Raw genomic sequence first — 144,179 nt, 5'->3', positions numbered from 1 at the left:
CAAGTTAACAGTGAGAAAATATATCGTGACCAATATATTTTCTTTGTGCCAGGGGGATTAAATGTGCCCGTTCGCATCTCGTAGACCAACAACAAAATGGCGGCGTAGGAAGGTATGGCCCATGCGATCTACTAAGGCAATGAACTTCGTATCAATGCAACGTATAGGAGGCTATGTACGTCACGGAAAGGATAGGTTTCGAAGACACTGGAGAACAGTAGAGGCTCATTTGAATTGTTTTAAAAAAAACATAGCAGCGGGTGAATTGTTTAACGAGACTCTCAAAAAATTTACTTCACGGAGACAAGACGCAGATGCGAGCAGATCTACATATTCGAAGAATATACTTACCTATTGAAGAAGAATATTAATTATATATATTCGCGATAGCATATAATTAAAGTATTCATCGCTGTATGCTAGTAGAAGAGCCGAAAAAAAATATAAATATATAAAATATTGGTGATATACGACGGATTTGAGCTAATAAGCAGCAACGTAACGATCGAAAGAATCGGAATTCACTTTTGTGAAATATTAAATAACTACATACGAGAAGATTATAATTTCCGTAGCAGTAAAAAAAAAATAATTATTTACGGAGAAAATATTTCACAGAAAGAAAAACTTTGACGATTATTTTAAATAACAGAAAAATGCAGAATACTATGACTAATTACTGCCCACAAGGAATTCTTCTCATTGTCTACAGATACAAGATGATGACTGTCTGCTAATATATCAAGATGGACCAAACTGGGGATATGTACCGTCGAACCAGATGACCAGTCGGAGAGTATTGGACAGGCCAACCAGTGGAGATGATGACGTTGGATGAGGATCGGCCAGCCAAAAGACCGAACGATATGGAGTGGTCTGACGAGCTATGTGACCAGCAGATAACCATGAACGTCCAGCCCAGCCAGATATCCAGTTCCAATCTGAGAGTCTAGCAGCAACAGAAGGACGGAGCAACCACCAGACCAGATGTAGCAACTGACGAGCTAAGTCCATACTTTTCTATAGTAGAGTAGTTTCTTGTAATCTGCACCCTCAATCTATTTTGGCATGTGCTGAGAATTTGGTGATTTATGAAGTAATTAAGAACGCGTGTGTAATATAAGTAATGTGTGAAATACTTAAGATTTTAAGATTAGATGGAAGTGATGAATTAGAATGATAATATCACATATACTGGATACCGCACTAGCACATTGATAGTGGAAATAATATCCGATAAGAGAGAGGTATGTTACTTGAGTAGAGCTAGAATCAATGAGTCTAAGTCACTAGTAAAAGTTCGATTAATCGCATTTTACCTAAGTATAGTTTACGTCACGAATTACCTGCGCAATACGATGATCATTGACAAATTAAGTATTCCTTTCGTCAGAGAAAGAGGGCATATGAATTCGTATTACTGTTATTAAAAATAGAGGTTATTGACTGCGTATTTTGCTAAGCAATTCTTGAATATTTAGCATATGGTTTTGGAGTTATGGCTATATGCATGCGGCTAAATGGAAGCCGATAGTGTGTTAAAGTGACGACGGTATTGTATTGAAATGTGATTATATATTGATGAATGGTTTAAGTGAAGAGATTTATATATGTTCTACGGGAAGTGTAAGAATTGCAATTTGACGTGTTGATGATTTATTAGTAATATAAGGTGAGTTTCTATGCCATATTTGAAAATATACGTCAAGAAGAGAATTCCGCGCAGATGACCATTTCAAGGTAAGGTAAAGATGAATTATGTAGAATTGTGTATCGTGACAGTGATATTGTGTTTGACTTGGGTGAATAACAGGTACTGCGTAAGAGAGAGTGTTCTTATATATGATGCAATAGACTCATGATTGATTATATATATCTAGTATTTCGTGGAGCGGTGATCTTACAGGTTGATATGAAATACCTGCATTCTATACTATCCATACACGTTCAGTAGCACGAATATAAATGAAATATTGAGACAGTGCAGATTTCAAGAGTACATTGAGCCACTAATAGATGAGTGTGTAGATTAGAAACTATTCGAAGAGTTAGTTAGATTTTATTTCTACTTATACAAACATTATTTTTAACTCAAGTATTTAAAAACGAAGAATATTACAATGGTTAGTTAGGAGCCAGATATCGTAGGCACGAGGGTGGTATTGCTTTAGCTCGTAAGTCGTTACTTGTTCACACTTGAAAGATATTACCTAACACTCGGAGTTCAAACCTATGAAAGACTTTAACTTATGAATGGAAGGTCGGTGAACACTGCCACAATTTAATACACGTGAAAGTGTATACTTGGGAAACATGTCACATATGTTGTGAGGATAACTTTAATAATTAACAGAGCAGTATTTACAATATGAAAATTTTATTTGATTCCTTGAATGCTCAATGATCGCAAATATTATTGAAAAAGATGTAATACTTTCGGAACATGGCTACGAAGGTTCACATGTGTATTTATTGGAATTTGAACTTTATTAATGAGAGGATGTTAGTATTTTTCTTAAGTTCCACTATTTTATCTTAAATGAGCCAGCGCTGACTCTAACTTATTTTCAAAGGATGAGATAACACGGAAGTAATACTACCCAGATTTCACTATATCTCGAATATTAATTTTTCTCAATAAATAATCTTATATATTTTCTTTAGTATGTGACTGTGTTATGATTTCTGTTCTGGCAACGTTTAGAGTTAAGTTAGTTGATAAGTTTACTAGATGTAAGCAATTAATAACTTCTCACAAATGAAATGCGAGAGACTTTTAAGTTATCGGTCGTCGTTCTCGCGCATACGGATACTTACATGTTGCGTACCCCAGCGGTCGGAATCTCTTCAGAAACCACGTTAAACAATTACATATAAAATCTCAGATTTTATGGGCGGAAAAAGGATACCCTGAGAAGAAATAATGAGCTACCGGGATAATCTTGCACTGACCGCTGCAAGAGCGGGTGCAAACATATTAACAAAAGGTCTCACTATTCTGGCTTTCAAACTAGGTCTGCAATATTTACAAAAGCACACAAACAAAATAATAAAAATAATAGTTTTATGCAATATGATAGTGGTTTTCATTCGAAGATATATGGAATGTATAGAAAACAACAACACGGTTCATCCTAAAAAAAAAAAAACTAAATATCATTATTGCGTGTTTCTATGGTGGTTGGTAGTGTGATGTGTTGTCTGAATATGAAGAGGAGATTGTTGGGACAAACACAAGCAATCAGTCCCCGAGCCCGAAGAATTAATCAGACGCGATTACAATCCTCGATTCGGCCTGGAATCGAACCCAGGATCCTCTGAACTGAAGGCCTCAACGCTGACCATTCAGCCAGAGGGTTGGACACTCCTACATCTTAAATGGAAAACAATTGCGTATCAAGTAGAGCAACAATTATATCTCACTATTTCACCACCTGACGGTCCGGCTCTATGGCTAAATGGTTAACATGCTGGTCTTTGGACCAAGGGGTTCTGGGCTCAATTCCCGGCAGGGTCGGGGATTTTAACCTGGCGCGTGGTCTGTTTTCAGTCATTAGAGTTCATATTATGTCGGTCCCCATTGTCACTGACACGCAGGTCGCCCATAGACCGTCAACTCGGAAGAGACTTGCACCAGGCTTCTACGCTATTATTACTATTAAAATTATTATTATTATTATTATTCTTCTTCTTCTTCTTCTTCTTATTATTATTATTATTATTATTAACCGCCTCTGTGGTGTAGACGTTAGCGTGATTAGCTGCCACCCCCGGAGGTACGGGTTCGATTCTTGGCTCTGCCACGAAATTTGAAAAATGGTACGAGGGCTTGAACGGGGTCCACTCACTTTCGGGAGGTCGACTGAGTAGAGGGAGGGTTCGATTCCCACCTCAGCCATCCTCGAAGTGTTTTTCCTTGGTTTTGCACTTCTGCTCCAGGAAAATGCCGGGATGGTACCTCACTTAAGGCCACGGCCTTCCAGTCTTCCCATCCCCCAAGATGCCCCCATTCAGAATAGCAGGTGAGGCAGCCTGGGTGACGTACTGGTCCTCCTCCCCGGTTATATCCCTCCGGTTCAAAGTTGCACGCTCCAGAACACTGCCTTTGAGGTGGTGGAGGTGGGGTCTTCTGGCGGCGGTGGGATAGGAAGGGCTAGGAGTGGGAAGGAATTGGTCGTGGCCTTAATTAAGTCACAGACCCGGCATTTGTCCTGTGTGAAAATGGGAAACTAGATGAAACCATCTTCAGGGCTGCCAACAGTGGGATTCGAACTCTATACCTTCCGAATGCAAGCTGATAGCTGCGCGCCCCTTACCGCACAGCTTACTTTCTCAGTTCGCTCAGAGTATATAATCGCTTAAGAAACTAAACCGAATTACTTACAGCCAAATGAAGAATTTCAATATCACGCAACTAATATGAACAAATACCACAAAAGAGAGATAAATTCCTAAGACTTCTGGGCCATTTGTAGAGTTTTATATCTTTACTTCCTTCTAGTAAAAGATTATAATCTCGTCCTTACGTGGTACTGGATATTAAGCTACGATATACAGTGGCTCTAAAAGTATCCGTCTATGTCCAGATTGGTATGCACGAGTATCTGGTAGAAAAAAAGAAAGAAGTGATGAATACATTAACACTAATTTATTTATTGAGGCATAGGTTCAAATAGAAACAGGCGAAGGTATGCAGAGAATAACTACCAAAAGGTTTAGGCAAATGTCACCTCAAAGTTAATGCAAAGAAAACAAAAAACATGACATTATGCCAACCCAGGTAAACATCGAAACTGACCGTGAAAAAATTAAACAACTGATGTAGTTTTGCTACCTTAGAAATCTTGTCACAAGTGATAACAGGAATCTACCAGAAGTCACGTAAATAATAGCAGTGACATCTGCTGGCCAACAAACATATACTGTAGATATTCAAACCCGAAGTTACAATGCGGATCTGGACGGGAATGCAGATTATATGTATTGTTTTGTTTATGCACTGCTTAATGTTTTCAGTTTGTATTTTATTTGGTTCAGGGCAGAAATTCCAGTTGCTGTACTGTACGGCTGTGGTAGAGGTTATTGCCAAAATGAAATAATTGTAGAATTGCTTTAAAACTTACTTACATGTGTTTATAATTCAATTTTGAAGGTTCTTGTTTGCTATTTGTTGATGTATTCATTTACAAATGACATATATTACCAAAATATGATGAACATAAGTAATCATTTGATATTCACTTGTGGAACAGAGTTTGATTTTCCAGAGAATATATCGCTAGATTGTATCATACATATTTCTTGCTGTTTTAAGATCAATGTTATTCGTTTGTCCAGTCTATCCGTTAAGAGTTTTGGTATAAAAAATGGCGTCAACACATATTATACCCAGTTGTCTTCTTCTTCTTCTTCTTCCTTACAATGAGACCTGCTAGGGACCACGTCCCAGTTTCAATTCATCCTTACCGAGCTCGATAGCTGCAGTCGCTTAAGTTCGGCCGGTATCCAGTATTCGGGAGATAGTAGGTTCGAACCCCACTGTCGGCAGCCCTGAAAATGGTTTTCCGTGGTTTCCCATTTTCACACCAGGCAAATGCTGGTGCTGTACCTTAATTCCCTCCCACTCCTAGCCCTTTCCTGTCCCATCGTCGCCAAAAGACCTATCTGTGTCGGTGCGACGTAAAGCAACTAGCAGCAGTTCATTCTTCCTTGCTGTTTCCTCTTCCGTTCTTTCTATATTCCTTCTTCATTGCACTATACTTTATTCTTTTCTTCTCAAATCACTTTGGACTGAGTTTCCTTTTTTTCCTTCATTGGAATCCTTTCATTATAATAATAAATAATAATGTTATTTGCTTTACGTCCCGCTAACTACTTTTATGGTTTTCGGAGACGCCGAGGTACCGGAATTTAGTCCAGCAAGATTTCTTTTACGTGTCAGTAAATCTACCGACACGACGCTGACGTATTTAAGCACTTTGAAATACCACTGGACTGAGCCAGAACTGAACCTGCCAGGTTGGGGTCAGAAGGCCAGCGCCTCAACCGTCTGAGCCACTCAGCCCGGCCTTCCATTATTAACATTTTATTTTATTTTATTTTATTTTATTTTATTTTATTTTATTTTATTTTATTTTAATTTATTTTATTTTCTTAATCTGTTTACCCTCCAGGGTTGATTTTTCCCTCGTACTCAGCGATGGATCCCACCTCTACCGCCTCAGGGTCAGTGTCCTGGAGCTTCAGACTCTGGGTCGGGGGATACAACTGGGGAGGATGACCAGTATCTCGCCCAGGCGGCCTCACCTGCTATGCTGAACAGGGGCCTTTGGTGGGAATGGGGATATTGGAAGGGATGGATAAGGAAGAGGGACGGAAGCGGCCGTGGCCTTAAGTTAGGTACCATCCCGGCATTTGCCTGGAGGAGAAGTGGGAAACCACGGAAAACCATTTCCAAGATGGCTGAGGTGGGAATCGAACCCACCTCTACTCAGTTGACCTCCAGAGGCTGAGTGGACCTCGTACACTTTTCAAATTTCGTGGCAGATCCGGGAATCCAACCCGGGCCTTTAGGGGTGGCAGCTAATCACAGTAACCACTACACCACAGAGGCGGACTTATTTTATTTTATTAAATCTTTGGCGATATAACTGCCTTTAGGATCCGTTCGAGTGCGTCATAAAATGTGAAACAAACAAACTTATATTTTAGGGGCTGATGACCTAGATGTGAGACACTTTAAACAACAAGCATCAACATCATCAAACTTACTATTGATTTAGAATACCAAGGATTTTTTTGTATTTTAAAAAGTACATGGAGAAACGAAATTAAAAACACCAAAACAAATACAAACAAGAGTAATTAAGGATAAGGATAAGATGGATAAGAGGCCTGCGTATCCTAGAATAATGAATAAAATTACTAGTAGGTTAACAATAATTTCAAATGTAGTAGTATATAAATTGTTGTATTGTCGTGTCGTTGTAGATCTATTCTATTCATAATTCATCAGTTAAGTAAGGCATGTTGTTAATGGTAGGATTCTCCAAAGAGGATTATGACACAAAAGTAAGCGTTAAATAAGATAAGGATACACGATGCCCTAGACAATATAGCATTATTAACGCCTAGGACAAAATGAATTATGTTTAGTGTAGCAGTAGTCAAATAATTATAAGAGGAAAATGTAATACACGTGTCAAACTTTAATGAATTGCAATAAAAGAGTGCTCTCTCCCTAGTTTTTTTGCTAGTTGCTTTACGTTGCACCGACACAGGTAGGTCTTATAGCGACGATGGGATAGGAAAAAGCTAGAAGTGGGAAGGAATTGACTGTGGCCTTAATTAAGGTACAGGCCCAGCATTTGCCTGGTGTGAAAATGGGAAACCACGGAGAACCATTTTCAGAGCTCCCGACAATGGGGTTCGAACCCACTATCTCCCGGATGCAAGCTCACAGCTGGGCGCCCCTAACCGCACGGCCAACTCGCCCTGTCTCCCTAGTTTCACGCGATTTGGAATTACGGGATGGGAGTGCTCTATTCCATTCTATTCCATTCTAATTTTGATTTATTATTATTATTATTATTATTATTATTATTATTATTATTATTAGTCTATATTATTATTATTATTATTATTATTATTATTATTATTATTATTATTATTATTATTATTATTATTATCATTATTATTATTATTGTTATTATTATATTATTATTATCAAGTACATCGTAATTGGGAAATATTCCGGTAGCAATGATCACTTACAGTAGTGTAAGAATATAGTTAAAACATACGTACCCAACAACAACAACAACAACGACAACAACTACAACCCCAGGAGTACAACAAGCATTTCCATGAAAATGACATTTTACAAGAAAAACCACTAGTTTAACATTCTAAATCCAGCATCATCATATACTTTAATCGTATATTTTACAGATGTAGTTTTATATAGTATTCTTTTGTTCATACATTACAGGTGTACCGATCGGTTAATGACGGATTAAAGAAAGACTGGGATACAGTTTAGGAGGAAAGAGCACCCATTCACTAAATAACGATATTAAGGGAGATTAGATTCCCAAAATTCTAAATTAAAGCAGGCCTTTGTACGGTCTGTGTTGTAAAGTGCATGTTATGTGTTGGGTAATTTAATATGGAAATCCTGATGACATTATTTGCATAATTAATGTGGTACAAAGCAAAGCAGTGCTTCGTAATGCAATCAGCTACCGCTGGCTCTGCGTTGTCCACTGGCCATCGCTGACAATTATGGGCCCCCACATTGCGGCGGTGAACCGGGGTCCAAACAGCACCCAGGACAATCACAGCTCAATTCATGGGACTGGGCTGAGCTAGGCATTGTCTTCTCCATCAATACAGCAGACTCGATGCTTTCACGAAGTTGTCCCATTCTTGACGTATTGTTTGACGTTGCTACTCTTAATTTTCTCCCCCTGATGACAATATCGAATCAATGCGAACACAAAGCTGATACAATGTATTAGCAGTCAGAATCTCTTGGCCTTTCATAGTTTGAATTATCAGCCGGTTTTCTGGCAGATTCTGACGTACCTGTGTTGCTCTCTAAGTAATTGGCGGAGAGTAATTTCAACTTAGCAATAGGTCTCCCAATGGTTGCTGTTTTTCTACCATCTGGTAGAGAAATATAGAACTTCGAAATTGACCCGAAGACAGCTTAAATTACATCAGATCGAAATGCCTGAATGTGGTAGTCAAGACCATGCGGTAATAATAATAATAATAATAATAATAATAATAATAATAATAATAATAATAATAATAATAATAATAATAATAATAATAATAATAAAGTCCCGAATGCACGGTTTGACAACAATGGACAAAAAAATAAAATCTTATGTAATTACAAAATTAAGCCCTAACTCTAAACTTCTCAGTATATTACATCTTCGTTAAATCGGCCTCCATAACTTGGATCTCCGGAAAACCCGGACCAATTTAGAAGAACAAATAAAAATATATGTAGGTTAAAAATCCTTGCGCGATAATCAGAGAGCTAACAATTTACAAATAAACATTTTTAGAAACGAACCTCATTCTGTGCGAGAATTATACGCAGAGTTATTACCGTAATTGATGCGCACAATCGCACTACACATTGTGCATACGTTGTGTGTTTGCTATGTGTGATTACAATGTTTGTTATTTATAAATATATTTTAATTCAGTATTAAGGAAATATTTTGTATGTATGCTGTCTTCTATTTTTTTTCATATTTTCTCCGGTTAACACGGATTTTCGTTATCCCGGATCGACTCCGGTCTCAATTCATCTGACTTAACGAGTTTCAACTGCGTTGGAACCAACAAAAGTAACCATAGAGGTGGCGTCCTGGAAATCCACAGGAAACAGGGATCAGAGTTCATCATTAACTCTGCAGTTATATTTGAAACTGATTAAGATCAGCCACTGCTATTGTACGAAGAGAAAGAGACTACTACACAAGTTTTCATTCAATCCCTGAAGGGGACGGCGAGCGTCCTAGACAGTAACGCCGTCTCTCAGGTCAAGGAGACTCGACACGGTGAAGGAAATGTTCAAAAAAGGTGAGAAGGTTAGCGGCCGTGGCCTATACTGGGAACTGTCCCACCATGCTTTTTGTCTGGTCGGACCAGAGCGGTATTGTATATCATGAGCTCCTTGAGCCCGGCGAAGCTGTTAATGCACAACGTTATCGCCAACGAATTATTCATTTATATCACACATTGACGAAAGACGACCGAAATGGGCCAGAAGATACGGCAAAGTGATTTTGTTACACGACAATGCGCCGTCTCACACAGCAAAACCAGTGAAAGACACCTTGAAACCGCTTGGATGGGACATCCTTCCGCATCCGCCGTACTCGCCCGACCTGGTGCCATCTGACTATCACCTCTTCGCATCCGTGGGGCACGTGCTTTCAGAGCAGCACTTCAGCAATTTCTAGGAAGTTGAACAATGGCTCGACGAATGGTTTGCCACAAAAGACAAGCAGTTTTTCTGGCATGGTATTCATAACTTACCTAAAAGATGGGCGAAGTGTGTAGGGGCCGATGCCCAATATTGTGAATAAACAAAAAGTGTATTTCCATTGAAAATTGCCTGTTTTCTTTGCCACAAAAACAAGCAAAAACTTACGCATACACCTGGTACGCGGTCATAGTTGGCCGAAATCGAAGAAATAGTAGTCTAATAATAAGACATTGTTATTTGATACTCATTAAAGCGGTTGCACTTTCAGTCTCGATCAGTGGAGATGGGATTACGGAAAAGAAAAGTCACGTACTGTAGTTCAGATTCAAAGAAACAAGGTCGCAGGTCCCGTGGCAATAATTACTACAGCCCGGATTTTTATGCATTAATAGGTTAGAATGCAAACTTCCTAAAGCGAGTAACAAGTATAGACTACTTTCACAACTACTATGCTGTGGAGATTGCTTAAACATTAGGAGTACGACCCATCAGAACCCCTATATTTTATATTACTCTTGCTACATTATGGAAGAGTGGGTGGGAGACACTTCCTACTAACCAAATTAGTTCGTAATCTAACCTGTTACTGCATAAAAATCCGGGCCTTACATGACATCAACAGGTTCGTTGAACTATCAGTCTAACTTTATTTACAGATTTACAACTTATCTCTAGTCATATCTTATGTATCATGTGATTTTTGCCCAGATAGAGCTAGATTTATAGAATATCTGGCTCTAACACATTGTCCGCGGATCCAGTTAATATTCATATTGGTGGTAATTATTGTTTTAAGAGGAAGTGCAACTGGGCAACCATCCTCTATAAAACACTAATTGGGGAGAAAAATGGAAGGCATCTGACACTTCGAAAAATGAAGGTATCGCCCAAGGAAAGACCAGGGCAACGAAGAGTGTGAAAATGAAATACTCCATAGCCCTCGAGTGTTCTAATAGGATCACGGTCGGTAAAAGACGAGAGTTACCAAGGGAGGTCTGACAAGATAGATGAAAGTGAGGAGGCTGGCACAGCAAGTGGAAGCAATGCCACGACTCAGCTAAGGGCCCCGTGGCCCCAACTTATGTTTCCAAGTTGAGAGCCCCTGGGGCTTAATTCTCATAGTTCTTAAGTTGACAGTTTTTGACGGGCCCCGAGAATTCTCGTATTTTCTCGGTTTTACCTTCTGCGGGTGCGGACAGGTTATATGGTGGTTTGATTCTAATTCCTTTCTGCATAACCTGCATTTCTGGGAATACGAAGGTTCTGACGTACACTCCACACAATCTTTCCACTGTTAGTGTAATTGTTGATCGCGTATTCGGCGATGGCAGTATTAGCATTCAACAGACTGTAGTAGCCTGAGTCCGGGTCCCATCACAGATTCGTTAACGGTAATAAGGATCTCAATAAATAAATAAATAAATAAATAAATAAATAAATAAATAAATAAATAAATAAATATATAAATAAATAAATAAATAAATAAATAAATAAATAAATAAATAAATAAATAAATAAATAAATAAAATCGTAACGACCATGTGTCTGTACTTTGACTATTTTGGCGAAATTTCCGTACAGTTATCCGTTTCAGATGTAATAATGACCATCTGCATAATTTTTAGCTTAGGTGTCTGTCTGTTTGTCTGTCCTTCTATAACTTGAAAACTACTGGATATATTTCCACCAAATTTAATATTTGTATCCACCTGTCCTTGGGTAGGTTTAAGGGGAAATATTGTTTCTAAATCCCTGAACTGACTGGGTGTTTATACGAAAACGAAACCGTGATTTTTCTCTCCCTCAAAATATACACAACCAAACTAATGGAAATCTACCTGCCTTAATGAAAATTAATTTCTGAACTTTTTTCTCATGTTCGTCATTTCGATAACATGATTAATAAGGGAGATATCATTAACGGACCGTTTTTAGGTACAAGTCCCACCGGACTTAACGCAAGAGCGGGTGCGTGTAAAGCGTATCTGTTACAGCTTGAAAACTACTGAAGACATTTAGCATCTACCTGTCTAAGGGTAGGTTTTTGTGGTGTCTTTTTTTTGTTTGTCTGTCTGTTTTTTTGTCTTTCTATAACTTGAAAACTATTGGATATATTTCCACCAAACTTTATATTTAGAATCAACATGTCCTTCGGTAGTTTTTAGGGCAAATATTGTTTCTAAATCGCAGAACTTACCGGGGGTTTATACGATTCCGAAACCGTGATTTTTCACTCCCTCAAAATATGCACAACCTGCCTTAATGGAAATCCATTTCTAAAACATTTTTTCTCAAGTGAATTTTTTAGAAAGGAGGCATTAACGGTCGGTTTTGCAGGTTAAGTCCGCGGACATAGCTCAAAAGGTGTTGTACGTGAAGCAGATTCCTTATGTATCTATATAAATAAAATGTTATCGACTGTGTATGCTTGTACATTCACTATTTTGGTGAAATTTTCATACTTCTACCCTTTTGGGGGGTAATAATGACCATCTGCTTATTTTAGCGTAGTTTCCTGAAAGTTCTAATTTCTACCCCCCTCGCTCAAAGTCCAGATTGCGGCATAATCTGCCAGACGAGCAGGGAAATATAAATTTTGCAAAATTATACGTTTTAGCCTGTAACGGACGGAAAACTTCCAAGATCTTTATATTTTTCACTTTTTATCCCCGAAGAATATCGAAATATGGAGGCAGTTGTAATGATGATGCAGACCTTCGTTTCGAGGTGTTTCGTGGGATAAACGGGAAGTCCTATGACATAACGGATGGTACAGTCTCCGTTCAAATTGGAGTGATCTTCAGCATGGGTCTTATGACTTTTTGTCGTATTTGTATCCCTTATACTTTAGATTCGTCCCTATTATATAATAGGACCAGCCATTTAGGCCGCTAAATACTGCGTCTTATGGTACAATCTTTTGTCGATATGACGTACCGTTTCGCAGCAGTTAATCTGTAAATGAAGGTCTGCAATATTGTAAACATGCATATACTTTCGTATGTCGATCTATATATATTCATTGATGTCGATTTGTAGCGATCGAGAAAGGGTGTGTCTGCTATTGTAATCAGTACTCCCCACATCGACTTTGACTGGCAGTAGGACTGGGGTCCTTCTCCAACTCCTGTGTAACTGGCATTAGTAAGGTGGGCCTACCATTGTAGTGAATAATCCACTTCTCGATTTTATTTGCAGAAGGCAAAGGAGCATGCAATTTTGTAGAAAATTCCCCTAAGCGATCGTGTTTGGCTGTAGGCAAGGGTGCCCGCCTTTATAAACAAATGTACCCATCTAAAGTGTGACTAGCATTAGGCCTAGTGGCCACGAACCTGCTACGCAGGCTTAGCAGGGGGAGAGGTGATACTCCCACATGGCGCGTCCCAGGTGGCGGATAGGGGAGTCCTAACCGGCTTGCCGGCGGACTTGAGGGAAATAGAATACCTCTCGCGGACCAAACACACTACCCACTGCGGGTGGGGGACGCACATGTAGAATACACCCGCGGTATCCCCTGCCTGTCGTAAGAGGCGACTACAAGGGGCGACCAAGGGATGATTGAATTAGAACCATAAAACTACTCTTGATTCGTATCAGCATGCGGGGAACACCATGGGTTGCATGTAATTGCGAGTAGTATCACTAAATTGGTACGAAATAGGTTTGTGATTAGTTGCAGTAAAAAGCCTGGCCTGGTGGATTCCAGTACCCGTGCGTTGTACCCATGTGAGCAACACCGCGGGTCTGGGCGTAGCCTGTGAGTTGTACCGCTATATGAGCGACATCGTGGGTCAGCATTGCCTGGGATTGGTACCCACTATGTGAGGAACACCACGGGAATACCGGCGCCCGTGCCTAGTACACCTAGGTCAGGAGCCTTACCGGTTTGCGTTGGCTATGAGTGGCGCCATTGTGTGAGAAACACCATAGGTCTGCGTTCCCTGTACGAATTGCAATACTTGTGAGTAGTACCATCTTGTGTGGACCACCGTGAGTCTTCGCTACTTTTGATCAGTACCCTAAAATGACAAATACCATGGTTCTACTTTACTCGCGACATCTACCATTCTGTGGGGCCTTAGATGTGAATTTAGCACCCATTCAGACATCAAGCATCATTGTGCTTTATAAATGGTCCCTTGGTCAGTAATACTCTAATTAACTACCTTCTTTTTGAGTCTGATCCACTGTTTTTGTTTGTTTGTTTGTTGGTTTGTTTGTTTTTATTTTTTTGTAGGGTTCATGTCCATCCATTCATTCTCCATGAATTTTTTTCTTTTATTTTGGTCAGTGGATGAATTTGAATTTTCTGTTATTTCGTACCATTAGGGGCCGATGACCTCGATGTTAGGCCCCTTTAAACAACAAGCAAAAAAGAGGCCTAGTGGCCTGCTATTTTTATGGAAACTCACCAACTCTGCGTGACTGGCAGTAAGCTGGCTGGCAGCAGGAAAAAGGGCCTGTCATTATGATGATAACTGCACAACTCAATTTTGACTGTACCGAGCTCGATAGCTGTAGTCGCTTAAGTGCGGCCAGTATCCAGTAATCGGGAGATAGTGGGTTCGAGCCCCACTGTCGGCAGCCCTGAAGATGGTTTTCCGTGGTTTCCCATTTTCACACCAGGCAAATGCTGGGGCTGTACCTTAATTAAGGCCACGGCCGCTTCCTTTCACTTCCTAGACCTTTCCTATCCCATCGTCGCCATAAGACCTATCTGTGTCGGTGCGACGTAAAGCAAATAGCAATTTTGACTGGTAGTAGGCAAGTTGCCTGCCATTATAATAAAACTCCTCAACAGTGATCTGTCTGTGAGTAGGAAAGTGGGTCTGCCATTGTAATGAAAACTCCCCAAATCGATTGTGAACGCGCAGTAGGCAAGTGAGACTGCCGTTATCATCCAACTCCGCAACGCACACTTTACATTGGTAACAACGTATGGGGACCTCCCAATGCTATTTCTCGGATAACGGTAAGAGAAATGCAATTTTAAAGCAATCTTATTCACTGCACGTATAGTATTTACTTTGATATCCGTATACAATGCAGAATACCGTAGCGAAGTACGGGTACATTTGCTAGTAAATAATAAATATATAAATATGTAAATAAGTAAATGAGTAAATAAGTAAGGTCTATGATATAACTGCTTATGATGACTGAATTTTTGTGTGAACAGTGTAAAGAAAGTGTAAAAATGCGAGCGATCCTATTCTCATCACTGGTAAAACAGTAAAATACAGAGCCAATAACTGAGGGCCCGACGAGACTACATGCACTTCCGTAATTCCCCTCTCGACAGATCCAGTTTACATGTATATTAGCTTGGGACGGAACGATAAATTAGAGAAAAGCTTTTGTGAAGCGAACATTTCAAACAAACAGAGCTCTCATTTTGCTTTATTTCTCTGTACATCAGTTATTCTATTATTTGATTGTAATGATATGTACACTCACCGAACATATCCTACGATTTACACTTTTGCATCCTTCTAGTGCTTAAGGGGGCTTGTACATGGACATCATATAAAATATTCCAATAATTGCGTATTTTCGTGGTACTCCTGCTACTTACATTTATAATGCACAGGGTTATAATTACTATTTTAATTTTACTATACGGTTAGAAGTATTTTAAACCATAAAAGTTGTGCTTTCCCAAAAATACTCTTGTTTATACATTTTTATAATGAGTCTGTGTAACATTCAATAAATTTTGTCACCTCCATGGATCTCAGAAACCAAGAACCTTACTGGAATGAAATTGCTCATAATCTGGTCTTGAAAGTAGACCAGTATTAAACTTCTAGTGTATGATAATTCTACGGTGTGAATTTGTAACGTGTTCAAATCGCTTACCTTATTTTTCTTCTATGCTCAACCCAACGCATCGTTTCGTGACACGAACTGTCTGCCTTCACGTCTGCCACTTGACTGTCCGGACTGTTTCATCGCTCCACGCGATGCCCTGTGACGTCATCGCTTCTCGCATGTTCTACGGCGACCTTGGTTCCGTATATATACGGGCTGCGTGTGCTTGTTCGATGTTCAGGTGTGGATCAAATTATGTGATAGGCAGTGGAAGCTCTGGAAGTGTGCGCGGCTGGCCCGTGTACATACTGGTTTTAAAATTTCTCCGTTCAACGTACTGGGTGAGCAGACTTCATATTTCTTCTCATATTAACATTCATTCTATTTTGCCCTTTTCTTCGGCTTGTTAATTGGAATCCGAACTTTAGTCCTTTTTTTAAGGGCATTACGAAATTGTCACTCTGGTAAAATTCTATCTCCGAACTTGAGATAGAAAAGTGAATCGAGAATGTGGACTGGACTCGCGATGTGTGATGTGTGAACTTTGCCTTCCATTCATGTGATGTGGGAGCTTCGCGGTCTGATCAGTACTCTGTCTCCTTATCCCTCCTTATTTTTCTTCCTTCTTCGCCTCATTGCCCTCCTTTTGCCTTTCCCTTCCTTTATTATTTTGTCCTTTGTTTACCTTTGTTATTTAAGATGGTGTATCGCGGTCTGCTAACCCTTTTATGATCTATTTACACTAGGTAGCTTCGATGTTCATATATTTTCCTATATGGTCTAAGCTGAAACACGAATCTGGGGGATTGTGGTAGTATCTTGCAAAGTACTCCTTTTTTGTATTGTAAACCTCTCTTCAATTAAAATTACTGCCAATTGTTTTCTAACTATCTTATTCTGGTTCATCAAATGGCCCTCCTATGGGAGCTTGTATGTAAACAAGAACATTGATTTGCTCAGGTTTAACCTTTTCACTCGAATTTGTACGAGTCAAGATATGTGTAATTCACGGGGCATTTACCCCTTGGTTGTACCTCAAAGACAGTTGTAATTCTCGGGGTTTTTATCCCTTGTTGTAACCAAAGATAATGTTGATTTTTACGGGTCATTTTACCCTTCGTTGTAATTGTGTGTGCCTATCTAAACTAGATTATTGACCATTGAAATAGTCCCTCGTGATCTGTTTTGTATCTTTTTCGTGGATCTATATCTTGTAATTTTGAAAACTTTATTCAATATATATATGTTATCTTTAAAAAAAAAGAATTCTGTGCTTTGGGGAGTTCTCTTTTCTGGTATTCCTTTCCTATGATTTAACATGCACTTACCACGATAACTCCTCTTGAGTATGGCCCACCATTAATGTGTTTTTTTTTAATGTTCCGAAGTACGGCTTTGTGTATTATGCCTTCCTCTGCGCTCCGCTCTGCTGTGTTTATTGCCTTGTGAGTTAGAAGTTGTATACTGGAGCATCCTGCCTCTTACGCATTGATCTTGAGTTTGATACTTGCGAAAGCCGTTTCTATTAACGCTCGGCGATATAGTGGAACCGACCTTTCATCTTTAATCTCTTCTAAAAGGGGATCGGTAAGCTCTGGCCACAAGTGTGAAACTTAATGACATTTTACACAAAAAGTGGACCTAACAAATTTTTATATTTACAAACAAAAAATATTGAAAATTTTCAATGGTTGGTCCTGTGGGAAGCATTTCACCTAGAACCCTAAAAATAGTCTACATTAATCTATCATCTGCCTACGAGTTCTGTACAAAATGTCTGCCTTCTCTTTTCAACAGCTTATGGTTTTATGCCTCACTAAATGCAGTTTTCTTAGACAACGAGGTGACGGTGCTTGTCCTGCAAGAGTTCTTTGTGCACCTTTAAATACCACTGGACGAAGCTGGGATTGATTCACTATTTTGGGCTCAGAAAGACAGTCCTCTACCATATGAGCCAGACATCTAGGTTTTGAAGAAAGTACAGGATGACCCAAAAATAATGCACAGGTTAATATTATTTACAACTTCTTTGTTTTGTAAGAAAAGCTTAAGTTTATGGCATAGATATTACATCCGTGCATTTAAATTATTGTACGCTGCTTGAGAAAATTATCCCTTTCAAAAGACTACCATTCGCTTTCTCACAAGACGGAATGTTTTCAGACCACATTATTTCATAACTTTGTTTGGCAGTTTCTGGCTGTAACGCATCAATTTCCGCTCGAATATTGTCTTGAGTTCCTCAGTATTTACTAACTTGTTCAAATAGAGATGTCTGGAAGAAAAATAAATCCGAGGTGGTGAAATCGGGAGACAAGTCCGAAAAATTAACTGCTGCTCGATAATTCTTTAGAACTGGTGGTTCATGAACGCTTTCGAATGAGAGCTGGAGCTTTCAGAATATATGCGAAAAATAATTAGTAGTGACGGTAAAGGTGAAGTTTACAAATCCAATCCGCAACATTTTCTGAACTATAGAACAGTACAGAGGAAGAAATGCCCAATATTTCGGAAGCAGAGTTGAGTGTTAAAGTTTTTCTAGAGACGATGCAATGCCTGCCACGAACTGGAGCTGAGCCTGCGATTTGTTTGCTCACAGCCTTTTACAGTTCGGGTCATTTTCTCTATGACATGAACTCTGTTGTCTTCAGAGTAGAATTTTAAATGTGTACATTGATGTAATGCATATGTTTCTATGTATAATGTTGACAGTATGGTCAATACCGACCAACTGCCATTCCTTCAATAAAAAATGAGAGATGGTAAGAAGTACTTCAACAAAATTAATTTGAGTCTGATGTCAAGAAATTAAGTGCATCAAAGGAGGCTGGACGTTTCCATTATTAATGAGGTGTTGTGCTTTTCTTCTTCTTCTTCTTCTGTTTACTCTCCAGGGTCGGTTTTTCCCTCGAACCCAGCGACGGATCCCACCTCTACCGCCTCAACGGCAGTGTCCTGGAGCTTCGGTCTCTGGGTCGGGGATACAAATGAGGAGAATGACCAGTACCTCGTCCAGGCGGCCTCACCTGCTATGCTGAACAGGGGCCTTGTAGTGGGATGGGGAGACTGGAAGGGAAAGACAAGGAAGAGGGAAGGAAGCGGCCGTCGCCTTAAGTTAGGTACTACCGGGCGAGTTGGCCGTGCGGTTAGGTGCACGCGGCTGTGAGCTTGCACCTGGGAGATAGTGGGTTCGAATCCCACTATCGGCAGCCATGAAGATGGTTTTCCCTGGTTTCCCCATTTTCACACCTTCATTAAGGACACGGCCACTTCCTTCCAACTCCTAGGCCTTTCCTATCCCATCGTCGCCATAAGACCTATCTGTATCGGTGCTACGTAAAGCCAATAGCGAAAAAAGTTATGTACCATCCCGGCATTTGCCTGGAGAAGAAGTGGGAAACCACGGAAAACCACTTCGAGGATGGCTGAAGTGGGAATCGAACCCGCCTCTATTCAGTTGACCTCCCGAGGCTGAGTGGACCCCGTTCCAACCCTCGTACCACCTTTCAAATTTCGTGGCAGAGCTGGGAATCCAATCCGGGCCTCCGGAGGTGGCAGTTAATCACACTAGCTACTACACCACAGAGGCGGACGTTGTGCTTTTAATCTTGCATTTTTTCTTTCTCCAACTCCTACCTTATTTCTACCAATTTACTTTAAGACAGGCACTGAATACGGTATTCATAAAAACAGTTAATATGTAATAATAACCAAGGGATGAAATCTGTAGAAATAGATTTAACAGGGGTACGCATGGGTGAAAAGGTTTGGAGGGCTGCTTTAGAAGACTGCAGAATGCAAAGAGAATATAATTGCAAAGACAATGTTCACGCAGTGTAGGTTCGAATGCAAACTAACTTGACTGGTATGAACTGTAGTTTAGCACGCTCGTGATATGTAGCGAGAATAACGTAACTTGTAGGGACTCGAATGGGCTGGGCCCCTACTGGTTGTGCAAAGCACAAAACAAAACTGTTGTCCAAGCTAGAGTACACTCGTTATTAGCTTTGCTAAGTTTGCATTCTGACCAATAACTATCCTTTTATAAAGTATTTCAACTCATAGTTGAATTCTGCACTATCCTGTATAACTCATAAGACAATCCATTTACCACTAGTTAAATATTACTATTACCACTTCAGAAAAGAATTTGATACAATTAATAAGTATAAAATCAAAACTGTGCAAGAACTGTCTTCGAATTTCCGTGAGGTACTACGAGAAATTGTTTATTTTTATGAAGATCATGCTCCACCTGGTCATACTGTAAGGTCCCCTCTCCCTATGTTAATCAGTACAGCCACATGCTAATCACAGTTGTGTACAGCCCTCGGGTATTGCCACACAATAACGAGCCAGTATTGTTCCTCGGAATTAGCCAAGCTCTGCCGCCTACATATGGCTGTCTGTGTTACATCCGACATCGACGTTTTGTATGCTTCATTAACAACCTCCGTGGAGTTCGAGAAACACACTACCGGGTGAGTAGCAATTTCCATACCGATGTTTTTGCTTAAGTAATCAGTCCATATACTGGTTTAATGAAGCCCTTCATGCCACCCTATCCTGTCTATCCTTTTCATTTCTAAGTAACTTCTACATCCTAATCTACTCTAATCTGCTTGTCATATTCATGCATTGGTCTACCCCTAAAGTTCTTATCACCTACAGTTTCCTAAAAAACTAGATGAGCAAGTACTGGGTGTCTTAAGATGTGCCCTATAATTCTATCTTTTCTTTTCAAATTTCGCTTATTCGGTCTCCTCTTACCAATTCTGTCCAGTATCTTATCATCCGTAATTCGATCTACCCATCTCACCTTCAGCATTCTTAACAACACCACATTTCAAAAGCTCTTTATTTATGTGCTAGTAGTGGTCCATGTTTCATTTCCATACAATGCAACATTCCAGAAAATATCTTTTTAATTCTTGTATCAATATTTGAAGACAGGAAATTAATTTTTTAAAGAAAGGCCTTGCTTGTTTGTGCTAGTCATGGAAAGACCCACGACCAACTCGCCCGATAATCCATTCATTCATCTCATTCATTCCTTCATTCACTCAACAATTATCTAGGAAGTCAGCAAGATCTACTCAGAAAATGCTCCCGCCAAGCCGCTTTAAACTTGCGATGAGAGGGATTGTCTCCAATGTTCGCAGGTAGCGAATTCCACAACCTGGGCACAGAGATTATGAAGGAGCGGTTGTAACACTACTGCAGTTTACAGGTATGGCAAGGCAGGAGCATCTTGTATTGTGGTCATGATAGGAAGAGAGGCAAGAAAAAAGTGAAGAAAGATAGTTGGAAGTATTAGTGGAAGGTATTTTGTGCAGAAGTGATAACATGTGAAGTTCACGGCCCTGGTGCACTCGCAGCCACAACAGCTCCTTATAACAAGGTGATATATGAGCATCATATCGCAGATTAAAGATATATCTTACGCGGCTGTTTTGACTCCAAGTTTCTTGTCCCTTCTGCAGGTTACATCAGTCAACACAGAGTCACAATAGTAGTATCACAGAGTAAATAGGTTGTACTTTAAATCGAACCGAGAATACGTTAGAAAACCATTTCAAACTTACTCTATCCTTTTCCGTAATCAATTCTTTGTTCTTATTCGTTTTTGATATTAGTCAATGTTTATGTAGACCAGGCAGTAACGAAAATAAAAGAAGAATTTGCGAAGTAATCACAATCTAAGGAGAGGAAATAAAAACACTGAGATTTGCCAATGAACAAACAAAACTTGTTTTATAGAATGTTTTATGTACATGTGCTTATCACCTGTTGAGTCCAATTTAGGGCCTGTCATAATAATTCTTAAGTTAGTCACTGAAGTAGAGTATTTGATTGTTTAAAATTATTAGAGAGATGTCCAGTTGCTTGAGGGAGTATAGATTTTTCTGGTACCGATAATAGTAACTTGAGTTTTATTCGTGTTTATTTGCATGATGTTGTAGGTCAGAAATTATTTTAATAATTACAGTATTGATATCATTAGGTTTAGAATGATAGTAAATCTGTACATCATCCGCGTACACTTGCAATCTGCAGAATTTAAGAACTTTTGATATATCATTAATCTGGATGAAAAATAACAGTGGTCCGAGGACCAACCCCTGAGGGACACAGATGATCTTACTTTGCTATCCTAAACTCACATTTCTCACTGTCACACGTTGATGGCGATTTTCGAGGTAAGAGGAAAAAGAAAATAGAAGTGACACACTATTAACATTTTTTGTTCCCGAAGTTTCTGCGGTAGTAACTGAGGATTGACAGTATCGAAGGCAATACTGAGCAACAATATTCAAATACTTCCTTTCAGACTTCGTTTCCTAATCTAATATTTCATCCATCACCTGACTTTGTTCGACTGCACTCCATTACATTTGTTTTGGATTCATTAATTTTCATCTTTTACTCCTTTTCCAATACTGTGTTCATACCACTCAGCATTTCCTCCATATCTTATGAAGGATAAAAGTATAATTTCATTGTCAAATCTCAGAATTTTTATTTCCTCTCCTTAGATTCTGATCCCTTCCCAAATTCTTCTTTTGTTTTCGTTACTGCCTGTTCTACATACACATTGACTAATATCAAAAAGAAGAATAAAGGATGGATTACGGAAAAGGGTAGAGTAAGATGTCTTCTATGTGCAAAAAATTGTGAGGAATTTCACTTCCTGAAATTGTGTAAAGAACCCTAGTGGTTAGAAGAAAATGTATGAATTGTAATTAATAACGTGTGGTAAAAAATTAAATGGCGTATGCCTTTTAGTGCTGGGAGTGTCCGAGGACAAGTTCGGCTTGCCAGATGCAGGTCTTTTGATTTGACGTCCGTAGGCGACCTGCGCGTCGCGATGAAGATGAAATGATGATGAAGACGACCACATACACCCAGTCCCCGTGCCAGCAGATTAACCAATTATGGTTAAAATTTCAGATCCTGCCAAGAATCGAACCCGAGACCTCTGTGACGAAAGGCCAGCACGCCAATCATTTAGCCATGGAGTCGAACACTGCATGTGATAGTCATGATGAGAATAGTTATAGATTCATCAGAATTATAAACAAAGAATGGAATACGCCTAGAAATGCTAGTAAGATATTATTAGTAATGTCCGCCTCTGTGGTGTAGTGGTTAGCGTGATAAGCTGCAACCCACGGAGGCCCGGGTTCGATTTATGGCTCTGCCACAAAGTATAAAAAATGGTATGAGGGCTGGAACGGGGTCCACTCATCCTCGGGAGGTTAACTGATTGGCGGTGGGTTCGATTCCCACCTGAGCCATCCTCGAAGTGGTTTTACATGGTTTTCCACTTCTCTTCCAGGCAAATACCGGGATGGTACCTAACTTAAGGCCACGGCCACTTCCTTCCCTCTTCCTTGTCTATCCTTTCCAATCTTCCCATCCCCCAAAAGGCCCCTGTTCAGCATAGCAGGTGTGGCCTCCTAGGTGAATACTGGTCATCCTCCCCAGTTGTATCCCCCTACCCAATATCCCACGTTCCAGCACACCGCCCTTGAGGCGGTAGAGGTAGGATCCCTCGTTGAGTCCGAGGGAAAGACCAACCCTGGAAAGTAAACAGTTTAAGAAAGAAACAAAGAAAGAAAGTAAGGAAGAAAGAAAGAAAGATTATTAGTAGAGTCCGGATTTTTATGCATTAATAGGTTAAAATGCAAACTTACTGAAGCGAGCAGCAAGTATAGTCTACCTTCCCAACGCATATGCTATGGGGTTTGTATAAATATTAGGGGTATGGCCCACCAGAACCCCTATAACATATGTTACTCTTGCTACATTATGGAAGAGCGGGTGGCCTACACTTTCTACTAACCAAATTAGTTTACAACCTAACCTGTTACTGCATAAACATCCGGGCTTTAATTGTTAGTAATTAGAAATACATTGCAAGATTGTGAAATACATGGAGGGAAGACGAAGGCTAGTTAGCTAAGGTTGGGCCATAACACTTTATTACAAGGAGGAACGCGTTAATACATACATACATACATACATACATACATACATACATACATACATACATACATACATACATACATACATACATACATACATACATACATACATACATACATACATACATACATACATACATACATACATACATACATACATACATACATACATACATACATACATACATACATACATACATACATACATACATACATACATACATACATACATACATACATACATACATACATACATACATACATACATACATACATACATACATACATACATACATACATACATACATACATACATACATACATACATACATACATACATACATACATACATACATACATACATACATACATACATACATACATACATACATACATACATACATACATACATACATACATACATACATACATACATACATACATACATACATACATACATACATACATACATACATACATACATACATACATACATACATACATACATACATACATACATACATACATACATACATACATACATTATCATTATAGACTGTTATGCTTTTCAGCGTTCAGTCTGCAAGCCTCTGAGAATTTACTAAACGTCGCCACAAACCTCGATTTGCAACTAGTGTCGTGGCCTCATTTAGTTCTATACCTCTTATATTTAAATCGTTAGAAACCGAGTCTAACCATCGTCGTCTTGGTCTCCCTCTACTTCTCTTACCCTCCATAGCAGAGTCCATTATTCTCCTAGGTAACCTATCCTATTTCATTCGCCTCACATGACCCCACCACCGAAGCCGCTTTATGCGTTCGGCTTCATCCATCGAGTTCGTTCCTAAATTAGCCTTTATCTCCTCATTCCGAGTACCCTCCTGCCATTGTTCTTACCTGTTTGTACCAGCAATCATTCTTGCTACTTTCATGTCTGTTAGTTCTAACTTATGAATAAGATATCCTGAGTCCACCCAGCGTTCGCTCCCGTAAAGCAAAGTTGGTCTGAAAACAGACCAATGTAAAGATAGTTTTGTCTGGGAGCTGACTTCCTTCTTACAGAATACTGCTGATCGCAACTGCGAGCTCACTGCATTAGCTTTACTACACATTGATTCAATCTTACTTACTATATTACCATCCTGGGAGAACACACAACCTAAATTCTTGAAATTATCGACCAGTTCTAGCTTTGTATCACCAATCTGACATTCAATTCTGTTGAATTTCTTACCTACTGACATAAATTTAGTCTTCGAGAGGCTAATTTTCATACCATACTCACTGCACATATTTTCACGTTCCAAGATATTAGACTGCAGTCTTTCGCACAGTCTGCCATTAAGACCAAGTTGTCAGCATAGGCCAAACTGCTTACTACATTTCCACCTAACTGTATCCTACCCTGCCATTTTATACCTCTCAGCAGATGATCCATGTAAACTACGAACAGCAAAGGTGAAAGATTACAGCCTTGTCTAACCCCTGTAAGTACCCTGAACCAAGAACTCATTCTACCATCAATTCTCACTGAAGCCCAATTGTCAACATAAATGCCTTTGATTGATTTTAATAATCTACCTTTAATTCCATAGTCCCCCGGTATAGTGAACATCTTTTTCCTCGGTACCCCGTCATATGCTTTCTCTAGATCTACGAAACATAAACACAGCAGCCTATTCCTCTCGTAGCATTTTTCAGTTACCTGGCGCATACTGAAAATCTGATCCTGACAGCCTCTCTGTGGTCGGAAAGCAACTTCCTCTCAACGACTGATCGCACCCTCCCTTCCAAGATGCCAGTGAATATTTTTGCCTGGTATACTAATCAATGAGATACCTCGATAGTTGTTGCAATCCTTCCTGTTCCCTTGCTTATAGATAGGTGCAATTACTGCTTTTGTCCAATCTGGAGGTACCTTACCAACACTCCACGCTAATTTTACTCCTGTATAAAGCCATTTCATCCCTGCCTTCCCACTATACTTCACCATTTCAGGTCTAATTTCATCTATTTCTGCTGCCTTATGACAATGGAGTTTTCTTACCATCCTTTCCACTTCCTCAAGCATAATTTCACCATCATCATTTTGCTCCTCCCCATGAGCTTGGCTGTTTGCAACACCACCAGGATGATTTCCTTTTACATTGAGAAGATGTTCAAAATATTCCCTCCACCTCTCCAGTGATTCCCCGGGATCTATAATGAGTTCACCTGAATTACTCAAAACGCTGTTCATTTCCTTTTTCCCTCCCTTCCTAAGATTCTTTATTACTGTCCAGAAAGGTTTCCCTGTTGCTTGACCTAGCCTTTCCAGGTTATTACCAAAATCTTCCCATGACTTTTTTTTTGGATTCAACAACTATGTGTTTTGCTCTGTTTCTTTCATCTACGTACAAATCCCTGTCTGCCTCGGCCCTTGTTTGGAGCCATTTTTGATAAGCCTTCTTTTTACGTTTACAGGCTGCTCTCACTTCATCATTCCACCAAGATGTTCGCCTTTTCCCATCTTTACACACAGTTGTTCCTAGGTATTCCCTTGCTGTTTCTACTACAGCATCCCTGTATGCCACCCATTCACTTTCTATATTGTGAACCTGCTTACTGTCTACTGTTTGATTTGCATTTGCCTGGTGAGAACATGCAAACCACGGAAGAATCATATTCAGGGCTGCCTACAGCGGGATTCAAACTCACTATCTCCCAAATGCAAGCCGATAGCTACGCGACCGAAACAACGTGGCCACTTGCTCGGTACAACAACTACCACTATTAGCGGACTTGACCCTTTATGACGTTGTGCTGGATGTATTCAAATAATAATAATAATAATAATAATAATAATAATAATAATAATAATAATAATAATAATGGTTTTACGCTTTTCGGAGACGCCTACATGCCAGAATATGGTCCCAGTAAATCTACTGACACGAGATCTGCGTGTTTGTTCACCTTCAAATAGCACACCGTCCAGAGTCGGTACTGAATCCAACAAATTGAGTTCAGCCTGAGCCACTTAGTCCGTCAGGAGAGAGATGTATTCACTACTGCGTGATTCTGTGACGTGTTGTGAGTATTTGAACTAGAAAAAATAATCAGACGCAGCTAAACTCCTCGATCTGACCAGAAATCGAAGCCGAGACTCTCTGTACTGAAGACCGTGTCACTTACTTCAACGAAGGTGGCAAAAAAGAGCATCATTTACGGGCTGGAAGTCTCAAGTTATTTGTAACTCCTGCTGGAAAATGAAGCTCCTCTACAGCCATTGTAATATCTTATACTACATTCTTGTTAATCCACTTATCTTCATTACAACTCAGTTCAACCCTTCCCTGTTCTGCTTAGAAATATCTTCTCTCTAAATATTTGTTTGTTTCTGTTAGCATTACGAGCTGTGGATCTCTGGAATTGCGTTTTCAGGAGCGAAATTTGCAGCCGACTCATCACGCTAGCACGTACAGCTCAGGCTGGATAGCGTGCATCAGATGGATTCCTAGGCATCTCCTGTGAGTTACTGGAAAAGTAATCAGAAATTGACATTTAATTTTGCCGTTTTTTTCGATAGAGTAAGCTTTGCTGAATTCTAAAATATTAATCAGAAATCAGATAACACTACATTTCCGAAAGTGAATTTTTAAAATTTTTAGATTCACTTTTCTCAGGAAGAAGGTCATTTAAAACAGCACATTCAGTTAACTTGGATTTGTGGTGCATGCAGATGGAGACACTGATAGGGAGATCACCAACCTGATAAAATATGGATGGAGCGAGCGAGCTGGCTGTGCGGTTAGGGTCGCGTGGCTGTGAGCTGCCATTCGGGAGATGGTGTGTTCGATTCCCACTGTCGGCAGTCCTGAATGTGATTTTTCCGTTGTTTCCCATTTTCACAACAGGAAAATGCTGGGTATATACCTTCATTAGGGCTACGGTCTCTACCTTCCCAATCTTATCACTTTCTCTGGTTGGTGAAAGTGGTGGACAGCAAGTGAAGTTCCATGCGACAGGAAGATGCCTCTCCACCTTAAACAACAAACGAACTCCTACCAAGCGACCGCTGCTCAGTCTGAAGGCCTACAGATTAGGTGACGCGTGTTCAGTGCGACGAATCGTCTCGTTTCTCGAAATCTTCCACCCTACTACATGAATTTTTTCCATAGTTCTTAAAATGTGAGCAATGTTTGGTAGTCTCCGAACAAATCATTTCTTAAATACAGACGTATGAATTAGGCCCTTAAAGATGCAGATTTCACGTATAGAGTGCTAAGAGCGTTCTCAGCAGATGATGCACAGTGTTTTAGAGAGACTGTCCCCAGCGTCAAGAAGTCTCCTTAAACTATTTTACACTTGTCAAGCTCACTTTTGTCACTTTTCCAGTCCAAGAAGTTCGCGCCACGCCAGAATAAACTGGAGAGGCTCTCACAGTTGCACGCCTGTCTTCACTAATCACACCTCGTCTCGACTCAACGCGTGTCATTGCAGCTACAGCAGATACTCCGTTACATATTATGACGTGTAACAGACTTCACACGCTAGTGAGGACACATGTCAGAAAATATTCAGTATCCCTACAATTATTCGTGTATCTAAGAAGTGCATTTCTATACTGTGGATTAATTTTTTTACTGTGTGCTTTACGTTGCACCAACACTGATAGGTCTTATGGGGACGATGGGATAGGAAAGGGCTCCGTGGGAAGGAAGCGACCGTGGCCTTAATTAACGTACAGCATTTGCTTGGTGTGAAAAGTGCGAAACTACGCAGAAGCATTTTCGGGACTTTCCACATTGGGATTGGAATCCGCCATCTCCTGAATGACGGTTCACACCTATGCAACCTTAATCCCACGGCACACACATTTTAAATATTTTTCTTTATTCACGGTTTTACCTAAATACTTCCTGCAAAGGCTTTCAGATTAATGTGTAAGATATTCCTCACTCTACATGATATTTGAGATGAAAATTTCAGTCCAACACTGAAACTCGTGTAATTGAAGAAAATAAAATCCTTACATAAGGTAGGTAATTGCTATCATTTTGCAGCGTACTTTGGCCAAAATTCAGACCAATAGTACTGAGCTGCTATTCACAACACAATGACATTTTCACCATATTTGTGGTGAATGCTCTATTATGAATTATAAATTTTAACAATCCTAACGAAATGAGTTCTCATGGTATAGATTTTTTAAAATTAATTTCGTTTCAGGCATGCTTCTTTTTAGGTAGACATTTTTCGTGAAATTACAAATCTACAGAACTAAAATTTTAGAATACATATAATATAATACAAAATATGTGATCTAATAAAAAAGATTATTTTAAAACATGACCTATTGTTTAGCTGTTATTTTCTATTTACCTAATTTATTTCGCATACAGAGTTGCTAATGTTTATTTAAATAACCGGGCGAGTTGACCGTGCGGTTAGGGGTGCGCAGCTGTGAGCTTGCATCCGGAAGATAGTAGGTTCGAACCCCACTGTCGGCAGTCCTGAAGATAGTTTTGCGTGGTTTCCCATTTTCACACCAGGAAAATGCTTGGGCTGCACCTTAATTAAGACCACGGCCGCTTCTTTCCCACTCCTATGCCTTTCGTAACCCATCGTCACCATGAGACCTAGCTGTGTCGGTGCAACGTAAAGCAAATTGAAAAATTTTATAAAATCAAAATAGGTTCAATTTAAATGAAAAGAAATTGGCGGTAGTCTATCACTATTGTAACTACTACAGGGTTTTGAGGGTTTGGTAGACTTATTGAAATGCTTTTTTATGTTCTCATAGTAACTCCTATTACTCTCTTTTTGTTTCATTTCTTTTATTCCTAAATCATCAACTTTTTTCGCTTCAACTCCTACTTTTGGACATTTTTGCCGAATCCTAGTCAAACATTTCTTTTCCATTATTAAATTTGTTATTCTATACATATAACGACGATGTAACCACGATAGCTAACCTCCAACTGAGAGCGCGAGCCATCACAGCGCCAGAATATGTGTGTGACGTCACATATTTAACACAAATTTTGCCTTACTTTGAAGCGCTATTTCATGAAAACTACTTTTCTTCTTTTTCGTTAGCAACAGGTAGCCTCCTCTTTTATCTGTCTACCGAGACATTAAATGCTAGGTATAATCGTAAGTTAAACACCCCCGGAGATATACGCGTTCAACCCAAACAATAAAAGCGTCTTAAATTTTTTTTCCATGTACCGGTCGTCGAGGAACGTAAGTCTACGTTAAAAATCATGGCTCTATCTCAATTAGTTGCTGATAAATACGCATCTGAATATATGAAAGCTCAAATTTTATGTATTTTCTAAAATCCATTATAGGTGAACTAATTCCATTAGGATTTTAAAATGTATAATCAAAATTAAGAACATTATACATGTACGTCGTGAACATTCCATTAGTCTATTGTAAATAGGAGCCCATCTGTTTTAGTTCGAATTTTGCCCAAAGCAGGCTTCAAAATGATTGCAATTACCTACTTCCTGTTTTAATAAGTTAGAACGTAAACTTGCTAACGCCAGGAACGTGTATATACTAGCCCGGACAACAGTTCTGATCCGAACTCTTTGCGAATCGTTTGAGTGTCCCCTGCAGGGGAGGCACCCAAGTGGATAATGAAGGGTGGCACAAACCTACCCTAATGTCCTATGCCCCACGTCTGCTGGTAGATACTTCCTACTTTCGACGTCATTGACTTGCTATATTCTTGACGTGGTATATTACGTCGTTGCTAATTTGTGCCCGATTTTCCAGTATTTCAGGAAACGTAAGAATGTTGGAGAAAGTGAAGTAATTGAAATGTCGTGTTGGCGAATTGACTTGCCCTTGATCGGCGAATTTAAAAGGTTTGAGACTAATTGTAATTGCAGGAGGCAATTGAGTACTTCAAGGAGATTAGTTATGGCGTGCGGTATTTCTGGGACGGGCATGCAATATTTCTGGGATAGCGGATAGGATAGATGGATTTTTTGTACGTAGAAGTTAGGTTGTGCTAGTTAGGAAGGATAGAAGACATTTTAGAAGCTCTATTAAGGAATGAGATTATAATGTGTGATTTGTTGAATTTGGAATTGCAGGAGTGTTGTGATTGTGTTTTAAGAGAGGAAAGTTGATGACTTGGTGGTTGAGAACGTTGCAGGTGTTTGCTATCGATGTAGTGGGCTTTGACTGCTTTTTTTGAAGAATGGGTATCCAGGGTGTGAGGCAGCATGTTTACCTTGACAGCTGGCGCGCTGCGCCTATTCCCGAAGGACTGTGCGAGCAGTGTGGTGGTAATGACCATGACATCTGTTGCAACGGGTTTCAATTGCACAGGTAGCCGCGGAATGATTTAACTGTAGGCCAATGTAGCACATGAAAATCGGTGAGGTTCGTAGGCGAGGTTTCTTAAGTTTAGCGCGGGTTCGATTCTCGGTGGTTGCAGATTTGGAGACATGGGAAGGGGGATATCCGTGGTCGCGCGGGTGATGTTGCTTGTTGGTGGGTTTCGGACGGTAAAATTTCAGTTTGGCTGAGTTGTGAGACTGTGGGGTGAGTATTTACTATGATATTTGCGAAAACATTAGGAGGGTGGTGGTGGTGATTATTGTTTCAAGAGGAAGTACACTGGGCAACCATCCTCCATATAACACTAATCAGAGGAAAAAATGGGAGGGGTACGACACTTCCAAAACTGAAAGTATCGGTCAAAGAAAGACAAGGGCCACGAAGGGCGTGAAAATGAAAGACTCTAATAGCGTCCGAGTTAGAAAAGAACAAGAGTTGACCAAGGAAGGTCGGATAGGATAGATGAAAGTGAGGAGCTTGGCACAAGTAAGTGGAAGCATTGCTAGGACTCAGCTGAGGGACCCGTGGTCTCCTACTACCCAAACTCTCAAGTTGAGATCCCCTGAAACCTCTATTAATCGCCTCTTACGACATGCAGGGGATACCGTGGTGTTAGGCCTATTCTACCACCCCCACCCACAGAGGGTAAACATTATGGGTTCGGCGTCTTAGAACTCCTGAAAGTTATGTTAGTCCCCGTCACACTGCATACTAATAATAATAATAATAATAATAATAATAATAATAATAATAATAATAATAATAATTTGTCTTTATGTCCTATTAACTACTTTTACTGCTTTGGGAGACACCGCGCCAGGATAATATTCAGATGATGTTTTTGGACACCTAGGGTGAATAATGCTCGGGCTGTCGGCGTCAGCGGGAAATTTCAAGAAATCATTGTCGACATACGAGGGTTTTCTATATAATTGTAATGTATTACAAACACATGAAAACACGTATTTTCGTAAATGTGATAAGTGAAGTACGTCAATTTGAAGGAATACGGGAAGAATGGTAATTTCTTGCATTGCTTGCAATTGCAGTCAGAGATTTGAAAAGAGGAGTAAGATATCTTTTCACAGGTAAGGATAAAATCTGTAACCGAAAAGACACTGACATGATTACATACCGTATTTAGAGAATATAAGTCACAAAATGACTTCTACTTTTCTCTCTTACATGGATATTAACATGTTTACTTGTGCCATTAGGACGGAATGAAATATTGTACAAATACTTTAATTCTGACGCATACTACTTAGACCAAAGAACGAAATCCCTTCCAGGACTCAGATCGTGCACTTATCTTGCTTTTAACATTTTCTAAATATATTTCTGGACCCCACAGCATATCCGCAAGTTGCGCACCATGACTGTGCGGCTAAGCCGGATGCCCGGAGGTAGAAGGATCGAATATCGGTCCTGACAGTGGCCATCCTGAGAGTGGTTTCCCAGGGTTTTTCTACACTCTTTCCAGGAAAATGGCGGAATGCTACCTTGTTTGGAGTTCTGGGGCACCTACCTCAAACCTAGACCCTAGAAATTAGTTAAACACACTAGGTTATCAGACAAATTCAACAAACACCTAAGTATACCTGAATGATGGCCAATATGTCTCAAGCCCCTCAAAAGAATTAACAACATCATTTATTTAATGTAAGATGGCTGGGCCGAGTAGCACAGACTGTTGAAGCGCTGGTCTTCTGAACCGAACTTCGCAGGTTCGATCCTGGCTCAGTTCGGTGGTATTTGAAGATGCCCAAATACGTGAGCCTTGTACCGGTAGATTTACTGGCACGTTAAAGAACTCCTGTGGGACAATATTTTCAGGACACGCAGTTCTCACGTTTTCACAAGATTTCTGGTTTACTCAGAAAGTGAATGGGTGTTACTAACATGAAATGTTGTTTAGTATACTTGAATGCTTTCTCAACATCCTTAGACATCGCCCACCATGGATCGTTACAGAATAATATGTATTTAAAATGGCAGCAGTGTAATGTGCATTGTTTAGCCATTTCCCAGTTCATCTACACGAATATCAATATTTTTCAATCATTCTTTCCTCACAGAACTCAATAGTGCTTTGGCTACAAATTGCCCTAGAATAATTAAAATCTATGAGAAAAACCCGTATTTGCGCCTGCGAAAACCGCCATGTGATAATATTGTGGAAGAAATACTCACCCGCAGCACATATGTTATATTTAAAAATTGCTACGCTATTATGAAAATTAAAACTCATTTTTCTAAATATTCTACTTACATGTATTTGTTTCCTGTATTGTATCATACATTTATTGACTGGCTGTTTTGGTGAGCTATAGCCTACATCACTTCCTGTTTTTTATCATATTGTAAATTATGTTACATTTTTGGGGATAGTTTTGTGAATGGTACATCTCATTAGGCTTCATTAACTCATTTATGGTTTGATATAGCCTGAGCATTTAGAAGTGTTGAACAACTTGTGGTGTGTGTGATTATTCGTATATGATAGTGGCTGATAACCTAGATATTAGGCTCTGTAAACCTACGTGCATAACTGCATGGCACATCTAAATGTGAATGTATGTGAATAATTGTGATGGCGCTGGTGATAGCTGTTCTCAGAGGCAGAACCTTAAGGTTATCAGCTGCATTAAGTATAGTAGGTACCTTCAAAGTTTCTTTGACGATAATTATTCTAGGTGTAATGGGTCCAATTCCGTAATTATCGGCCAATTTTATCGACTTATGAGACTTAAACGGCAAAATATCGGCATTATTTTTTTTGCTAGTTGCTTTACGTCGCACCGACACAGATAGGTTTTATGGCGACGATGGGACAGGGAAGGGCTGGGAGTGGGAAGGAAGCGGCCGTGGCCTTAATTAAGGTACAGCCCCAGCATTTGCCTGGTGTGAAAATGGGAAACCACGGAAAACCTTTTTCAGGGCTGCCGATAGTGGGGTTCGAACCTACTATCTCCCGAATACTGGATACTGGTCACACTTAAGCGACTGCAGCTATCGAGCTCGGTCGGCATAATTAGAAATGCAGGTTGTTAGTATGTTTTGTCGAGTATTTTATTTCCAGAACTGTAAAAATATTTTTAAAATAACTATTTTAGATAAATATTACGGCGAAAATGCAACTTACGGAATCAGAAGACAAGTAACTAAAATAGGTTAATCACGCAAGGCCTAATCACGCCACCGTATAGCTTAACTGATATGTAAACACATCCAAATATTACACATATATAGTGATTCTTAACACTTTTCATACAAAAAGCAATGGAAACCAAGAGAATTGAATTTGTCAGCATTTTCAATAGTTTAAATCAATGAATCATAAGGAGCAAAGTAGTAGGGCTGGGCGGGTTCTAAATCACCTCGTCAGCATTTTTGTGCTGAGTCAGCACCCGAGGTCATTGACCCCGGCCAAGTTCATTGACCCCATGACTTCATGACCACGTGACCGGCCACGTGCTATTATTTACAAATAAAGCCACGAGTTTTTGACAGCTGTCAAGATGACAGCTGCCATCATAACTACGTGGGACGTGGAATTTGAATAAGTGACACCTGTCATCTTGACAACTGGCAAAAGCACGTGGCTTTGTTTGTAAACAATAGTACGTGGCCGGTCACGTGGTCATGACGTCATAGGGTCAACGACCTTGACCGGGGTCAATGACCTCGGCACAAAAATTACTGACGAGTTGGTTTATAACCCGCCTAGCCCTACTATTGAGAAAGCTTAAATCGGGATTTAAAACATTTCGTAATGCTCTTCTTATGAAAGACCGCCTTGTTTTGTCATACATCAGCTGATCGCTCAGAGCTTGATGTTGGTGCCACGCTTGGCCGGTAGAAACATAGGGAGCGCCCTCTCTAACGGTTTGTATGCTCGAAGACTAGACTTCATCTCCTACTCGGTAAATAAATGTGCATTCTAACCTATTACTGCCTAAACGTCCTTGGACACTCCCGGCACTAAAAGCCGTACGCCATTTCATTTACTGCCTAAACAGTAAGGGTGTAAGCTACGGCCCAGACGTACATTCAGGAGCATGGTGGAGTATCCCTGGTGTTACACCAACATTGTGACAGCTACTCGACGTGGCAGTCTGTAACCCGTAAACGATCGAACGTAGGTCATATTTTCATGGGGACTTATTGTGTTATTTTGAGGTGTACTTCCACCCTCACCACCTATTACTCCCCACATGTTGTGTAACACACTGTGTATACACTCTAGCCCTGCTCATAACATTGCAGTGTGCGCTGTGGGGCTTACACCGATCAGCCTCATGCTTAACGGAGCAAATGTCATTGCCAACGAAACGTTAACAATGCACACAGTAAAACCTAATAACTTGCGAGCAGCTAATATATCGTCAATTAACAACGTAATCAATCAGTAATTATCAGAGACCGTGAATTGCGTAGAAGACCAATAAATCACGGTGAATATGATAAATGATATTACCAATGTCTGCTCAAATCTGTTTCCGATGACAAAGTGTTTGGTGTCTGCTCAGAATTCTGGTACGGGCTAGAACAAGGTAGTTACTTTCATTGACCTGTGTCACTGTCACGGTTTCTTTTGGAAATATGAATGCAATAGAAGAATAATGATGCTTTTAACGCTGCAGTGTTGCCAACACCGTCGTTTTCCCACTAGATATAGGTTTTTCTCGTCGTCAGTGGGTACATTTTAACTCACGCTGGGCGGTGGAATATCTAGTATTATGCCAATGGATAATTTGTTGGTTTTCCATTAAGGTTTTATGCCATATGATATAGAGAGTATAACAATATTTTATTTTATTTAATCCATTCAGTTTTCAGGGTTGGTTTTTCTTGCAGATTCAGTGAGGGGTCCACCTCTACTGCCTCAAGGACAGTGGCCTGGTGCGTGAAACATTTGGTCGAGTATACAACTGGGGAGTAGGACCAGTACCTCGCCCAGGCGGCCTCACCTTCTATGCTGAAGAGAAACCTTGTGGGAGAATAGGAAGAATGGAAAGGATGGGTAAGAAACTGGGAAGGAAGCGGCCATAGTTTTAGGTTCCATCCCAACATTTGCCTGGAGGAGAAGTGGGGGGAAACCACGGAAAACCACTTCGAGAATAGCTGAGGAGGGGATCGAACACCCCTATACTCATTTGACCTCCCGAAGCTGAGTGGACCCCATTCCAGTCCTCGTACAGCGTTCCAAATTTCGTGGCAGAGCCAAAAATCGAACCCGGGCCTTCGGGCGTGGCAGCTAAACACACTAACCACTACACCAGGAAGGCGGGCGTATAACAATGTAAGAGTTCAAATTGAAGTTCGTGACAATTACAGTCGTGATGCCATCAAAGGCAATCCTGAAGAAACCCTGAACCTTAGGTGGATCTGAGGTGTAGAGTATTTTGTTCACAATATGGAAGTAAGGAACATTTCTGTGCTTCTCTCTTCCTCCACAGTAAAGCGTCACTTCTTCAGGTGTCAGATTATCTTAAGGTTGTTATAGAGTAGTTGATTTCTCTCCTTGCGTCACGTAACTGGACCCCAACGCGTGGGTTAATATGTTGTTGTTTTAGTCGCCAGTCCATAGACTGTTTTTGTGCAGCTCTCCATGCCGCCTTATCCTGTGCTAACCTTTTCATTTCTGCGTAACTATTACATCGCACATCTGCTATAATACACTTGTCATATTCACACCTTGGCCTACCCCTATTGTTCTTACCGCCTGCACTGCTCTCAAACCACAACTGGACAACTCCTGGGTGTCTTAATATGTGTCCTATCATTCTGTTTCTTTTTCTCGTCAAATTTAGCCAAATCGATCTCCTCTCACCAGTTCGATTCAGTATCTCTTCACTTGTGATTCGATCTACCCATCTCTCTTTCAGCACTCTTCTGTAAAACTACATTTCAAAGGCTTCTATTCTCTTTCTTTCTGGGCTAGTTATCGTCCATGCTTCACTTCCATGCAATGCCATGCTCCAGACGAAAGTCTTCAAAAACATCTTTCTAATTCCTATGTCATGTTGGAAATGAGCAAATTTCTTAAAAAAGGTCTTCCTTGCTTGTGCTAGTCTGCATTTTATGTCCTCCTTTCTTCTTCCATCAGTTATTATACTACCCAAGTAACATTAGGCATGAAGACATTTCCTAATCTAACATTTCCTGCATCACCCGACTTCGTTCGACTGCACTCCATTACTTTTGTTTTGAACTTCATTTCGTCTTGTACTCTTTTCCCGAGACTCTATCCATACCATTTAGTAATTTCTCCAGATCTTCTGCTGATTAATATATCGGTTGGAAAAAATATGTCCTTTGTAAAATAATATCAAACCTCGGTACCATCAATTTATGGTGTTAAGTGATGAAATTCTGCAATGCAAGTAAGTCCAATCCATTTAAGGAGCCATTGGCCAGTCGGAGGTAACTTCTAGTCAGGGGAGTATTATTGAAACTACAGGAAAGAATAATATGAGACATGAAGTGATACGTTTCCTTTTATGGATTCGGGCAGGATTGAGAAGAACCAACCAATGCTGCTATTACAAGAAGCTGGTACTTTGGAAACATATCAGATATCTGTTTCTACTCCTGATTCTTTGTCCGTGACTTATATCGAAGTGTTAGAAACGGTCATCAATGTTCCCGGACTATTAGATATGTTCCGCTGAAATATGCAGTATTTCGAATACTCCTACCTTTGAACTACAAGAAAATACCTCGTTTTTTGTTTTGATATAGTATTTTAGTTACTCAACAAAGGATAAGGGGGCGGAGCTAGCGGTTTCAGTAGTTTCCAAACAGCCGTTTAGCGGATAATCCTATTCTGCTGTTGGCAACACAGGTAGCAAGCCTCTGTGTCGGTGTCTCTGATAGGCTCAACTGGCACACATCCCACTTGGAGATAGGGAAAATACAATCTATATTCAAAAGATTGGTTCTGACAGTTCTTTAAGGGGGGTCTGTTTACTGCCTGCCTGGATGGGGAGAAGGGAGAGTAGGTGGTATGGTTGCCATGGAAACGAGGGCGGACTCACCGCGGTTGCCATGGAGATGAGCCTCCTGGCCGGTTCGTGTTGTTTGGAGTTGCCAAAGCCCTCCCTTCTGAGTTATAACAACAGAACACAGCGCTCTGAACAAACGAATAAGTGAGCCACAAGTGAACGGAATGAGAAAGGAATGTAGGAATGTGGCAAAAACGTACAGTGGCACGAGCAATGTTCCTCCCTCCATCACTATCCGTCAAAACGCATCTTTTAATATTTGGGGTATAGTTCTCGTGCGCTAAATTACCTGTTAATGGAAATTATTGTCCAGAGACAAATGATGGGAATCTATTTTACATTAATATAGTACGCAAAGAATATTTCTTTGAACAAGAAACAGCCTTTAAGAGGTCCAACTTAAGGGTGGATCCCCACCTTTCACCACTGAAAAATGGTGATACTTCACCTTTCTTTACCCAGAACGTGAATACGTGTTACTAAAATGAAATATTGTTAAGCAAACTTCAATGCTTTCTCAACATCCTTAGACATCGCCCACCATGGATCGTTACAGAAAAATATGTATTTAAAATGGCGGCAGTGTAATGTGCATTGTTTAGCCATTTCCCAGTTCATCTACACGAATATCAGCATTTTTTAAGTATTCTTTCCTCACAGAACTCAATATTGCTTTGGTTACAAGTTGCCCTAGAATTATAAAAATCTACGAGAATAAACCATATTTGCGCCTGCGAAAGCCACCATGTGATAATATTGTGGAAGAAATACTGACCCGCAGCACATGCTATTATCTTAATACATTTATTTTTTAAAATTGCTGCGCTATTATGAAAATTAAAACTCATTTTTCTAAATATTCAAAAAAATTGATTACAAATATTTCAAAAACCATATTTAACATCCTGCGATTTCTGGAGGGTAGCAATTCAAATATGACCGTCTCCGATGTGTAAATTGGTATACCGGGCGGCAAGCGAGCGCCGTACTTTCTACTTACAAATGTCCCGCATGCACGAATGATGAACAGAATATCTACTAACTGATTTTCACAGGGGCACTACTGCCAGCAAGAAGGTTAAATCAGAATATGAAGAGATAACAACCGGACGGTCGCATGTTCCTCAGCGCTACCCGTCTAATGCAACCCTTTGGATTAGTATGATACAGCATATTGGCAATGGCTAGTGTGTTCAGCGACGACGAATACACAGACATCATTTTAATCTGTGGAGATTCTGGTGAGAATGCAGCCGAAGCTCCAAACAGACGTATGCCTTCCACACATGTATTTCGCCGAACAGTATTAGTTATTGTTTCATACAAACAACTCTTCTATAATGTGGATTGTCTACACGTGTATAAAGTAACATGTTATTATTTTCTTTCCTGCGCCTTTGGCGTATTTACAAATGCACCCTGTTATGGAACGTGTGCAGTAAAATGACTGCTACATGTTTCACAACATCCACAATACAGCACGTTGTAGCACTCCTTGTACAACAAGTGATTAGGCATTCCATGGTTCACTATTGCATGTGGGACAGTTGACATATACCTTGTGAGAACTGGCAGTTTGCTGAACCAGGTCTCATATCTTGCATTTAGGGAAGCAAACAGTGGGTCGGCATCTTTAACTACGCAAATTTCGTGTGTTTTTCAGTCGCAATATGTAGAGATGTATTTTAACTTATGAACGCATGTCTGAAGCTAAGGATTTCTCACAAATTTTGCAAAATAATGCACTTCCATCGGTTTTAAAAGTCTCCACAATCCCGCCAAAAACGGTTCATAGTTACATTCTCCACACTTTGAGACTCATCTTATCCGTTTTAACGAGAACACAACACTGTAAGTCTATATCTTACAAGTTTTGCAGACCATTGTAATTTCATGGACACACGGGGACAAAACATGACGACCTCGCCTCACGCCACTACTCTCCAGCGGCAGCTCTGTGTCTATTAGCGGTTTATAGGATTCACTACGTCCATTGTAGCCGGAGTTGCCAAATCGTCTACTGCTCTCAATACGAAGAAAAGTTAAACACTGAAGAGTGTGCGGAAGAAAGTGGTTTGGCAACCTCTCCACACCAAACAAGGATCACTCAGAACTCGTTAACTCAGCAGGGTGACGGATGAGATTGACCGCTGGCTTCTAGGTCGCTTCCTGGAAGTGAGGCCCGTCATGTTTTGTCCACAAGTTTAAAATTTTCTGATAAGATACGGACTAGTGGAAGGGCAAAGGAGGCGTAATAGAGACTCTGACGGCTCCTTCCGCCTGCTGTCCTTAATGAACGGGGAATTCCTGTCTTGAAATAGAATACAGAGTCAAGAATGTATACTCCGTACGGCTCTGCTTCTAAATGGACGTTTTGGCAAATTTTGGCTCTGCCTGGTGGTTATGCGCTGAAGCGTTGACATCCAACCAATCCCAAGCTGCCATTCATATCGATTTATATCGGAAGAGCACGATCTCGAAACCCAGTTGTCCACTCTAATATTTACATTCACCATGTGGTTAACCTGTCTCCCTCAGCCTGTATGCTATTCGGTACGGTTCGCGATCTTTTGCATTTTCCTTCAGTAATTAGTGTGCTTTTCGTATTGTTGGAGGGTTCTAGTGACTCTGAGATCAGTGGAGTGTTCCCTTTGTAGGCCATAACGTCCTTCTTGTGCCAGCCATTAGCGGAGAGTGATTGTCTTATTTCCGCATTCTCTTTTATTCTTAATATTATATTATTTTATTAGTGTCAGATGGTGTTAGTAAGTGTAGTTGTTGTGAATTTGTTTTCAATCCATATTCATTAGTTTTTCTGAGTAGGGTATTACATTTTACAAGGGCTGTTTGCCGCGGTCGTATTGCATCAGCTGTTCTCCGGGTGTAGCGCGCTGGCAACAGAGGAAAGCCGATGCTCATTTGTTTTGAGAAACTTCAGTTTAGAAGTAAGGTCATGCGGAGTATAGTGACAAAGCAGAGAAGGAAATTGCAAGAACTACCAATTACATGTGGTCAGGAGACATCTAATATGTAGAACATAATGCCGAATATAGAAAATATATACTTATAAATAACTACGCCAGAATATGTAATTAATTATAAACACGGCAGAAATATGTAAATAGATGACGAGCAGTCAACAAACCTCGTCATCCGTTTCATGAGGGATAGTAGCCTGTTTTATCGTGTATATTTTCTATTACTTTTTAATTTTTTAACTACGATTTATTCCATTGATTCTATTTTAGTTCGTGTTTGTGTATTTTAATGCGTTATTTTAACTTTTAACTTGAATGATATATATATATAACTGTATTTCAAGGCAATGCCTTATTCCATTATAAACTATATATTCTATCACTTTATCAGAAAATAAGACATTGCGAATTAGATCCCCTGGTTATTTTAATTTCATAATAATTTTTCATTATCTTTTGTTTTAAATACTAGTCATTGGATGCATATTAAAATTTTAATCATCATGTCATTTCGTTCCCTCTCGTACCATTAGGAGCCGATGACCTAGATGTGAGGCCCTTTTAAACAAAAAGCATCATCATCGACATCATCGAAATATGTAAATAAATAAAACAGATTTAGTTAAATACAAATATTTAAGCACTTCATTATCCGAGCCTGACTTGAGGAAATGCACGTGATAAATTTCATCTTCGGTTCGGTATTGACTTAAAGTTATTTAAACAAGTCTCAATAATAATTTACACACCGATGGCTTCCTTTTAAATCCTCGTATATCTCTATGTTCTTCCTACCAATTATATTCCTTAAGACTCGTCACACCTCCTAGCCACATATTTATATGCATTCCATCACAATAATTTTCGTCGAGTTCATTTTATTATGCTAATGGGTAAAGAAAAATGTACCTTACCATACCGTATGGTAGGGACGTTGTTTGCTTGGCGAATTTACGCAATCTTTAGTATAATGTATTTGAATCGGTTATTTTTAAAACCCCGTAAGTTAAGAATTGGAAATTTGTGAATAAGAAAAACTGAATAATTAGTTACGTAGTGAACGTTTATATGCCTTTATTGATTCTGAAATTTAAATCTTTATTCATCATGTCATGGAGGTATGTAATTTTCTTATGTAAATATCATAATTGTTGCAAGACTGATTTAAATATTCATGACTTACAGGATTTCAGAAACTAATGAAGAATTTTTATCATAACATGGCACATGTTCCTTACAATAATATGTTGATTTAAAATATTCATCTAGGAAATAATTTCCGTTTAACTTAGTAAGAACATCGCTAAAAACGTAAGAAAACTGCGTTTTTATGAATGTAAACACCGTAGAAATTATTGTGAAATGAACAACCTTTTTAACCAATCTGTCAGTGATATCTCAGTAGTATACGGCTTTCCAGAATCTTTGAATTTCTCCTCCGCTCAGTATGTATCCTTCCAATTTTTTCAAATCCTTCATTTTCTGTATATTAATTGGAAGCTTCTGTTTGGGTGCTCTTTTTTTAGACATCAAAGTGGCACTAGGAGTACTGTTATGAATTCTGAGATTTTAGCTTATAAGACCATCAACATACTGGTTAGTATTAACTATACCAAACTGGGGCCTAGAATACACGAAATAGTTATACTGTGACACCTAAAATTTTATTTCCATATCCCTTCCCATGGGATTCAAAGAACAAGACAGAATTCTTGAACAGTGGAGGTCTCTGGGAGTTGTAGTCAACGAAAGTTAAGTTGAGAAACTCCAAAAATCAATGAATTACAGAGTTTCAAAACCATACCAGAAGTTTCCAGTGTCCTCACATCTATTCTATTCATCTGACGTATCTAAGTAGATTGATGCACCTATGTTGCAGCTTTCATGTTCTCTCATAACATGACAATGATGAAATGAGAGACTTAAGGTTTTTAAAACATAACCGATTCATTTGAGGAGTAACGTTGAAATCAGGTAGACTATTTACATTGGAAATATCAGATATCGGTCGTCAGTGTCACAACAGAGTGAAATTTAAGTTCCTTTTTCTTCAGTGAAGGATACAAATGTTCAATGAAGGTGTAGAATGATCTTAGTAAAATGGACTGTATAAAAAAAGCTAATGCGCCCATCACCGAGAAACTTGGCGTGTTTATCAGAAAATCCTAAAGTTCTTTCGCTACATCACGAGAAGTGACGGGGGGAAATTCTGAAAAATGTATCATCCAAGGGAAGATCGAGGGTACAAAATCATGGGAAAGGACAACGTTCAGATTCGTCGATAAGGTTAAAAAGTTTACTTCTTTCTTTCTTTCTTTAGTGAACATTGAGAAGAGCTCAAAACCATCGTAAGTGTAGTTAATGGAATCACGATTCTCAGAAATTAGTAAAACTAATTGTGATTATTAAGTGATATAAATATCCGGAAAACAAAGTTAACTTTCTTCCAGAAAGTAATTTCAAAACATCAAAAGCTATGAAACCTTTTCAGTTTCGGGAACGTCTTTTGAACTTCTCTGTTGAGGCTGATGTAATTAGAGTTATTTTTTGTTGAAGTACAACCGGGGAGTTTCTTCCCAAGGAGGCTGATGTTGTGCTGGAACCATATGGGAGATGATTTAGAAATCGATGTTTCGCCCCCAATGTAAGGAAAGCCGTGGACTTGGACGATTACAGTGTGTGGGGAGGGGGAAAGAGGGGCGAGATTGATCACCTTGGCAACGGGGGACTCCCCTGCTCCCTCGGGAGTTGGGATGAGTCTGCATTACTCTCCTCGTCGGCTTCTTGTGAGGTAGTGGAGCCTCCCGGAAGTCTCCTGTTTAAGTACCGGCACTAGCTCGCTCATAAATTCGAGTGGAGTACTTGCTACTCGACTCGACACCCAAAATGGATTAGTATAGGCTTTGTTGCACGTTCACTGACCTCATTTCCTTCACTACTTTCCTCCTCTTTTATCTTTAGCTTCTCACACTGCTTCGTTGTTCAGCTGGCCACTTGTTTATTCGTCCTTTTTTAACATTTTCTAGGTTCATTAATTTGCAATATAAACTCGATTACCCCCAGGGGCAGGAGACCGATGTTGTGACGGATATGATAATAGACGGATAATAAAATGGGAAAACAATCAGTGCATTATAGATATGATATAGGCTTTTTGGGCGTATTCCGTGTCATGAAAATAACGTGAAATTCTTTACGTTTCGCAGAGAACTTTGCTCTGCGTCTTCAGAAGAAAATCTCGACTATTCACGAGGAAGACTTCTCCAAGAATGAAAGTTTGAATTGAGACGTTAATAACAGAAGTGGTGCGTTCATTAGTTATCAGATGGCTCACCGCATGCGGTCCAGCGCTAACAATCGGAGTGGACACCATTAGAATCAGTCTGGGAGGGGATCACATAACAGGTGTATACATATTATGAAATTATGACACTGACATAAGACTGTAATTGAATGTCTGGTGATGAGCAACGTACGAATTTTGCAAACACCGAAACGAAATAAAAATATTGAAGGGGCTGAAAAGGGAACTACCTACGTAAATCCTTAATGGCTGGCAACCACGTATTACTTAATAGACAGCCAGTGTCCCTGTTAAAATTGTTAGGAAATCTACGTACTTCCACAGCTTTTCGTATAATCCTGGACCTGTAGTGTCTAGTGTGGGTAAGAGCTCGAGCATCTTGGAACCCGACATCATGACGTGATGATAGGACGTACTCAACTATTGCTGATTTGTCTGGCTGATTGAGACGATTATGTCGTTCGTGTTCCTTGATACGAGTACCAATGGACTGGCATGTTTGGCCAATGTATACCTTGCCGCAAATACAGGGAATTTTGTATACCCCAGGATGTAAAATTTGCTTTATCCCTACCCAGTTTTCATCCGATAGCATTTAAGTATTCACGGCACATAATTCTTACGAAAACTGGGCTGACAGATGAACGTTAATTGAACAATATGAAAATAATCATACGTCAGCAAAGTGTCAATATCAGGTTGTTGCTTGAAATCCGAAACTTTAGCCTGAAGGGAAATATATAACTGAATGTCTTTCTTCTTCTTCTTTTTCTCCTCCGACCTTTCCTGTTTCTTGATGAATAAATTATGAAATGTATTACGAGGTAGAACAACTAGAACTTTCTTTGAAATCACAAACAGCGGTATTCCACAAGGTACTAATTTGGGACCTATTCTCTATCTCCTATACGTTAATGAAATTCTAGAAGTTGTAAAAACCACCATTGAATCCTATGCAGGTGACACATCTGTTATTAATTGGGGAAAGATGGGGAATTAATGGTACCGTACAAAATCTTCACGAATCCCGTTTCACCTCTATTTTCCTTATGGTAAATCCTCACAAAACTAATGTGGTGAAGTTTGATTCTATATACTGTAAGTATTTGGCAAAATAGTACGTCAAAAATTGTAAATATAAATGTATTACTAAAAGTGTACTATGGAGTAATACTTGAGGTATGGGATAGTTGTCTGGGGTTGTGTGGCAAATGATTATTTTGAACGACTTTTTATTCAACAGAAGAAAGTCTAAGGATCATCTTTCGCATTCCGAATGGACGTACTTGCAGGCATTCTTTCATAACTCATGACATTATGACATATTCTTCCACATATAGCCTATTTATAAATATATTGTGTCTATTAAGGAGAGCAGTGAGATCCACAATTATAATACAAGGAATAGGAACGATTCCGACATGAGTTTTCATCGCATTATAAAGATGGCCCAGAGGTCATATGTTAAGAGTATGCCACACTCTTTAAAAGAACACCTAAGGATATAAAAAATGTGAATGGTAAAATGTTTGAAGAGTCATTAAAATATCACTAATTAGCAGGTGCCTTGCATTCCATAAATTAATTGTAAATCAGAATGTATGGTTTTTATTTGTATATGAATGAGTACCGGTATGTAAGCTTTGTTGTATATAGGGTAAGTCACTGCTTGACTTTGTGTGACAAGTGTAAAGTTCTATAGACAATCAATAAAAATAGAACTGAATTAAAAAAAAAAGATATTTGACCAGTTTTACGACCGGATGCCCTTTCTGACGCCAACCGCGTCGTGATGAGGATGAAATGAAGATGAAGACGATAAATACACCCAGTCCCCGTGCCAGTGAAATTGACCAATGATGGTTAAAATTCCCGACCCTGCCGGGAATCGAACCCAGACCCCTGTGACCAAAGGCCAGCACGCTAACCATTTAGAGCGAGTTAAGTATGAACTCGCAATAATGCGACTTCCGTGGAGTAGAGCACCTGGCGTGCTGTGCATAAATGCGACCACACTAGCGATAAAGTTAAATGACAAGGAGTGTAAAGTACTGAAATATTAAACAAATGCAGTGCTACAAAATGTATATATTTTAGTCGAACAAACTAATAATTTTCGTATTGATGTGGGACATGGTGAACAAAGGTAAATTTTATTTACAGAGATTAATGCTATTTGATTAACATACCTCCTTTAAGAGACGCTGGGGTAACGAAATGTTGTACTGAAGAAATTATTTGATGTTCTGGTAACCAACAAGGTAGAGCTGTCTCATACAATGACACGCATCTTAGCCGTAATAGAAGTAGATCTTTGAGAACAGAACGACTACACCACTTGTCCATAATGAGACACCATTCACGAAGGTATAGTTCCAAAGAACAATTTCATCGGGGCGTGGAATTCCAGAAAGCTGACTCACATATTGTTCGCCGGTACAGCTCTAAGTCGCCTGCGACATGCGGGACGTGGCAGCACGCCGCGTCTTAAATGGATATACCGTAAGATGCCATCGTTCGCTCGCCAGTAATCTCGACCGGCGGATAGCGCTGGAGGAGGGTAAATTGAATATAGTCTGATCAACAACATTGTTCTCCATTATTGTATCATATATTATGCCGCAACAACATTGTTGAAATGGCCGCATTTTTTGAAGAGAAACTTAAGTAACTCCAAGAAAATTGCTGTCAATAAGTAGACGTATGCTGCTAACGATCGCTGAACAGGATAGTATTATTCTAATTACAGTGTTACAGGGATGGATGCCATTCATATTCGTGTGTGTCTAAGGGCCCTCTAGTTTGGTATGAAAGTGCAGTTCCCCTAATGATCACGCAACTCTTTGAACACAGTCGTTGTGCGGCTCAGACGACACTCGCTTCTCGTTGAACATACCGGTACTAATATCATCTCCATAGTTTATTCTCACACACTCTTCACTCACCACCCGTGACCGGATGTAGGCACCGATCATTTCTATAACTGTGGCCTTATAAACTAAACCCCATGGTCCAAGTGCCCCGAAGGTCCATGGAGTACCAAGCGGCCGTTGCTTCACGTGAAGGCCTGCAAATTATGAGGAGTCGTGTGATCGGCACGACGAATTCTCTCGGCCGTTATTCTCGGCGTTCTAGACCGGGACCGCTATCTCACCGTCAGATGACTCCTCAATCGTATGCACGTAGGCTGAGTGCACCTCGAACCAGCCTTAACATCCAAGTAAAAATCCCGGGAATCGAACCCGGAACCTCCGAGTAAGAGACAGCCGCGCTATCCCTACACCGTGGGGCCAACAACTGTGATTTTATGTCGTCGTTAACTTGAGTTCTCCTTTTATAGGGCAGTGGAACAATAACGTACCCCTTCTATCTTATACCAATGCTGTTTACGTATCTATATACAGACCAAGGTTGGTATATAAACACATTGCCCAGAACAGAGGTTTCTGCGTTCGGAGGGCTTCGGCTGCCCGGTTATGACGTCAGCCAATTGACCGCCAGTCTCGCCAGAAGTCTGTGCAGTAATACTATATGAGTTATGTGCAAGTGAGTTGCAGTTTCGATTTTATAATTTAATGGTGCCTTTTATGATTAGTCCTTGTGATGAATAGCTGCTTTCTTTTGTCAGTGTTATTTTGTGTTTGACGTAAAGTGATTTGTCTCGGGTTGCATATTGCACCCATAAGCGAAATTGTGTAATTAATGTATGAACTAAAAGTTGAATAATTCGCATATTGGAATACTACAGTAGGCTGTGAAGCTGGCAGTCACAAAGCAACATTCTGGCGCCAGTCAGACGGCTAGGAGATCCGCAAAACTTTTCTCATAGCACGAACAGCTTATAGACTGGCCTAAGTGCTACATCCAATAAAGTTTATGGTACCGGCAAGGAGTGGCAACTTTCTACTCGATTCTAACGGGAAAATCACGCGTTGAGCCTGACCTACTTAGAAGGGCAAGAGAGACAACGATAATACCCGCCAACCCTTGGCAGAAAATGGAAGCATCCATGCTGCGAAGAGCGCGAACATCTCAGCCAATCACAAAATAGCAAATTTAAATGTTTTGTCATAGCGGGAATCTACAACCAGTATTTCGCTATTTGGAGCCCGGAGTAGTTGTGAAAAACAGTGTCTTGACTTCCTAATAATATTTGAAAAATTATCGGTGCAAATGTGGGATTAATTAATGGTTGATTAAGAAAGTTTTAACTTCACACGGAAGAGTAGTATCGCCCAGGAACTGAACCGTCATGGCGGGAAGAAACCATTCGCTGGAAGAAAATAACGCCGGTGACGAGCGCCGTCGTGTGGATTACCCTGTGATCATTTCCCACGGCGCAATATAACAAGTAAGTCAGACCGAAATTAGGAAGATTTTGTACACATTTCTTAAAGCTTTAACCTACGGATGTATGATAAAGCGCTCCCGAGTGCTAGATTACTACGCCACATCCCTTCCACAGAACTATTTTCGAAGTGGGGGGGAAAACTTTACAAAACCAACGAGCAGAGTGGTGAATCTTCAGAGTGTGTCAGTTAATTCAGTTAGTGTGTGTCAGCTTTCAAATTCAGTCTTGTACGGAGTGAATTCAGTCTTGTGTGAACTTTTCTTTTGTGAATTCTGAGTCTGGTAGGAAAGCGATCAGAGACACTTGTTGGCATCCGAGTGAGCCATGTATTTACTTGGGAGAGTAATATTTCAGGAGAAATGAACACTTTAACAAACTTTAATTTTTTTTTTGGAATTTATGCAGAGATAACAGGCAATAGCTACACTTTTCAGCACTTGCTTTAAATGAACTTACACAACCAACCGAGAGGGACAATGGAACATGTCGCAACACGTAACTGCATAAAATTTTTCTAATCCACGTGTAGTTTGGAGATTTGTTGAAAGGCCATTTTATTCTTTTATTTTGGAAGACGATTAGTATAAAAATTTCTCCACACATCATTGGAAACAGTACTTTTAGCTTGCTTTCATCACTTTCAATGAACTGTCATGGCAAGCGAGATGTTACGGGGAAAAACTAGTTAAAGCAGACAGGGAGGAGAATGACTTTTCATTAATGGAAGGCCGCGATGTTAAGACCTTGAGTAAACTGTTATGTTCCGAAGAGGTGAACAACCGGTAAGCCTTAAACAAACAAACTGAGAGGGGTGTGTGTGACCAGCAGGAGACGTCAGGCAGGTAGTGGAGAGAAAACTTTCGACTTCACGTCAGGGGTTTATGCAGTGCTATTGTATAATCTTCATTGAAGTGCTAGAAAATGCGAGTGTTTATGTAAATGTGAACGTGTGTAACGCCTTTATAGAAATGTATCAAGTATGCGTGTGTGAAAATTCGGAATACCACATCAGCTTCAAGATGGAATTCTAATTCATCATGATAGAGCCCGGAGGGTGATCCAACCTGTCTCCATCACCAAGGTATGAGCAACAACAAAATGCATAAATAAAACATGTAAGACTATCAACTAATCGATGATCAAATGTAGCTTAGACTGTTAGATAGGACTGTAAATAATTCACAAATAATAATAATAATAATAATAATAATAATAATAATAATAATAATAATAATAATAATAATAATAATAATAATAATATATAATAATAAAAGTGTGAGCTAGGGTATTTGCACTCTCTTTACGTAAATGTGTCTGCATAATTATTATGGATCATTTTTGTAGTAAGTCACTTTGACAGATTAGAGTGCTATCTTGCGAGATTTAAATAAGAGTAATGCAGATTTATAATAATAATAATCATGTTATTATAACGTTAGTTATGAGCGATATTTCTGTTGAAGTTATGATTTTGTAGATGCCGCCTTGTTGATTTTAATGCTTAGTTTGCTACTTGCGCATTCAGTTTGTTTATGTTGTGTAATCATCATTCAGATGACCGTTTCCGGTAGTTCTTATACCGTGTATTTTTGCGACGATTTGGTGGACAAGCGAATGTTTACTTCTGTGTGTAGTTGCGGTTACACATTTTTCAATAGCCGTGTTTTTGAGAGGCAATCTCGTCATTTTAGAAAACAGTTATTGACAGAAAGCCATTGATAAGTCAGCTCTGGTATTTTGTAATATGTGAAGCAGAGAATGATCTAGCGATCGAGCTAAGTGAATAATATCCCTGATGATCTGCGTTGATAATGGAAATGTGATATTTGAACCATGTCATGAACACTGTCGTAAGAAATAGAGATGTGCACGACAGATATTTCGCCCACCGGATACGAGCGAGGCCGTATTATGAGTTACTACGTCTAGAATAATGACGAGTAAATAGAGTTGAGAGATGAATAATTTAACCAAGAGTGTTAAATACGTAACGACATGGATTACGATTGTAGGCAGAAGCCCGTTTTGTTTCAAATAGTTCCAGGGAAAGTAGAAGCTCGGCAAATATGCGAATTAAAGCACGAGGTAATATGTGAGCGGAGCGACGAATCAATGTGTATTTTTACAGTCATGTAGAATCATGGATGACATGTAATAGCAATAATTATTGTCCATAAAGGCTGGATAGTGTCATGGCCAGACATTCTTGGTCTGAGGTTAGAAGATTGCCGTCAAATTCACAATAATTTTGCTACTTGTAGCTGGGTAAAATTTATTTTTAGGCTCCGATATTTGTGCATTTCATTTTTATTAATTTTCAGCAGGCAGCGATGTTGGGATCTAGATTTGTTTATTATTATTCTTTCTTTGTGTACTTTTTATCACCGTGCTACTTTTGGATGTGATCATACGTGAATTATTTGTATTTGATTTGATGTAAATAGATAGGTGTAGTTAGGCTAGTTTGATCTCAGTAATTTTTTTTGTTGGAGCAGTGTTTCTTCATTAACAAGTCTAATTATGTAAATAAGGTTTCATGTGTTAGGATAAGAGATCATCGATTATTTCATAGTCAAAACCATAGTAGTGGTATGCTCATACCAGACATTCAGTAATTACCAAGCCTTAGAAATCCACTACATTTTAATTAGGAAATGAAGCGGTTTTTAATAAACCAGTTGTATAATAACTGCCGCAATGAATGAGGTAAATGATACGCAGTCTGCCTCCATCTAGTGGTGGTACCACAAGTAATGAGTTCGTAATGAAAATGCAGGCAGCGGCAAATTAAGTAAATTTCTAATGTACAAGGATCGCTTTCATTTGAGATGTAAACATGAGGCACTTGGCCTAATTATTTTATATTTTAAGGAGGTCCAGGCTATCACAGTCATGCAAGTGAAGTTTAAATAATTAAATGAGTGATTATAACACTCAGGTTCATGTTTCTATAATTTCTTGTTTTGCAACCACGAGTAGTTTTATATGTGGCAGTGGTTATGTGGTAGATGAAGTACAATGTTCATGGTTGTTCTTTCTCTTATTTGTTACACATGGTTAGTGCAGTCCATGATTATTTAAAGTTGGATGTTTCCCAACTGAGTTACATATGTTAAATATTTGATAAACACCTCTGAGTCAGTGTTGATTTGATGACTTAACTAATTAATTAATTAATTAACTACACTAGTTTATTTTGATAGACACTTTTCTATGTATTACAATTCTGTATTTCAAATGAGGTGGTATTTACTGACCAGAGTTTTGAATTTATTCACGTCATCGTCTTGAAGACAGTGTCGACGTAATCTGGTATAATTTAATTTGATCGACCTTCAGTCATTTTTTTTATTAGGCAGATAATTGAGTTATTGTAAGGTAGATCTTTAATTTTTTTAAATTTCATTCCATTTCACTTTGTTTATTTTCACCAGTTTATTTTTTCATAATTTTGCACTTTGCATTTTGTTCAATAAATCAGTTTGTTATTTAAATTTTAATTCAGTCTTTGGGTACCGTCATTATAGTTTACCCCATCTTTTCATTTCCTCACTCCCCGATCGACGTGTGGCCTATCACCCGTGGGATATTTCGGACGCACCGCGACTGAGGAAGAAGAGTCACGCGGGTTCTTGCCGGTGTGTTCCGAACAGCGATTTTGAAAGGGATCTAAAGGGCGAATTGTTAGGGCTTCTCCCAAACGTGTACTTAACAAGGACGCTGTTCCCTCTAGAACAAGGAGGAACATACGACAGTACGTGTTGTTCGGGTTCCTGGATTCGAAGTCTGTCATACGGTGGTTTTACAGAGCCAAAAGCTGAGTGGTCATAAACTGTACGATATATGGAGAAACGTTTCTGTTCTTATCACGAACTTACAGTTCGAAGAAAGTTGGGAGTAACACAGAACCTAGTTTCTTTTATATGTGCACGTGATCCTAATTTAAATAGTGATCTGGTAGCCACATTTGTGAAAATAAGGACATATGCTCGTATAAATGTTTTCAACAAACGGGAGGAAGAAGGAAAAAAAATGGAAGCAAACGTGTCAACCTTATGGAAGTGAAAGTCAAGAAGGTAAAGTAAATGAAAAAACTTACCAGTTAAGGTAAGATTCTCTTCATCAAAGTAGAACTGTTTTTTCGTTCTTTTGTTCGCTTCCTTTTTTATTGGTCTTATTTAATGCTCAGTTTTGTTTAACTCAGAATTCTTTATTGGATTTCAGTAGCGTAGTGTGGCCACTAAAATCCTATAAGCAATAACCACGATCTTGTTACACGATTAGCTCTTGTATTGTACGTTATTGCGTTCGTTATCTACTATTTACAAAGTCAGGTCAGTTTGAACAGGTATAGGGGACACACGAGCTAGTAACTGTTTAGTTAAAACATACCGCAATCACTAAATTCCTTTGGAAAGCGCTCCCGCGATCAGAGAGCAGGTATCTGTGTGACGTCATGCTCGATTAGCCAATGACCGCAAGACAGCCGTTGTGGGTAACCTTGCATACAGATATGATCATGTGTTAAGAACAACTTTTAACATGCTGCTGTCGTTCTCTGGAACTTCATGAATGTCATTATTTGTTGTTAGGCGTATATCTCTGGATGTACCGAGCGAGTTGGCCGTGCGGTTAGGGGCGCACAGCTGTGAGCTTGCATTCGGAAGATAGTGGCTTCGAACCCCAATGTCGGTAGCCCTGAAGATGGTTTACAATTTTCACACCAGGCAAATGCTGGAGCCGTGCCTTAATTAAGGCCATGGTTACTTCCTTCCCACACCTAGCCCTTTCTTATCCCATCGTCGCCATAAGACGTATCTGTGTCGGTTCAACTTGTAAAGACAATAACATCTCTGGGTGGTGGTACAAATACAGTACTTTATGTGCCACCACCTATTTAGGCTACTGAATTCGTCACTTCTGTCTACCGTAAGAGAGCGTATTTTACATGTGATTTACACGGGAGATAATCTTCCCCAAAGCATGTAAATACTCTTTTTTACAATTGGCTTTACGTCGCACCGACAGATAGGTCTTATGGCGACGAATGTAAATATTTGAGAATTGGTTGCTGCATAATCATAATATTATATTTGATATTTCTACCCATAGCGTTTTTCAGTTCAGTGTTCTATTATTATGATTATACATTAAAATCTATATAACAATTCTTTCTCTACATTTCTCAGAATTTGAAAAGAATGGTATTTTTGTATCGGTCGTGTTCACAATAACAAGGAAATGTACTGTTTAATTCTCCGTAATTTCCGTCTGTATCTGTCCCTCTGTCTATATGTATGTTCGGGCATCACGAGAAAATGGCTGAAGATAGTTGAATTAAAATCGGTATGTAAAGTCGGAGAATGAGAAACTACAATCTAGGATATAAATAATTTTATTGACGCTGAGTAAAATGGTAGTTTAGGGGAGACCTATTAATTAATTCTCGAATAACGTATGTTATTAGTAGTTCTATGTCCGACTCGTTGGCTGAATGGTCAGCGTACTGGCCTTCGGTTCAGAGGGTCCCGTGTTCGATTCCCGGCCGGGTCGGGGATTTTAACCTTCATTGGTTAATTCCAATGGCCCGGGGGCTGGGTGTTAGTGCTGTCCCCAACATTCCTGCAATTCACACACCACACATAACACTATCCTCCACCACAATAACACGCAGTTGCCTACATGTGGCAGATGCCGCCCACCCTCATCGGAGTCTGCCTTGCAAGGGCTGCTTTCGGCTAGAAATAGCCACACGAAATTATTAATTATTATTATTATTAGTGGTCCTATCAGTAAATACTACATAACTAAAGTTATAAAAATTAAATTTTCGATCATTAATGTCTTAAACGTTTTTACAGTCCCGGCTATGATGACAGCGATATTCATGAATTTCGATTTTTGTTGCTAATTCCATATCAACGCCGACCCACAAGAAAGTGGGTGAACAAAATCTAATGAAAATCGGTATGGAAAGTAGTGGAATTAGGTGCTACATTCTAGGGTACAAATCATTTTATACACGCTGCATGAAATAGTACTTTAGGGGTAGAGCCTAAAATTTAATTTTTGAATACCTGTCATTGGTCGTATAGAAAAGTAGCTACTCCATAAGATCATTTATATCTCAATACGTTTTTACCGTACCGATTATGATAACAGAATTCAAGAATTTAGACTTTTGCTGCTTAGTCCATTTCAATGCCGAGCATTGCTAACATGGAAATATGGTTCAGTCGTGTTCACTGGTGATGGTTTTGGCTACGATTGTCTTAAGGTGTAAAACCGCGTGGTCATCGGTCCATACTGACAAGGAAAATTGTGAAGATAATTATAGAAATGAGAAAAAATCATAAATAATCGCTTGAAGAAGAAGGCAGGAGGGAGTCATGACAGAAGGAAGAACTCTCTTTACATTAGATGTCATTATATCACAGAGTGGGAAGAAAACTGAATGTGAAGACCTAGAGTATCGAAAACGCATAAACGTGATCAACAATAACATTGTCGATCATTGTTTGTAGTGATGTTCTTTGTCTCTTCCGCTGCCACTCATCTCCGATAGATGGAATTGCTGAATATTGTCTGAATATTGGTAGGAAGTAGCCGTAGAGTTAGATAGCTCTCTTCTTTAGCATGCCATTCTTCTGGTTCATAAATTCTCCGATAACTATTGGTACGTAGCATACTGATTCATAATAGTATTTCAGCTGCTATCTCCTTACTCCGAGGCGCTGATTGGAATGAACAATGTGAAAACTTAACAGAATACGTCAGATAGTGGAATCGAACTTATATTTGTATTTCGGTATTATAGATCTTGAACGGTATATCCGTAAATCAAGATAGAGATGGGCACTATCGACTGAAAACCACTATCGACTAATCGGGCGATAGTCACTTAGAACTATCGACTGAATAGTCGAATGTTTTCAGTCAAGCGTAAATATTGATTACTTCCTGTCGAGAAGACCGAATAGTCGAATGATTTCAGTCGAATGAAAATATTCATATAACGCAAGTAGTCAGTCGTTCCATGAAAAACATTCGAATGTTTCCACTAGAAACTCTCCATATCAAAAGTGAAGAGTCGTACTTTGACATACTGGACTTATTTCAACGCAATTTACCAATAATTAGAAATCACTCGTATGGACACCCATTAGATCAAAAAAATGTTACATTGGCATTACAAATGTATTCAAAGGGTCCCACGTTCGCAGCTGAGATGTCCACTCCACATTAGGAATAAGAAGCTGCACCACCCGGAGATCACAGGTTCGTATTCCATTCACTGACAACGGATACCGTATCCTTAATGCAGTTTTCCATGGGGTTTCCTACATTCACTCCTGGAAAATGCCACAATAGTACTGTACCTTGGGCGCATACCCCAATGCCGGACTATAATTACACTATCGAGGAACTCACAGTTGCGCAGGTTGACATCCGATTTTCGCACTCGTCCGTACACGGGGCTAATAAATATGGAGATGCCCTTAATACGAACCAACATCATACGAACAGCCCTTCTTGGTGCTAACTGGACAGTGAGACGTAGAAAGACGATAATGAAGCTCTATTGCTGAACAATGCTAACAATAATATGTAAACCTTGTTGCTGTAGTACACAATCAGGATGTATATGAGAATAGCCAAACACACTGCTACTGTACTTTTTAGATTATTATTGTAGTTATGCATTATTTTTGAATGACCTAATTAATATAAACAAATATACAACGAAACAAACAGCACATAAACGACAAGAGAAAATCGCCATATCAAATAGGAACCTATAAAATTAAGATATCTATTACATATCCGAAGTGACCATAAACCAATAGTTTCATTCGCTTCCGCGTCGCCGTGATGGGAATGCGACTGCATTCAGTCGACTTGTTTTTTTAAAGCAGTCGACTTTTACCATGGTTTAAACTCTCGACTAGTTCGATATTTATCAGTCGATAGTGCTCATCTCTAAGTAAAGGAAGAAATTGTTTGAATCTCTATCACAAAATTGAGAGATTAAAAAATCTCACAAGAAGGTGATGAAAAGGAAGCTAAGTTCCATCAAACCGAAGACCCCTAGGTTATCACGGAGGAGGTTACGTACAGATTATTCATACATTCACACAGAGAGGGAACCAATACTGAGCTAATGCTGACAAATACGGGTTTTTCATTCCCTGTCAAGTATTAGATTTTACTGGTCCAGTGACTCAAATTTTCGTGTTTCCTGATGTGTTACGATTTTAGTTTATTAGTAGTTCCTAAATATTTTAAAATTCTGATATAATTTTCTTCACTAAGCGTTAACTGTGCGAATTATTTTACCTACAGTATAGGCCTATACCCAAAAAGACTAACGTAATCATAGTAGTAAACTGGAGTCATACTACATTTGATTTTCATGAGAAAGATGTGGGTAGAAGAAAGTGGTACACTATTTTACCACTGCACACTCAAGGTTATCTCTCGCTTTAAATGGTCAGTGGACTGAGCAAGTGGCAGGTTCGATCCTGGCTCAGGCCGGTTATACATGAAGAACAGGAAGAAGCAGAAGTACATAGAAAACTGTACAAAATCGACTTCGAAACGAATGAAGAATGTAAAGACAACATTGTGTGATCAAATGAATTCAGAGGAAAAACTCAAAAGGTAATAGAACTAACTTGGGAAATTATGCCAGTGTATGAGTGAAATTAGCGAATAAGTGAAAAATAAGAATGTCTATAGACCAACTTCCGTATTTACAATCACTTAATACAACCCCAATGCGTTGAGCTCTCCGCATTAGAGAAGAAACTGCTTTTCCCTGGTAGGAGGCCAATGCCCTTCCAGGGACAATAAGGCTATATTTATCTTTATGTGCACTTAGAAACTTCTCTACAAAATATTGCATTTGCATTTTATTTGTAACTCCAATGCTTCTCAAGTAAATGACTCTGTTACATGTTACAGCACGTGACCCACAGTATCCGCACTTTTCAGAAACTCAATTCGTTACGATTTGTTTAAAAGGATATCTTACTCCATAAAGATGGGTACAAATTGAAGTCAGTGACAGCGCCAACCATCAGTCCATCAACGGCGGGTAAGTTCTATTAGTTTATTATAAAAAACACATCGAATTCATTACATAAAAAACAGCCTTGCTTTCGTCTGCGTGTCTTAAAACACTGGTTACCTCTTATCCCTCCACTGTTATTTAAAAGCAGAAGGCGAAGTGTTCATCAGCTCGGCAAACGAAGAACAAAAATTTTATGTCATTTGTAAAGGCGTAGTGAGCATTTAAATTAATGGACTGTAATATATCGCTGATTCACCATTGATGATGTACAAAACCTATCAATGTAGATTATGATACACTCGAGTAAATAAGCCGCTTATCGTATGGACACGTTTGTAAACATCAACACTGATACATTCAATAATAACACAATTCAGCACAAAAGGTCAAATTCATAAACAAACAGTACTTGACCTATTATTATGTGTGTAAGCTTATTTAAAAAACATTCACTTAAAATTTCATGGTTTTCTTCAAGGAATTTTAACACTTGCCCTAACTCTCAATTTGCAGAATTTTAATAACCATAATTAATTCTGTAACAGGATGCAATGTATAGAAATATTGTTAGAGTGAGTCGTTTTTGGACACAAACATTAAGCGTATTTCATGAAAAATATATTAAACTGTAAAAACTTTAATTTGAATCTTCTATCTTTGAGAAATACAACTGAAGAATTGCCCTAGACTGAAAAAAAAAAAGATTAGTAGTCATCATAGATATTGATGCCTTGAGACGAAGTGTTTAGATTTTTAGATGTTCAGATATTTATACATTTCTAAATATTTGAGTCTAGTTTGATAGTGTCTGATGATGTTGTTTCAAGAACGAATTCTATTTTAAAGAAGTTTTTCCTTTTTCAGGTTTAATAATGTTAAAATATATTTTTATTTTTCAGGTAGTGTATAAATTTATTACTCAAAATTAGTTTTTGCAGACTGAAGAACCTTTCCTACCCTATCGTCGCCATAAGACCTATCTATATTGGTGCGACGTAAAACACATTTTAAAAAATTGTACAAAGTGTGAAACTTCAGTTGTAAGTTTCTCAAGGGTTATGTCTAACATAACGTGTTGTTTTCTTAGTCCCCTTCTCTGATACGGAGTCGGGGATGAGGTGAGATGATTTTGTATGACATGTTTTTACGGCTAGATGCTAGAGGAGTTAAGGAAGGTGAAATTAATGCTGATGAATGAAATTGCGTAAGGAGGTGGAAGGAGTCGGCCGTGGCTAAAGAATAAGAACTGTCTGGCATTTGACTGGAAGTGAAAATGGGAAACTACGGAAAAACATTCTCAGGACAGCTGTCGGTCGGGTTCGAACCCACGAATCTCCCGAATGCAGAGCTTAGCTCCATGGCCGTAGACGTTAAGACGCGCGGTCACTGCGCTCCGTGCATGTCTAACATAACTTACACACGAGAAAATATACACGTGAAAAATTTAACATTTTCCATTGGCACTCCATTTACTTTAGTTATTAATCTGTTTAGACAAAAAGAAAAGCAAAAGCAAATGAGGTTGAAAGAGCTCTAGCATAATCTCAGTCACATTTTCTCAAATGATCAATATAAATTGTATCAACTAATCGTAGAAAGGTAGATAGAAGGGAACGAACGAGTTGGCCGTGCGATTAGGGCCACACAGCTGTGAGCTTGCATTCAGGAGATAATGGGTTCGCACTCCACTGTCTGCAGCCCTGAATATAGTTTTCCATGGTTTCCCATTTTTCACACCGCTTCTTTCTCATTCGTAGCCCTTTTCTATCCCATTGTCGTCATGAAAAAAAAGTACACATACATATATCATCATTATAGACCGTTATGCCTTTAAGCGTTCAGTCTGCAAGCCTTTGTGAATTTACTAAACGTCGCCACACTCCTCTATTTACAATTAGTGCTGTGGCCACATTTAAATCTTTAAATCATTAGAAACCGAGTCTAACCATCGTCGTCTGGGTCTCCCACTACTTCTCTTACCCTCCATAACAGAGTCCATTTTTCTCCTAGGTAACCTATCTTCCTCCATTCGCCTCACATGACCCCACCACTGAAGCCAGTTTATGCGTACAGCTTCGCATCCATCGAGTTCATTCCTAACTTAATTTACCTCCTCATTCCGAGTACCCTCCTGCCATTGTTCCCACCTGTTTGTACCAGCAATCATTCTCGCATCTTTCATGCCTGTTACTTCTAACTTATGAATAAGATATCCTGAGTCCACCCAGCTTTTGCTCCCGTAAAAATAAAAGACAGAAGGGAAACGGGGGTATGGACTGGTGGTGAAGGTGGTGATTATTGTTTTAAGTACGAGCACAACTGGGCATCCATTCTCTAGTAATACTAATCAGAGCGGAGAATGAAGAGTTCCGATCCTTCGAAGATTGAAGGTGTCGGCGAAAGATAGCAAAGGGCGACGAAGGGCATGTCTCGAACAAATACCGTCGGGGACGGAAGAGAACATGGGTTGATGAAATCAGATAGAAAAGCATAAAAGTGAGAAGACCGGCGCAAATAATATGAAGCTATGTCAGACTCGGCTAAGGTTCGTATGGTAGCCTACCCATGGTCACAACTTCAAAGCCTCTGGAGTCCCCTTTTGGTCACATTTTACGACAGTGAAGGGGTACCGTGGTTAAATTCTACCCTACCAACCCAGAAGGGATGGAGAAGGGAAGATTATTTTTCTCGTGGAACCTCCCATAGTTAAGAATTCAAAGATACAGCAAACCTCATACGAGAAGAACAAAATTAGAAATAATAATTCCATGATGGTCGTCAACCTTCAGCGAGAAGGAGGCACAATAAGAAGAAGGAGGAGGAGAGAAAATCAGTGCATGGGTACTGATCACCTGTGACAACGGGTAACGAAGGGATACAAGTGTTTATTCTAGAGGAGGTGTCTTTGGTTAGGTCATATAAGGAATCCAGGAGTCCCTCTGATTAGTACATCTACTGTATGTGAGGTTCACCATGGGTTTGCGTTGGTTGCCTACGATTGGCGCCATTATGTGAGAAACACCACGGGTCTGTGCGTTGCCTGTGATTAGTACCACTAAATGAGCGACACCGTTGGTCTGCGTTGCCTGTGATTTGTACCCACTATGTGAGGGACACCACGGGATAGTACGAGTCTCTCTGATTAACACACCTATGTGAGGTGCACCATAGGTTTGCGTTGCCTACGATTGGCGCCATTATGTGAGAAACATCATAGGTCAGCGTTACCTGTGCGACGTACAATACTTGTGATTAGTACCATAATGTTTGGAACACCGTGAGTTTACGCTACTTTTGATCAGTACCGCAACTTGATAAATACCATGCTTCTACTTTACTAGCGATAAGTACCATTATGAGGGGCCGTTGACGATTCGGGATTGTGCTTTGGAAACAGTCCCTTGGTCATTAATATGGTTTCTGGGAAGGTGAGGCATTGCGGGTTGGATCCACTGATTGTTTTAAATTCATATTCATTCATTCATTCTTCATCATCACGTTTTGAATTCTGGTCAGTGGACGAATTTTCGACTTTTAAATTGCAATTGCATTCCATCTCATTTCGTACTATTTGACAATATGAAAGTGGCTGAGGTATGAGTGACGATAGTAATGCCATTCCTTATGCAGCCAGTCCCTGCTACGAATGGTGTGAAAATGTCGCTCATACGGTCGGTTGGTGCATGCATTTCAGCGGGCTTGGCAGACTGATGTGCAATATCAACTTCTGGCTCAGTGAGGAAAGCAACGGGAAACTACCTCACTCCTCATTTCCCCAGTACGCCTCTTCAGTGACACCTAGGCCATCTATGACAGCTAATGGTGAACCTGTTGAGGATCCAACAAACCTTCGGGCTGAATTCCCAACATACATACATTAATATACAGAGCTGGTGGCTACATGGATTGAATCACGTAGCTGTGAGCTTTCATTCGGAAGATAGTGGGTTCGAACCCCATTGATGGCAGCTCTGAAGGTGGTTTTCCGTGGTTTCCATTTTTTTTTGCTAGGGGCTTTACGTCGCACCGACACAGATAGGTCTTATGGCGACGATGGGATAGGAAAGGCCTAGGAGTTGGAAGGAATCGGCCGTGGCCTTAATTAAGGTACAGCCCCAGCATTTGCCTGGTGTGAAAATGGGAAACCACGGAAAACCATCTTCAGGGCTGCCGATAGTGGGATTCGAACCTACTATCTCCCGGATGCAAGCTCACAGCCGCACGCCTCTACGCGCACGGCCAACTCGCCCGGTGTTTCCAATTTTCACACCAGGCAGATGATGAGGCTGCGTTTAATTCATGCCTTCTTCCTACTCTTAACCTTTTCCTATCCCATCGTCACCACAAGTCCTATCTATGTCGGTGTGACGTAAGCAAACTGAAAACTAAGCTATGTCCAAGAAAGATTTAAAATTGAGAAAATATTACTTATTGAAAAACAATATAAAATTATTATTTCTTTAGGTGTGCGGTGTTGAACGACTACATTCTATGATATATTATTTTCATTTTCATTACAAATATTGACGAAATTGACGAGCCGGCAGCCAGATGGCGTCGAATTAAAATACTTGTACACGGTAACTGAGACCATACGATTATTATTATTATTATTATTATTATTATTATTATTATTATTATTGGAGCCTCCGTGGCTCAGACGGCAGCGCGTCGGCCTCTCACCGCTGGATACCGTGGTTCAAATCCCGGTCACTCCATGTGAGATTTGTGCTGGACAAAGCGGAGGCGGGGCAGGTTTTTCTCCGGGTACTCCGGTTTTCCCTGTCATCTTTCATTCCAGCAACACTCTCCATTATCATTTCATAGCATTTATCACTCATTACTAAATCACCTTGGGAGTGGCGACCCCATTGTAATAACAGCCTATATATGTTTCATTCATTTCTTACCTGACCCGGTCAATGACTGGAAAACAGGTTGTAGGTTTTCGTTTTCATTATTATTATTATTATTATTATTATTATTATTATTATTATTATTATTATTATTATTATTATTATTATTATTGTTGTTGTTACGGGGCTACCCGTGAAATGCAGAGGTGAAAGAAAGTGCGGGTTGGAATGGGTCTAACTACAAAGCTGAGATATTGTTTAAATTGCATTAAAGGTTATATTTTCAAAAATAGCAAAACAATTTTCACATAAAATTTCAGATTTTAACAAGTAACAACAAGTCAAATCAGGTACAATACCAGTAAAGCCAAGATTTAGAGATAGTTTAACAATCTGGGCCACAAGCCCTAAATTTTACAATATCTGAGCACTCAGCTCACAACCACATATTACCAAAGGCAGAAATCCCCTCATTACATGGAGCACTTGCTCCCACCTAGCACTGTCAGGCCTCCTAGAGGCACATATCCAAATACAAGAAAGAGCTGACCCGCTCTCAATTTTTCAAGCCTATCAAAAGCCACAACGGACTTTACTATTAACTGCCCTCAAGGCACACTTACAAAGAAACAGGGGTATCTTGTACCCAACCTAATGGGCCTTAGTAGAAAAATAATAGGTTAAGTTAATGGCCCACAACACCAAGTAGAATGGAGGCGATACTTGCACTCCTACATGAAACTTCTTAAAACCTAAGAGGCACTAGGCCGATGAAGCAGGGGCTATTCCCGAACTATGAAGGTGACTCGTATAAGAAAATTTAATACATTAAGGAAGAAAAGGTTACCAAAACTTAGTCACCTCAAGGCAAAAATGAAGGGGACCTCGAGAGGGTAAAGCACTCTCTATCCCCGATTTACAGTTGAAGATATATGAAGTTTTACAAAGTGACGGAAATTTACATGTTTGAAGATAGGTTACATAATAAAGGTTTTGGGCCTTCCCCGAGGGTTAAACTGCTGAGCTAGCAAGAAAATAAAGATATTAAACGGCCATTACCTTTGTGAAGAGCTGCTGCCCGAAGGAATAGGCGCTACCCGCTCCCTGCTACACTTCCATAGACTAGGCTAGATGTGGTTCGAGTGGCCGAGAGACAGGAAAATCAGCAATTTTTATACTCTCGGGGAAGATTCGAGACCTTTCAAGAATAATTAAGACACACCCACGGTCGTTTATTGGGTAGCTTACAGTTACACATCAAAATCGAAGAAGAAAGACACGATTGGTCAAAAATTAATTACAAAAATTCTGGATTGGCTAAGTTCAAAACTGGCGGAAACAATAGTTTTATATTGCCAACCCACAAATGAAAGAACGACATTTTTTAAAGAACCAACTTATGAATACAAAATTTCTTCAAATAAAGTCTTCCACTTCGCACCAGGGTGCGTGGTGTATCAGAGAATGTCCACACTTCGTGATCAATAGAAAACAAAACAAGTTGAACTCCACATAGTACTGACAACTTCGTAATCACCAATTTTACGGTAGTGACATCTTCGGATAAAACTTATGAGTTGATACAGTTGTTAAAGTTCAGAGTTTCTCCTGTAGAGGAGTACTTTAAGGCGGATAATTCAAACGTGCGGCGTGGAGGTGTACCAGCCGGTACAATTATTATTATTATTATTATTATTATTATTATTATTATTATTATTATTATTATTATTATTATTACGGGGTTTCCCGTGGAACGCAGAGGTGAAAGAAGGTGCCGGGGTGAACGGGTCTGACTACAATGTCAAGAATTTAATTTAAAACTTAAACTGAAGGTTATATTTTCAGAATTTCACATTTCAAACAGGGGCTATTCCCAAACTCCTGAGGTGAATCGTATAGAAATTACATTAACACATTACAGTAGGAAAAACAGTTAGAGAAAAACGTAGTCACTTCAAACCAAGATGAAGGGGAGCTCGAGAGGGTAATTCATTCTCTATCACCGATTTACAGTTAAAGATTTTATGAAGTTTTTACATTAGCCGGCAGAGAGTTACATTTTTAGAAAAGTAGGTTACATAGTTAACGATTCGGACCTTCCCTTGGGTTAAACTGCGGAGTTAGCAAGAAAGAAATATGTTATGTGGCCATTACCTTGTAGATGTACTGCTGACCGATGAAAGAGGCCGCCCGCCTCCTGCTTTGACACACACACTTAGTTAGATGACTATCAATTGGCCAAGAGACGAGAAAAGCCGCAGTTTATAAACCCTCAGGGAAGGTTCGTGATCATTCAAGATGAATTAGGACACGCCCTCTTGATTTTATTGGTTAAACGCAAGGTGAAGAAGAAGTGCGCGATTGGTTGGAAATTAATTAAAAAATTAGGGATTGGCTAGATTCAAAACTGGCGGAAATAAAGGAAGAATTTCCAACCCAAAAATAAATGAACATCATTCAGTTACAAAAACCTAGAGCTTAAAAACTTCTTTAAATCATAAGTTCTTTCACTTTGCACCAGGGTGCTTGATCATAATTTTTAGTGGTGTCATCTGTGGAAGAATGTCCAAACTTCTTGATGAATGTCAAACAAAACAAGTAGAAATTCACTCAGGTTAGGAAACTGCACAATAACAAAATTACTCAATATTTAGGTGGTGACATCTTCTGATTAAAGTTCCAAGTTGGTGTAGTTTCAGTTTAACTGTTTCACCAATAGAGGAGTTCATTTAGGCGTTGAATTTGAATGCGCGGCGTTGGGGTGTATCCCCAGGTATTATTATTATTATTATTATTATTATTATTATTATTATTATTATTATTATCTATATATTTAAAACACTAGGCTGAGTTTTGTTACATCGATTTTGAGAGAATGACTGAACCGATGGACGTCGTAAAGCATTCTGACGAAAGCTCTTCACCTGTAGATTTTCAGGGTGTCTTTGAAAGCATGAACATTTCTTGCCGTATATTTTTAAAATATTACGGGAAAATGTAGCATTATGATTGGCTAATGCGCTCGCCTACTGCCGATCCCAAGCCCGCCTGAACCGTGAGAGCGCTGAACAGCAGGCACGATAATGGAGGTGGAAGGGGCGTAGGCACGCATGCTCATTCTGTGTCTTATTGGTCAGCTGGTACTTCCTGGAGAGGAAAAACCGCAGTTTCGCTGTCCAACTGTTGAACAGTGCACATTACATTCAACATTCCTCTAAATGTAAATGAGAAATCGGTGTCTGCTTTAAAATTAAATTCCAAAGCAGTTGGCGACGGTAAGTGATTAGCACGGCTCAATATGGGATAAAGCCCCAATAGCAAATAGTAATTCATTAATGATTTCACACTCGTCTTCTAAAATATATTATAGTTAACGACATTCCATTCCTTCTGGTGGGAAAAATTATTCTTCTTGGGAGAGATTTCATAAAAGTTTCGTCTGTTTTGCCACATGCTTATCACCAAACAATAATTTATTTATAAAACCAAACCCCATGGTACAAGAGCCTCGAAGGGCTATGGATTACCAAGCAGCCACTGCTCAGCCCTCCGGCCTGCAAATTACGAGGTGTCGTGTGGTCAGCTCGACGAATCCTCTCGGCAGAAATTCTTGGTTTTCTAGACCGTATTTATTTATAATTGTATTAAATAATCTCCCCTTTGAACCTTTTTCAAAATACGCCACTTAAGTTACATAAAACACGCGGGCAAAACCACTAAAGAATGGAATTTGCTGGTTTGTTTTTCAAGAAATCGGTAACGATGAGTGCCCTCCTTTAGATGGTGACGGATCAAATGTTACTGAACTACCAGAGAGGATTTTAGCACATGATGATATCGTAATTAAAATTTGTAGAAATACGTTCACTTCTGCGAAAGATATAATTTTCTCGCAAGTTGCCATTGTTCATGAATTAATTAAACCAAGATTGAAATAAAAAAAGCCAGCTTGCAAGACGGCTGTAGATCTTACGTCATCCAGGTTCAACCTCCAAAATGCCTGGAGAGATGAATGGTTAAACTCGACACCTCATGGCCTACTTTCAATCAGTGATCCTACTACAAGGCTATAACGTACCTCGGACAATCTGGTCAAGGTTAAACAGGATTCGATGTGGTACTGGTCGAACTGGTGCAGCCCTATATCAATGGGGTTGGATAAATTCTACCCAATCTGATTGCGGTTTTGAATTGCAAACCATCAGGCATATGGTGCAGGAGTGCCCTCTATGTGCATATCCCGGCTCCGTGGATGAACTCCAATGAGGATCTCCAGAAGGAATTAGATGGATTGCAGACCTTTCTATCCACATTTGAGAAGTGGTCCTAATGCTGTAAATTTTATATATGTAACAATATAATTTAATGTAATCCTTATTGTCTTGTAAGCATCATACAATAAATAATACTAATACTAATAAATAAGAATTAATTAATTTGAAAGTCATTAGTCTTATACCCGGTAATTGAAAACCATACACTGGCGTCAACAGATTAATACTCAAGATGATTCAATTTCCTGCATAATTATTGAATTCCTTGGAATTAATGGTTTGCCTCCAAGTATTCTTATTTTAAAACTTGTAATATTTACTATAATAATAATAATTTCGTGTGGCTATTTCTAGCCGGGTGCAGCCCTTGTAAGGCAGACCCTCCGATGAGGGTGGGCGGCATCTGTCAAGTGTAGGTAACTGCGTGTTATTGTGGTGGAGGAAAGTGTTATGTGTGGTGTGAGAGTTGCAGGGATGTTGGGGACTGCACAAACACCCAGCCCCCGAGCCATTGGAATTAACCAATGAAGGTTAAAATCTCCGACTCGGCCGGGAATCGAACCCGGGACCCTCTGAACCGAAGGCCAGTACGCTGACCATTCAGCCAACGAGTCGGACGTAATATTTACTGAAAAGCTCTAAACTCTCCTTATTATTTTGTCTCCTTACTTCAATGTTGGTCATGAATAATAATAATAATAATAATAATAATAATAATAATAATAATAATAATAATAATAATAATACCAGGGAGAATGGATAACAAAGAACACAAAAGAAAAGGTAGCTATAGATATAATAGTAAATAAAATGGAAAGGGTATTTCATATGGCAAAAACTTATACACAATAAGACATCTCTATCCCGGAACTTGAAATTAAGATATTATCAAACAGTGGCTCGGCCAGAAGTTTTATATGCAGCCGAAAATCTTAAATTTACAAGAATTTGGGATCTTGAAAAATTAGAAAATGTTGAAAGAATAATTTTGAGGAGAATATAAGGAACAACAATGCCGAATTTAGACTACGATCAAACAGAGAGCTATATTTAGAAGTTGCAAAACTGACAAATGTAATGAAGAAAAGAAAACTCCTGTTTTTTGGACACATTTATAGAATTAGTAACAATAGATTAACTAAAAAAGCTTCAACTTACTGAAACAGTTACAAATCCAAGCCATCGTGGTTCATTGAAATTGAAAAGGATATGAAAAACGCTGAAATTAAAATAGATACGATAGAAAACAGTTTTCGTAGAAGTAACACGAAAAGCAGGATGTCCGGAGAAAAAGAAATTAACAACTGGAAGAAAATGGATCCAAAAGGAAAAGGAACAACATTCTCAGAAAACGAAGGAAGTTTGGAAACGAAGAAAGTTAAATGCAAAGGAAAGTAACCAAATTTGGTTTACCGTACCCTCAAACGGATTATTCGAAGAAGAAAGAAAGAAATAATTAGCTGAAACCCGTCAAGACATGACAATCAATGGGGTGAATATTTATTGAAGGATTTAATTATAAAAGACATTCCTTGTAGTTTATTCTTTTACAGTTTTCTTTATGGCACAGGGATACATCTTACGGCGACGATGGGATAGGAATTAGATAGAAGTTGGAAAAAAGTGACTGTGGCCGTAATTAAGCTACAGTCCCAGCATTTGCCTGGTATGAAAATAGGGAACAGCGAAAAACCCTCTTTCGGGCTGCCGACAATGGGGTTCGACCCTACTATCTCCCGAATACAAGCTGACAGCTACGTGATCCAAACCACGCAGCCGCTTGCTCGGTGCATTCCTTGCACCTCAAACCTTGAATTTTTCGGCACTATTGCAACTTTAAAACATCGCTGTCTTTACATTGCAACATTTAACTGTCCATGGCTGAAAACTGGCTGAGGTAAACAGAGAATTACGCGTCCCTTGAGGTTTGTTGATCGTCATACTAAATGCCAAGCGAATTGGTAATATTGATGTCTCTTGAAAGAAAATGGAAATATTTTATCGGATATTGTTGTCAGTTCGGGGGATCAGAGCTCTCCGTCCAGCTTTATCTTCACTTATTACTTCAAAATGTAAACAATTTTCGTACATAGTTCTTGCAATTAGGCCCTAGTCTGGTTTCGTTTTGGAGCCGTTGGTTAACGTTCAGATTTCTAAAGAATATCTTACAAGAGAATCGGTTGGAAAAGAATGCCATTAAGGAGCGGGCGAGAAAAATGGAAATGGCGTTTCAGCTGAGAAGGAAAACTTACAACAAAAAGGTTTTATCTTAAGAGGCTAAACTGAAGCATCTAGACATTGTTGTTAAACTGCCTGCATGCAGCGGAAACAGTGGACATGATTGGAGGAGCTGGACTTGAAGATATCTGGAAGAGGGGAAGAAAAATACTCAGGAACATTCTGGGCCCAAATGTAAAGAATGATGGGGGGAGGGGGAGATTCAAATCTAACAAAGAATTGTGTCAAAGTCGAGAAGGAGTGGTTGAACTGATGAGGAAGAGAAAGTAACAGTTCTATGCGCACTTGTTGAGGGTGGACAGTAACAGACCAACGAAGAGAATCTTTGAAATGTTGAGGAAAAGGAAGACAGAACTGAAATTGTTTCAAGAAATAAGGTTGGACTTGACGAAGATGGAGGTTCCAGAAAATTATATCCTCAACGGAAATCAATTAGACAACTCGTCAGAAAGTTCCGCGGTTTCCAGGAGATTGAGGAAACGTTAGTGAGAAAAGCTAGATCCTTTACAGTATAAAAGAGCAGAAGAAGGAAGTAGGAGAAAGGATGTAAAGATACTGGCAGAGAATGAACGTAGAGAAGGCTAAATATACTGCAAAGATTGTCAAACATGGTCCATAGAACGCGGAGAAGACAATTTAAATAAGTTATTATTATTATTATTATTATTATTATTATTATTATTATTATTATTATTATTATTCCGAAATGATTGCTTAGGATCACGCTACAATGTCTTTCTTTTCTTTGTCTGAAGTTTCCTCTTCCTCCAGTACTCCTTCATATGGGCGCTGTGCTGTTCCTTCTCTCCACCCGTCCAGGCTCTTCCTGTCTTTGCACTTCTTTCGACTTGGAACCCTTCCAAATTTTGAATCATGATCCGAAATGTTTTCCTGTCTAACATCTGAACTTCCTGGATGTTGGAATTCTCTAAATCTTTACGAACTTCCTTCATCCATGTGTCGTAGTCTCTTGTTCCACAGGTGTCCGGCTCCATGGCTAAATGGTTAGCGTGCTGGCTTTTGGTCACAGGGGTCTCAGGTTCGATTCCCGGCAGGGTCGGGAACTTTAACCATAATTGGTTAATCTCTCTGGCACGGGGGCTGGGTGTCATGTGTCATTTCATCCACATCACGACGCGCAGGTCGCCTACGGGGATCAAATCAAAAGACCTGCATCTGGCGAGCTGAACTTTTCCTTGGACACTCCCGGCACTAAAAGCCATACGCCATTTCACTTTTTGTTCCACAGGTAGTCGAATAACTTTTTTATTAGTCTGCTTTTGTCCATTCTCTACATATCCGAGAAATGATAACCTCCTCTTTTTCATGGTCTCTGAAATTTTTGTAGACTTCATTGTTGTTCCGAAGTTTCCAGCCGGTTTCAGTTTGGATTGGACCCAAGATTTTCCATAGTATTCTTCTTTCTAGTATCTCCAGCTTCTCCACCTTGTAATTCTTCGAGAGGCATTCGTTGGCATACAGGCATTTTGTTTTTACTACAGTGTAGTAATGCCTTATTTTGGTATGCCATGAGATGCATTTCTTGTCGTAAATGCTTTTAGTTGTTCTCTAAACTCTCTCCATATTTGAGATACGATCGTCTACAGCAGCTTTCTCTAGTTCGTTCTCTTGTATTATTATTATTATTACAAACATTTCTACCCATCGTGTCTAAAACACTCACTAATTTTCTGAAGTAGTAACTGATACGACAATAATGGAACTGCGGCGAGCTTAGTAGTCTCGAATTTCATAATCTAACCACTGTGAGGACTAAATACGATTAAGTCCCGTAGTTCGGAATACAATTAAATGAAGATCCGTCATGCATCTGTTCATGAAATTAACTTACGCCGGGAGATAGAAGCTTCTGTTTGAAAAGTGTTCCCCTCGTCACCGGCAGTAGCGACTGAAATTACATTGTCAACAATGCGGGATGGCGCCACCGGAAATTAAACTTAGCTGCTGACACTCTCGAGTGCTGTTGACAGTTGGCAACAATGCTCTTCCCACCCTCTCCCATTCCTCACTCTCGTTCCTGTGATTGCGTTCTCAGATTGATACAATTCAAGTTTCTCCTTGGTCCGTCTCGTCGCCAGTGGAACCTTCATAGACAGTATTGACTTAGGTCTTGATTAACTCCGGATGTTCGCCACCAAAGCCCCCTGATGCTTCAATTATCACTGTCCACTAATAGGTTTCTATATTACATTTCACTGCAAACTGAACGAATTCTCATTAAATGACTTCAATGGTCCGTATGTTTATCTTTACACGATCTGTCTCCCAGCGGAAAGTTCGGCCAATATTGTCAAATTTTGAACACCAATAATAATAATAATAATAATAATAATAATAATAATAATAATAATAATAATAATAATAATAATAATAATAATATTAATGAAAATGAAAACCTACAACCTGTTTTCCAGTCATTGACCGGGTCAGGGATGTAATGAATGAAGCAGATATAGGCTGTTAGTACGATGGGGTCGCCACTCCCAAAGTGATTATTAATGAACGATATATGCTATGAAATGATAATGGAGAGTGTTGCTGGAATGAAAGATGACAGGGAAAACCGGAGTACCCGGAGAAAAACCTGTCCCACCTCCGCTTTGTCCAGCACAAATCTCACATGGAGTGACCGGGATTTGAACCACGGTATCCAGCGGTGAGAGGCCGACGCGCTGCTGTCTGAGTCACGGAGGCTAATAATAATAATAATAATAATAATAATAATAATATTAATAATAATAAACCAAGCCAAACGCCATGGCACTACAGCCCTTGAAGGGCCTTGGCCTACAAGGTGACCGCTGCTCAACCCAAAGGCGTGCAGATTACGAGGTGTCGTGTGGTCAGCACGACGAATCCTCTCGGCCGTTATTCTTGGCTTTCTAGACCGGGAATAATAATAATAATAATAATAATAATAATAATAATAATAATAATAATAATAATAATAATAATAATAATTAGATTTATGCCTTCACGGGTCAGACTCACTGGCTGAATGGTCCGCTTTGAGGCCTTTGGTTCAGAGGATCTCGGGTCGGGAATTTTAATCACGATTGGTTAATTCTTCTGGCCCGAGGGCATTCCGAAGATAGTGAGTTGAAACCCCACTGTCGGCAGCCGTGAAGGTGGTTTTCCCATCTTCACACCAGACAAATGCTGGGGCTGTACCTTAATTAAGGGCATGAACGCTTCATTCCCACTTCTAGCCCTTTCATGCCATCGCCGCCGTAAGATCTACATATGTGTCGGTGCGACAAAGTAAATTGTAAAAATTAATTCATTAATTAATTAATCCAGAAAAACTGAATACGGATGCAGACTGAAATTCCGTAAAGCAGCCGAGAAACTGTCCAACTTGGCAGCAGATACTGTATTATAAATTGAAATTTTATGGACACGTTCAAACACTCCCAACAACAAGGCTTACACACTAGATCATAACACACAGCAGAAAACTGAAGAGTCTACCGTGTTATCCAAGAAGTCAAAAAGGACCTGGAGAAAGCCCAGATAGATAGTATATCAGAAATATTAAACAATAATCTGTTTCGTAAAGAAAAGTAAACAGATGGCTAGTACAGCCAGAGGATGTAGTTCTTTCCTTTTTTTACAAGTTGCTTTGTCGACAGCCCTAAATATGGTTTGCCGTGGTTTCCCATTTTCACACCAGGCAGTTGGAAGAATTAGGACGAGAATTATCTCAGTGTATTCACCATATGAGGGTGCAGATAAGAATGAAGTTGACAAGTTTTATGAAGAATTTAGTGACATCATAGTCAGGGTCAACAGTAACGTTAGGATAGTGCTAATGGGCTATTTCAATGCGAGAATTGGAAATAGAACTGAAGGATACGAAAGGGTGATTGGTAAATATGGGGAAGAGATGGAAGCTAATGGAAATGGGGAGCGTTTTCTAGACTTCTGTGCTAGTATGGGTTTAGCAGTTACGAATACATCCTTCAAGCATAAGGCTATTCACCGCTACACATGGGAGGGTAGGGGTAACAGATCCATAATAGACTTTATCTTAACCGACTTCGAATTCAGGAAATCTGTTAGGAATGTACGAGTTTACCGGAGATTTTTCGATGATACAGACCACTGTCTGATCTATAGTGAACTAAGTATCTCTAGGCCTAGGATAGAGAAAGTAAAATCTGTCTGCAAACGAATAAGGGTAGAATGTATCCAGGACGAGGAAATTAGACAGAAGTGCATGGATATGATTAGTGGGATATATCGCACAGTGGACAGTAAGCAGGTACAGGATATAGAAAGAGAATATGTGGCATACAGGGATGCTGTAGTAGACACAGCAAGGGAATGCCTATGAGTGACTGTGTGTAAAGATGGGGAAAGGCGAACATTTGGTGGAATGATGAAGTGAGAGCATCTTGTAAACGTAAAAAGAAGGCTTATCAGTAATGGTCCCATACAAGGGCTGATGCAGACAGGGAATTGTATGTAGATGAAAGAAAAAGAGCGAAAAAATTAGTTGTTGAATCAAAAAGAAGTCGTGGAAAGTTTTTGGTAATAACCTGGAAAGGCTAGGTCAAGCAGCAGAGAAACCTTTCTGGACAGTAATATAAAGAATCTTAGGAAGGGAGGGGAAAAGGAAATGTACAGTGTTTTTTGTAATTCAGATGAACTCATAATAGAAAGCAATTATTTACACAGATAGTAAGATAGAAATTGACTCCATTGCGGACTTCAGAAATCATAACCAACTGATTGAGAATATAAGAAAGGCTACAGCTATTCTAAAAAGAAATAACTGGAGAATAAAATTTGAATGGGTTAAGGCACATATAGGAGTTGAAGGCAATGAACTGGCTGATAAAATTGCAAAGGTGGCTGCAAAATTAAGTGAAATCTGTTTCGATAGATTACCCATCTCTACATTAAAGAAAAATCTCAGAGAAGAATCAATTCATGAATGGCAGCAAAAATGGGGACAAACTTCAAAAGGCACACTTACAAAGGAATTTTTTCCAACAGTTGCAGGCACATTAAAATCCGAAATCAACTTAACACCAAATATGACTACAATACTGACTGGACATGGAAATATTGCTTCGTACTTATACAGACTGAAAATTATACGTAACTCCGAGTGTTCCTGTAACAGCAGCTCTCAGACAATAAATCATATAATTTTCGAGTGCAGTGAAGTGAAAAATATTAGGCAATTCTTGATAAAGAGTGTTAATAGAGGTGATAATTGGCCAATGCAGAAATCTGTGCTATTAAAAAGTATTTAAAGGAATTTTCCAAATTTGTTAATGCTCTGGACTTTCAAGCTCTCAGGGAAAAGGAAGACTGATATTGATTGATACTGGTAAGATTAACAGTCATCTAGAAATTTAATTATTCAAATGTAATTTACGTTTGTGCATTTGTAAGGAAATGTATTGTAAGTGCATGTAGTACTACTCATGTAGTGGAGCATGCAAAGAGTATGCACAGTAAATGAAAAAAATTGAACCCCAGGGAATCACTGGACGGGTGGAGGGAATATTTTGAACATCTTCTCAACGTGAAAGGAAATCTTCGTGGTGGTGTTGCGAACATGGGGAGGAAGAAAGTGATATTGGCAAAATTACGCTTGAGAAAGTAGAAAGGATGGTAAATAAACTCCATTGTCATAAATCAGCAAGAATAGATGTTATTAAATCTCAAATGGTGAAGTATAGTGGGAAGGTAGGGATAAAATTGCTTCATAGAGGAGTAAGATTAGCATGGATTGTTGGTAAGGTACCTTCAAATTGGACAAAAGTAGTAATTGCCCCTATGTATAAGCAAGAGAACAGGAAGGACTGCAACAACTATCGAGGTTATTTCATTGATAGTATACCAGGCAAAGTATTCACTGGCACCTTGGAAGGGAGGGTGCGATCAGTGGTTTAGAGGAAGTTGGATGAAAACCAGTGTGATTTCAGACCACAGAGGGGTTGTCAGGATCAGATTTTCAGTATGAGCCAGGTAACTGAAAAATGTTACGAGAGGAATAGACAGTTGCGTTTATGTTTCGTAGATCTAAAGAAAGTATATGGCAGGGTACCGAGGGAAAATATGTTCACCATACTGGGGGACTATGGAATTAAAGGTAGATTATCAAAATCAATCAAAGGCATAGGATTGGTGGTTCAGAGTACTTACAGGGGTTAGACAAGGCTGTAATCTTTCACCTTTGCTGTTCGTAGTTTACATGGATCATCTGCTGTAAGGTATTAAGTGGCAGGAGGGATTCAGTTGGATGGAAATGTAGTAAGCAGTCTGGCCTATGCTGACGACATGGTTAATGGCATCGATTGTGCCAAAAGCCTGCAGTCTAATATCCTGGAACATGAAAATAGGTGCAATGAGTATGGTATGAAAATGAGCCTTTCGAAGAATAAATTTATGTCAGTAAGTAAGAAATTCAACAGAACTGAATCCCAGATTGGTGATACAAAACTAGAACACGTAGGTAATTTCAAGTATTTAGGATGGTAATATAGTAAGTAAGATTGAATCAAGGTGTCGTAAAGCTAATGCAGTGAGCTCGCAGTTGCGATCAGCAGTGTTCTGTAGAAAGGAAGTCAGCTCCCGGACGAAACTATCTTTACATCGGTCTGTTTTCAGACCAACTTTGCTTTACAGGAGCGAAAGCTGGGTGGTCTCAGGGTATCTTATTCACAAGTGAGAAGTAACAGACATAAAAGTAGCGAGAATTATTGCTGGTACAAACAGGTGGGAACAATTTTAGGAGGGTACTCGGGACGAGGAGATAAAGGCTAAGTTACGTAGTTATGAACTCGACGGATGAAGCTGTACGCATAAACCGGCTTCGGTGTTCGGGTCATGTGAGATGAATGGAGGAGGATACGGTACCTAGGAGAATAATGGTCTCTGTTATGGAGGGTAAGAGGAGTAGAGGGAGACCAAGACGACGATGGTTAGACTCAGTTTCTAACGATTTAAAGATAAGATGTATGGCACTAAATGAGGCCACAGCACTAGTTGCAAATAGAGGATAATATATGAACAAGGAAGTGATACAGTGGAAAATAAACTGCAAGTATGCCTTACATTTGTATATAACAGAAAATAAATCCTGTACACGGACATGCAACAAAAATTATAGTAAATAATACGAGGATTGGGGCAAAAGTCATGGCAACTATTTTTTTTTCTTGTTGATAGGTGAACGGATCACAAACGTATATAACAACAACAATATAATGTCAAGAAAATATTTAAAAATATAGATGTTATTTCGTCTATGGCCTTTATTTAAATGATGTCCGACTCGTTGGCTGAATGGTCAGCTTACTGGCCTTCGGTTCAGAGGAATCGAACCCGGGGCCTCCAGGAGAGAGGCAGCCACGCTACCCCTACACCACGGGGCCGGCCTCTGTGAACTTACTAAATGATAAAGAATTAATTTAATTGTGGAACCTTCTTCGTCGTGCGCTAAAGGTATTCTTTCGTTCACTGCGCACTCAATTTTAGTCCTACATTTTCTATATAGGACTCATTTTCTTTGTAATTTAGGCGTCTTATAAATGGCGGAAAAATAGGACGTTTTCGCTGGCTTTGTTATTGTTGAAAGTTGGACATAATGAATATCAGAACTAAAAAAATAATATTGTTTGAACGTAGACTTACTGTACGTTCCTCCTCAACAAGTATATGGAAAGAAAATTGTTCAGACGCTTTTATTGTTTCGGTAGAACATGTATATCGCCGAGAGTACTTACGATTATGATAAAGTCTCAGTTGACAGATAAAAGAGGAGGCTACCTTTTAGTAAAAAAAGTAGTTTTCATGAAATAGCGCTTCAAATTAAGGCAAAATTTGTGCTAAATATGTGACGTCACACGCACACTCCGTTAGAAGATGGCGCTGTGTTGACTCGCGCGCTCAGCTGAAGGTTAGCTGTCCTTGTGAATACATCGTGGTCAGTTGTATAGAATAACACATTTAATAATGGAAATGAAATATTTGATTAGGATTCGGCAAAAACTTGCAAAAGGAGGAGTTGCAACGAGGAAAGTGAATGATGAAGGAATGAAAGAAATGAAAGGAAAAGAGCGTAATAGGCGTTACTATGAGAAATTGAAACAGCGAAAACAATTTACAGTAAGTAACTCTTAAATTATATCTCGCATTTCTCATAACAAAGACCCTACTACGCTAAGTTATTACCGACATTTCGAGTGTACCACGTTTTACTGAATACAGTTTATTATCCACATAATATTTGGTAGTAAGTATGTCTGCGAAACCCTGAAAACCCTGTGGCCGTTACAGTAGTGACAGCTTACCATCAATTTTTAAAAGAGGTAATAATTATTATTACGGTTTCCGTAGACGCCCAGGTGCCGAAATTTCGTCCCGCAGAAGTACTTCTACGTGTCATTAAAATCTACTGACGTATTTTAGCGTTTTCAAATACCACCGGGCTGAGCCACAATCGAAACTATCTACTTGGACTCAAAAAAGCTGGCGCAATAACATCGCACTCAGCCCGGCTTTTGAAAGAGACATCCGTTGCTTCACCAAGTGAAATGATGTTAAGTAACTTTTTTAGGGTTTGTATAGGCTTCCAAACGGCACTTTGGTTTTTGAAATCGGATTGACGCTTCCAAAATTATAACGGTTGCCCTCGAGCGCTGTACCGCCAAAATAGGGTCTTATTTGGTGGCCATCTTGTTTTGAGGTCACAGACATATTTTTTGGAGTCAAATTGTCTTTTATGTATAACTGTTAGATTATTCAGTTTATCGAGACTAATATTGAATAAATAAATTTATAAAATACTCGAAAAAGAAAAAAAATATGATAAGAGAATTATACTTAAAAAAAGAAACAACTTAATTATAGTAAATTGATATGTTTCGTTCTTAAAAGAACATCATCAGATACTATCGAATCTTTCTTTATCTGTTTACCCTCCAGGGTGGTTTTCCCCTCGGACTCAGCGAGGGATCTCACCTCTACCACCTAAAGGGCAGTGTCTTGGAGCGTGAGACTTTGGGTGGGAGATAAAACTGGGAGGAGGACCAGTACCTCGGTCAGGTGGCCTCACCTGCTATGCTGAACAGGGACTTGGTGGGTTGATCGGAAGATCGGAAGATCGGAAGGGATAGACAAGGAAGAGGAAAGGAAGCGGCCGTGGCCTTAAGTTAGACACCATCCCGCCATTTGCCTGGAGGAGAAGTGGGAAACTACTGTACCATTACGTTACATTTGCGGCCGTAAATGTCATGGAAACAGTGGACAAATATGGGGTACAATAGCTTCAGGCAATGTGCAAATGCGCAGAATAGAGATATAGTAAATCGATATCGACCGGTCGCAAAGAAAAGAGTTTCAAGATTAAATAATGAAGGACCATATAAAAAATGAATTGAACCGATTCTTGACTACCTTGAGAAAAGTTACGAGTTGAAGAGGATCAGCACAACCTACTGAAGGAGAAGAAAAAGATTAGCGCAACATTAAATATTAAAGTAATAATATACAAACATCGTTGAAGACTTTAACTGCAAAATATCGGCAGGAAAAACGAAGATTTGAAGAAGAATATTTATTATCGCAACAGCCAAATTCAGAAGCAAAAAGAGACTACAGCTGAGTCGAACATTGCCGAAATCAATATTATAACGGCCAATTTATGCTAAGGAAGGCATAATTTATTGTTGCCAAGTGGGAAACAATATCTGTTTAGGCTAAAGAATTGACGAAAAATAGGCCGAGTTAAAGAAATTATCAAATTAAGAAAGATATTTACGACCAATACGAGAACCACAAGACAATTAATACGTATTGAATAACCTGCTGTTCACCAGTGAAATATGCATTCTACCATGTATTTGTTGTTTTGTCATTTCATGAGAACTGGTGAAAAGATGGAGTCAGCCTAAACAGATGGATTGATTGCTCAAGATGAAAATAGCTCAAGCCAAGATTCCCAGCCGGAGCCGCAGATGACGTAACCTTTGGACTGCGATGGCTGCCTGTTCCAAGATGTCCTAGGCCAGGAGAAATCCAGCAGCAGAATCCCGTTACGAGATAAGTATTATGAGTTGCATCGTATTGAATTTGAAATTAGTTGAAAAATATTTCGTATGAGTGCAGGAGTGCTATCAGTAAGAAATTTAGTGTTAATGAACGGATACAAGAATGTAAATGCCAATTATTAACCGATGATATGTGCCATTTTCTGCAGTATAAATGTAGTGCTTATGAGATAATTTTTGGTTAATGGAAACAAGATCAGAATGAGCATTTGTGCATGTTTAGTGCCAATCTATACGAGCAGACCGTGAAACGTTAAACCAGTTGTGGTTATAGAAAATGCATGCGTGATACGAGACGTAACCTAATATTAGAGGTCAATATGAGTTGCAGACATGGCCAGTACGATAATTGTATTGTAAGGAAATGTTGAAATATTACGGAGTTGCAGTTTGTGAAAGAATATTCAGGCTATTAAGTGTTTCTACCGTAACACAGAGGTTATTTAAATGGAGTTAAATGAATATGTTTTTAAATATGGAGGTATATAACGGAAATGGAATAATAGTATGGCAAGATGTTGTTATTATGAGGAGATACGTTTTCTGTTCGTCGCATGAGTAAGGGATAGCTGATTGAATTGCGAGTTCCTGTGTTACATGTAATATTTATATTAGAATTAGCACTGCAAGTGAAGGATTCAGGCCATGTTAAGTTGAGTGTATGACTTGAGCCAAACATAATATGTTTCGTAGTGACTTTCAAGTTGAAGGTATTGATAGGTTACTTGTTTATTATACGTTACATAATGTAAATATACAAGAATAAAATGGAGTCTCGCATGTATATATATTTGAGAAGTTCAGCGCGTCAACGCTAATATGAAGAACGGTTTTCTTTGACAAAATCTTGGCACAGCGAAAAGATATTTGAGAATATAAGTAAATACGTTGGCATATGATTAGGAACTCACGTGGCACGATTTTCGCAGGTTAGACTGATATACTATTATATCTATAGTACTCTGTAGAAAGGACATTTGGTTTATTATGTACATATGATGGTATACAGTTTTAATTTACTCAATTTTAGCTATGATAGGAATGTTAATAACTGTATTGGTGTTTTTTTTTTGAACCCAGATTTAAACAACGTAATACTTATCTCGTGACGTGATGAGTCAGAAGTGAGAATCCAAACAAGTATCCAAATAAATTCAGACAAATAGACCAAAAGGAAAGATGAAAACCCAAATGATGCCCCAAAGACAGTCCCAAACAGTAATAACAGGAAGATATTCCACTCCCCCTTGGTGAATAAAGTTCTGGTCCCTACCTTTTCCCATAAATCAGCTTAAATACTGAAAATATGATATATTATTGAAGGTTAACGTAAATGTAAACAAATATAATGGTAATTTAAAGATTTTCAACTATGTTTATCTCAGAAGTCAAGAATTTAAGAATGATCTTTGTAATTTCGTACGACTTTCTTTTCTTTATTGCCGATAGATGCATTGAGATTCCACTTTATAATATATTAGCATGCTAATAAACTAGATATAGTATTACTATTGCGTTTCTATTCTGAAAGTAACTTATTGTAAGTAGTAATAAGATAATATATGGATCAATTGAATTTGTTTATGCCGAATATTAAGCGTTGATCAGGCAATTACTTAAATGTATGAGAACTAAATGACTGATTGAACATATAGCTACTCTTCAACGGAACCTACGACTCATCTAGAGTATATGGGAATATAATGGAAGTAATTTACCCTGAGAAACGAATATGCACCTTATCGTTATTGCTCTTGTTCATACATGATATCCCTATTTTCATGTAAATTATCCATGAATGATATAATACAGAGTCTAGGTATGATTCCTGACCCTATGTTGTGAATTTCGTAGCCGGAGCAATGTTTTAACAGGTGAATATTTAATTAATGCTCCAACGCGGCGCAAAAGAGGAAGTCACCGCGGGAACATTAATAAACCAAACGGTGCACTACGGAAAACCACTTCGAGGTTGGATGAGGTGGGAATCGAACCCACTTCTTCTCAGTTGACCTCCCGAGGCTGAGTGGACCCCGTTATAGCCCTCGTACCACTTTTTACATTTCGTGGTAGAGCCGGGAATTGAACTCGGGCCTCCGGGGGTGGTAGCTAATCACACTAATCGCTACACCACAGAGGCGGAATTTTATCGAATCATACTCAAAAAATATTTAGAAACGTATAAACATTATGTTTAAATTCTTTATAAATCCTTAAAAAATTGGAAATTGGAACTTATTTTAATGAAGTCCTCATTTCTCTAAACTCTGGCATGAAATATAAGCTGTTTTAATACCGATGTTCTGTCGTTGGCTTAAGTCCATCTGGCTAGTCAGTCCGTTAACCTTACGCCACGCCATGCCTTCCACCCTGGCTAGGTCTATGACATGCTGAACCGTACTTTCAGGTAGGTTTCTTCGTGCTCCCCTTATTATTATTATTATTATTATTATTATTATTATTATTATTATTATTATTATTATTATTAGTAGTAGTAGTAGTAGTAGTAGTAGTAGTAGTATTATATAAAACTCTGAGCTGTATCGACAGTTAGAATCAGCCAATACCAGCATGCGACGTAGGAGGCTTAAGTTCTACGGACACCTACAAGGAATGGACAGCAACAGGCTTACCAAGAAGATCTTCTCTTTGGTTAAAAGCTACAAGACTGGACTTGGATTCGGCCGGGATTTCAGATATTGATATAGAAGATCGTTCCAAATTTTGTGCTATGGTACAGTCTTGGACCCCACCACCTAGAGTCCCTAGAAGTCGGAAGCCCCTTTCATAGGAGAGAAAGGAGAAATTATCAGCAGGGCTCAAGAGATATTGGGAACGAAGAAGAGCTAGTCATCAGCGCTCCTTAGTGGGCTTAAATCAATATTATTATTATTATTATTATTATTATTATTATTATTATTATTATTATTATTATTATTATTATGCGTGAATGGTCCTTTTCGGAGCACATGAAACTTAATTTATGATTTCGTTTGCGGAGGATCCAGGATGCTTTCATCTGTTCACTAAAGATCCTCTTCCTTTCTTCCGTCCACTTGGTACCTGCTCTTTTTGGTACTTCATTCTCTGGAGTAAAATCCCATTTATCAATTTTCTTTCTATATATATTTCGATTCAACATTTCTTCAGGTTAAATTTGTGCGCTCTTCATGTCCGCTTTTGTTTGTTGTGTCCAAGGGAAATTCTTCAGTTTATCAATTCTTTCAAGAATTTGGTGGCTTAGTCTGGTTTTTGGAAGCCTCTCAACATGTCCATACAATTTTAATCTTCTTTTCCTGAGGTCTGCTACAATATTAGATCATTTTTCTGTGGATTTCCGGGATTAGAGGCGGTACCATTCTTCCTATAAGTCTTCGTCCTAAAAATTTTCCTCATGATTTTTCGATCTTCTTTTAGGATATTTTCGAGCTCGCCCTTTTTATGAATCGTTAGAGTTTCCCCTGCATACAAAGTCTCAGGTTCGATTACAGTGTTGTATTGTTTAATCTTAACGTATGTAGGTTGAGTCCTCAGCCCTAAGGCTGGTTGGATCCTCAACAGCTCCGCCATCAGCTGTCATAGATGGCCTAGGCATCACTAAAGAGGCGTACTAGAGAATTGGGGAGTGATGTAGTTTCCCGTTGCTTTCCTCGCCGAGCCAAAAGTTGCTGTTACATATCAGTCTGCCAAGCCCACTGAAATGCATGCACGAACCGACCCTATGAGCAACATTTTCACACCATTCATAGCAGGGACTGGGTGCGTAAGAAATAAAATTAATACCATCGCTCATACCTCAGTCACTTTCATATTGTCAAAGCCAAGGATACGACTGAGACAGGTCAATGAAAGTAACAAAATTGCTCTAGCCTATACCAGAAGACATAGTGCACTGTAAACACTAGGTCCTGCCAGCAAAGCCATATCTTAACGTGAAGAGACATATTTTTTTCTTGTAGATTTCTCTTGTTCTCCCATATGCTCTTCTGAGTTTTTGGACACGGTTGTTTAGGCTTTCTTTCTTGTCCAGTTGGTTTGAGGATTTCTCCCAGGTATTTGAAGTGAGGGGCTCTGTTGATTTGTCCGTATTTTGTATTGAAACTATGGATGTCTGTTTAGAACAGAAAAAAGTCAATTTTCTGAAAGGAGATATGAAGTCCGACTCTTTTGGAAAATTCTAGGAAAATTTCGACTTGCTTTATCGCTGTGACTTCATCGCTTTACAAAATGGCCAGGTCATCTGCAAAGGCTAAGCATGGAATTCCAAGCTTGGCATTTTGTGTCCCAATGTTTAATGGGTTTCAGCCGTTTTGCTCTTTCAGTTCATTTTCCCATTCCCTCATCACCTTATCTAGGACGAGGTTGAAGAAGAGGGGTGACAATCCATCTCCTCCCCGGACACCAGTTTTTATCAGGAATTGGTCTGAGATTTCTCCCATGAATTTCACTCTTGACTTTGTGTCAGTGAGGGTCTCTTTGGTCAAGTTTAGCGTTTTAGAGTCTAGTCCTTGTTCTTTCAGGATGCTGAACAGACATTGACGATCAGTTGAATCATAAGCATTCTTGAAATTTATGAAGGTACAGATGATTGGGTCTCTGGTCTCTGAGGGCCCTGAATTTTAGAGCGGTTTTGAGGCTGAAGATCTCTTCAGTGCACGATCTGTAAGGGCGGAACGCAACTTGATATTCACCAATCTTATGCTCGAGTTGTTGCTGTATTATTTTCCACAGGCATGCAGAGAATATTTTGCAGCCGAGGGAGATTCCCCTATAGTTGTTGACATCAGTTTTGTCTTTTTGTGAAGTGGTTAAATCAAGGCACATTTCCAGTCTTCGGGGAGTTTTTCGTTTTCCCAGATTTTCGGTATGATTTCAGTAAGTTCTTTGAGTGAATTTGGACCAAGATTCTTAAGGAATTCTGCAACAATCCCGTGGCTCTGAATTTCTTCCTGGTTTGGTGGAGGTGATTTTGGGTGAGTAAAACTGGATGCTTCTTCAAGAAATCTTTCAGTGGGTTCGGGGCAGTTAAGACGTTCTAAGAAGTATAGTGTAAGTTGTTGGCAGTTTTCTTGATTAGTAAGCGCCAATTTTCCGTCTTGTTTCCTGAAACATAAGTTCTGTAGAATGTATCCTCGGATATTTTCTTTGAACGTTCTGTAGAAATCCTTTGTGTTGTGGTTTCTAAATTTTCTTTCAATTGAGTCCAGTTGTTTTTTCAGGTGCATTTTTTCTTACCGGATAGTTTTGGATACTTGTTTCCCGGTCTCATAAAATTCTTGTTGAGTTTTCTCGGATTTTCTACTGTTGTACACTGACTGACAGTGACAATGCAACACCAAGGAGGAGTGGTTCGAAAGGGATGAAAGTTGGGGAAAAAAACAGAGACGGCACGGGTGAATAATTGATGTTTATTTCAAACCGATATGCAGGTTACACAATGCGCACGGCATCGACGCAGTAGGATGTAGGACCACCGTGAGCGGCGATGCACGCAGAAAAACGTCGAGGTACAGAGTCAATAAGAGTGCGGATGGTGTCCTGAGGGATGGTTCTCCATTCTCTGTCAACCATTTGCCACAGTTGGTCGTCCGTACGAGGCTGGGGCAGAGTTTGCAAACGGCGTCCAATGAGATCCCACACGTGTTCGATTGGTGAGAGATCCGGAGAGTACGCTGGCCACGGAAGCATCTGTACACCTCGTAGAGCCTGTTGGGAGATGCGAGCAGTGTGTGGGCGGGCATTATCCTGCTGAAACAGAGCATTGGGCAGCCCCTGAAGTACGGGAGTGCCACCGGCCGCAGCACATGCTGCACGTAGCGGTGGGCATTTAACGTGCCTTGAATACGCACTAGAGGTGACGTGGAATCATACGCAATAGCGCCCCAAACCATGATGCCGCGTTGTCTAGCGGTAGGGCGCTCCACAGTTACTGCCGGATTTGACCTATCTCCACGCCGATCGCACACTCGTCTGCGGTGACTATCACTGACAGAACAGAAGCGTGACTCATCGGAGAACACGACGTTCCGCCATTCCCTCATCCAAGTCGCTCTAGCCCGGCACCATGCCAGGCGTGCACGTCTATGCTGTGGAGTCAATGGTAGTCTTCTGAGCGGACGCCGGGAGTGCAGGCCTCCTTCAACCAATCGACGGGAAATTGTTCTGGTCGATATTGGAACAGCCAGGGTGTCTTGCACATGCTGAAGAATGGCGGTTGACGTGGCGTGCGGGGCTGCCACCGCTTGGCGGCGGATGCGCCGATCCTCGCGTGCTGACGTCACTCGGGCTGCGCCTGGAACCCTCGCACGTGGCACATGTCCCTGCGCCAACCATCTTCGCCACAGGCGCTGCACCGTGGACACATCCCTATGGGTATCGGCTGCGAATTGACGAAGCGACCAACCTGCCCTTCTCAGCCCGATCACCATACCCCTCGTAAAGTCGTCTGTCTGCTGGAAATGCCTCCGTTGACGGCGGCCTGGCATTCTGAGCTATATACGTGTCCTGTGGCACACGACAACACGTTCTACAATGACTGTCGGCTGAGAAATCACGGTACGAAGTGGGCCATTCGCCAACGCCGTGTCCCATTTATCGTTCGCTACGTGCGCAGCACAGCGGCGCATTTCACATCATGAGCATACCTCAGTGACGTCAGTCTACCCTGCAATTGGCATAAAGTTCTGATCACTCCTTCTTGGTGTTGCATTTGCTCTGTCAGTCAGTGTATTTATAAAATCGAGACATTCTTATTTCTAGGGCTTGGTCGCATGTTGAGTTCCACCAGGGGTGTTTTGTATTCCTTTTTAAGGGTACCATTTCTAGTGCCTTCTGTATGATTTTGGTGTGGAATTCTTCCCATGTTTTCGCTGGTTGATTTTCCCATGCTTCTTTTAGATCAGTAACAGGAATCATTTTTATGTCAAATTTCTGTTGCTGGATTTCCTTGGGGTGATACTTTCTTGGAGTAAATTTTACTTTAACTCTTGTCAGATACTGATCAGATTCGACGTTTGCTCCTCTTCTCACTTGTACATCGTGTACCTCTTTCTGTAGCGGATGTGAGATGATCAATCTGAAATTCGCCAACGGATTCAGTGGGGGACCTCCAGGGTTTTTGTTTCCTGTGATGCTTCCTGAGGGATGTGGACATGATTTTAAGGTTGTACTGTTGGCATAGTTCAATTAGTTTTGAACTGATTTTGTTGGTAAATTTTTTCGATGGGTAAAGTCCGACGCTTTTCCTATGTTCCTTTTCTCGGCCGATTTGTGCATTGAAATCTCCTAAGAGAATTTTGACGTCTTCCTTTGGAATTTTTGACATTACCTTTTCAAGTTTGTCCCGAAATTCGTCCATGTTTTGGGGTTATTCTTGTTGTCTATATTTGTAGGGGCGTGTGCATTTATTAATGCCATTTTTTTATTGGCACACTGAATACTCATGGTCATTAGCTGATTATTGATGGAATTAACTTCTTGGATTCAGTATACTTTTATGTATTATGAAGCTCATACCAAATAAAAGGGTCCTATTTAGAATCTTTTGGTCTGTTTTACTCTTGAATATACAATAATTAGCATAATCCAAGGTGGCATCATCAGTAAATCGAGTTTCCTGCAAGGCAAGGATAAGAATTTTTTGCCGATCAAGTTCTGTGACTAAATTTAGTAATTTTCGTGGTTGAATCAAAGTGTTGATATTGAATGTACCAATGTGTGTGGGGGTTTTGTGGGACAGTTTACCAGAGAGCTCCGACTCTTTCCCATGTTTTCGTGGTCGTGCAGGCTCCTCAGAATCTGAAAGCCTGGTTGTCGTCTCAATGCGACAGGTGGATTGGGTACCATCTGGAGTAATGTTGTTACCACGCTCACGAATCATGTTTGGCTTGTAATAGGAGATCCCGCAGTGCTGGGTGCTTAGAACCAGGAATTGTTTGTTCCTGGAGCTTGGTATTGCCGCCGCACCCACAAGGTGTCAGACGCGGACCAGGAAGCTGGTGGATACCACTCAAATGCACATGGATTTTAAACATTTTTTTTATTACTAAAAAAGCAAGGATGCCTCTTCCGCCAGTTCCGCCAGTTCCGTCATACCGATGATCATCATCTTCGCCTTCACTGCCGTTGAGGTCTTCACTCGTAACCCTGAGCTGGGACTCTTACCAAATGATACACACCGGGACACTGTCCTCCGGGACTCACATAGGCAGGGGAGCCACTCCCTGGGCAGGGGTGCCTCCGAAGAGAGTCCCTACCTGCTACCTGTATTATTATTATTATTATTATTATTATTATTATTATTATTATTATTATTATTATTATTATTATTATATAATTCGCTGGGGCCATCAAGGACCACGTTAAGTCTTGTTGCATTTGACACTGAGCTTGGCCTTCTTTAGAGCCCAAATTTCCCTCATTCTTTGTGAGTGGGCCTGCTTACGCTCCTCTGTCCAAGGGGCACCGTGTCTTCTCTTCGGTTGCTCGTCTCGGTTTAGCCCGTTCGTCAATATTTTCTTGCGGAAGAGATCTCTGTTAAGGGCGTCTTCAGCTGAGATGTGTAGCATTTGCAGGTCTTCTTTGGTATTTCTAAACCAGGGAATTCTGGTTTTGGGGTTTGAATCAAAAAAGTGAAAGATTTCTTTAGTTAACTTTCTTCCGTCCATTCTTTTTAGATGACCGTAAAATCGTGCCCGTCTTTTTCTGATTGTGTCGGTAATTTGATCTATTTTGCTGTAGACTTCCTTGTTAGATCTCTTTTGATGGATTCCATTTCTGCACTTTGATCCGAAGATTCCTCTCACAATTTTGCGTTCTCTTTTCTCCATTTCTTCAAGGAGTCCTTTGTTGGCATTATTATTATTATTATTATTATTATTATTATTATTATTATTATTATTATTATTATCGTATCGGTCTTCTATGGACCACACTATTTCAAGTTCTTTCTCCTACTATCTTTCACATTTGCCCAGAGTTCCCGCATTCTTCTTCGGTGAGCATCCCTCCGTTCTCCAGTCAATTTCTTGTCGGTTTTCATTTTGGGTTTTGGCTGAAAACTCTGTACTTCCCCAAGTTTCTTCTTCAAAGAGTCACGTTCCAAGATGTCCTCATGTGAGATCCCCAGTTCTTGTAGGTCTTTTTTCCACCTCTATAGAGCAGATCCCTTTGGTTTTCTTTCCCGCAAAGTAGGCACAGATTCGATTGGAGCTTATTCTTGTCAAGCGGCCTTCTGCGTATGGTGTCCGTTATCTTCTCCACGTGTAGGTACAGTTCATACGTTCTGTCGTCTTCTCTACTCTCCTTGTTCTTTGACCGAGTCCGAGATCTTTCTTAAAATCTTCCTCTCTTTGGCTTCCAGTTGCTCTGCCCAAATACTTTAATATTACTTATCTAGACTCACAGAGCGCGCTGGTGCTATGCGAAAAATTGAATATCTTCGCGCATCGCCATGTTGCGGGCACTTCAGTTTTGAATGCATGGTTAACACGTGGTGATGTTTACAGTTTCCTGTGTGTTTTTCATGGTCATTCCTATCGGTTAGGAGATATGTAGTTGTGGTATGTGATAAAGTGGTAATTTATAGTATTGGCAACTCTTTTTAGTGATAAGTGCGAGCTTACATTAATTAGTGATATAGAGAGTAGGCCTAAGTGAAGCCTTATGTGCGGAGTGGAGAACTATTTACGATGGTGACCTCTTGTGCAGCTTTCAATTGCACAAATCGTTATCAGAAAGGATCTAGTATTTCTTTTCACAAGTTGGTAGAAATTGAAATGTAAAAAAATTACCATAATCGAGAATGGGCTACAGAGTGGTGGATTCAGGGATGTATGCACGTGGCATTCTCAATGTTTAGGCTTCTTCTTCTTGGCATTTTTCATTTCATTAGGGACAATTCTTAATAACTAAACAGCTATTCTGAAAAAGCGCACATTTTGTTCTTACAGACTGTGTACCCTTATTAAAATTTCGATAAACACGGACCTAGAATCTGAAAAATATCACTGATAAAGCTTGGTAAACCCATGTATTTTTAAGTCAAATTATGGCTTCAGATTATTAACAATTATCAGGGAAATGATTTATTGATACCGTTATCCATGTTTTCACATCTCCTTTATAGTAAAAGAATTATTAAATATGCTGTTCCAGAGAAGTTTTACTACTTTGCACTAGAAAACACTAATCAAATTACCGGTACCTGTTTAACTGTTATTTTCATATATGCTTAATATTCAAGCTCCTTTATCTTCTTCCTTATGTGAATCATAATGTTCCTATAATAGAAAAGTTAGAACACATTTTCAATTTTAATTTGTGCTCAGGAAATCTCCTTTCAGTTCTAGTTTATAAAATCAATAGGCCTAATATTGGTATTTAAGACGAGAATAGTATGAGAGGGAATTTCGCATCCTAAATGATATATTTTTCTTCTCTTAAATTTAACCAACTGGTAAAAATATATTTAATTCAGGGAAACTTAATCTAAGCTATGTATTATTTTCATTGTTAGCTACGTTTAGAATTATGAGGTAGAGTAGCTCTAGTGTAATGAGTTTTTCGGGAAGAATTTAAAAATGTAATATAATGTAGTGAAATGTGAATGATTGCTGACTCCACCAGTCTGTTCTGAAATATATCACATGAGGTTCTATTTATGAAACAGAAGAATATTTTGTGATAAATGAATGTTAGAATGTTCTGTCACTGTTCCAGGAATGGTTGAAAAACAAATAAGTTAGAAATATATACATTTCTTTGATTTAGAATGCATGGCTATTATTTCTAGACATATTGCTTACAGGTTTCCATTGAATCAGCCTAAACTTCTGTCGAAGTGGCTTGTTGCTGTTAAAAGGGACAAGTTTGTTCCAGCTTATTCCCATAGACCAGGGATGGCGAACATATGACACGCGAACACGATTTCGGTGGCACACCACATGAACATAATAATATTTTATATATACGTCTTGCACTGCAGACAATACATATAAAGTTTCACGGATGGCCTGTGTTCTGGAATTATCGATAGAAACACCATCGGGCGACACAATATGCCCTAGGAATGACATGGAAGGTTCAGCAAAAGCTACCTTAGATAACTTCACAGTCAACCCGGCCTTACGAAGGCGATTGAGTACTTCCTTCAGATGATCTATGTCGGGGGGCATGCGAACACAATTTCGGTGGCACGCCAGATGAACATAATAATATTTTATATATACGTCTTGCACTACAGACAATACATATCTTATAGTGTTTCACGTGTAAGAAATAAATATCAAAAATATAAATACTAGTTCCATTCGTACGTGCAATATGGCAACACTGCTACACAGATAGGTCCGAAAGTCAAGTGAGATAGTGTCGTTTTCTGGTGGTTTTGTATACGGACATCGCAAACATGTTTTCGGTGCCGAAAAGAGCAGAAACTTAACAAAGGTGGTGACCGTATTTTTCAAGAACTCTGGCCAAGGGAATTCGGACTGATAAAAAGATGTGTTGCCTGTGTTCGAAAACAATTGTATCCCCCACATTTAATGTAAAGCGCAACTTCGAGACTGATCATTCGAATATTTGTTCCATTTCAAATGAAGAAAGTAGAGAGTTCGTTTAACAAAATATCGAACATTGCACAAAACAAAGTAATTCTTTTGTATCATCTTTTCGGCCAAGGAATAATATCAGTGCGGCTGTTTCCATCTGTCTCACTGCATAGTACAGCATGCATGGGAAACCGATTTCTGACGGTGAGTTGTTGAAACAAAGTTTCTTATTGACGTCCGACACAATTTGAAAACTTCCCTAACAAACAACTAATAATTAACAGAATTAAAGGAATGCCAGCCAGCTAAACTGCTGTCAAGGATAGAATATTAAAAATGAGTGAAGAAGTTTCGGAGCAGTTGAAAGCTAATTTGGATTACTCCCACATGTATGCAGTATGTTTTGATGAAAGTAGAATGTGACCTTACAAAAAAAAGGATACCTGTTTTTTTAATTTTCCATTTCATTATGGAAATGTGATGAGGGAGAAATTAGTTTAGTTGTTGAGCATACAAATTACAACATGGAATGATAATGAAGCTAATGGAGGAAGTTAAGTCCATTCGAAATATTAGTACTTTTGAATTTTGTATCTAATAACTATTTTTTTACAATTTGTTTTACGTCGCACCGACATAGATAGGTCTTGTGGCGAAAATGGGATTGGCGTAAAAGTGGGAAGGAAACCGCCGTGGCCATAATTGAGACACAGCCCCATGGAACATGCAATCAAATGTATTTACCAGATATATGTATAATAAATAAATAAATAAATGAATCTGTAAATGAATAAATAAATGACATATTATGAAACATAATCGGGAATTTATAAAGGAAGTTCCGGTGGGGGGGGAGGGTGTAGACATCCCCTAATGGAAAATAACAAGTGGTACAGTCAACAGATGATAGTAATAAACCAGACTTAAAATGGCACACTAGTTGGAAAAGGTTCGCCATCCCTGCCATAGACTATGTTCAATTCACTTCAAAGAAGCAAGTTTTTGGCAATCTGAATGGAACAAAATTCTGAAAGATGATGCAGTGCCAACACTGTTTGACTTTCCAGATCATCTAAGAAAGGTACTTGTAGGTCAAGTAATTTGGATTAGATATTGTATTACTTCATTTTATTTTTATTTTTTAATAAATGATAAGGTTTTGCATATGTTAGACCAAATAGCCCTATGTATCTTTATTTTTTTCAGACTGAAAAGGCTCCCCATAGGATTTTAAAAAGGAAGTTAGATTTTGGAGGGAGAAATCAACAGATTAACACCATAGATCCCAGTCCATGTAGCAATTCAGTCAGTACTGTTACACGGTGCATTTCATCTGAGCACAGTTATTTTAGTGCAGAAAGCGCCGCAAAACATACAAAAATCTCAGTAGATCCTAGACAGCTATTTTTCAAACCATATAGAAACCATAACTGAAGGTGTACTCATCCTGGTATACTATTTCATAACCTGGAAATAATCTAAAAGAAAAATTTAATTCAGATGGGAAATAGTAAAGCAAGTAAAGTTACTTGTGATGAACACGGGACATAGCTTTATTTATATTCGTTTACATATTTCTGCAGTCATGTACCTTTTCAACAATCTTTTCATACTACTGAATAATATCTGCTGTGATTACTCATCATAAAGAAAATATCTGCCATGTAACTTTCATAGAAAATATTCTACTTCACAGGTTTTCTTTTTGCCAATATTACAGACTATTGCTTTTGATACATCTGTTTGTAAATACTGTAAATATTGAAAGAATTGATGGATTATTGATGTTCTCCAGTCTCCTAAGTTACACGAAAAAGATTGTTTTTTCTCCTCATGATCTGGAAATCATACTGAAGTTGTAAATTGCTGTGACTGGAAAATGTCTTGGTATTTTCATGAAAGCTTAACTGCCGAGTCTAGGATTTAATTGCATGTGTCTATTCCAAATATGCAAACAAATCAGTTCCGAACATGATCATTTTAGTAGGCCCAACGTGAGCTACATATTCTTTCTTGAAGGTTATTAATTTAATGTACTGGTATACAATATTTTTCTGTTTCTGGAGAGTGTTCACTAAATTTAAGTCATGTGTTTATCTACGTAGGTATATATTTACTATCATTAGTAGTGTATTTTGAAGTGTTCTTATTCAGTTTTCTAAATGTTGTTTTATTAAGTTTGTTACTTATAAGCTAGCTATCGAAATGATTTGTGGAGATTTGTTCAATAACAATGCAAATGTGTTCAGTTTGTATGCATAAGAATCATTTTCGTGTTATTACCATCTTGATTCTTGTATATTTATTGTGTGTATTCACATTAGTTGGTGTAGGCTGTGCCATATATTATTAATGAATTAGGACCTGGGAAAACTAAGTTTCCCTGATGCTTGGAATGCAACATTTCCGTAAGGATCTTCTGCTTTCTAAAGCGGCACCTTTTAAACATATTATTTTGGATGTATCTAAAGAACATCTTTTCTTACCGTGTTATCCTTATCGCAGGAATAAAAATAACCAGTCGACAGGTGTTTTCATTCGTGCGTAATTGAAGTTAATGCAGGAATTCCATACTAAGATCTCCTCAGCGAGCTGTAGAGTGCCCGCAACATGGCGATACGCGTGTGGACATCTCTTTCCCAGTCACACGCTACTGCGCAGCCAGCGGTGTAGGGCCTTGGATGGTACCTACCTTAAGGCCACAGCCACTTCCTTCCCTACCGGGCGAGTTGGTCGTGCGGTCAGGGGCGCGCGGCTGTGAGCTTGCATCCAGTAGATAGGGGGTTCGAATCCCGCTGTCGGCAGCTCTGAAGATGGTTTTCCATGGTTTCACATTTTCACACCAGACAAATGCTGGCCTTAACTAAGGCCACGGCCGCTTCCTTCCAACTCCTAGGTCTTTCCTATCCTATCGTCGCCATAAGACCTATCTGTGTCGGTGCGACGTAAAGCCACTAGCAAAAAAAAACAAAAACAAAAAACAAACCTTCCCTCTTCCTTGCCATGTACAGCCTTACTAAGCGTGACTGACGATATAAGACAGGCTATTGATGAGCAAAAACTGACTATCCTAGTATTATTGGACTTCAGCAAAGCATTTGACTCTGTAGACCATGAGTTGCTCCTATCCAAACTTTATCACCTAGGGTTCTCCTACTGTACTCTGAGATGGCTGGGAGCTTATTTACACGAACGTCAACAACGTGTCATCAATCAAGGTGCATTTTCTTCGTGGCAATATGTAAAAAGAGGTGTCCCACAAGGGTCAACCCTTGCTCCTTTGCTATTTTCTGTCTATATCAACGACCTAGCTAAACAGCTGACACATTGTAAACGTCACATCTATGCTGACGACGTACAATTTTACATCCATGCAAAACCAACAGACGTTTTGACAGCAATCGAGAAAATTAACATGGATCTAGAGGCCATAAGTAAATGGTCTTACCAGCATGGACTTATTTTGAACCTGAAAAAGTCCCAAACTATAGTAATTGCCCACCCAAGACTTATTTCCGACAATTTCCGCATGTCCATCCCCGACGTACAACTTCAAAATCAAGTGTTGCCCTTTTGCAAGAGCGTAAAAAATCTCGGAGTAACCATTGACCAGCACCTCTCGTGGACGGATCAGATAATATCTGTGAGTAGACGAGTTTTTGCTACGTTGCACACATTAAACAATTTCAAATTTACTTTTCCGTTCAGTTTAAAGAAGAAACTAGTTGAAACCCTCGTTCTTCCAATATTCGATTATTGTGACGTAGTTTACAAAGATGTGAAAACCGAGCTTCGAGATAAACTACAACGTGCACAGAATGCCTGTGTAAGATTTAGATGTAATCTGAAATTTTCAGATCATGTTACCCAGTCTTACGTCGATCTCGGATGGCTACGCCTTGAAGACAGACGCAAGCTGCATACTCTGACTTCATTGCACCGAATCCTTACCTTACAATCCCCATCTTACCTGTATGAACGATTTCATATAGCCTTTCTGAACACCATGATAAAAACACCAGAGCGCTGAACTGGACATTGCTCGCTATTCCTAAGCATAAATCCTCAACCTACAACAATTCCTTCACTGTTGTGGCCAGCCGTGAATGGAACTTCCTTCCGCAGGAGGTCAGAGGGATATCAAACCACGGAAGATTTAAAAGTATGTGTTCAAAATATCTCTATGAAACGAGCTCGTAGTGCGACAGTCTTCTTCTTTTCCTTCTTCTTCTTCTTCTTCTTCTTCTTCTCATGGTCATTCTTCTTCTTCTTCTTCTTCTTCTTCTTCTCATGGTCATTCTTCTCTCCATGGTCCTTCTTCTTCCTCTTCTTATTATCATTATTAGACTATTATTATTATTATTATTATTATTATTATTATTATTATTATTATTATTATTCATCAATAGTGTTAGAAAGTACTAAGCTGTGGTTTCCTGCAGAGTTATTCTTATCCCTATCCCCATTTGGCAATGTTTTTCACCCACAGTAAACACGTGTAAACTGAACATTCGTCAATGTGATATACTTCTGGAATTGGACAAATTAATTGTAAATATCAGTAGGTTTATCTATACTATAATAATAATAATAATAATAATAATAATAATAATAATAATAATAATAATAATAATAATAATAATAATAATAATAATAATTATTATTATTATTATATTATAATATTATAATATAATTAATATAATATAATATATAATATATATATATATATAATATATAATATAATATAATTAATATAATATAATATAATATAATTATAATTATTATTATTATTATTATTATTATTATTATTATTATTATTATTATTATTATTATTATTATTGAAATTGTAATTCGTTCTTTGTTGTATGTTAATTTCTTCGTACGAAGCAAAATGTTAATTTATATTGTGTATTATAATAGTTATTTTTATGTACAGCAGGATAGCATAGTACCGTAGTAATTTGTTTCAGTCTCTTTTTTTCATTTTTACAGTATGTTATATATTTTTATGTTAATTATGTATTTCACTGGTTAAGTGTAAGACAGGGATACGTGTCCCTAACTTTGCCAGTTAAAATAAATCATATCTATCTATCTATCCCTTCCAATCTTCCCATCACGTACAAACCTCGTGTTCAGCATCGTAGATGTGGCCACTTGGGCGAGGTACTGGTCCTCATCCCCAGTTATATCGCCGACCAAATGTGTCACGCTCCAGGACACTGCCCTTGGGGCGGTAGAAATAAAATCGCAAACATTTTCCAAGGACTTTTACGACAAAAATTCTAATGGCTAAACGTCTACGAGTATCTCGCCCTTTATTAAAAATTGCTAACAACGCCTTAGTAGACTTACCGCTTCTTCTAACATTTCCTTTTGATGAAACTTCGGATCCCTCGCTGAGTCCGGGGCAGAAAATAACCCTGCAGGGTAAATGGATTAAATATCTAATACAGACATACAGTATATACATTTTTCAATGCTGGAGATAGACAACATTTCTGTAATCTATGGAGTGCTTATGGCAATACTGAAACTGAACATAAAGTGGTGGAGGTGGTGGTGATTATTGTTTTAAGAGGAAGAAGAATTATGCAACAATTGGAGTACGCTTCCGAACAACACTGTATGGCACATTTTCGGTGAAAATGAGTTTTTAATGGAACATCGAAACATGGCATGCTTAACACATGGATAAGTCACAGGAAGGTCAAATATCCATTTCTAAGTGGCAGTATGTCAAATATCTGAAGCACTTCAGTAGAATGATGCTGTATAGCAAACGAAATGGCGGTCGCTGCAGTACACATAAAGCGTTGTTCGACTCACCTTATATGGTGGCGTCTTTCCAGCCACCTCTTTATATCCTCGGCCTTTGTATGGCATACCGGAGTCCCTTAATTTCTTCCGTTTCACACCATTCCACTGAGACATGTTAATTTTTCCTTTCATTGGCCTATTAAGTCGTTTTTATAGTGTTTGGTGAAACATGTGTAGTGAGAACACTTCCGTTTAAATTTCGCAGGGGCGATTCTTTATTAACACTAATCAGAGAGAAAAAGTCGAAAAATGAAAGTATCGGCCAAAGAAAGACAAGTTCCACGAAGGGCGTGAAAATGAAAGACTCTCTATGCCTCCTTACGTAAGACTGTAAGGATTGGAAAAGAACAAGAGTTGACCAAGGGAGGTCGGATAGTATAGAAGAAATTGAGGAGCCTGACGCAAGTGAAGGGAAGCAATGCCAGGACTGAGCTAAAGGCCCTGTGGTTGTCAAGCCACGCTCCCGTGGGGCCATTATAATTGCCTCTTACGACTAGCAGAGGATATCATGGGAGTTATTCTATTACTGTACGCCGACCCACATAGGGGATACATTGGTGGAGAGGTTACTGTCATCTAGTCTTTGGTTTTTATGAACTGCTTTGTTGTACAACACTGTAAACCCTACATACAGGTGAATTGTTGAGTGAAGCAGATCCTACTAGAGTGATTCACCTTGATACAATACGGGGGAACTTGAAATTGATGAGCGACAGTTACACCGGATTGTTGCATTTATACATTTGTATTAAAAATTTCATATCATCCATCTGCCTTCGATCAATTTTTTCATATTAACATTTAGTAGTATATTAAGTCCTCGTAAGATGCCATAAAAAGGGAAGTGCCTGTTGATTTGTGAGGGTGGAAACTGATAAAGCGTTCCTGAACATTTTTTAATGCTTGTAATATGAAGTTTGGAGCCCGGATTCCAAATAAAGCTCGCATATTCGACTTTTGGTCTATAATAGCATTGTATAAATGAATAGGCCTACATGTGTTAACTTTCGTGGCAGACTTACATTTATCATTATAAATCCAAGATTTCGGCGAATTTCGCTAATGATCTCGTTTATGTGGGGGATCAAAATCAGTAAACGTTGACCTGCATTTAGGAGAGTCGCCCAGCTGGGAGATTCCATAGCTGTTGTTTTCCTAGCCTTTTCTTAAACGATTTCACAGAATGGGGGTCCAACGTTGCTCGCATCTGTAGGTTTAACCTGAAAGTACCCTACACATGACCCCTGGGTGGTGCTAAGGGAGCAACGGCGAACAGGCGACCAGACGTAAAGTTTTATCTCTTGGTCTAGATACAGTACAGTATTGCGATGAACAGGAATGAATTTTCGAATGGCCCTTCTAAGGGCCAAACAACCACTAGGAACCTGGGACCTGTCCTTCGTGTATGTTAACTAAACATTGAAGGCATTAGTCGTGCTAAAAGTGAAGCCTTGTCCAAACTGCTACTTTCTCGTGAAGTAGACCTGACAGTCATACAGGAAACACATTGCACTGATGAGCAGCAGCTGCAAGCTAGAGGCAAATTTTCGGTTTACGATCTTCTGGGAGCAACCTATCATCATGCCTACGGTAATGCTACATACGTGCGAAACACTGTAGATAATGCCTATCTTCTATCTACTAGCACCGAGGAGGACATCCACTCCGTTGTCATCTGAATAGGTGACACGGAGGTCTCAAACATGTACAAACCTCCGAATTCTAAGTGGCCCAACCATGTTGTAGATATTTGACCACATCCAGCAGTCTACATTAGTGATTTCAACAGTCACCACCAGGACTGGAAATACAGAAATAATGACGATAATGGGGAAGCAGTACTGGAATGGGTGGATAGAAACAACCTCTTTCACGTCTTTGATGCCAAAGACCGGGACACATTCAAATCAGCAGTCTGGAAACGGGGGTATTGTCCTGATCTGTGCTTTGTGTCCAGAGACAAAGGAAACGAACCTCTACCAACTACTCGAAAAGTGCTCCACGACTTCCCTCATAGCCAGTACAAGCCTCTACTATACGAAATTGGCATCCAAACCCTTCTGATCACATCTAGCCCTCGACCACGCTGGAATTTCAATAAGGCCGATTGGCCTGGCTTCGCAGAACAGCTTGATAAATGCGTAGGTCGGATACCACCTACACATGGCGCTTATGGAAGATTCGTAGGATCTGTGGTGTCAGCAGCAAAGAAACACATCCCTAGAGGGATTTGCAGGAAATACATCCCTGGACGGAACGAGGAAAGCGAAAACCTTTACCAACAATTTATTGAGAGCAGTGACCATGAAATTGCAGACCAACTTCTACACAGCCTAGATGCAGCCAGGAGGCAAAAATGGGAAGATAAAGTTAGCTCTCTAGACTTCACTAAATCGAGTCGACAAGCATGGTCTCTCCTAAAGAAGCTTGGAGACGGAAAAGCAACTGGACGGGTGATGTCAGAAATCCATCCAAACAAGATCGCCTCTCATCCGGTCATAACTTCCAAAAGCAAAAGAAACAAGAAACTTACCAAGAACTTAAAGAAAGAACTGAAACTCCTGAAAAGTAGTTCCCCGGTGGCACACTCCAAACCATTTAGCGTGGAAGAAATAAACATAGCTATCAGTGACACTAAAGCAGGTAAAGCCCCTGGTGAGGATGGTATGCACCCAGAGTTCTTCGCCCACTGTGGAGAAAAGGCGAGTGCCTGGCTGGCTAAATTCTACACTGATATCCTTGAAAAAGGCAAGACACCAAAACTATTCAGACAGACAAAGATTACTGCCTTGCTTAAGAAAGGTAAACCAAGTGAAAAACCGGAGAGCTACCGCCCTATTGCCTTGCTCAGCGTTGCATATAAACTACTAGAAAGACTTCTGCTCAAGAGAATTAGTCCCGAGATACTCAAGAAAATTCCAGTGGAACAGGTGGGCTTTAGACCACAGAGAAGTACGACAGATCAAGTTATGTCTCTTACAACCTACACAGAAGCAGGCTTCCAAAGAAAACTCAAGACCTCAGTGGTATTCACAGACTTGATAGCAGCCTATGACACAGTCTGGAAAGATGGATTACTCTACAAGTTTCTGAAAGTTGTCCCATGTAGGATAACTGCACGACTCCTGAACAACATGTTGAGTCAAAGACAATTTCGTGTGTACAATGGGACAGCTGTAAGCAGCCAAAGATCGCTGAACAATGGTCTGCCACAGGGGTCATTTCTTGCTCCTTTTCTGTTTAGTTTATATATTGCAGACATGCCGAAGACACTTCCAAGGACATTCGTTTACGCCGATGACTGGGCACTTGCTATCAGGGACAAAACGGTTGAGGAAAGAGAAGAGATCCTGACTGAAGACCTCAAGACACTGGACACTACTTTAAAATATGGGGACTCCAACCAAACATCAGCAAAACTTCCACCTAAACAATAAAATGGATAACAGGGAGTTAAATGTGTACATGGACAACCAGAAATTGAGTCATAACAGGTACCCTAAATATCTAGGAGTCACACTAGATAGAACACTGTCTTATAAACATTATCTCCTGAACGTCTCTGCCAAAATAAGAACTCACAACAATATAATTCATAAGCTGTGTGGATCAACTTGGGGATCTACAGCTGCAACTGAGATGTTCAGCTATAGGGTTGGTGTACTCGACTGCTGAATACTGCACTGCTGTTTGGCTGAATAGTTCCCACACAAACATTATAGATACCCAGCTGAACACTACAATGCGTCTCATCACTGGCACAATCAAATCTACTCCCACGCACTGTTAAGTCATATCCCTCCTCCAGATCTCAGACATAAAGATGCTCTCCTAAGAGAATTCAGTAAAATAGTGAATAACCCAGAACTCCCGATACATAATGACATCAGTAAAATGAAAATTTTGTACATTTTCATTTTACTGTAATCCCAGTTCAATACAGAATAAAATGAAGTTTCTAACTTTCAACATAATGACATCGGCGATGCGAATATTAATAGTCTGCGTTCGAGAAAACCACCAACTAGACATGCCATGAACTTGTGGAACGGCAACTACCAAACTTCCGCTCAATGGCAGAAGAGACTCAACGACAAATACTGCCCGACAATGACTTCTGTGAAGAAGACGCCACCACCTGGTTTCAACCTCCCGCGTAGACTATGGTCCGCACTGAACAGGATCCGAACAAACCACGGGAACTGTGTAGCCTTCCACTACAAGTGGAACAGGATCCGAACAAACCACGGGAACTGTGCAGCCTTCCACTACAAGTGGAACAGGATCCGAACAAACCACGGGAACTGTGCAGCCTTCCACTACAAGTGGAACAGGATCCGAACAAACCACGGGAACTGTGCAGCCTTCCACTACAAGTGGAACAGGATCCGAACAAACCACGGGAACTGTGCAGCCTTCCACTACAAGTGGAACAGGATCCGAACAAACCACGGGAACTGTGCAGCCTTCCACTACAAGTGGAACAGGATCCGAACAAACCACGGGAACTGTGCAGCCTTCCACTACAAGTGGAACAGGATCCGAACAAACCACGGGAACTGTGCAGCCTTCCACTACAAGTGGAACAGGATCCGAACAAACCACGGGAACTGTGCAGCCTTCCACTACAAGTGGAACAGGATCCGAACAAACCACGGGAATTGTGCAGCCTTCCACTACAAGTGGAACAGGATCCGAACAAACCACGGGAACTGTGCAGCCTTCCACTACAAGTGGAACAGGATCCGAACAAACCACGGGAACTGTGCAGCCTTCCACTACAAGTGGAACAGAATCCCACGCCTGAGTGTCACTGTGGCGCACACAACAGACAGTGAAGCACATAATCGAAGAATGGCAATGTTGTGAGATGGACAGCAGGCAATGATATGATGATAAACGGTGTTAAAAGTGTTGATGATGATGATGATGATGATGATGATGATGATGATGATGATGATGATTGTTTAAAGGGGCCTAACATCTAACGACATCGCCCCGGGGTTAAAACTCAGGTTGTGAGTTTCACTAATAGGAAAAGTCCTCTCACTTTTAATTACTGCGTTGATGGGCTGAATGTTCCTTATGGGGATCGCTGTAAGTACCTAGGTGATAATATAAGGAAGGAACTCCATTGGGGTAATCAAATAAATTGGATTGTACAATAAATAAAGGGTACAGATCACTGCACATGATTATGAGGGTATTTAGGGGTTTCCTGACGGCTGCAGAAGCTGCTTCTTCCTCCCGTGCGCCTGTTCAAACTTTATTTTCCTATCTTCTACTCTACATTTCCCTTTCCTACCTTTTTTATTTCTTCCTACTTCTACACGTTTCGACTACCGTTCTCTGTTCTTTGTCTTCCCTCTGTTGTTCCATGAGGAGTGTCTCATACCGATTTCTCACTAGACACCTGTCGTGAATTCTGCTCCTGAGTAGAACGCTTAGCCTGCAATGTCCTTCCCCTTAAGAATTAGACCATCTATCTTCTACAATTCCTCCGCACTTCCGTGCCATCACTGTTTTATACCTATCGCATCCTGTACATTGTTTGAGGGAGGCATACCTTCCTTCCTGTCCTCTGAGAGAATCTACAATACTTCTTTTTTCTCTCACTGTTTATAGTGATTCTACTCCTAATTTGTACGAAAATTTGACATGATTTTTGTTACTAATCATATACCCTCCCTCCATATGGAACTGAGCCCAGGCTTTCGGTAAGCAATCCAGTGATTACGAAATGTTTACCACCACCTTTCCTTCCCTGCCGAACAATATTAAAATGGTGATTTTTTCACCAATGGGACTTGAACCGGATAAACACAGTGTCAGAGTGGTGGTGATGGAGGTGGTGATTATTTTTTTAATAATTTGTGATTTTTTCCTGAATTGTGACGTAGTAAAATATAATACTCAGTGTGGGAGGAAGCATCGTGTTGCTGCTACCAGCTCTACGGGAATAGCCTGCTGTGTGCGAGACTCTGTGTGTATTCCCTCAAGAGATACACAGCAATTTCATGTGATATGTGAATACAAGCGGAAAATTACCCATTAAATGTGACTGAAAAATGCTTCCCCTCAGAGCGTTCAGTCCTCTCTGCAGGACATAACACGGGACGTCACTCTATCCTCAAGGCTTACCGCAAAATAATTCTAAAATTCAAACAAGACAGACAAAGCACTTTTTGATGAGCCGGGAAATATAAAGCTTTATGGAGCGGAAGTTCTTGAGATTGCCTGCTGTTTCAGGACGGTAAGGAAACTTACAGTAGTAAAGAAGCCTTACAGGGGAGCTTTTATGAGGAAAAACATGACTATATTATGTGAATGTACAGCTTTCTAAGAAGAAACCACAGCCAGAAGGCTTCGTATTCGGACGGTAAGATACACCTCGTGAGAGAACTTGGCAGCCACTTTTGTTTCTTGTTACCTGTTTGATGTCTCGCTTTTATACAGGTTTATGTGTGTGATATTTAACCCCTAACTAGCCGGGTGCCACAATAAGGACATACATACCCGGATGCGGTCTGACGAACCTCTGTCTGAATTTACCTTTAATATTAAAAGTAGCCCACCTTTCCTTTGTTATTTCTATATTTTATTATCGAGAAGGACATATTACAAGGTGCTACTACAGTAAAAAAGCGAAATATTGCAACAACAGATGAGCAGTATTTTTTTTATATGTATGTGTATGTTGGGCATTCAGCACGAAGGCTGGTTTGATCCTCCACAACTATGCTAACAGCTGTCATAGATGGCCTAGGCATCACTAAAGAGGCGTACTAGGGAAATGAGGAGTGAGGTAGTTTCCCGTTGCTTTCCTCACCGAGCCAGAAGTTGCTCACATATCAGTCTGCCAAGCCCATTGAAATGCACGCACCAGTCGACCCTATGAGTGATATTTTCATACCATCCATAACAGGGACTGGCTGCATAAGGAATGGTATTACTAGCATCGCTCATACCTCAGTCACTTTCATATTGTCAAAGCCAAGGATGAGACTGAGACAGGTCAGTGAAAGTAACAAATTTATTCTAGCTCATACCAAAAGACCTAGTGCACTGTAAACACTACATCTCGCCAGCAAAGGTACAATATCTAGAAAAATGGGAACACTTACTTGCATACTGTATATTTGCTCCTATATTTACAATACGGTAGAATCGAAATCTAAACATATCTGAAAAGCTAATCTATATCTATATATATAAAGTAGCTTGTCCTGACTGACTGACTGACTGACTGACTGACTGATTCATCATCGCCGAGCCAAAACTACTGGACATAAAGAAATGAAATTTTGGGGATATATTCATATTAAGATGTAGGTGCTCGCTAAGAGAGGGTTTTTGGATATTCCGTCGCTAAGGGGGTGAAAAAGGGGGGTGAAATTTTAAAATGAGTGTGTCTATATCTCAAAACTTTAAAAGTTTACAGATGTGAAAATTGGTATTTAGAATCTTCTTTAAAAATAAGGAAACACGTATTTTTTGTTTTCAGAAAATCCCAATAGGAGGGGTGAAAAAGGGTGAAAAAGGGGTTGAATGCCTTTAATCAGGATACCGGTACCTATATCTCAGAAACTGAAGATATTACAGACCTCAAAATTGGTACTTTTGATCTCTTTCAAAAATAAAGAAATACATATTTTTTTGTTTTTGGAAAATCCAATTAATGCGAGGGTGAAAAGGGGGGTGAATTTTTAAAATGAGACCATCTATATCTCAAAACTTTATAGTTTATAGACGTAAAAATTGGTATTTAGAATCTCCTTTAAAAATAAAGAAACACGTATTCTTTTGTTTTCGGAAAATCCCAATAGGAAGGGTGTAAAAGGGTGAGTAATGGGTTGAATGCCTTTAATGAGGCTACTTATATTTCAGAACCTGAAGATATTACAGACCTGAAAATTTGTATTTGGGATCTACTTTAAAAGTAAAGAAACACGTATTTTTTCGTTTTAGGAAAATCCAAATATTGGGGGGTGAAAAGGGGGGTGAATTTTTAAAATGAGTGTGTCTACATCTTAAAACTTTAAAATTTACAGATGTAAAATTGGTACTTAGATTCTCCTCTAAACATAAAGGAACACGTCTTTTTTTGTTTCCTTAAATCCCAATAGGAGGGGTTTAAAAGGGTGAAAAATGGGTTGAATGCCTTTAATAAGGATACATATATCTCAGAAACGAAAGATATTACAGAACTGAAAATTTGTATATGGGATCTCCTTTAAAAAGAAACACGTATTTTTTAGTTTTTGGAAAAGCCAATTAATGGCGGTTAAACAGGAGTGACAAAATGGGGTGAATTTTTTGAAAGACTATATCTACAGAATATCTTGGAAACGTAAAATGTTACAGACGTAAAAAGTGGGTGTTTGGAATCTCCTGTAAATGTAAAGAAACATAGGTGATTTGTTTTGGGAAACTCCACTTAAGGGGAACTCAAAAGGGGTGAAATTTTAAAATGAGAATTTTTACAGTATATCTCAAAAAACTTAAAATGTTACAGAAGTGAAAAATGGTATTTTTTTATCTCTATCAAACATAAAGAAACGTGTATTTTTAGTTTTCGGAAATACCACTAGGGTGTAGCGGGGGGGGGGGGGGGTAAAAGTGACTGAAAATGGTGTTGAATTCTTTTAATTAGGCTACTGATATCTCAAATATGAAGATGTTACAGACGTGAAATTTGATATTTGGAATCTGCTTTAAAAGTAAAGAAACACGTATTCTCGGAAAATCCAATGAAGGGGGGGGGGGGGTGAAAGAATTGAAAACTTAATTGACTTAATTGTATGAGAATACATCTAATAAAAACTAAAGTTGTTACAGACGTGATAATTCGTATTTGGATCTCCTTTAAAAACAAAGAAAAACGCGTTTGGGGGGGGAACCATCTTGGAGGGCGGGAGTGTAAAGGAGTTGAATTTCTTTAATGAGGACACATAAATCAAAAACTGAAGAATTTTGAGTCGTGATAATTGGTATTTAGAAGATCCTTTACTATTAAAGAAACAAGTACTTTTTGCGGGAAAATTCACTTGGGGAGGGGGGGGAGTAGTGTGAAATGAAGTGCAAAAAGTAAATTATTTTTATGGGGATACTTATATCTCAAAGCTGAAGGTAATAGACGTGAACATTGGTGTTTGTAATCTCCCTTAAACATAAAGAAACAAGCCTTCTTTTAATTTTTCATGGGGGGGGGGAGGTGGCGGTAAATAAACCTAACGGCGGTGGGGTGTAGAAGGAGGTGAGACCAATTGATTTTACTGTTATTAATGTACTTATAAGGATCCTCCGTTGCTCAGACGCAAGCGTGCCGGCCTCTCACAGCTGGGTTCCGTGGTTCAAATCCCGTTCGCTCCATGTGTCATTCGTGCTGGACAAAACTGGGGCGGGACAGGTTTTTCCCCGGATACTCCGGTTTTCCCTGTCATCAGCCATTCCAGCAACACATAATAATAATAATAATAATAATAATAATAATAATAATAATAATAATAATAATAATGTTCCGGACCGTCGTCAAATGCGCGGACCGCGCTGGAAACGGCTCCTGGACGGGTAATGACTAAGAATGCAGCCTGGCCGCGGGTTCAGAGCCACCAAGGCACCCAATATGACACCACGCTGGATCTCCTGAAGGATTTTATCCATATTAAAAATGATTATAGGAAAAGATGGCACAGATTTACGGACCCAACTGACCGGGAGGAATACCTGAGCCTAACCCGGGAAGTACGAAATCGATTGCTGAAAAGGAAGATTGAAAAATGGGAGGAAACGTGCCGTAAAATAATAGAAAACGAGTCAGATCGGGAATTTTGGTGGATTCTCGCAGAAAACGAGTCAGATCGCGAATTTCGGAGGATTATATATCTAAACCAATAAGCATTCAATTATAAATTTCAGTATAATACCGTAGCGAAGCACGGGTATCTTGCTAGTATATATATATAAAATAACTTGTCCTGACTGACTGACTGATTCATCATCGCCGAGCCAAAACTACTGGACATAAAGAAATGAAATTTTGGGGATATATTCATATTAAGATGTAGGTGCTCGCTAAGAGAGGATTTTTGGATATTCCTTCTCTAAGGGGGTGAAAAGGGGGGTGAAATTTTAAAATGAGTGTATCTATATCTCAAAACTTTAAAGGTTTACAGATGTAAAAATTGGTATTTAGAAACTTCTTTAAAAATAAGGAAACACGTATTTTTTTGTTTTCAGAAAATTCCAATAGGAGGGGTGAAAAGGGTGAAAATGGGGAAAATGGGTTGAATGCCTTTAATCAGGATACCGGTACTTATATCTCAGAAACTGAAGATATTACAGACCTGAAAATTGGTACTTTTGATCTCTTTTAAAAATAAAGAAACACGTATTTTTTTGTTTTTGGAAAATCCAATTAATGGGAGGGTGAAAAGGGGGTGAATTTTTAAAGTGAGTATCTATATCTCCAAACTTTTAAAGTTTGCAGATGTAAAAATTGGCATTTAGAATCTTCATTAAAAATAAAGAAACACTTATTTTTTCGTTTTCGGAAAATCGCAATAGGAGGAGTGAAAAGGGGTGAAAAAAGGGTTAAATGCCTTTAATGAGGCTACTTATATCTCAGAAACTGAAGATATTACAGACCGGAAAATTGGTGTTTGGGATCTCCTTTAAAAATAGAGAAACACGTATTATTTGTTTCTGGAAAATCCAATTAAGAGAGGGTGAAAAGGGGGTAATATTTTAAAATGAGTGTATCTATATCTCAAAACTTTTAAAGGTTATAGATGTGAAAATTAGTATTTAGAATCTCCTTTAAAAATAAAGAAACATGTATATTTTGTTTTCGGAAAATGCTAATGGGAAGGGTGGAAAAATCTGAAAAATTTGTCCAACGCCTTTCATGAGTCTACTTATATTTCAGAACCTGAATATATTACAGATCTGAAAATTGGTGTTTGGGATCTCCTTTAAAATAAAGAAACACGTATTTTTTGTTTTTGGAAAATCCAATTAATGGGGGGGGGGGTGAAAAGGGGGGTGATTTTTTAAAATGAGTGTATCTATATCTCAAAACTGTTAAAGTTTATAGATGTAAAAATTGGTATTTAGAATCTCTTTCAAAAATAAAGAAACACGTATTCCTTTGTTTTCGGAAAATCCCAATAGGAAGGGTGTAAAAGGGTGAATAATGGGTTGAATGTCTTAAATGAGGCTACTTATATTTCAGAACCTGAAGATATTACAGACCTGAAAATTGGTATTTGGGATCTACTTTAAAAGTAAAGAAACACATATTTTTTCGTTTTTGAAAATTCCAAACATTGGTGGATGAAAAGGGGGGGGGGTGAATTTTTTAAAATGAGTGTGTCTACATCTTAGAACTTTAAAATTTACAGATGTAAAAATTGGTAGTTAGAATCTCCTCTAAAAATAAAGGAACACGTATTTTTTTGTTTGCTGTAAATCGCAATAGGTGGGGTGTAAAAGGGTGAAAAATGGGTTTAATGACTTTAATGAGGATACATATATCTCAGAAACGAAAGATATTACAGAACTGAAAATTTGTATATGGGATCTCCTTTATAAATAAAGAAACACATATTTTTTTAGTTTTTGGAAAATCCAATTAATGGCGGTTAAACAGGAGTGACAAATTGGGGTGAATTTTTTGAAAGACTATATCTACAGAATATCTTGGAAACGTAAAATGTTACAGACGTAAAAAGTGGGTGTTTGGAATCTCCTGTAAATGTAAAGAAACATAGGTGATTTGTTTTTGGAAACTCCACTTAAGGGGAACTCAAAAGGTGAGAAATTTTAAAATGAGAATTTTTACAGTATATCTAAAAAAACTTAACATGTTACAGAAGAGAAAAATGGTATTTTTATCTCTATTAAACATAAAGAAACGTGTATTTTTAGTTTTCGGAAATTCCACTTGGGTGGCGGGGGGGGGGGGGTAAATGTGACTGAAAATGGTGTTGAATTCTTTTAATTACGCTACTGATATCTCAGAAATGAAGGAATTACAGACGTGAAATTTGATATTTGCAATCTGCTTTAAAAGTAAAGAAACACGTATTCTCGGAAAATCCAATGAGGGTGTGTGCGTGTGTGTGTGTGTGTGTGTGTGTGTGTGAAATAATTGAAAATTTAATTGACTTATTATTGTATGAGAATACATACATCTAATACAAACAGAAGCTGTTACAGACGTGAAAATTCGTATTTTGATCTCCTTTAAAAACAAAGAAAAACGCGTTTTTGGGAGGAAACCATCTTGGAGGGCGGGAGTGTAAAGGAGTTGAATTCCTTTCATGAGGACACATAAATCAAAAACTGAAGAAGTTAGAGTCGTGATAATTGGTATTTAGAAGATCTTTTACTATTAAAGAAACACGTATTTTTTGCGGGAATATTCACTTAGTGGGGGTGGGGGAGTAGTGTGAAATGAAGTGAAAAAATAAATTATTTTTATGGGGATACTTATATCTCAAAACTGAAGGTAATAGACGTGAACATTGGTGTTTGGAATCTCCTTTAAACATAAAGAAACAAGCCTTCTTTTAATTTTTTTTTTGGGAGGGGAGTGGGTGGCGGTAAATAAACTTAACGGTGGTGGGGTGTAGAAGGAGGTGAAACCTATTGATTTTACTGTTCTTAATGTACTTATAAGGATCCTCCGTTGCTCAGGCGGCAGCGCGCCGGCCTCTCACAGCTGGGTTCCGTGGTTCAAATCCCGGTCACTACATGTGTCATTCGTGCTGGACAAAACGGAGGCGGGACAGGTTTTTCTCCTGATACTCCGGTTTTCCCTGTCATCAGCCATTACAGCAACACATAATAATAATAATAATAATAATAATAATAATAATAATAATAATAATAATAATAATAATAATAATGTTCCGGACCGTCGTCAGTTGTGCGGACTGCGCTGGAAACGGATCCTGGACTGGTAATGACTAAGAATGCAGCCTGGCCGCGGGTTCAGAGCCACCAAGGCACCCAATATGACACCACGCCGGTTCTCCTGAAGGATTTTATCCACATTAAAAATGATTATAGGAAAATATGGCAAAGATTTAGGGACCCAACTGACCGGGAGGAATACCTGAGCCTAGCCCGGGAAGTACGAAATACATTGCTGGAAAGGAAGATTGAAAAATGGGAGGAAACATGCCGAAATCTAATAGAAAACGAGTCAGATAGGGAATTTTGGTGGATTCTCGCCGAAAACGAGTCAGATCGCGAATTTCGGCGGATTATATATCTAAAACAATAAGCATTCAATTATAAATTTCAGTATAATACCGTAGCGAAGCACGGGTATCTTGCTAGTACATTAATAAAACACAAGACTGTTTGAAATACACAATGCTTTCTTGAAAATTGCGAGCGTTTTACATTCACATGTTTTCGCGTGTTTGTCCTATAAGTCCTGGAAGTTCCACCACGATGTTGTGTTTCCTCGTTCTGAAGTTGATAATGCAAGGAGAGGAACTCAATTTGAACTTGTTTTTTTTTACCATAAACACTTTGGGAGGTGTGCTGAATCACCAGTACCATATGATGAATTGCATGAATCATCACTGTTATCTTCAGAATTTTCTCCTCCTACACATCTGGCTTCTTGTTCCAAACTACTGCCATGATCTGAGGTCAAAAATACGTCCTCTTCTCCAGATGCTTCACTACCTTAAACGTCATTAACCCACTCTTGTACTATTTTATCAAAATTATTGTCACCAAACGTAACAGTTTCCGACATACCCGTAGCCCTCCCTCTGTATCACACTTACACCCGGGTCCGGTCTGTGAGATGTATACAGCGCTATGACAAGTTATATCTTGCGAAAAACTTGGCGATTGTTTCCTCTCGATTGGCTGTTATTTTTAATTTCCGAACTAAGCGATTACAAGGCCAGAAGAGTCCCCACTAACTAAGCAAGGAGATTTCTGGAGATATTAGGAATCTCGCGCAGTCTAGAAGACCCGACCCGGGTAGACGTCATAACCATTTTACTTAAGACTAGCAAATGTACCCGTGCTTCGCTACGGTATTCTACCTTGTATACGGATTACTACGTAAACTACTTTACTCGAAGTGAGTAAGATTATATTAAATTGCAGGTCTCTTAGCACTATCAGAGAAAAAACGGGGAAGAACCCATACATTATTTCCAATGTAAGATACGCACGCGTTGGGGAAGTTTTGATGATAATGGCACTTCATATTTCCTACTGCCATTCACAATCGAATTCGGTAGTTTCTACTATAACGACAGACTCACGTGACAACTGCCATTCACATTGGAGATGAGGAGTTTTCATTATAATGAGAGGCATCTCAATCGAGTTGAAGAGATTTGATTAAATCGAGAAAAGCAGCACTATCTAACGTACAAAGATTCGAGATACGACAATAACTCAATAAGTCATGGGACCGAAGTTGAAGTTCTCCCCCAAATAGAGCGGCGATTGTGTCATCTTCTTTGTGAAATGGTACCGTTAGAACGCAGTTACGCCGAAACGAAGTTCTGCACCGTTATAGAAATTACCTCCATATTACGATATTTTCCGGGGCAAGAAAGTTATACATTTGATCAGCTTGGAATTTTCCCTCAAAGGAAAGAGTCTCCAGTGACCAAACGAAATTATGTACATAACAAAAGTTATTTTACATGAAGGGACATTTCATATACGGTCCACGGATTTAAAAAAAAATCAATAGCAAAAAGGAAATGGAAGAAAACTCTTGTGGTTTTCCAATAAATCCCACTTCTATTCAGTGATTTTTAAATCATATGCATATCTAAACCTTACTCTGGGTGAGTATACTCCAAATATGAAGTTTGGTGGAGATCTATCAAGCCGTTTCGCCGCGATGGTGCAACAAACGGACAAACAGACAGACGAGCAAAGACATATGAAAGCCAAAAACCGCTTATACGGTCTTCAGTTGACCTAAATCGGATAAATATCTGAAAAATTGGCAAAACATACGAAATTGCAGGCAGCGGACCGGCTACAACTTTATTTATATAGATTAGTTCTTAGGTACAAAGGCAGAACCCGATATGTCAAAGAACTTGATTTTTCAAGAGGCACTTTTAAAAGTTTTCGAACTCACTGAAATTCATATTGTATTTCGATGACCTCTAAATTCAAACCGTATTCATTTGTGAATGTAATAAAAAGAAGGAACAACTTTTATTCGTATTTATTCAGCAAGTTCAGAGAACAAATCACTGTGATGCCTCAATACACGGGGTGTCCTTGAAAAAGGTTCCAATATTTTCAGAGGAGGGAGTATGCAACAAACGAAGAAGAAATGGCCCCATAAACATTGCCCGCAAATCTAATATCTTCACAGTTGAGGTCCGCTATCATTAGCATCAGTGATCACCATGTTTTTGATCTAGTCTTAACAACATGTGCTCCATGTGACGCCATTCATTGCAATGCAGCCTTCCACCCTACGTCACATGGATTCGCGCATTCGTTGGAACACCATGACTGCTGCCAGATTGCATCATAGGCATTGAAAACGCGTTCTCGTAGTGTATCCACATCATTTATGGGGATTGTACATACCATGGTTAAGGTCAGGCAAGCGGGCAGGCCAACGTATTCGCCCTCCTCGACCAATCAATCGCCCATGGAAGACACGTGTTAGGTGTTGCCTAACCTAGGATTAAAATGGGCCGCTGGCCCATGATGATAAGACCATAACACAACACGCTAGTAGGTTTACTACAATGTTTAGGTAGGAAGTTATTTTCGTCTTTTGTCGCATACAACCCTCCAAAAATTATTGTAACATGGTAATGGCAACATACCATAACTCCGAAGATATTGGGTTTGCGACCAATGTTTATAGGACCTTTTCTCCTTCCTTTGTTACGTGCTGCATCGCCTGTAAATATTGGGAACTTTTCAAGAACACTCTGTATATACTGAATATATCGGAATTTTTATTTTAGGAACAGCATATTCTATGGGTACCAAAATCATACCGGGCTTTGACACCATACTCTTTGTAGCAAAATGTATTGGCATTAACATAGAAAATTCCCCCTTGTTTGACATATCGAGATTTGCCTTAGTACCACAGAGTCTTTATATTGCTTTTCTAATAATTTATTGTTTTGGTTCGTTAATTACACCTGTAGAATATCAATCCCAGCAAACAACAAGATAAGTCAAAAAATTAAAGTTCTCAGAGGAACACTTTCTTGGTTTTTAAACAATAAGAAATCGCCAATTCACGTCGTCAAATCATTCTGTGTTGTATTAAAGAGCTTTTTAAATAATGTTTTTGGTTTGATTTTGTTTTATTCAAAAGAGTAATGAAGTACCTGCTTTGGATCGTGAATGAAACTGACTAGTCCTATATTGACCACGCAATTACGTTCTGATGTGAACCAGCCAAAACCAAAGTGGTGTAGGTCACATTTGTGTGTTGTTAACTAGTAGTTATCTTTAACAGAAGCAGCCGTGTAAATTCACTACCAATTATTCATTTACAAGATAATAATTTCCACGTTCACAATAACAACAGAAAATGTATTACGCATAAGACAAACTGACTTGTTTAAGTAACTTTTGTTAACAATATTCAGAATGAAAGCAAGTTAACTCAACTTATCTGATTCTTACCGGCGACTGCTTGTATTTTCTGATAACCTGGAAGTAAATTTGGCTACTTCTTAGTTTAGTAATGTTTCGGCGTCTCCGAAGACCTTAAAAAGTAGTTAGTGGGACGTAAAACAAATAACATTATTATTATTATTATTATTATTATTATTATTATTATTATTATTATTATTATTATTATTATTAGTAATGTTTCATTTTACCTGGCAATATTAAAGCCTTCAGGCCATCTCTTCCATCTAACCAGGCACTTTATTAACTGTATAAATTTACAATAATTCGATTTGACACAGATTCAATTAATAATAATATAAGTATGATGAGTGATGAGATTAAATTAAGATGAAGTAAATCAGATATAATAAAAGGATAAATTCTTAAAACTAATATCCTACATGTAAAAAGGAGGTAGTTCATCAAAATTAATAAATTTTGAAAAACAAATCGGGTTAGAAATTTAGAATAATCTTCTACAAGGACATCCATGACAATAGAATGGTTGCGAGTAGCAGCATCAAGTTTACAAACGATCCTTACTGGTGCATAAAATGTCTCCAAAGTGCTTCCTTGAAAGTGCGAATAGCGCTTAACCCTCTGATAATTTCGGGAAGGAGGTTCCTCTCACGGCAGGCAATTACTGTGAATGATTTTTTGTAGAAGGCAGTTCTATGGGTAGGTAAAGTAGGGATGGAATTATTAGTAGATCTGGTGTTAAGATTGTGATAAGATGCTTGCTTGATGATGTTTGTTGTTTAAAGAGGCCTAACATCGAAGGTGATCGGCCTGAATGCAAATTATGTCACAAGAATTTTAGCATTGAAATATGAAGTAAGGTAAAATGGCTGTGAAAAATGAAGGATTTTAATGATATGTGATAGAGCATGCACAGTGCGACGGATTTATAGTCGGGGCCAAGATGGGTGGTTATATGAAGGAGTTATTTCTTCAGTATTGTGACGAAATAACTTATCTTGTTAGTGTCAAAGAAGGAGAGCATTGGCCTTAGCAGGTAACTGCAAACATTAAAACAATTAAAATGTCATATCTGTCTTTTTCCCCGGGATGAGCAACGTAATTTTCTTGATTTCGTTACATTAACATTAAAAGACCCTGGCCCTTGCGATGTCATTATACATTTTAATCTAACGCCTGAGAATGTGAAACGAACCTTCAAGCTCAACTGGAAATTCTTGAAAACCATTAGAATGCAAATTATGATGCTTGCTTGATGATGATGCTTGTTGTTTAAAGGGGCCTAACAATGAAGGTCATCGGCCCGAATGCAAATTATGTCACAAGAATTTTACCACTAGAGGTATACATATTCACATTAGTCGTTGTCACAACGAAGGCCCAAGTGACACACAGAATTCTCCCGGTGGCACAAAATCTATCACCAAATCCAATATAAAAGGCTACATACCTGCACAATAAGGTGGTGATTGCCATTTTAAGAGGAACTGGGCATCCATCCTCACAATTGACCTCAATCATTGAAAAATAAGTTACCAATTATGCAAAGGAATTTTCAGGAGTATCAATCGTCACCCGGTTCGATCTTAAACTGAAGCTCACTGGAACAACATCAACCAACTCCGTGAAATGCCATCTTCACGAATCCCAGTAATACTGATTTTGTAGCTTCATCTTCGAACCGTGCATGTCAGAATGGCTCATATATCTCAAATGGCGTTAACAATGAATGTAAGGAATGGGAAAGTAGCTTTGAAGGGTTTGTGCCTTTGGATTCACCTGAAGATCAAGAGTTTGATAAGAGAGTGAATGACTACTGCGCATTTTTCAAGGAAGCTGTGAATAGTTTTAAAGGGCCACAGCATCCATCAGTAAAATAGTATAAAAGGAAGTCAGGCCAGGAACTTTTCTCATGATGAGCTAACTTACCAAAGGTTTTAAAATCCCAGATAGGCTAATAAAAGGAATACCGAACGACAAAGAAGAAATTGTGAAGACGAGCTCACGCAGTTTCAGTACCATTGTAACTGAGGAAATGGTCCCATCCCATCCTGAGATTTTCGACTGTGTCGGAGTATGATAGCAGTCTGTCTGGTTCTAGCTGTGTACACTTGCATGATAAATACGATGAGGTGTGCGAGACCAACAGGCTCGAACCTGGACGGGTTGTCATAACTAGAGAAGATATTTTTAATGCAAATTGGGGGATCTGAATATACACCGTTTCTTGGAATGATGGAGCAAGGTTAAAAGGAATTAAAGACCTCAGTACATACCAAACCATTTCTTCCATTGCTCCATTGGGGATATGTCCCATCATGTTTCAGCCGTGGTAGAAAAATAACAATTCATAAAGGTGAGGTTACGGATGATGTCCAAGAGTGGCGACTATAACAATCTACTGAAGAAAGAAGGGTCTTTGTTAGCTCGTAGACAAATCGTGATGGTGCTGTTTTTGATATGCCCAAGGTTAGTTTTAGATATCTAATTTTGATTGAGTCTATTGCTTTGAGTTCTGGTATTTTAAGGTGTCCTCTTCATTAAAGACATTAAAGATAAAATGCTTCCACCATTTACACCGCAAACGACAGATCACATTCAGCAGAAGGAGAAAAAAGTAATCGAGGTTTCTGAAGAGTTCTACGCATCGGATGCCATGATAAATAGAAGTTGGATTTGTTCCAACCAGGAATTACGAAGCGCATTCATACGACGAGCTGTCCACAGGTTTCACCATAAGTTCTGTGCAAATCCCTATTTCCACTAAACGAATTGAAACTGTGTGCGCAAAATGTCAAAGAAAATGCGGAAGATATCATATTGACAAGTGCCAAAGTCGTACAAAGTCTTTGAATGAATATAGTAAATAACAGTAGTATACCTTTATTTTAAGCACCTTCGCGCGCGTCTCCATAGGTTAAAAAAATTATCAGATGTTATACCCTTTGTATGACTATTTGGCTGAATAAAAGTATTATTATAACAATCTACTCCATATTACGGAGTTGTGTTGAAAGGTTGATAGTTAAAATGCTTAGGAAATGTGTAGAACTCGGCCCTAATCAAAATGGTTTTATATCTTTTATATCTTTTCCGGAAAATTTCATTAAATCGTCAACTGTAGACGGCTGTGTGAGAGACTCAGAACTTAAAAGGTGGGATAGATGTATCGTATTTCTAGAGGTCTATAAAGCGTTTGATAATGTATTCCATGAGCACGTTGAATGAAGTGTTACCAAAACTTGAAACGATAATTATTGAAAGGTGCCTTAATACATCCCGTTGCAGAAGATGCGATGAATTCGAAACCACACCTGATGTAGGTATTAGAGTTCTGTCTTAATGTAAAGCTAATGACAGTCAATCGGCACAATGCACTTCTCACATTGATTGCTGGAAACTTCCGTAAACAAGAACACATCGAGGTCTTTGAAGAAGTTGAATGTCTTTCCACAAATGGATCCACAAAGCGAGCACATATGGTTGTCATTGACCAGACAAGAGGTCAATCAATCAATCAATCAATCAATCAATCAATCAATCAATCAATCAATCAATCAATCAATCAATCAATCAATCAATCAATCAATCAATCAATCAATCAATCAATCAATCAATCAATCAATCAATCAATCAATCAATCAATCAATCAATCAATCAATCAATCAATCAATCAATCAATCAATCAATCAATCAATCAATCAATCAATCAATCAATCAATCAATCAATCAATCAATCAATCAATCAATCAATCAATCAATCAATCGCCACTGATTTACATATAGGACAGTCGCCCAGGTGGCACATTCCCCATCTGTTGTTTACCTGTCTTTTCTTAAATAATTGCTAAGAATTTAGAAATTTATTTAACAACTCACTTGGTTAATTGTTCCACTGCGTAATTCCCCTCCCTATAGATGCATATTTGCCCCAATTTGTCCTCTTGAATTCCAACTTTGATTGTGATCTTTCCTGCTTTTAAAAACACCACTGAAACATTCTTCTTCTAATGTCATTCCACGCCATCGCTCCATTGACAGCTCGGAACATACCACTTAGTCGAGCAGATCGTTTCCTTTCTCCCAAGTCTTTCTAGCCTAAACTTTGCAATATTTTCGTAAAGCTCCTCCTTTGTCGGAAATCCATAACAAATCGAGCTGCTTTTCTTCGGATTTTTTCCAGTTATCGAATCAAGTAATCCTGGTGACGGTTCCATACGCTGGAACCAAGCTCTAGTTTGGCTCTTAAAAGAGACTTGTGTACCCTCTCCTTTACATCCTTACTCCAACCTCTAAATACTCTCATAACCATGTATAAAGATCTGTACATCTTATTTAAAATCTCGTTTATGTGATTACCCAAATCAAGCTCTTTCCGGATATTACCACTTGGATACTTACAGTGATCCCCATAAGGGTCATAAAATAAAGGTATGGTGATTGAACCCACTATAATATTCAAAGAATATGATCAGAAGCCTCGATTAGTGTGTCAGGAGAAAATGTCCATGCACTGAGTATTTCGAAAAGAAGTATGGAATTAAAAAATGAGAAGTCACTGGGATATGATTGGCCAGTAGCGTAGCCAGGATCGGCCGTTGGTTGGGTGGGGGGGGGGGGAGTATAGTTACAAAATGATCGTAGAACACAATTAAGGTACATGCATGACTTATCATAACAAGAGCGCTGACACAAGTGAATTACAGATTTGTTGGTTCTACAATTATGCCTCTGAATGTTTATTTAGTTTATTGTCAGGTTCTCTTTATTTTATTTTCGTCAAAGTTCCCAATAACTTACTACGCCTCTCACCACTCCCCCTTTCCGCCCGCTTCTGTAATTGGCGCTAGAGGGACAATCCCTAAAGAGACACTGGATTTCCTAAGAATAAAACACATCTCGGATATTATCGTCCAGACCACAGCGGAGTCTGTGCCGAAAATTCATTGGAGATAGTCAGATAATATTTTTACTCTCTTTCCAATAAAATTAAGAAGATAAAGTGCCCCTGATGGTTGACAATTTGAATTTCAAGTCATAACACAAACCCCGCTTGCATCTGAACAACGGATAAAAATAATTAAATATTGTTCGTTTAAACTGATTAGCAGGCAGATAATTTCGATTCTGAAAGAGGTAAACTAAAGTAGTAGAACTACGAAGAAAGCTATCATCTTTAATTGGAACATTGAGAGCGCAAGTGGTCTAACAAAAATGATTACAGTAAATTCTGCTTTTAATTCTAAAAGCATTAGTGTATGATATTCACCGAAGCCTAGACTCCGGTGATAAAAGTTACACAGCTCACCTATTCCATTCTCTCAACAGATGTTACTACAAGGTGTCCCAAAATTTTCCGTACGTAGGGAAAAGGTTTCTCAATTTCAGTATATTTCAGTTTTCATATTAAATGGTAATACCAAATAATACAACTTTAATGAACATTCTCTTTGCCATTAGATTGCAGACAAAGATCAACACGTTTGCGCCAGTTTTGCAGGCTTCAGTGATGCGAACGTTTTTAGGTGAGGTATATAATTGACTTTCACCTAGTAGACAACGGACTTCAAATGTCATAACAGATAGAAATCAATAGGCGCGAGGTCCGAAGAGCATGGCGGCCATTCAACTGATGCGCATAACGGGCAGACATTCCATTCTGTTAAAATTACTCAGAGAATTCTCCATCTTCATTGAGTACTAGCGGCATTGCTTGGTGGTGGCGATTATTGTTTTAAGAGGAAGTTCAACTAGGCAACCATCTTCCAGATAATACCAATCAGAGAGAGAAAATAGAAAAGATCCTATTCTTCCAAAAATGTAGATATCGGCCAAAGAAATGCAATGGCCACTAAGGGTGTGAAAATTAGACTCCCTAGGCTTCGAGCACTCTAGTACCGTCGGTGTTGGAAAAGAACAAGAGTTGACCAAGGGAGGTCGTATAGGATAGGTGATAGCGAGGATCCTGGTACAAGTAAGTGGAAGCATTGGCAGGAGGCATCTGAGGGCCCCGTGGTCGCCAGCCCACGCTACCAAGTTAGTCGCCTTTACTGTAGGAAGGGGATAGCGTGGGTGTTATTCTACCGCCCCCACCCAAAGGGGTTCGACTTTTAGAGAGTATGTTACCAGCAAAATTCTGTTTCAAGTTTGAGGTAGGAGCCCGAATACTTATGATCAGGTAGTGTAGTGCCGGACCGAGTACCTCAGACCCTTCTGAACTCGAGTTGGCGGGTTCGATCTCGGCTCGATCCCGTGGTATCTGAAGGTGATCAAATACGTCAGCCTCGTGTCGGTGCATTTACTTTCATGTAAAAGAACTCCTGCGGGACCAATTTCTGCATGTCGGCGTCTTCTAAAACCGTAAAAGTAGTTAGTGGAATGTAAAACCTATTATTATTATTATTATTATTATTATTATTATTATTATTATTATTATTATTATTATTATTATTATTATTATTATTATTATTGGCCGGCTCCATGGCTAAATGGTTAGCGTGCTGGCCTTTGGTCAAAGGTGTCCCGGGTTCGATTCCTGGCAGGGTCGTGAATTTTAACCATCATTGTTTAATTTCGCTGGCACGGGGGCTGGGTGTATGCGTTGTCTTCATCGTCATTTCATCCTCATCATGACGGGCAGGTCGCATACGGGCGTCAAATCGAAGGACCTGCACCTGGCGAGCCGAACATGTCCTCGGACACTCCCGGCACTCAAAGCCATAATTCATTTCGTTATTATTATTATTATTATTATTATTATTATTTTATTTATTTATTTATAACTTATCTAAAATACATTTGCAAATATGCAGTAGGATATTATACATTATCTTTGCAATTATTTACACCTGCAAAGCACTTGATGTGCTTATCTGCCGGTGTAGTTGTTTCACATTTGTATACATTGTTGCAATACTTACTGTTTACAACATTAATAAGGTATGTATATTTACATTATCATTGTAATTTTGTCCTATGGTGTGAGTTTTTCGTAATCCCTGAAAGTATCACTCAAAGTAGATAAGTCTTTGGTACATTTTTCATTCATGAACAAATATTTAAACTGTAATTTTATTATCTATGATCCATAGTTTCACATGTTTTTTAGTTGATATTTGGTTTTCAAGTGTGTCAATTCTGAGGGCAACTTGTTCAAAAATTTAGGAACTACAACTTGCAGTGTTCTGGATCCATATTTGTTGTAGTACCTCATGACCTGAAAATAACTTATATGCCTCAGTCTTGTTCCATGTGTATGTTCATTAACAATTCTATATTGTGGCTTCCAGTAATTTTCTTTAATTATGTTGTACATATAAAGTTGTTTAACTCTCGAGAACCTTTCTTTCTGGTACATCCCTGTTAACATATCCTCACTTAAGCTAAATATTCCTCTGTTTTCATACCAAAAGAATGCTTTGACAATGCGATTTTGTAACATTTGTACCATGTTTATGTCTGTAACAGAAGCTGATCCCCATACACTTACACCATATGATATAAGTGACTCAACAAGTGAATGATAAACCAATTTTAAGCTATCATGAGGTATTATATACTTAACCATTTGCATTTTGAACAAGCTTAGCCTCAGTCTTTCACACAACTTATTAATATGTTGCTTCCATGAAAAATATCTATCTATTATTATACCTAAATATTTCATGTTATCAACTTCCTCTATTACATAGTCACAATTGCATGATTTTTGTTCACCATCGTGAATACACTGAACTGAATGGCCTGTTATCTTAATGTTTTCTCTTTGCATTTTTGGGGTAGTAATGTACAAGACTTTTGTTTTTGAAGTGTTAATTATTAGACCCTTATCATGGCACCATTCTTGAAAGTAGTTGTACTCCATTTGTAAATGCTTCTCTGCTACTTTTGGGTTTTTATGTACTGATACAATTAGTTTATCGTCTGCATACATGAAATATTTACATTTTTTAAAACATGAGCTTATATCATTGACAAAAATAATATACAAAATGGGTCCTAGGATACTTCCTTGTGGAACACCTCTTTTAATAGAAGTTATTTCTCCATATATATTATCAATTTTTACCCTATACGTTCGGTCAGTCAGATAACTTTCAAAAACTTTTAGTGGTGTTCCTCTTACCCCAATTTTGCTTAAGGCTGCAATAATTTTTTCATGGGAAATTGAATCAAATGTCTTTGAGAAATCAATAAACATAGCTAAAATGTGCATACCTTGATTTAGCTTCCCATTGATCAAATTGGAGAATTCCTCAAGAAGATTACTTGTACCCTTGTGTTTTTGATAAGCAAATTGATGTTCATCAATAATTTTAAATTTTTCTAAATATGAGATTAGGTGATCAGCAATGTATCTTTCAACTGCTTTACCTATAGTTTGAAGAATAGATATCTGTCTATAGTTTTCATACTGTAAATGTGAACCTTGCTTGTAAATAGGTCTCACTATGGCAGTCTTCAGATCCTTTGGGAAAATACCTGTCTCTATTATTTTATTGATTAGCTTCTGTATTACTGGTGTTATTATGTCTATGTTATCTTTCAGATGTTTAACTGTTAATTTATCCATGCCTGGTGATTTATTTATGTCCATTCCTTCAATTATGTGTGCTATATCTGCTGTACTTGCTAGTGGTAGATAAAATGATGAAAGTCTCTCTGTATTAGGTAATGGTCTTCGTTGTACTCTACATTCATGTACTACCTTGTCTAGCTGTTCTGAAAATGTTTTTGAAAAGTTATCAACTATATTTTCTAGTGAGTCTTGCCTTCCTAAATAATGTCTTACCGTTTCTTCTATTGTCCATTTCTTTTTAGTCTTTAGCACATCATTTAATACTTCCCAAGTTTTCTTCATGTCCCCTCTACAACTTTCAAACTGCAATCTGTAATACTTTCTTTTTGCTTTTTGAATATCAGCTATTATATCATTCCTCATTCTTTTATATAACCTCCTTAAATTTTCCTTATTTTCTGGATTTAAATTTGATGCATTTTTCCATCTTTTGAAAAGTCTGTCCCTTTCTTTGATTTTTTCTATTATAGCACCCGTCAGCCACAGTTGAGAGTCTTTCCTTCTCTTCTGTTTTTTTGTATCCTTCGTTTCAATAGTTGCCTTGTTAACTGCATTGCAAATCTTCATGTATATATCATCTGAACTCATGTTCTCATTTATTTCTTTTGCAATAATTTCTATTTCTGTTCTTAACATGGATTTACTCACCCTTTCCTGTATGTTATCTATAACTTTTTCACTTGGAACATATTTATTACACCTAGTATCATGTGATATCTGTACAGTTATTATATAATGATCAGAAACTTTAGTCTGAATTACAGAAGAATCTCTTATATTTTTCCCACTCCTAATCAATGCATGGTCGATGCAGGATTGTGTTAGTTTTCCATTTACGTATTCTTCCCTTGTGAACTTGTTAATGCAATGAACTAACTGATGATCTGCTAGCACATTATTGTACAAGGATGTGACTCTGCTGTCTTTCAGAATATCTATGTTCATGTCCTCAATAATTATTAAGTTTCTGGCATTCATACTATGTAAATGAAGATCTAACTCCTCCACAAAATCCTTTGGATTATAGTCAGGTGGTCTGTATACTGCCATAATGATCCCATATAGTGTTCCATTAATCCAAACTTCCCCTGATAAATTTTCAAATTGATTTGTTATACATTTCTTTTCTTTAAATATGAACCCTTCCTTGACAAAAATGACTATTCCTCCACCCCTAGAAACATTTCTTATTGAATAATGCATACTATGTCCTTCTAACTCATACTGCTCAATTTCCATTTCATTATTTACATTTATTTCACTAAATATTAGCACATCTACCAATGGCCTGCTGTGTCTTAATATTATAACCATCTGATCCCAATATTTTCTAATTGATCTTATATTCATATGAAGTAGAGACATTTCACTTTCTTGTTTCTTTGTCATCTGTAGCCATTCATCACAATTATTGTATACCTTTGAGTCTAATAATAAACTACAACTATCAATGTAACTAACATCCATAACTAAATTTAAGATACACTAGAGTAAAATTAAATATTGATATTTTCAGCCAGTTACTGGATTTTTTCAATGTCTTTTTTTGAAAGAATTCTTACCGGAGTAGTTTTCTCTTCCTTTCTAGCGAACAGCTTTCCCTGCTTCACCCATACGTACTTCCATCCTTTGATGTCCGCCTGTCTCCATGCCTCCCAGCGAAGATTAGCCATGTAAGGGGACAGTTGCTCCGTGACAAGTACCTTCCCTCCTTCAGTTGGTCCAATAACTTTGGAGTTAAGGATGGTCTTGCTTTTTCTTCTTGCGAGCATTAAGTCTCTCTTCTTCCTTGGTAGCTGAATTATGATGGGTTTGGGTACTCCTTCTTTCCTGGTTGGAACTCTGTGTGCTGCATCTATTTCAGTTTTACACAATGGAACATCCAGCTCTGCTGCAATTCTGCATGCTATTTCTTCAACATCTTCCTCATCTTTCTCTGGAATACCATGTAGCAAAAGGTTTCTATTTCTGGAATATTGCTCAAGTTCTTGTATTCTAATTTCCTGTTCATGAATTATATCATCCTTTTCTTTGCATGCATCTGTTAAACACTCCACTTTCTTTTCCAACTCCTTTATCTGTTTAATCATGCTCTGCATTCCTGTCCTAATGTCCTCATACTGTTCACAAATGAACTTCTGACTTTTAACACTTTCCCTCAGTTCTTCCTTCATTTCATTCACTGCATCTTTCAAGTCCACAACTATTGTTAATTTTTTGTTGATGTCCGTCAAGTCATCGCTTTTTTGAGCGTTACTGCTAGTGTCCACTTTCTTTCTGCATTCAGCACATCGCCATTTTGTTTTCTTGTCCTTGCTCATCGCACGGTACGAATTTTCTTTCAGGGCGGAGCAATCATAGTGCCATGCATTTCCGCACCCCTTGCACTCCACATAGCCCCCGTCATTAGGCAGTTCGCACTCGCACGCTTTGCAGTATTCCATGACTTATGCAGCAGTTGGCAGTACTACCGTGTTTTGTTTCTCGTTCCTTACTCCGCCACTAGAGTCTCTGATGTCATACGTTAACTAAATGGCGACTTAAATTTTAACGAACTCAACAATCAAGCAAACACAGTTTTTACTATTGTACAGGTTTCGAGTGAAATGTTAATTATGTCAATTCAAAGAACTTCACTTAGTATTAAGTAATGTAACTGAACTGTACCTCAATAATGTCACTTTCCACTTGAAAAATGAAACTCTCACGGCACTGTATACAAACACGTCCTTTCACCATCAAAGAATAATAATAATAATAATTATTATTATTATTATTACCACTCCATGCTGCCAAGTTGAGAGCCTGGGAAGAGGAAGTCTTAAATGAAGACATCAGTGAACGAAATAAAGAGCTCGTCTTCTATAAAAAAAGGATACCATTGTCAGTAAAGGTTTTTGGCTCTGGCTGTGTTACAGATACAATGTATGCCAGAGAACTACCGACTGAGACACAGAGAGTGACCCAGTTCGTGCTATGGAGATAACATCAGGTGATGTGAAGCTGCGCGACAACCATTGTGATAGATACAAAGTGATATCTAGGACTGCCTGCTGGAATGTACAAAATGTGCTTGACTGTATGTAAAGTTATTGTAGACACTTGGAAAATAACTTACATGGAAGCCGTGTAATGTCTATCTGTATATTTTTAAAAAACTGACACAATATGCATATCTGAACTTTTGTCTGCCTGTCATTCCTTTTAAATCGGATAAATGCATGCAACTTTCAAAATATTAGAGACATCAAGAATTTACTTATACTTGGTTTTTCTCAATTCCTTAATTAGGATGTGTGAAATAACATTTTTACTCCCAGAATACCGCCTCTCAGACAGAGAAGTGAATGAACACTTCAGCCACTTCCCTCGTGGGCCAATTCTACCACGTCCGTCTACTGTGGGTTTCTAGCCAACAATAAATATTGTATTTGATTTCTTGCTTTCGGCTCACTGTGTACAAGGCAAAGACTTTCGAACCAAACATTCTTCAGATGTTCGTTGACTGTGAGATTTTGCCTCCTTTGTTCATTGCTTCATGGAGGTGGTGGTGATTGTTTTAAGAGGAAGAACAACTCGGCAGTCATCCTCTAGTAATATTAATCAGAGAAAAAAATGGAAGGGGTCGACACTTCGATAAATGAAGGTATCGGCCAAAGAAAGACAAGGGCCACGAATGGCGAGGAAATGAAAGACTCCCTAGGCATCGGTAACCTAATACAGTTTTGACCAAGAAAGGGTGGATAGGATCGATGAACGTGAGGAGCCTGGTACAAGTAAGTGGAAGCAATGCCAGGACTCAGCTAAGGGCCCCGTGGTTGCAAACGCACGCTCCAAAGTTAAGAGCCCCTGGGTCCTATTTTAGTCACCTCTTACGGCAGACAGTTGTTACCGCCCCCACCCACAGGCGGATTGCGTCACTGAGATCATTGACCTTCCTCACATCCGTACCTACTTTAACTCCAATGCCACACATGTTGTTGAGGAACTTAAGCTTCTGTGGTGCACCACCTCGAGGCTCCAGTTGTACGACAGTATTTCTCACCGATTGTGGACTTACATGTCCATTCTGAGTTAATTTTTCGCCTGTTTGTCTATCTGTTTGCTTATTTGTTTGTTACACCACTTAAAAATAAGACAGACATTATTACAAGTAGTGGTGATTCCAGACGGTGGTGATGTGTGTTTTAAGGTATGTACCAGCTGGTACCTGGAATAATCTAACCAGGCGATGTTTTTCCATACTTCGAAGTCCAAAGGCGGTGTTCCTGTACCTATGTCAGTCATTGTGTCTTTTGATGTGCGGTGAGCAGAGGTATACCTGTGGAGTGGTGGCTCCTTTACGCTATAGCGAGGAGATGGTTATGAATGGCATAAATACTCACACTTGGTTGTTGTCCAGCAGTGAATTCGGTAGTAGGACCTAATCCCGATTGTGACCTTCGTCATAAATACATTGTACTCCACGGCAGTTCACCCTGATGGTGGTATTCCCAGAATCCACATGCACACACAATACTCTTGACACGCTGGCCCGTGCACAGCTGGAATGACTCAGGCATCTGGCACCGATAATCTGGCCGCAATCAAATGTTCAGAGATCTGTCTTGCCCATCCCGTGGTCAACCGTCACGCACACACGGCCAGTACAAGGTCTGACCATATCACAGTTACGTGCTTCACCGGGCCGACCACAGCGGCATTTTGTCAAAACAACAGCTCATTCAATTGAATACCCTGGTGAAAAAGCTGGTCAAGTCCAAAAAGTAAAATTTTACAGGAGACAATAAAATCATTCAAAAACTTCCAAATGTGCATCAGCAAAATGCAAGGTAATTATTGGGAATGTTGTGTGATTACGTACGTTTTTGTGCTTTACATTTTGTACATAGACATTTTTAAGAATGGTGGACATAAATGATTACTGACCCGAAAAGATTCAGTGCCGTATTAATCATGCTAAAATAGCATTTATTTTGTTAATTACTTGAAAACAAAACCATAAAATCCATTTTCCTAACATTTTACTTTCCAAATACGACAACTGGATTGTTAATCATTGCAAATGGAGAAATATTATACACATTTGCATACGTGTATTTATGTATACACACACTTAATTGCTATTTCCACGTTACAGATAATGCAGACAAAAGACTGATTTAAACGTCACAAAAATGAAATGACAAAACTAACATGCGTCTTGCAGTGTTATGGCATTTCGTCTGATTTACTTAAAAACTATTTATGTTCTTGTTCTATAGTGCCTCATGGCTTAGGGCTATTGTTTATGTTATTTCCAGTTAATACTTTGAATCATACTGTTATGAAACCTTTTCCACTTTAAATTCAGTTATCTTGATTGGCATTGGACTATGGTAGCAGTTCACATGTCAATACAGAACATGTACAATTTCACGCGTGAAACAGGGAGTTGTATTCGTACTATCCTTCATCACTAGAGCCCGGATTATATGTAATATAAAAAATAAGAAATGTGTAGCTAAAATTGACGAAATATGTAGTTAAATCTAAATATATAAAGGAACATGTCCTGACTGACTGACTGACTGACTGACTGACTGACTGACTGACTGACTGACTGACTGACTGACTGACTGACTGACTGACTGACTGACTGACTGACTGACTGACTGACTGACTGACTGACTGACTGACTGACTGACTGACTGACTGACTGACTGACTGATCATCGCCGAGCCAAAACTACTGGACAAAATGAAATGAAATTTTGGGTATACATTCATATTAAGCCGAGCTGGGTGGCTCAGACGGTTAAGGCGCTGGCCTTCTGACCCCAACTTGGCAGGTTCGATCCTGGCTCAGTCCGGTGGTATTTGCAGGTGCTCAAATACGACAGCCTCGTGTCAGTAGATTTACTGGCACGTAAAAGAACTCCTGCGGGACTAAATTCCGGCACCTCGGCGTCTCCGAAGACCGTAAAAGTAGTTAGTGGGACGTAAAGCAAATAACATTATTATTACATTCATATTAACACGTAGGTGCTCGCTAAGGGAGGAATTTGGATATTCCTTCGCTAAGGGGGTTAAAAGGGGGGTGAATTTTTAAAATGAGTGTATCTATATCTCAAAACTTTAAAAGTTTACAGATGTAAACATTGGCATTTAGAATCTCCTTTAAAACTAAGGAAACAAGTATTTTTTTGTTTGCGGAAAATCCCAATAAGAGGGATGAAAAAGGGCGAAAAATGGGTTGAATGCCTTTAATGAGGTTAATTATGTTTCAGAAATTGAAGATCTTACAGACCTGAAATTTGGTATTTGGGATCTACTTTAAAAATCAAGAAACAAGATTTTTTTTTGTTTTTGGAAAATCCAAATAATGGCGGGTGAAAATGGGGCTGAACTTTAAAAACGAGTGTATCTATATCTCAAAACCTAAACAATTTACAGATTAAAAAATTGGTATTTAGAATCTCCTTTAAAAATAAAAAAAACACGTATTTTTTGTTTTCGGAAAATCCCAATAGGAGGGCTGAAAAGGGGTGAAAAATTGTTTGAATGCCTTTAATGAGGATACTTATATCTGAGAAAATGAAGATACTAAGGCCTGAAAATTGGTATTTGGGATCACCTTTAAAAATAAAGAAACATGTATTTTTTTGTTTATTGAAAATCCAAATAGTGGGGGGTGAAAAGGGTGGTGAATTTTTAAAATGAGTGTATTTGTATCTCAAAAGTTTAAAAGTTTACAGATGTAAAAAATTGATATTTAGAATATCCTTTAAAAATAAAGAAACACGTATTTTTTGTTTTCTAAAAATCCCAATAGCAAGGGTGAAAAAGGGTGAATAGTGGGTTGAATGCCTTTAATGAGGATACTTATATCTCAGAAACTTAAGATATTACAGCCCTGAAAATTGGTATATAGGATCACATTTAAAAATAAAGAAATACCTATTTTTTGTTTTTGGAAAATCCAATTAAAGGGGGTTAAACAGGAGTGATAAATTGCGGGTACTTTTTAGAAAGATTATATCTACAGTATATCTCAGAAACGTAAAATGTTACAGACGTAAAAATTGGTATTTGGAATCTCCTGTAAAAGTAAAGAAACATAGGTCATTTGTTTTTGGAAACTCCACTTAAGGGGAACTAAAAAGTGGGTTAAATTTTAAAATGAGAATTTCTTCCGTAGGTATATCTCAAAAACTGAAAATGTTACAGAAGTGAGAAATGGTACTTTTTATCTCTATTAAAAATAAAGAAACGTGTATTTTTAGTTTTCGGGAAAACCACTGGGGCGGGAGGGGGTAAGAGTGACTGAAAATGGGGTTGAAGTCTTTTAATTAGGTTACTGATATCTCAACTGAAGATGTTACAGGCGTGAAATTTAGTATTTGGAATTTGCTTTAAAAAAGAAACACGTGTTTTCGGAAAATCCAATGAAAGGGGGGGGGATTATTGAAAATTTTATTGTATTAATTGTATGAGGATACCTAAAAATTTAATGTTGTTACAGACGTGAAAATTGGTGTTTGGATCTCCTTTAAAGACAAAGAAAAACACGTCTTGGAGGAGGGGAATCATCTTGGGGTGCGGGAGTGAAGAGTAGTTGAATTCTTGTCATGAGGACACACATCTCAAATACTGAAGATGACAGGGTCATCATAATTGGTATTTAGAAGACCCTTTACTATTAAAGAAACAAGTATTTTTTGCCGGAAAATTCCCCATGGGGGGAGTGTGAAAGGAACTGAATAAAAGTGAATTATGTTTATGGGGATACTTATATCTCAAAACTGAAGGTAAAAGACGTGAACATCAGTATTTGGAATCTCTTTTAAACTAAGGAAACACGCCTTCATTTTTTTGGGGGGGGGGGAAGTGGGGTGGAGGGGTAAATCAACTTAACGGTGGTGGGGTGAAAAAAGAGGTGAGGCCAATTGATTTTACTGTTCATAATATACTTATAAGGAGCCTCCGTGGCTCAGGCGGCAGTACGCCGGCCCCTCACCGCTGGGTTCCCTGCTTCAAATCCCGGTGACTCCATGTGAGAATTGTGATGGACAAAGCGGAGGCGGGACTGGTTTTTCTTCGGGTACTCTGGTTTTTCCTGTCATCATTCATTCCGGCAACACTCTCCAATATCATTTCATTTCATTTGTCATTCATTAATCATTGCCCCAGAAGAGTGCGACAGGCTTCGTCAGCCGGCATAATTTCTATCCTCGCCGCTAGATGGGGGCTTTATTCATTCCATTCCTGACCCGGTCGAATAAATGGAAACAGGCTGTGGATTTTCAATGAACTTATTCTGATCATAAACCGATCATTTTTTATCTTTCCTGGGTTCGTTTTCAAGAGCCATCTTTTCCTTTGGAGAACGTTCTTAGGTTACAGTAGATTCTCCTGGCATATAAATAAAAATGTAAACGCATTTGAAATAAACGATAAGAATGAGATTGACAGTGCAATTTTTCACCTCTATAATAAGGTCAATAATGCACGTATGTCATTCGTATGGCCAGAAATCCCGCACACTTGCCTACGCGCGACAATGGTGCTGGTCACATTGTCAGCAATGACAATGGCAGGCGATGTAATGTACCATCAAGTAGCGGTCTTGAATCTTGCTGTGGGGTCCAGAAAATAATAATAATAATAATAATAATAATAATAATAATAATAATAATAATAATAATAATAATAATAATAATAATAATAATAATAATAATATCTTGGACCGTCGTCAGAATGTGCGGGCTTTGCTGAAAACGTGTCCTGGACGGGTAATGACTACGAATGCAGTCCGGCCGTGGGTTCAGTACCACCAAGGCACCCAAGACGATCTCCTCAAGGATTTGATCCATATTAAAAAGGCTTATAGGAAACGATGGCAAAGATTTAGGGACCCAACTGACCGGGTGGAATACCTGGATCTAGCCCGGGAAGTACGAAATAGATTGATGGAAAGAAAGATTGAAAACTGGGAGAAACTATGGCGTAATCTCTCAGAAAACGAGTCAGATCGCGAATTTTGGCGGATTCTCTCAGAAAACGAGTCAGATCGTGAATTTTGGCGAATTATGTATAAAACGTTAAGCATTCAATTGTAAATTTCAGTATAATATAGTAGCGAAGCACGGGTATCTTGCTAGTATGTAATAAATAAAAGATATGAAACATAATATCCAAGCTATATTTGATGTATTCTTGTACACAGAAAAGGAAAGAAACCCGAAAAAGTTAAAAGTGCATATGTTATTCAACCCATACTTCTCATTTGGGGGCACAGTTAATAATTTTTCTCCAAATTTTCTGCTGTCATCGAAGTCACTGGCGCATATTTGAGATAAGGAATGATACTGAAAGATACGTTCTCATTCTCAGGGAGTTGCACTAAATACGTTCTGTCTTTCTCAGTAGTAGCAGCGACATATCATTGACACACCCTTCACACTGTACCGTTACTTCTTTTGGGATGTACAAACCATCAACATAGCTAAGGGATGCGATTATTTCACTTTAAATTATTTTCAGATGTTAGAGAGGTGCAGGTGTTTTAAATTATTTCAAGTGATTAATTAAAAACCTTAAATCGATGTAAAATTGGTGAAAAAACAAATGTGTTTTCTTTCAGATGTGCAATATCCTTCAAATTATTTAAAATATGTAATACTTATCAAAATCTTTATTATGCATCGAAATATGTAAAACAATATGCCACTTTAAACTCCTAGAATAATGGTCCTTTAAGTGTGATTCGTCGATATTTTATCATTTCATGTAGCTACATAAATGGGAACAGAATATTTAATTACATACAATACGGGCTCTTTTCATCACAGCTGACCCATAAACAATGAAAGTGCCATCTAACAAAAGGGTTTCAGAGCAAGATTCAGCCAAGTCCGGACTTGGCCGTAAAAAAAAAAAAAAAAATATATATATATATATATATATATATTCGTGATGTAGGCAAGCCCTTTTCTACGGCGGAGACGTTACTTAAAGGTGAACGGGTCTGATTCTTTTATCAAATGTGTGGCATCTATTTCTCTATCCAGTACACATGAAACATAATTTTTCAGAAAGATTGGACTTGACTGGTTTTTGCACAGAGGCCTTCAATTGTTCACCAGAATATACGGCATATGTGGAAGAGTTTAGCAGGATCCTTTACAAACTTCGGGTAACTGGATGTGCTGCTGCGGAGACAGTTTTGCCTCGCACTGTACCTTATAGACTGATAATCTTGAAGAAATGAGATGTTTAATTGTGGTAGTTAAAAATAAATGTGATAGAAAGGAAGGTCTTAAAAGTAGGACTGTTAGGCAGTACCATATGGCTGATAAAGCAGGCATGAGGCAGTTTCTAAAAAGTAATTATGATCGGTGGAAAACGGTAAATAAAAATGTAAACAGACTCTGGGATGGGTTTAAAGAAATTGTTGAGGAATGCGAAAACAGGTTTGTACCATTAAGGATGGTAAGGAATGGTAAAGACCCACCTTATTATAATAGAGAAATAAAGAGACTAAGAAGGAGGTGCAGACTGGAAAGAAATAGAGTTAGAAATGGCTGTGGAAGTAAGGAGAAATTGAAGGAACTTACTAGAAAATTGAATCTAGCAAAGAAGGCAGCTAAGGATAACATGATGACAAGCATAATTGGCAGTCATACGAATTTTAGTGAAAAATGGAAGGGTATGTATAGGTATTTTAAGGCAGAAACAGGTTCCAAGGACATTCCAGGAATAATTAATGAACAAGGGGAGTGTGTATGTGAGGATCTTCAAAAGGCAGAAGTATTCAGTCAGCAGTATGTAAAGATTGTTGGTTACAAGGAAAATGTCGAGATAGAGGAGGAGACTAAAGCCAAAGGAGTAATAAAATTTACATATGATAACAATGACATTTACAATAAGATACAAAAGTTGAAAACTAGAAAAGCGGCTGGAATTGATCAGATTTCTGGGGATATACTAAAGACAATGGGTTGGGATATAGTACCATATCTGAAGTACTTATTTGATTATTGTTTGGTCGGAGGAGCTATACCAGATGAATGGAGAGTTGCTATAGTAGCCCCTGTGTATAAAGGAAAGGGTGATAGACATAAAGCTGAAAATTACAGGCCAGTAAGTTTGACACGCATTGTATGTAAGCTTTGGGAAGGCATTCTTTCTGATTATATTAGACATGTTTGCGAAATTAATAACTGGTTCGATAGAAGGCAATTCGGTTTTAGGAAAGATTATTCCACTGAAGCTCAACTTGTAGGATTCCATCAAGATATAGCAGATATCTTGGATTCTGGAGGTCAAATGGACTGTATCGCGATTGACCTGTCTAAAGCATTTGATAGGGTGGATCATGGGAGACTACTGGTAAAAATGAGTGCAATTGGACTAGACAAAAGAGTGACTGAATGGGTTGCTATATTTCTAGAAAATAGATCTCAGAGAATTAGGGTAGGTGAAGCTTTATCTGACCCTGTAATAATTAAGAGGGGAATTCCTCAAGGCAGTATTATCGGACCTTTATGTTTTCTTATATATATAAATGATATGAGTAAAGGAGTGGAATCGGAGGTAAGGCTTTTTGCGGATGATGTTATTCTCTATAGAGTGATAAATAAGTTACAAGATTGTGAGCAACTGCAGCGTGACCTCGAAAATATTGTGAGATGGACAGCAGGCAAAGGTATGATGATAAACGGGGTTAAAAGTCAGGTTGTGAGTTTCACAAATAAGAAAAGTCCTCTCAGTTTTAATTACTGCGTTGATGGGGTGAAAGTTCCTTTTGGGGATCATTGTAAGTATCTAGGTGTTAATATAAGGAAAGATCTTCATTGGGGTAATCACATAAATGGGATTGTAAATAAAGGGTACAGATCTCTGCACATGGTTATGAGAGTGTTTAGGGGTTGTAGTAAGGATGTTAAGGAGAGGGCATATAAGTCTCTGGTAAGACCCCAACTAGAGTATGGTTCCAGTGTATGGGACCCTCACCAGGATTACCTGATTCAAGAACTGGAAAAAATCCAAAGAAAAGCAGCTCGATTTGTTCTGGGTGATTTCCGACAAAAGAGTAGCGTTACAAAAATGTTGCAATGTTTGGGTTGGGAAGAACTGAGAGAAAGAAGAAGAGCTGCTCGACTAAGTGGTATGTTCCGAGCTGTCAGCGGAGAGTTGGCGTGGAATGACATTAGTAGACGAATAAGTTTGAATGGCGTTTATAAAAGTAGGAAAGATCACAATATGAAGATAAAGTTGGAATTCAAGAGGACAAACTGGGGCAAATATTCATTTATAGGAAGGGGAGTTAGGGATTGGAATAACTTACCAAGGGAGACGTTCAATAAATTTCCAATTTCTTTGAAATCATTTAGGAAAAGGCTAGGAAAGCAACAGATAGGGTATCTGCCACCTGGGCGACTGCCCTAAATGCAGATCAGTATTGAATGATTGATTGGCTTTTAACAATTTTCTTTACGTCGCACCGACACAGATAGATGGCGATGATGGGACAGGAAAGAGCTAGGAGTGGGAAGAAATTGACCGTCATATTATTTAAGGTACAGATCCAGCATTTGCTTGCTGTAAAAATGGAAAACCACGCAAAACCATCTTCAGGGCTGCCGTCAATGAGATTCGAACCCACTGTCTCCCGTATGAAAGCTGACATTTTAATGGTGAAAGAACTACTGGAATTAATTGAGTGGTTCCCCAGATTACCCTCCATATACAAACTAAGTTGCCAACTTTCTCTCTTTATGATATCGGTATAGATAATAGACGGAGTCTGTCTACGGACGAAGATATGAAGTGGCGCCATACAGCAGACGTCTAGCACAAGAGCCTCAGAGGACTAGTTTGTTCTGTATAAAGTGTGATGTTTGTTATTCGACGTGACTTGCTCCCTAGACTGCGATATGTGTAATGGGCACGTGTGCTCAGAGTGATGCTAGCTGTCCCAGAGCAGACACTCCAACCTCATCTGTGTCAATTACCCTCCAGGTAGAGGGAGAGGAGTACACCGCCTGAATATTCCATCTCAGGCCGTCGGCCAACTCAACAGGTGCAGCGACCAGCACCTTCCACTTTCACAGTTAATAGAATACTAGTGGTTTCTCGCTGGCTCCACCCGCAATGTACAAAGTATGGTGTTGTTCGTTACTATCCTCATGAATGTATTTGCAAAGTTTCGAGTTAATGAAATAAAGCACATGATGTGTTGTGTTAATAGAATGTAATATTATGTCAACAAAACACTTGAAAATACATCACACAAAGAAATTGAATTAAACTTTCCTTGGAACAACACTACGCGTCGAACTGTTAAAAAGTCCTTCAAAGATCTTCGTCGTGGAGACAAATGTACTCATGACTTTGCTCAGAATCTACTAATTTAAGTAGTTATTACTCCAAAAGAAAGTGCTTGATCCAGTGAGTGTTTTTAGACCAAAACGAACTGCGTACCTCAATTAGAACGAAAGATATGATTGCTTTAATGAGAAAAAATGTTGAAGAAATGAGACGTCAAATTGAATGTGGACTCATAATTTTCCTCGGAATCAATCAATTTAAATAGTTAACAGCTGAAATGAAAGAGCTTGATCAACTGAGTGTTCTTAGGCCAAAACGAACTCCGTACCTCAATTAGAACAAATGAAGGGGTCGGGGCAAAAGAGTGCCAAGCAACATTTTCTTAAGGGAGAGCAGTTAGAAAGTTTGTTCAAATCGTGAAATCGTACCATTCACGGTAATGATGTAATAATAGCTTTGAAAGGTTCAGTAATATTCATTGTATGTGATTTGCAGGCATAATTTCTTTTGGGCTGCTATTTGTAGAGTAAAAGTCAATACTTTTAATACCACGTCACAGAATACTGTGGCTTGGCACTTTATTGCCCCAATGGGAGTGACACTTATCTTAGGAATATTATTTTATGATAATGAAACAATGTCTGATATTTCAACTATTTTAATCAGAAATGAAAACTAACACCACTCTTCAATTAAAATAACATTTCCACCAATAATATTTAAATTGGTAGCAGTGGAAGTCGGGGTAGAACTGGCAACTGAAAAGAAATTTAAATAAATCAACAGAAACCCATCACGGGAAAAGGTCTGTTTGTATCTTTTAACTATGCTGTTCTCTTCAAAATATAGAAATTAGGGACTTATAACTGCACATGCATAACATTAAAACTAAAAGATCAGCTGCTTCTTTCCTACACTTCTTCAACTTCATTAGTGTCTTCAGAATCAGGAATCAAGCTGAGATAAAACTGGTGATGGACAGGTTGGACATAGTCCAGGAGTTTCAACACATCTTGCAGTTTTTATTTTTTATTTTTCGCACAGTAGTGTACTTCCGTTTCAAGCTCAACGTTGTGGTGTTGCCTCTTTTTCGCACGCTACAGTCTTCAAAATCCATATTCACTCTTGTTTTTAGTTTGATAAACCATGGATTAGGCTACTTGCTTCAAATTTGATCAAATTACGTCTGTGAATTTAAATTCCATGCCACTTACACATGTTTTTTTACTGGTGTTCAGGAGTCCAACTTATAATGCTGCCAGGTCATGAAAGTCATCTTGTTTCATGTCTGTTACACTGAACTTCTTCTTTCTCTCACATTCATGAATGATACATTTCTAGTGGGCAGCGTCGTACACAGGCGGTTGATTTCGTTGGTACTTCTCAATTTTAACAAAGTCTCTATCTGATGGCAAGAATGTGTGGCCAGATGTTAAAAACCAGTGTTCGATCTCATTAAATCGTTTAGTGTGAATTAAATAAGGCCAGAGTGCCATTATATTCCAGTTTTTATTCTGACCCCCACAGTTATCCGAAAAAATCACAAGCTTTTTAGCATCGACGGCGTTTGTTTTCAGATACTTCAAAACTGCACTACCTATTTCGTCACTGCCTCTCCTACAATACTCTTATCCCACAAAAACATGCACACTAAGTCTTTACCACAGTCATGAATGCCTACATTGTATGTCCACAATTTCTGTAGCTTGGCTCTCCTTCAGGTGTCCTGTATCTCCGTTTTATAGGAATAGCTCCAATACATCTAAATAAATAAGCATTTTGCTTATCAAAATCAGTGAGATCCCAAAACCCATTAAATATTGACAATATCTGTTGTTCTTCAAATTCAAAACATCTCAGGGGACAGCGACATAGCTCTCCAACTTTTGCTCCTGGAACAACTTTTCCGGTCTTACGCGCTACATATTCTCTTCCTAGAATTCGGGCCTTTCTCAGGCGAATGTTACGGTATCCTTGAATGATCCAGGATATCCTAAACAGTGCAAAACACCAAGTCTTAGTACGAGAAATACCCGTGTTGTATCCTCTGTTATGTAACTAATAACGATACTTTAACAAGAGTGCTGCAAAATTATGCACTAGTTTTTCTGTTAACTCGTATAAACCTCTGGTCTCAAGTGACAATGTAACCTTTCTTGAGACAAATGATGACTGACAGCAACAGACTTAAAATTGGAGCAATATAGTGCCAAGCCACACAATGCATATTTTGCGAATATTGGTCAACAAAGGCCTTAAACCAACTTGAGTAAACTTTAAACTGAAAAATCCACTTGCTATAGATCCAAGAGTGTGTTATAACGGTTCCTAAAACATAACCTAATGACTAAATAAGTTACATAACCCCAGCAACAATGGCGGAAACTTTAGTTATGGTCAAAATAATGCCAAGCAACACTTAACTCACTTCCACTTTGAGAGGAAATTTCACATGCTATGTGAGGAAGATAGTCAGCGTCTACATCAGGATCACTGAGATATTCTTCAGAATCACTCGAAAACACAAGCTTCCTCCTACAATCCATGGTAATCTGGGTCTTCTTCTTGCTTGACACTGTTTTGCTCCGAGTGTTTCTAAGAACTGTTGGGGGCAACAAGATGAAAGTCACATGCAGTGCCACTTGAATGTGTTTCTATGCAAGTTTCCAGTGTTTACTGATAGCTTATCATAATCCTCAAAAAATGGCACCGACAGCTCAGTTTTGTCAAAAATGTTGCTTGACACTCTTTTGCCCCGACCCCTTCAAATAGACAAAAATTTAAAACAAGTCAAATAGTTTAAGGAATGCGGAAGTTAAGTGATTTATAGTACATGGTGACAAATCTGTGCATGAATACCCTTCAGTTAAAAAATGAAGGAAATCGACCGGATAGAATGGCCGGACTGACTGACTTTTCATAATTTGTTTTTATTTTACAACAGGCATAGTTGTGGTTAGCTTTGTATTTGTAGAGAAATGACCTAAACTCTATACATATTTTTTAAAAAACATCACTTTTCCCTTTACAAAAATCAAATGATCATAAATATGTCTCCCGGTCATTGCCATTAATCAATGGCCGCTAATATCAGATGACCGGACATGAGACACCCTGCACGGTTGCTAGGTAACACTGTCTGATCATCCATACCTTACATTACTGCCTGATCGGTTGCTATGGTTACACTTAAAACATTTAGTCGTGTCACGTTATACACATTTTCTGATGTCCTTTATCCATAGGACATATTTATCTAAAAGATTTGCTTATAACGCAGAATAATTTTAACAGAACATCTACTTGGTTAAAAGTGATGCGTGGACAGTGTTACTAACAGCAGTTTACGGCATGCGTGTATTTTACCGCGGTCATAGTTATCGTAAACCATTGTTTATGTATGACTTCGGAGTGCATAAAGCAAGCCTCTTTACACAGTGGTCCACCAGTTTATATTTATGAAACCCACAGTTTATAAACAACCTAAATACAGTCGAACCTCCATTACGCGAATTTTCAGTATCTCGAAGTAATTTAAGTTTCCCGGCCGTTTGTCCTATTTCTCACGTGTATTTATTTCTCTATTACTGGAAATTCGGTTACTCGAATTTCTCAATTTCTCGAAGCAAATATTTCCTTCCTTTAAGCAAAAAAATATTAACTCAAATTTTGTGCAACATTAACTGTGCAATACGGCATTTGTGGTTTGTGAGGAACAGTTAAGAAGTAAGGAAAGGTTTACAGTGATGCTGGGAGCTAACTTGACGGGAATTGACTAAGTGGTATGTTCCGAGCTGTCAGTGGAGAGATGGCGTGGGAGGACATCAGTAGACGAATAAGTTTGGATGGTGTCTTTAAAAGTAGGAAAGATCACAATATGAAGATAAAGTTGGAGTTCAAGAGGACAAATTGGGGCCAATATTCGTTTATAGGAAGGGGAGTTAGGGATTGGAATACCTTACCAAGGGAGATGTTCAATAATTTCCATTTTCTTTGCAATCATTTACGAAAAGGCTAGGAAAACAACAGATAGGGAATCTGCCACCTGGGCGACTGCCCTAAGTGCAGATCAGTATTGATTGATTGATTGACTGACTGAATAACTAAAACTACTAGTGATCGTAAAATCGGCGAAGCCTCGCTGTTTCTCGGGTGTGAATTAATTACCGGTCATGTGTGAAAGCAACCCGCGAAGTCGCGGATGACAAGCTCCATTTACGAATCTCCGCTGCGTTGTAGGCTTATTGATGAGAAGTTTCAACGTGAAGGGAGGAAAGGTTAAGAGTAACAAACAGAAGAGACTAACGGATATTGGTATGTTTCTTGTTTCACTACTGTATGTATTGTATCCTGTCTTCTAAAAAAGTTATAATTAAAGTGATGCCGTAAAATAGAGTTTGTTTGTATTTTTTTAAAATACTGTTAAAAATAATGTATTCAGTATAAGCCATAGATGCAAACGATTCTATTATGTGCTATACATGCTCAAAAACGGTATTCTCCATATCTCGAAATTTCGATAACTGGAAATAAAATGTAGTTCCGAGGTGATTCGAGATATCGAGGTTCCACTGTACTGACTGTTACATTTACAGTGTACGTTGGACCGAGCTCGATAGCTGCAGTCGCTTAAGTGCGGCCAGTATCCAGTATTCGGGAGAGAGTAGGTTCGAACCCCACTGTCGGCAGCCCTGAAAATGGTTTTCCGTGGTTTCCCATTTTCACACCAGGCAAATGCTGGGGCTGTACCTTAATTAAGGCTAAGGCCGCTTCCTTCCCACTCCTAGCCCTTCCCTGTCCCATCGTCGCCATAAGACCTATCCGTGTCGGTGCGACGTAAAGCAACTAGCAAAAAAAAAAAAAATAAAATGTGTACGTTGGAAACCATGAAATGCACAGCATTTGTTAGGAATTTGATCAGTACAGATTCTCCGGTTGTTCCTCTCTTAGTAGCCTCTTGCGACATGCAGTGGGCACAGATAAAGCAACATTTCTCCTACGTCCAGGGAAGGTAAAGATTCAGATAAATCGAAGGAAAAATTAGTTTAACAGCAAGAGAATGGTAAGACTCATGGATTGTGATAAAATGAGCGGCACTCTATACATCGTGCATGTACCAGGAGGTACACCTCAACGCCGCGCATTCAAAATTAGCGCCTAAATGAAGTCCTCTATCAAACCAAATTGGAAACTACTACAACAGGAACTTACAACATTAATCAGAAGATGTCACCACCGAAATATTATGTAATTTTGTTATTGTGCAGTTCCCTAAACTGAGTGAATTTCTCCTTGTTTCATTTGCCATTCATCAAGAAGTTTCGACATTCTTCTACAGATGACACTACTAAAAACTATGATCATGCAACCTGGTGCAAGGTGAAAGAACTTATAATTTAAAGAAGTTTCATATTCCTCGATTTGCCACAACTCATCAAAGTTCATTTATTTTTGGAATGGCAATACTTCCTTTTCTTTCCGCCAGTTTTGAATCTGGCCAATCAAAAATTTCTGTAATTAATTTTCAACCTATCACAGGCTTCTTGTTCGATTCTGAGTATAACTTTGAGATTAACAAGTTAAATTGAGAGGGTGCGGCTGGTTTAGTCCTATATGATCTCGAACCTTCCCTGAGGATTTATAAACTGCGGCTTTTCACGTTTCTTGGCCAATTGGTCGTCGTCTATCTGAGTGTGTATGCTTAAGCAGGAGGCGGGCGGCCTCTTTCGTAGGCAGCAGAATATCTATAAGGTAATGGGCACATAAATTACATCTTTCTTGTCGTAGCTACCTCAGCAGCTTAACCCGAGGGGAAAGGTCCGAATCTTTAACGACGTAACCGACTTTTCTAAAATGTAAATTTTCTTCTGACTAATGTAAAACTTCACAAATCTTTAATTGTAAATCGGGGATAGAGAATGAATCACCCTCTCGAGCTCCACTTCATCTTGGTTTGAGGTGACTTCGTTTTGTAACGGTTTTCTTCCTGTAATGTATTAAAGTAATTTCCATGCGAGCCACCTCAGTAGTTTGGGAATAGCCCCTGATTCATCGGCCGAGAGCCCCATTGGTTTTAATATTTCATTATCTGGAACGCAGCGTTCGCCTCCATTCAGTTTGTGTTTCGGGCCGTTTACTTAACCTGTTCTTTTTCACAAAGGCCCTATAGTTGGGTACTAGATACCCCTGTTTCAAATTATAGTTGGGCCATGGAAGGCCAGAGAGTGTAAAATTTTGATGATTGCCTTGAGTGGGCCGTAAGAAACTGAGAGCCTGTTAGCTCTTTTTCAAAATTGTGAAGGTTGCCTCTGGAAGGCTTGACATTGTAATTGAGGGGGCAAGTGCTCTTGAATTAAGGGGATTTCTGCCCTTGGATAAATGATTCCTTAGTTTGAATTAAAGTTTTGTTAAACTGGATCTTGTATCTTTGACATTGTAAAATAATAGCTTGAAGCCCAAAATTGTTAAGGTTGTGAATCTTGGATTTTCCTAGTCTTGTTTCAAGATTGCTTTTGTACCTGATATATTGTTGTGTTCACTCAGTGACAATTATAGTTAAGTTTGTTTTTGGAAAAGAAATATAACATTTCAAAGTTTTAACTCAACTTTGATACTGTAGATAGTACCATTTACCCCGGCACATTATTTAACCTCTTTCTGCTCCACGGGTAATCGCGTGACAAGTGGTAGTAGAGCGTGGTTAAATGGGTCTCATTTAAGCCCCTTTTGACGGCTGAACATAGGATTCGATCCGAACTCTAAGAATATTTCTCGGTCGCTGGATTTTTTTTTTCTAAATTTGTAAATTTTCTATCATCATGTCTGGCCTTCGTGAAGTCTACCATCCCGGGTACTTGCACAAGGAAGAATTAATTTATGAGTTGCTTATTAGGAATTTTCAATCTGGAGGCACGGTTGCGGCAGATACCACCAAATTACCTATTTGTATCCCAACTTTGGGGGAGAAGGAAATTGATGAGGCTCTCTCCACTATCACTGACAATACCACTTAACTAGCATCGGTAGGAAGTTTTATCCATCTCCTATTCAGCTTAAGAGAGTACAGGCTAGACTGTTCCATTTTTATAACAGGATTAGCGAACTATTGTCTCTAAAATTAAAAGAAGATCATGCTAAGGAGGCTAGTAATCTTGTTGAACACCTTTCTAAAATGTCAAATACAGTTAGTCAATTGTTAACTGGGGAAGCTGCTCCCAAAACCGACCAAGCCCCTGCGATAAACATTGTAAGTGAGGAGCATTCTTCCAGGGGTGTAGAAAGTAGAAAATCTGTGGCAACTCAACAAATTTCTGACCCATTAGAAAACGAGTCTGAACGTCGTACACCAATCCACCGTTCTTTTTTAACAATGCTGTGTCTAAAGCCTCTCAACCATGTAGGCTGTCACCAATTACGTCACCTTGTTTTAGTAGTCTGCCCCATCTACTGGCTATGTTGCTTAGGGGAATTTGAAAATTTTCAGTGAATTCCACTAATGATGTCTGTACCGGGAGGTACACCTCAGTGCCGCGCATTTAAAACTAGCGCCTAAATGAACTCCTCTATTGGTGAAACAGTGAAACTGAAACTACACCAACTTAAAATTTACTCAGAAGATGTCACCACTAAAACATGATGTAATTTTGTTATTGTGAAGTTTCCTGAACTGACTGTATTTCTACTAGTTTTGTTTGCTATCCATCAAGAAGTTTGGACATTCTTCCACAGATATCACTACTTAAAACTATGATCATGCACCCTGGTGCGAAGTATATGAACTTATTATTCAAAGAAGTTTTGTATTGATAAGTTTTTACTGAATGATGTTCATTTATTTTTGGGTTGGCAATATTTCCTTTTTAATTCCGGCAGTTTTGAATCTAACCAATCCCTAACTTCTGTAACTAATTCCCTACCAATCACTGTCTTCTTATTCTTCTTCTTCTTCTTCTTCTTCTTCTTCGATTTTGAGTGCAACTTTTAAAGTGGCCAATGAACATGAGAGGGTGTGGCTAGTTTAATCTTGAATGATCTCGAACTTTCCGTGAGGGTTTATAAACTGCGGATTTTCTGGTTTCTTGGCCAATTGATCGTCATCTTACTAAGTGTGTGTTGTCAAAGCAGGAGGCGGGCGGCCTCTTCTTCAGCTGCTAGAACTTCTACAAGGTAATGGCCACATAACGTCTTTATTTTTTGCTAGCTCCGCAGTTTAACCCGAGGGAAAGGTCCGAATCATTAACTATGTAACCTACTTTTCTAAAAATGAAACAATCTGCCGGCTAATGTAAAAACTTCATAAAACCTTTAACTGTAAATCGGGGATAGAGAGTGAAGTACCTTCTCGGGATCCCCTTCGTTTTGGTCTGAGGTGCCACTTTTTTGTAATCTTTCGTTTCTGCAATGTATTAAAGTTATTTCCATGCGAGCAACCTCAGTAGTTTGGGAAAAGCCCCTGTTTCGTCTGCCAAGCGCCTTATAGGTTTTAAAGTTTTTTGGAGCTCAGTCTTCGACTCCATTCAAATTGTACTCAATCAATCAATCAATCAATCAATCAATCAATCAATCAATCAATCAATCAATCAATCAATCAATCAATCAATCAATCAATCAATCAATCAATCAATCAATCAATCAATCAATCAATCAATCAATCAATCAATCAATCAATCAATCAATCAATCAATCAATCAATCAATCAATCAATCAATCAATCAATCAATCAATCAATCAATCAATCAATCAATCAATCAATCAATCAATCAATCAATCAATCAATCAATCAATCAATCAATCAATCAATCAATCAATCAATCAATCAATCAATCAATCAATCAATCAATCAATCAATCAATCAATCAATCAATCAATCAATCAATCAATCAATCAATCAATCAATCAATCAATCAATCAATCAATCAATCAATCAATACTGATCTGCATTTAGGGCAGTCGTC

This window comes from Anabrus simplex, chromosome 1 (assembly GCF_040414725.1).
Source record: "Anabrus simplex isolate iqAnaSimp1 chromosome 1, ASM4041472v1, whole genome shotgun sequence".
Taxonomy (NCBI): Eukaryota; Metazoa; Arthropoda; class Insecta; order Orthoptera; family Tettigoniidae; genus Anabrus; species Anabrus simplex.
Note: the sequence above shows the minus strand (reverse complement) of the source record.